The sequence below is a fragment of the Theropithecus gelada genome, chromosome 5, assembly GCF_003255815.1.
Source record: "Theropithecus gelada isolate Dixy chromosome 5, Tgel_1.0, whole genome shotgun sequence".
NCBI lineage: Eukaryota > Metazoa > Chordata > Mammalia > Primates > Cercopithecidae > Theropithecus > Theropithecus gelada.
Window position 1 is genome coordinate 161,856,761 of NC_037672.1, and position 103,776 is coordinate 161,960,536.

The 103,776-nt window shown below is 41.3% G+C and overlaps 1 protein-coding gene and 3 pseudogenes across 2 annotated transcripts; 2 read left to right on the top strand and 2 right to left on the bottom strand.

Moving 5' to 3' along the window:
- The first annotated feature begins 16,941 nt into the window (after positions 1-16,941).
- APELA (apelin receptor early endogenous ligand) lies at positions 16,942-36,619 on the top strand. The gene is made up of 3 exons (XM_025386587.1): positions 16,942-17,066; positions 18,560-18,649; positions 35,776-36,619. Exons 1-2 carry the CDS (start codon positions 16,991-16,993, stop codon positions 18,646-18,648), a joined length of 165 nt encoding a protein of 54 aa, XP_025242372.1. The 5' UTR covers positions 16,942-16,990; the 3' UTR covers position 18,649; positions 35,776-36,619.
- A 16,501-nt stretch (positions 36,620-53,120) lies between these two features.
- Positions 53,121-59,061, top strand: LOC112624393 (annotated as a pseudogene). Its single transcript, XR_003119394.1, has 2 exons — positions 53,121-53,157; positions 57,643-59,061. The product of XR_003119394.1 is annotated as a tripartite motif-containing protein 60-like (transcript).
- A 3,524-nt stretch (positions 59,062-62,585) lies between these two features.
- LOC112625071 lies at positions 62,586-63,020 on the bottom strand (annotated as a pseudogene).
- An 8,547-nt stretch (positions 63,021-71,567) lies between these two features.
- LOC112624394 lies at positions 71,568-73,049 on the bottom strand (annotated as a pseudogene).
- Between the last annotated feature and the right edge of the window lie 30,727 nt (positions 73,050-103,776).

Sequence of the window (103,776 nt, forward strand, 5' to 3'; positions counted from 1 at the left end):
GATCTCAGCTCACTGCAAGCTCCGCCTCCCAGGTTCACGCCATTCTCCTGCCTCAGCCTCCCGAGTAGCTGGGACTACAGGCGCCCGCCACCTCGCCCGGCTAGTTTTTTGTATTTTTAGTAGAGACGGGGTTTCACCGTGTTAGCCAGGATGGTCTCGATCTCCTGACGTCGTGATCCTCCCGTCTCGGCCTCCCAAAGTGCTGGGATTACAGGCTTGAGCCACCGCGCCCGGCCTTACGGAAATTTTAAAATCATCAGTATGAAAGTATTATCTCTGTTCATTGGCTAAATATTGACTAAATCTGAAACTGAAATTCTGATAGACTGACGGAAATTAAATTTGCTTTTAAATAATATATTAATTTAAATGTAATTAGAGTTATAATTGAAATAAAACATTTGAGTATTCATGATACAAATAAGACCAGGTTTTAGCTTTGTAAAAATCATAAATAAAAATATTTAATTTAGACTTTTATAATTTTGAGCGGTTAAAAGGTTTTACAACCAATCTCAATGTGAATAACATTCTATGTAGAATAGCAAGAGATCAGTTTTCTAAACTACTTAGTAATGAGATGCAAGTATCAGAAGAATGTTTATCTAGAAAACTGTCAGGTCCCTATCAATCTTTAGAGTTCGAAATTTTACAATTCTCTAACAGTATTAAGAGTTTTTCATGGCCTTCCTCTGAATGTCTTAATACGATTCCACTATCTGTAATATAAAAATACTGTTAGAATATGATCACTAATTAGAAAATTATTTTAGAAAGTAATATATTCAACTTTGAGTTAGTTTAGATAACCTTAGTGATGCAAAATATTTCATTAATATAAAGCAAGAGGCCGAGCGCAGTGGCTCATGCCTGTGATCCCAGCACTTTGGGAGGCTGAGGTGGGTGGATCACGAGGTCAGGAGTTCAAGACCAGCCTGGCCAACATAGTGAAACCCTGTCTCTCCTAAAAATACAAAAATTAGCCAGGCGTGGTGGCAGGCACCTGTATTCCCAGTTATTAGGGAGACTGAGGCAGGAGAATCGCTTGAACCTAGGAGGTGGAGGTTGCAGTGAGCCATAATCAGCGACAGGGCAAGACTCCATCTAAAAAAAAAGATATATACACACACACACACACACACACAAACACACACACGTATGTATATATACACATATATGTGTGTGTGTGTATGTGTGTGTGTGTGTGTGTGTATACAGCAAGTAAGTTATTTTTTGTCACTTATTTATTTGAAAGCTTAAAAAGAAATCCTGGAAAATGTAAATAATTGCTATCTTCCTTGAGAGCACTTCAGACTCCTCAGTAATTTTTCCTGTTGTCTCATAAGTTGAATTTTCTTTCTTTTTTTAATTTTATTTTTTTGAGACAGAGTCTTGCTCTGTCACCCAGGCTGGAGTGCAGTGGCACAATCTCAGCTCACTGCAATCTCTACCTCCTGGGTTCAAGCGATTTTCCTGCCTCAACCTCCTAAGTAGCTGTGATTACAGGCACACGCCACCACGCCCAGTTAATTTTTGTATTTTTAGTAGAGATAGGGCTTCATCATGTTGGTCAGGCTGGTCTCGAACTCCCGACCTCGTGATCCGCCCACCTTGGCCTCCCAAAGTGTTGGGATTACAGGCATGAGCCACCGTACCTGGCCATAAGTTTATTTTTCTAAATGTGGCCAGATGCGGTAGTTCACACCTGTAATTCCAGCCCTTTGGGAGGCAGAGGCAGGAGGATCACTTGAGCTCAGGAGTTCAAGACCAGCCTGGGCAGTGTAGTGAAACCTCATTTCTACAAAAAATTTAAAAATTAGCTAGGTGTGGTCAGGCACAGTGGCTCATGTCTGTAATCCCAGCACTTTGGGAGGCTGAAGCAGGCAGATCACAAGGTCAGGAGATCGAGACCATCCTGGCTAACACAGTGAAACCCCGTCTCTACTAAAAATACAAAAACTTAGCCGGGCATGGCGGCATGCGCCTATAGTCCCCGCTACTCGGGAGGCTGAGGCAGGAGAGTGGCATGAATCCGGGGAGCAGAGCTTGCAGTGAGCTGAGATCACGCCACTGCACTCCAGCCTGGGCAACAGAGCAAGACTCCGTCTCAAAAAAATAAAATAAAATAAAATAAAAATTAGCTAGGTGTGTGGTGGTGTGTACCTGTAGTCCTAGCTACTCTGTAGGCGGAGGCAGGAGGATTGCTTGAACCCAGGAGGTCTAGGCTGCAGTGAGCCGTGATCATGCCACTGCATTCCAGCCTGAGTGACAAGGAGATACCCTGTCTCAACAAAAAAAATTCTAAATGTCATCATATTAAATGATAAAGTGCCCACTTTTTCACTAGCAATTTTTCATGTCACTTTAAACATACAGTCTTCTGAAAGCAGAGACTAGAATTTCACATGATAGACCAAATTCAAACTTTTAAGATGTAAAACATTTTAATCTGTAAAAACAAAAGCAAAGATTGCAAATAGAATGTCTAAAATCTCCTTATTATAAGGAAGCATAAGGTATGTGTAACATTAACATCGTGAATATGAATATACTACCCTCCATCTTAATGCCCTCCCCAACTTGCCTCTTCCTTTTCTGAACTGTTCAGGAGGAAGAGGCTCTACAGGTGGCAGAATAGGCTGGGCACAGTGACTCAGGCCTGTAATCCCAGCATTTCAGGAGGCTGAGGCAGGCTGATCACCTGAGGTCAAGACTTCAAGGCTGGGCCGGGCACGGTGGCTCAAGCCTGTAATCCCAGCACTTTGGGAGGCCGAGGAGGGTGGATGACCTGAGGTCAGGAGTTCAAGATCAGCCTGGCCAACATGGTGAAACTCCATCACTATTAAAAATACAAAAAAAATTAGCTGGGCGTGGTGATGTGTTCCTGTAACCCCAGCTACATGGGAGGCTGAAGCAGGAGAATCACTTGCACCTGAGAGACAGAGGTTGCAGTGAGCTGAGATCTGCCACTGCACTCCAGCCTGGGTGACAGAGGGAGACTGTCTCAAAAAAAAAAAAAAAAAAAAAAAATAGTTAAAGACCTGCCTGACCAACTTGGTGAAACCCCATCTATACTGAAAATACAAAATTGTCGGGCATGGAGGCAGGCGCCTGTAATCCCAGCTACCCTGGAGACTGAGGCAGGAGAGTCGCTTCAACCAGGGAGGTAGAGGTTGCAGTGAGCTGAGATTGTGCCATTGCACTCCAGCCTGGGCAACAAGAGTGAAACTCCACCTCAAAAATAAATAAATAGGCCAGGAGCAATGGCTCACACCTGTAATCCCAGCACTTTGGGAGGCCGAAGGGGGGCGGATCATGAGGTCAGGGGATTGAGATAATCCTGGCCAACATGGTGAAGCCCTGTCTCTCCTAAAAATACAAAAATTAACTGGGCGTGGTAGTGTATGCCGGTAATCCCAGCTACTCAGGAGGCTGAGGCAGGAGAATCACTTGAACCAGGGAGTCGGAGGTTGCAATGAGCTGAGATCATGCCACTGCACTCCAGCCTGGGCGACAGACCAAGACTCAGTCTCAAAATAAATAAATAAATAAGAAAAAATAATAAATAAATATAAAGGTGGCAGAATATTCTGCAGTTGTATATAATTCTACGAAAAGAAACTAATGAGGCCAGTCATGGTCTGAAACAATGCGAAAGCCAGTATCTAGATTCACAGAGGAAGTAGGTTTGCTCTGTTCTTTTAAGAGCTATAAAATGACTGGTTGTTTTTAAATTAAAATTCCAGTGTTCATCCATATGTTTGGCATTAGGGAGACCTAATCTTTTTTTTCTTTTTTTTTTTTTTTTTTGAGACAGAGTTTTGCTCTTGTTGCCCAGGCTGGAGTGCAATGGCACAATCTCAGCTCACCGCAACCTCCACCTCCCGGGTTCAAGCGATTCTCCTGCCTCAGCCTCCAGAGTAGCTGGGATTAGAGGCACACGCCACGACACCCAGCTAACTTTGTATTTTTAGTAGAGACAGGGTTTCAGCATGTTGGTCAGAGTGGCCTTAAATTCCTGACCTCAGGTGATCTGCCCACCTCAGCCTCCCAAAGTGCTGGAATTATAGGCGTGGGCCACCGTGCCTGGCCAGGGAGACCTAATCTTAATCACCAGTTAGAAAAATGGAATGTATGGCCAGGTGTGGTGACTCGTATCTGTAATCCCAGCACTTTGGGAGGCCAAGGCCGGAGGATCACGAGGTCAGGAGTTCAAGACAAGCCTGGACAGTATGGTGAAACCCCGTCTCTACTAAAAATACCAAAATTAGCAGGGCGTGGTGGCGCACAGCTTTAGTCCCAGCTACTTGGGAGGCTAAGGCAGAAGAATCCCTTGAACCCGGGAGGTAGAGGTTGCAGTGAGCTGAGATGGCACCACTGCACGCCAGCCTGGGCGACAGAGCAAGATTCCATCTCAAAAAGAAGAAGAAGAAGAGGGAGGAGGAGGAGGAGGAGGAGGAGGAGGAGGAGAGGAGAGGAGAGGAAGAGGAAGAGGAAGAGGAAGAAGAAGAAGAAGAAGAAGAAGAAAAATGGAAAGTAGAATATTTACCATGCTACTTAGAGGGTAGTTCAAGTAACAGGGAAAAAAACAAATCCAGGTGGTAAAATGGCAGAAAAGTAAACGTTATGAGGGCTATGAAATATTTTAAGCAAACTGGCCTTGAAAAGATTACCTATTCTTTAAAATAAATCACTTGAATATGTATGAAAGAAAGTGTTTTATTTAAATAACATTCTTTTAGAGCAATCCAAATTTCAATCACTTTCTCTCCCTCATTAGTGACTTATACTTGACACTGAAATGAACAATTTAAACCTGAAATAGAGTTGTGAGAGAAAAAAAAGAGATCTATCTAAGAATCCTCATCCACTTTAGGCTACCAAAAATAACTTGGAGCACACCAAAAACAATAACCACAGTGACAAACAAAAAGTGCTCTTTAATGTTTGTGGTATTCATCACAATGCATACAGCAAGAATGAAAACTTTTTGTTTTTTTTTTTGGAGACAGGGTCTTGCTCTGTCACCCAGCTGTGGTACAGTGGTGTGTTCATGGCTCACCGCAACCCCTGCCTCCTGGGCTGAAGCCGTCCTCCTGCCTCAGCCTCCTCAGTAGCTGGGACTATAAGCACAAGGCACAACACCCGGCTATTTTTTATTTTTTTAATTTTTTTTGTAGAGATGAGGTCTTTCTCTTTCTCTCTCTGTCTCTCTCTCTTTTAATTTTATTTTAATCTAAATAGAGATGAGGTCTCAACATGTTGCCTAGGCTGGTTTCAACTTCTTGAATTCAAGTGATTCTCCCATCTCGGCCTCCCAAAGTGCTGAGATTACAGGCATGAGCCACTGCACCTGGCCAAAATTCTTTCCAGGTTAAAGAGGTGTTAAATGGAACATTAAGAACTATGTCTAGGTCCGATGCAGTGTCTCATCCCTGTAATCCTAGCACTTTGGGAGACCGAGAAGGGTGGATCACTAGGGGTCAGGAGTTCAAGACTAGTCTGGCCAACATGGTGAAACCTTGTCTTTACTAAAAATACAAAAATTGGTGAGGCGCTGTGGTGGGCCCCTGTAATCCCAGTTACTTGGGAGGCTGAGGCAGGAGAATTGCACCTTGGAGGTGGAAGTTGCAGTGAGCCACGTTCATACCACTGTGCCTCAGCCTGGGCAATAGGCTGACTCCATCTCAAAAACAAAAACAAACAAACAAAAAACTATGTCTGACCCATTCCAAAAAAGAGATCAAATTATAAACCCACTATGTGCACCATACATTCACATTTATTAAGGTAAAGAAAGGTGACTACCTAGAATAAAAATGGCACCTTAGTGAATAACTTGAAACCAAATCAGCTCTTTTACTCTCATCAGAAGTGTAAGTCATGGCAGGTCCTTAGCAAGCACTTTATTCTTCTAGGATCGCTTGCTTACAATTTAGGAAGAGATGTTCTTTCCATAACCGTGATAAATATAAAATCTTAGATTCAGGTAGACATGTAAATTTAGATACAGAAATAAAACATTCGCCAAATGATGATGTAATTAAAACAGATTTATAAATTTGTCATCTGGGTTCAAGAGCCAGTACGGGCTCAAGCCACCCAAATCACAGGGTCTGTTTACTAGAACTATTATGAGGGTAAATACATTTCACAGGAAACAGTCAAGTGCTGAAAAGATGCTTGTGACTGTGGAAAGGATTTTAAGCTTGAATTTTAAATATGTGTAATAAAACTACTTCTGTGAAATGCGGACTCTACTTACTAGACTTGCCTCTATAAAAATAGATTGTTTGTCCTATCCCTATAATCAAATGCACCCATTATGCCATATAACTTCCTGTAAGAATCTATACAAACTAAACACTTCGAGGTTATAGACAATCTGTTAGGATAATGTTACGATGTTGCAGGTTTCGACTATAAAATTCTAGTGCTTGCTTAACTCATAAAAATGCTCCTCAGAGAGTATAAGTATGTGGTTCCCTCTGATCTTATTCTTAAGGTAGAGTACACGTTCTTTTTCTCACTTTGGGCACCTCCTCTCTGATTACAATTATGTTGTTATAGAGCTTTGTTGCTAATTTAGGAAAAGTTTCTTGAACCTGTATGTAACATTGAAATATTATCAAAAATAAAAGAATATCATCTCCAAAGGGGTAGAGAATACAGCCATTTCCTTAGTAGCTTTGTGTTGAAGTTTTCCTTCCATTCTCTTTTCTAATATAAATTATGCTGCATCAGATGAAAAAAAAATAAATGAGACTAAAAAGGAATCAGAAGGAGAGCAGAGATCCAATAGAAAACGTCAAGGGAAGAGGTTGATCTCCTTTGTCAACTTTAAGGTGAGATTTAAAGAAAAATAACATTCCATTGTCCTTTGCTATAATCATGAAGAAAGATTGATGTGTTAACCACCTTCTTTGCCTCTCATGCTGAGGTGTGATGAAATGACTAGCAAAGTATTTTCAAAATTTCGATTATTCCCTTGAGATTGTCATTCTAGCATTACAACTTCCTTAAATGCATTTAAATTGGTATTACTTTAGTGTTACATTTTACCAGGAAAATTTTGTTGTGTGGGAATTAAATTTGCAAAACAGAACTTCCTAAAAGTAAACAAATAAAAGAAGTCATTGAAATTCCTTCTCACCCAAGCTCCCCCTTTATAGCTTTCCCTTTGTCTTGCTCCCTCCACTTCTCATTCTCTTTCTACATCTTCCCATTTTTCCTTTTTTTACTTCCCACTCTATTCTTTTTCTTTTCAAATGAGTTGATTACCATAGACATTTTTCTTCACAGGCACACACAAAACACACACACACACACACACACACACACACACACACACCCCATGCACCACTCACCCCACTGCATCTGCTACTGATTGGCTTCTTCTGAAAGGACAAAGGGTCAGTTAGAGGAGCCATCCTTCAGTTTGCATACAAAGTTCTGGCAGACTGGCTGAAATTGGTAGAAGTAACTGTCATTAGACTCCAGAAAATTAAGTAATTGGATCCATATGTGCTGGTTTACACACTTTTAAAAAGGAAGTAACTTTAATGTGTAGCTCTGATTTTAGTAAGAAAGGGTACAGAAGTAAAAGCACATACCTACAATTATTTATTTAATTTACTTCTTGGCAAGTTATTGTACCACTTTTTTTTTTTTTTTTTTTTTTTTTAGTTTTTTCCTAGTAACTCACAGAACAAGTACTCCAATCTTTAATGGAGATTTTGTATCCATACATGTTTGACCTTGTGTTATAGAGTAACTGCATGTTTTGAACCTATTTATAAGAAAATAATATTCTAACCTAGATAATTTTCATTTAGTGCATACATATTTTACAACTCTGTAACTACTATATTTCTGCAAAATAGGATTTGACTAGTTCAGCCGAGTCAGAAATCCAATGTGATATGTATATTTGAAGACAAAACTACCAACACAATTTAAAATTTAAATAAAGCTTCAATAAAAATATAAAATAATGTTCACTATAAATATTAAAGAAAACAACACAAGGCTTAAAATACAATAAGGATTGTTTTCTATCTGCAGCGGTGAAGAGGTAGCAACTAACAGCAAGAACTCTAGGATCTCACTGGTTTCAAATCCTAGCTCTGTTGTTTCCTAGATACGTAACCTTGGAAAAATCTCTCCTCTCTATACCCCAGTTTCCTAATTTGTAAAACAGGCACAAGAGGATGTTATGAGGATTAAATGAGACAATTCAAACAAAGTTCCTACAACAATTCTTGGTACAGAATAGGTGATATAGAGATGATCTTTCATATTAAGGTTGCTTTTAACAAAACCCATTACTGGAGCACATTTTGTTCTATCACTAACTTGCTTTGGACTTCAATCAGTCACTTAATGCCAGTTTTCTCATTTGTAAAACGGATGCAGATTGGACTTCATTTCTTTCTTTTTTTTCTTTTTTTTTTTTTTTGGAGATGAAGTCTCACTCCGTCACCCAGGCTGGAGTGCAGTGGCGTGATCTCTGCTCACTTGACCTCCACCTCCTGGGGTCAAGCTATTCTCCTGCCTCAGCCTCCCAAGTAGCTGGGATTACAGGTGTCCACCACCACACCCAGCTAACTTTTTTGTATTTTTAGTAGAGACAGGGTTTCACCATGTTGGCCAGGCTGGTTTCAAACTCCTGACCTCAAGTGATCCATCTGCCTCCACCTCCCAAAGTGCTAGGATTACAGGCTTGAGCCACCACGCCTTGCCTGGACTTCATTTTTAACATTCCTCTGAGAGAGAGAGAGACAGAGAGAGAGAGAATACATGTATAATATACACACATATATACATATATAATGTATACATGTATATAATATATATTTTCTATGACCTTACTGAACTTCAAAAGTACACAAAATAGTTTAAATATTGTTGTGTGTGATATGGGTTCAACAAATCTAAAATCCTCATAGTCATTGAGTAACTAATCACAAACATTTCTTGTTTAGGTACCAAGTTTGGGGAATGCAGAGGTAATAGGATAATGAATAATAATAAAATACACCTTCTAGCCAGGTCAGGAGGCACAACAGAGAACTGTATCCAATATTCTTATAAAGTAGCCTGTGTGGGTACTCACTGTAAAAAAGGAGAGTTGGCAATCGTTCTTGACTAGTTATCAGGATGAAAGTCAGGCAAAGCATGGCAGTGCTAGACAACCAGGCTGAGTATCCCAGGATAACATTAATTGGACTAGATTCTCTGGAAAAGAGAAATTATGTTTTTGCAGGATCTCACTAGAGAGTGAAATTAGGGTCCAAAAAGAAAGAATGAAAGTCTCGAATATTGCTCAATGAGGTTTTCTGTACTTTGTTAATCACACATTAATTGGCATGCTGTTACCCTCATGTGTTTGGGACATAATGTTTTGGTATTATATTTTTCTTTCTTGTAAAGTGCAACAAAATCCCTGCATACCCTAAGTATTCATTTCATTTTGATTAAATAAATTTATGAGCCCTCTTAAATAGTCAGCCAAGGCTGGGCGTGGTGGCTCATGCCTGTAATCCCAGCACTTTGGGAGGCCAAGGCAGGTGGATCACCTGAGGTCAGGAGTTCGAGACCAGCCCAGCCAAGATGGAGAAACCCCATCTCTACTAAAAACATACAAAAAATTACCCAGGTGTGGTGGTGGACACCTGTAATCCCAGCTACATAGGAGGCTGAGGCAAGAGAATCGCTTGAACCTGGTAGTCGGAGGTTGCAGTGAGCAGAGATCACGCCACTGCACTCTAGTCTGGACAACAGAGTGGCACTCTGTCTCATTAAAAAAAAAAAAAAAACACCTGGTGCAGCATGCCTGTAATTCCAACACTTTGGGAGGTTGAGGTGGGTGGATCACCTGAGGTCAGGAGTTTGAGACCAGCCTGGCCAATATGGAGAAATCGCATCTCAACAAAAAAATATACAAAAATCAGCCTGGTGTGGTGGCATGCACCTGTAATCCCAGCTACTTGGGAGGCTGAGGAAGGAGAATCGCTTGAATCCGGGAGGCAGAGGTTGCAGTGAGCCAAGACTGCACCACTGCACTCCAGCCTGGGCAACAGAGTAAGAGTTTGTCTCAAAAAAAAAAAAAAAAAAAAAAAAAGATCTGTAAAGTCTAAATGCCTCACTTTTTAAATAAAGAATCTGATAAAAATAATTTGACCAAAGCCAAATGATTTAGTGACAGAAGCCAGGACTAAACAGTCAAGTTGTGTGACCTCTAAAGTCATCCTATTTCCATTATACTAAACTACCTTCACTTTTGTTCACGAACCAAATCACCAAGCCTAATATTCAAATACAAAATTTCTGATTTATTTGTTTAATGCTAAACACTAGGCCATTCAAGCAGTGTAGTTCAAAAAAGACACAAAATTTCATGTATTTCAAAGTCTTAAATATGCACTTAAAGAATTCCAGCCCAGAGTTTACTCACAGTTTTATATTTTATATAATTTATCCAGTAAACAATAATTGCTGCTTAGGAGTCACTTGGGTTTATTATGAAAATTCCTGAGACTGTTTTTGATTAAATAAGCACATAAACAAGGTTAACAGTGGGGATGGAGAGGATAAACCCAAATGTGTCTCACATTTTTTATTTAAAGAGAAGTATTGCTAATTAGGATCTCTTTTATTCAATTGAATTATTTATATCTAAGTTGTTCTTCATTAGAAAACCATCTAAAGATCACCATTATCCCTTTTATTTTCTCACAATACCAGAAGGTCTTCTTCACGCCATTTGGTCAATCACTTTAGTCAAGTAGCCTGGGTAAGAATCACCACAATGTAGGGATGTCTGAAAGTCCACGTATGTTGCTACCTCTGTTATTTCTGTACACAATATAAAGAACCTATTACTAGTATTCCTATGTTACTTTTCTCAGGTTTGCCAGACATATGAGGGTTAGGAAGGTATTCAAACTCTCAAAAGTATATGCCTTTTTTGGACTTATGATTTCTTGCAAAAATGTATGTTTTGGCTCGGATATTAGGCTGTTGCAGCATTTATGATCAGTAATGTTTTTTCAACCAGCACATGTGCCCAAGGAGATCCTGGGAAAATTTTTGAATGATCATTGTACTGAATAAATGTTTTACCACACTCAGTATTTGAATTTTATATATTTGATATCTCCAACACATCTAATCCATCATTTCCTCTAAGCAAGGAGAATGCCAATTTAGTTCACACAAGTTTTCAAAACTAACGACTTTTTTTTATTTACTATGATTCTATTTTCTGTAACTTTGGCTGTTAACTTTCCACTTGGTGCTATTTGAGTTCCAAGAATGGCAGTAGATTAGGTAGGCCTAGGAGAACTAATTAAGAATTAATTAGATAATAAAATTAAGTAAAGGATTAGTTAATTAATTGGAGAATGAAGGAAGGCCTAAAAGAACTAATGTAGAGAATGAAAACTAAAAAGCATTATTTGGTCTATACCAAGAAGTGGTCAAAATGGAACAAAGGATCAAAAGAAAAATGCATACCAAAGCCAGGTCTGTCCAGCAAGAGTCAGAAAGCAGAAAAACGTAGTCATCTGAAATCCAGCAAGCGTCAGAAAGCAGATAAATGGAAGAAATAGGAAGCCAGAAACAAAGAAGGCCACAGGCAGATACCTGAAGTTAAAACAAAGCTTTGGGAAGGGGTAGTGAACACCATCCAAACAATCGGGAATCAAATAGGAAACACACTTGAGAAGATACACTCTAAATTGAGCCACATTCTATCTCCACGAGGATTAGCTTTCAATGCTTCCATCTGAGGGCAGAAGCTAATCCCACCACAAATAGAGACAGGTGTGCTAACCAGGAATCACGAGCGGATCCTGATAAGATTAAGATCTTCTTTACTACACTAGTGTGGTTAGCGTGAAATTTTACTGATTCATCAAGTAGGATATTGAAAATATCGCAGTGAAGAAAGCAGTTAAAACTTCCTACCCTCATGAAGTTTACATTCTGTAGAGTTAGACAAATCCCAGATTAGAGAGTGTAGTTATAGAACACAGCTTTTCAGACTTGAAAGGTAACCTAGTTTCTACCCTTAACTTAGGTCAAGTTCCATAAACTCTCATCTTAGTACTTGCTGTAATTAATTCCTGAAATCACCTCGTTTTTTATCTTTTTCACTTTTCCAGGTAAATATTTTTCACATATTCTTTTTCGTCATTACAGTTTTCGTTTCTGGAGCCATAGTGGTTTTAAGTTCTCACCCATGCATTCTGTTTAATATTATGATTTTCATACTTAATTGAATATGATTCAATATTTGTAGACTCTGGAGAAGACACTAAAATGGGAAAGAACAAGTTTCTTCATTCAAGGAGTTTTTATTTCTGCAGGATTCCATATGTGCTCAAGAAACTTTCAGACCAGGATGAATGTATTATGGCCCACAAGGGAGGCATTAAATGCTATGGTGATGAAAAGGCTATGATAACAGGAAAATTTCCAGATCCCTGAAACATGACTAAAATCACTTCAGTTGGTAGGAATCAGGAAATGCTTATAGAGAAAATTCAATTAATTTATAAGAAAATTTAGCTAATTAAATTTAATGCATAAGCATTATATTCAAGAGTAGTGACATGCATGTCTGATTCCTGATTTTATGCCCTAGTATGCACAACAAAGTCTGGGACACAAAAGTACTTTAAGTACCCAACAAATATTTGTTGAACTGATCTGGAATGATTGATTAAACCCTGTAGAACTAGTAGGACTTCAATTAAGGAAAATTAGAACAAACCCAGCAGATTTTTTTCTAAAGAAAAGAAACACAAGGCCGGGCACAGTGACTCATGTCTGTAATCTCAGCACTTTGGGAGGCTGAGACAGGCAGATCACCTGAGGTCAGGAGTTCGAGACCAGCCTGGCCAACATGATGAAACCCCATCTCTACTAAAATTAGAAAAATTAGCTGGGCGTGGTGGCACATGCCTGTAATCCCAGCTACTCAGGAGGCTGAGGCAGGAGAATGCTTTAACCAAGGAGGCGGAGGTTACAGTGAGCCAAGATTGTTCCCCTGCACTCCAGCCTGGGTGACAGAGCCAGACTCCATCTCAAAAAAATAAAAAGAAAAAAGAAAAGAAACACAAAGCATGACAAAACAAGAAAAGAGAAAAAGGTGAGCAGAGAGTAGTCTAATTTGGATGCAGTGAAGTGTCCACAGAAAATGTCATACTTGAAAGTTTAGGCCGGACATGATGGCTCACGCCTGTAATCCTAGCACTTTGGGAGGTCAAGGCAGGTGGATCACCTGAGGTCAGGAGTTCGAGACCAGCCTGGCCAGGAAGGAAAAAAGGAAGGAAGGGAGAAAGGAGGAAGGGAGGAAGGGGGGAAGGAAGGTTAGTTTAATGCTTGGACTCTATTTCAGACATCTAGCTGAATGAATGATAATGGGCAACGGGAGAGAAATTTTAGGTTGGAAAGAGTATTTTTACAGGGAGAGTGGGATGCAGTAAAGAAGGAAAGACTGAAGATGCAAGTGGCAAAGATGAGATCAATTGGGAAGGATCTCCTAGGAAAAGTTGGGGCACAAGATCCAAATCAAAGGGATAACAGGCCCAGGACTGAAAGACACGGGCCTCATATTGACTTTGCTATAAGCGATTTTATTTGGGTCAAATCACTTAATCCTCTGAGTTTGCTGCCTTTTCTGTAAAATGGAGACAGAGCTTACATCATAAAATTATGATGTGTAAACAAAATAGCATTTGTTAAATAGCTGGCATATATAGTATACTACTATAAAATAAATGTATTTTTATTGTATTATATAGAGAATATTTATATCCTTATAGAATATATGTAGATACAGAAATGTGTTGATTTTCTAGGGCTGTTAGAGAGCCACAAATTGAGTGGCTGAAAACAACATAAATTTGTTCTTTCAAATTCAGGAGGCTGGAAGTCCAAAATCAAAGTGTCAGTAGTGTTGATTTTTGGAAACTCAGAGGATGATTTCGTTCCATGCCTCTCCCGTAACTTCTAGTGGTTGCTGGCTATCCTTGGCATTGGTTCCTTGGCTCATGGCAGCATAACTCTCATCTTTGCCTCTATCATCACAGAGCTCCTCCCCACCATTCCCTCTGTGTCTCTGTCTCTTCCTTTTCCTATAAGGACAGCCGCCATATTGGATTTAGGACCCACCCTACTCCAGTATGACTTCAGTCTTAACTGATTACATTTGCAATGACCCTATTTCAAAATAAGGCCACATTTTGGGTTCCAGATGGACATAAATTTTACGGGGCACAATATTCAACCTTGTACAAGAAATATATTGTTAACTTATCTTTTGTTTTATAATAGCTTCAATAGCTTTTTTTTTTTTTTTTTTTTAAATAAGAACCAGGATTTGGGCCTTAAACGGGAGGATAGCAAAATGTTTGAGGGCTGAGATTATGGAATTTGGATCCCATCTATTCCTCTTCCAGTCATCTAGCCCTTTGAGGCTACACCTCTTCAGCTGTCAGTTTTCTCATCTAGTAAACAGGGAGGCATGATACTTCAGAGTGTTTTTTGGGAGGATTATGCGAAGTAACATATGCAACACACTTAACATAGGATTTGGCCCGGGGCACAGTGCTTGCCTCCCTCACAAAAGCTGTCTGTAGGGTGGAAGCCTAGGTTTGTGTTCATGTAAACAAAGAAGATTCCTTGTTCTCTTATACTTGCAGGCTAAAAGCGCTGTTTGCAGAGCCAGTTGCATTGTTCTGACACTTTCCTACCAATATTTCTCCACACCTAGTTATTCAGTACTAAGATGAATGATTTATTGCTATTGTTGACTCACATTCCACAGAAATGCTGGATCACTTTTCATTATACCTCCATGTCTAACATTTCAGTTTGCCCATTGACTGTATAATCATGTTATTACTATACTCCAAAAGTCAACTAGTTAAGCAACATCTTTTTCTTTGTTTTTTGGAAAGAATAATTTTAAAACATGTAAATAAATCATGTCTAAATTGTTATGAGTTTAATACATAATCACTCTTTCAGGTAGAAATCCAAGTATTTTATCATATCTATTTTTTTAGTGAGAAAAATGATGTTCTATGTGGTTACATGACTTAAGTATAACAGTGTGCTCTGTCCTGATCAGTGGAGATTTGCATCTTCCACAGACCCGGTGTATATTACTGACATTCTAGGAATTCATTGTTGATCACCTGGTAATGAAATATAAAAATGTTAGTCAATATTTGCTGTCTGTGGTCGGTCTCTATCTTATCTATAAAGAAGATTCACTACTACACCTTTGAATAGACTTGAAAGTTGGCCTGAAAATATAGTGCCAAAATCTATATTGATCTCTTATTGATTTAACATTCAACTTTGTTAGCATGCTGTTTTCCTGAGTGCTGTACTAAGAAGAGTGGGACGGGAAAGGGGGAGGGATTTAAAAATCTGAATAAACTCTTTGCCATTCATAAGTCAGTTTTATATCATGAGTTCAAACTCTATTATATTCCATTGATTTTATGAAACGATGTACAGCATGGTAAAGTAGGACACTTTAACACTATGCTTCTAGTTCCCAAACAGGTCAATATATTCTCAAGACTTCAATAAAGAGATTTTAAGAATTTTTGTATGCCATTACCTACTATAAGCTCCATGCCTAACTAGACAGGCAGGGAAATTTACAGATTGACTTATAAAATCAAGATAAATTGTGCATTAAATGCAAACCTCAGGAAGCCCAAGGTTATGTATCAACTACCCAAGTGGAAAGAAGCCAAATACAACAAAATTCCTAACAGTTCAAAACAAATTACACATGCTTTAGAGTTAGTACTTTGGCTGTCCTTGTGTTTCAGGGCATATCTACACTATTCTTTTGGCATTTTGCGTTTTACCTAAAATATGTTCGATATAACTGTTATAAATGGAATTTATTATACTTACATAATAAGTATAGTCATTTCCATTTATAACAGCTATATCTGACATATAAGGGAGCTCTTGAAACAAAAAGAGATCTGGGTGCATGTGTGCAAAAGACAAGGCTAGACTGTTTTTGTGTTTTCTGAATTAATTGGGAGATGAACTAAGGCTTTTTTTCTCCATCTCCAATTTCTGTGACTGTGGTATATTAGCCTGGTATTCAACCACATATAAATTTTTAACCGAACACAGATTTCATGAGTTTGTGGCTTGCCTTAACTTCCTTTTTTAAAATCCGGACATTTGCAGATGAAAATAATCTCTGTTACTTTTAAAATTGCACTTTACAAAATATTCATATAAATGTAAGTGTTTTGCAGATTTATTTCAAAACATTCTAAATTCCCAAAATCTTTACTGATACAAACCCACATGAATGAGGCAATTTGGAGAGTTAGTGTAAACAGGCACCACTTTGTAGTAAGTTTGGTAAAGATAAAGCATTTCAGCACATGTTCTGCCACAAAGCATTTGGGACTCTTATGTTAGAGCTTCAGAATTCCTTCTGAAGAAGACAAAAGAGAGACTTCCTGTCATTTCCACTGGTTTCTGCACGTGGGACCAATATGGGCAAAGTTTAAACAGATGCAAATGGTAAGGGGAGCAGACAGTGTCACGTCTTGTTTTACGTATTTCTTCATATCCAGATTGGATTTAAGTCATTCTCTTCTTGGAGCTTTCAGAGTACACTGCCACTAAAGTTAGAGCATGCTTGAATGGTTTATTTCACCGATATTTGCTTATGGAAATAAAGGGGAGTGGCCGAGGGGAAAGGAGAAGAGGAATGGAGGAGGGGTTTGAGGCTGAGGGAGGCTCTGACCACAGCACCGAGCACCGGCAACCTTGTCTGATGTGATCATTAACCTTCCTGCAAAACACAGCTGGCAGTTCTCTGAGGTTTGTCATTAGAATGTGAAGACAGCCACACGGATATTGCACAGACTATTTACAGATCGTTCGGTTTACATTGAGAGTCATTGCTCCACTTCTGTGCGGTAGGAAAATGAAATTTCAGCAATTCCTTTTTGCATTTTGTATTTGTATTATGAGTCTTCTCCTTATCAGCGGACACAGACCAGGTAGGCCTTTGATATATTTGTACAAGTAACTTGTTTTGCCTCTTTGCATCCCTGGGTCTCTGAGTGTGATCGTGTTTATCTGAAAACCACTTAGGTGTGCTTGCAGTTAGTAGTATTGGGGATAAATGTGTAGGATTTTGAAAGTATGCTGTCTATCCTGTTGGGTGTATTATTTCAATATTAACAGCCAGACTTCGAAATGATAAGTATTTTACCACTATTTTTTCTAAACGCAAAGAAAATAGATCTCTAAGCTATTGCAGATGATGTTGTCTTTACAAGTAAAATGAAACAGAAATGTTCGTCTATTCATTATAAAGGTAAATAAATCTATAGATTTTTAGGTAAAATGCAAACTCCAAAGCAGTTTATTTAAAAAGTATGTTGCTGCCCAGAGTAGGGACTGAATTAACATGCAAAAAGCATAATGCAACAAAATGCAGATGAAATTTTAAACTTTCAATAGCTGTTATTTCTAATTATGTAACTAGGAATGTCACTTAAAACAAGTGCAGTTTTTATTATTATTATGCTTATAGAGCTAAAAAGCATCAAAAATATGTATGGTAAAGATACATAATATTAATTTACTTGACACATTTTCAAAGATGATATCAACTGTATTGTACTTAACCAACAGAAATTTAGTACACAAAAGTATTCTAATGTACATTTACTTCAAAACCAAATAGCTAAGATTTCAAAGAACTGGTAAGTTAAAAAGAAAGAAAGAAAGAGAGAGAGAAAAGAGGGAAGGAAAAAAGGAAGAAAAGAACAGGAAAAAAAATTAGAAAGTTAAAGTTTTCTGACTCAGGAAAACCACAAACCCAACTTTAAATAAAAAGATGGTAATATTTACATCCAAATATGTTAGATTATTCACTTGATAATATACTTCTTCAGTTAGAAAAGAAAATGATGCATTACTTGTTAAAAATTCACACTTTGCTTTTTAGTGAATTAGAAGTTTGATCACTGTGAGTTTATTTCAAATGATGTCCCCGATCTGTTCTTTTACATAAATAAGAAAAAGTTCCAAGTCAGCAACTCTGAGAAAGCAGCTTGATCCCTTCTCATTGTTCACGGCAGTCAGTATTCAAACCATTTATACTTTTCGGAAATACAGAGTAGCTTGGACAATGTTCTTACAAAATATTTGTGATTAATTTACTACATAAAAAAAGATCTAGGAGGATTTAGGAAAAAAATCATGTAAAAGGAGGAGGATATTACTATTAAGATGTTGCTATATTGCTTAATGATGTTAATAGAAAAATAAATAAGAGTAAAAGAAGATCTTGCTATTAACATTAACTGTTAGGAACACCCCTTTTGTATATGCATCACATTGATTTTTAATTTTACAATCACATTTGAACAAATTGCAAATAACCACAGTCTAGTTCGGCTCCAAAATATGTTTGAATTGTCTAGATTAAACAACAATTAAGCCTCTGAAAAATGCTCTTAATATTTCTCTCTTTTTCCTTCAGTTAATTTGACCATGAGAAGAAAATTGCGCAAACACAATTGCCTTCAGAGGAGATGTATACCTCTCCATTCACGAGTACCCTTCCCCTGAGGTATTTCTGACCAAAAATAGTTTTGCTACACTTAGGCGATGTTCCAAATTAGATATACCAGAGAATGTTTCTTCACAGTTTGTAACATGTGATAATGGCTTATGGCAATGTCAAGACTTTAGAGATGCATACCAATAAATGAAAGAGTGAAATGAATGACATGACTTTTGAGAATTACTTTAATAGCTAAGGAAGAAAATTAGACAGACGAGGACAATGTAGGAAAATCTTGATAACTGTTGAATCTGAGTAACAGCTATATGGGGGCTAATATTATTGTGGATGTTATGCAGAATAAGCCGATTCCCCTATTAAGCCCAGTGTGTATGAAAGCATTTGGACGTATTCACCCAACATCATACCATCAATGAACTACCATCAATACTTCAGGGTTTTCTTTTCCTCTTCTCCTCTCCTCCTCTCCTCCTCTCCTCCCACTCCCTCAACTCCTGTCTCCTCTCCACTCTCCCCTCTCCCCCAGGGTCTTGCTCTGTCACCCAGGCTGGAGTGCAATGATGTGATCTCAGCTCGTTGCAGACCCAACCTCCCGGGCTCAAGTGATCCTCCCACCTCAGCCCCCCAAGTAGCTGGGACTACAGGCATGTGCCACCACTCTTGGGTAATTTTTGTATTTTTTGTAGAGATGAGGGTTCCCCATGTTGCGCAGGCTGGTCTCGAACTCCTAGCCTCAAGTGATCCACCTGCCTTGGCCTTCCAAAGTGCTGGGATTTCAGATGTGAGCCACCACACCCGGCCCTCAGGGTTTATTTTTTTCTGAAAATATTTCTTTTAATAGATAAAGTAAACTTAATACTAATGAAATGGCAGCTTTCCAGTCTCACCAATAGTAGTGACCTTGATAGTCACATCTTAAGGATAAATTCTGGTAGAGTTTTGCACCTCCCTTTTCTTGTTTTTACACTTGCTAAATACTTTTACACCACCACGATTACCGGTAATACTGCTTCAATCAGCTAACTTCAAACACTGTCCAAGTTTAAGTTACTTCATACTAAAAAATACACAGTTTGGCATTCCATTGTAAGTATTTCAAGCTCATTAATTCATTAAAGATATATCTTCCTTAAAAAATGTCACAGAAATATCCCTCATCTGGTTAACATACACAGGCAATGGCTAAATTAGCTTATTCAGTTGGCCTGTAGAGTAGCTTTTATGGTTCCCCTCATTCAGTGGAAAGAACAGTTGCTATGTCTATTGTTTAATGCATGCTTTTCAAAGCCAGGGAAAGCCCTGTAGTAGAAAATTAAATGAAGGAGGAGCAATTTAGTAAGAAACATTTATCAAAAGGACTGAGACAAAAAATGTCAAGTTCTCTATGCCTATATCTGTAACAAATTAATCTTTGTTATCAAAATACAAAAAATAGCTTTGGTGGAGGAATCCAGAAAGATACAGTAGGAGGTTTACTGAGAAGCCAATTAATGGTGATTGAAACATGCTTTAAAAAGATTTTCTGTGTTAAAATATCCTTTGGTGTGTGTTGATAATGCTTCCAGCAGGGCATTTCAGTGTCATGTATAAAACAATGGTAAAAATCTGTGCTTAAGAGGAATAGAGACACCCCAGATTTTTCCAGCACTCCTTCATAAATAACAAAGAGGAGAGGACACATTTCACAATAGCAAGAGAATTCCTGCATATACAAAGAAAGACACCTTTCAAAATATAAACACAAGTCTTTAGATAACCACAGATTATCCTCAAATCACATACCATAAAAAGCAGTGTTACAAGTAAGCATGAGTAGTGAAATTTGAATTTTTAAAGTTGAGGGAAATTTTGACTTATAAATCAAGTTTGTAAACCAAAAGGAAATGTAATTAAAGCTTTGCAAACTACTTAATAATAGCAACCCTTTACAAAAGTTGACTGATAGCTTATGAAACTGCTTGGGTTACAGCATCCATTTTCTCAGTTTTAGACTAGTTCTACATTCCAGCTACAGTTCTTTGAAGAATGCTTAAAAGTCACCTGTTGGAATCTACTGTAAGAGTTAATGTAAGATAAACATTAGATGATTTTTCAAGACCTTGCTCAACCAGCACTATAATAACAAGTGCTACCTTCAGATCTGATAACATAATTCTCACTGTCCTAAATACTTTCCCATTTTTTATATGTTTTGCAACAAAGGCACTTTGGTAACTGGGTCAATGTACTGTAAACCTAGGTAGTGGACTCTAAGGCAAAACACCCATTTCATTTCTCCCCCTCTAATTTTTTGGATGCTTTAGATAAAATCACATGTGGTTATTTGATCAGTTAGGATCAAGTAAGACTTCGTAAAAGGATAGGTAAGGTAAACAATTGACTTTGAAAGTTTTCCAGATGAACCCTTTATTAGAGTGTTCAGACCTTTAGCTCATTTAATAGGAATGTCATATTATCTTTACTCAGTCAATTTTTCCAGCTCCTAGGGTCATCCTCAATGATCCCAGCCTACGCAACTGAATTAATTACGCAGAAAAATCCATGCTGTATGCAGTTCATTTCCTTGATTTTTTTTCTTAAAAACATTTTGGCATCACCTTCAGTCCTAAGTGATTTAGAGTGAAGGAGAGCAAGAGAAGGGGTGTCAGGAAATGCAAGTCTACAGGTTAATGTGAGGGCCCTAGAGTGGAAAATGAGGTCGCAACTTAAGACTGGAATGACTTCTCCCTTCCAATAGTAAAATCTCACCACATCAATGCTTTTATCTATAAGTATGTACTCTAAGGCCAGGTCCAGTGGCTCATGCCTATAATCTTAGCACTTTGGGAGGCGGAGATAGGTGGATTGCTTGAGTGCAGAAGTTCAAGACCAGTCTGGACAACATGATTAAATCTTGTCTCTACCAAAAAAAAAAAAAAAATTAGCACGGCATGGTGGCGTGTCCCTCTAGTCCTAGCTGTTTGGGGAGCTGAGGCCTCCAGGGAGGATCATTTGAGCCCAAGAGTTTGAGGCTGCAGTGAGCTATGATTGTGCACTCCAGTCTAGACCCTATCTCTAAAAAATTACTTAATTAATATGTACTCTAGATAACTACATACCCCATCAATATATACTCTACTCACTTTTTTTTTTTTTTTAAATTTTTATTTTTTGAGACGGAGTTTTCATTCTTGTTGCCCAGGCTGGAGTGTGATAGTGCCATCTCAGCTCACCACAGCCTCCACCTTCCGGGTTCAAATGATTCTCCTGCCTCAGCCTCCCGAGTAGCTGGGATTACAGGCATGCACCACCATACCCGGCTAATTTTGTATTTTCAGTAGAGATAGAGTTTCTCCATGTTGGTCAGATTGGTCTCGAACTCCTGACCTCAGGTGATCTGCTCGTCTCGGTCTCCCAAAGTGCTGGGATTACAGGCGTGAGCCACCGCGCCCGGTCTAGCTAGCTTTTTAATAACAACTGTAACACATGTTCATGGTGTAGAATATATTTCTAACAGCATAGAATGTAAAGTCAAAAGTACAAGTTCCCCATCCTACCCTATTGCCCATTTTCATGTTCCAGAGGCAATGACTATGAAAAGATTTTTGGAAAAAGTATCTTTTTTTTTTTTTGAGACGGAGTCTCGCTCTGTCACCCAGGCTGGAGTGCAGTGGCCGGATCTCAGCTCACTGCAAGCTCCGCCTCCCGGGTTTACGCCATTCTCCGGCCTCAGCCTCCCGAGTAGCTGGGACTACAGGCGCCCGCCACCTCGCCCGGCTAGTTTTTTGTATTTCTTAATAGAGACGGGGTTTCACCGTGTTAGCCAGGATGGTCTCGATCTCCTGACCTCGTGATCCGCCCGTCTCGGCCTCCCAAAGTGCTGGGATTACAGGCTTGAGCCACCGCGCCCGGCCGGAAAAAGTATCTTTTAATACATCATTTTTAATTGAGTCCAGCTAACACTCTCTTGTCACCCTCACTTGCTATTCAAACTTTGCTTCTAGTTTCCTATTTTCTGCCTTATTCTTACCCCCTTTCAGTCATGAGCATCTGAACCCCTTAACCAAACCTGCCCTGCTTCCCAACTCTTCCTGCAATTATCCTAGCATCTTCATCCTTCTCACTCCATTCTCTCCACCTGTTGAGTTTAACTGAAACCCAACTCTGCTTTCAGCATAGAATCTCTACCTTCGTGGAGCACTTCATCTCCAACTTTAGCTGGGTTCTCTGGGAAGAACTCTTCCGCGCTTCATATTCCTATTCAACTATTATTTCAAACTAATAACCTCTAGTTTCTTTACACTTCTTAATCTCCTCTTTCAACTCACAGCAAAAGATAACTCCTCTTACTTCATGGTGAAATAGGAGGTCATTGAGCCTGGAAATCCAACCTTACCCTGAAGCTACAGACATCTACATCTACAATGCTTCTTTTGTGTTCCCTTCCTAGTCCTTTTTTTTTTTTTTTTTTTTTTTTTTTTTTTTTTTGAGACAGGATCTCATTCTGTCACCCAGGCTGGGTGCCGTGGTGTGATCATAGTTCATTGTAGCCTCAAAGTCTTGGGCTCAGTTTATCCTCCTGCCTCAGCCTTCCAAGTATGTGAAACTACAGGTGTATGACACCATGCTTGGCTAATTTTAAGATTTTTTGTAGAGACAGGGTCTAACTTTGTTGCCAGTCTGGTCTTGACCTTCTGGGCTCAAGCAATCCTCCAACCTTGGCCTCCCAAAGTGCTGGGATTATAGGCATGAGCCACTGTATGTGGACCCTAGTCTTTCAATAAAAGATACCTCTCTTGGATATGGGTAATCTCCCTAACCTCAAGTACCTTTATCTAGCAATTATACTCCCTTGCTCCCCCAGAATGTTCAATATGTCAGCACTGATCTATTTTATCTTTAAAAAAAAAAAGACAGATGAAAGAGACAAAGACAGAAAGGAAGAGAAAGAGAAGAAATGAAACAAAGAAAGAAAGAAGACAGAAAGAGAGGAAGAGAAGAGAGAGAAGGGAAGAAAAAAGGAAAGAAAGAGAGAAAGAAAGAAAGGAGAAAAGAAAGCAGAGAAGAAGAAACAGAGAGGGAGAGAAGAAAGAGAAGGGAAGAAAAAAGGAAAGAAAGAAGGAAGGAGAAACAGGGAAAGAAAGAGAGAGAAAGAAGAAAAGAAAGAGAAGGAGAGAGAGAAAGAGAGGGAGGGAGGAAGGAAGGGGAAGAGAAAGAAAGAAGGAGAGAAGAAAGAAACAGAGAGGGAGAGAAGAAAGAAAAAGAGGGAGGAAGAGAAGGAAAGAAAGAAAAGAGTTCCACCATTGACTCCATAGTGCTCTCAAGTGACCAACCCATGTTCTCTTCATCTCTTCAAAGCCACATTTTTGGAAAAGGCAGCTGTTTTCTTTCCTCCCAACTATTTTCAACACATTCTCCCCTTTTTCTTTCTGGGGAAGGTTCATTATGACTTCCTCCTTCTGAATCCAGTGAATGTGTTTCAGTCCTGATCTCAGTTATCCCGCTGTAGGTCAAATGGAACACAAAATAATAACAATAATTTGACAAACAACACCTTACAACATACGCCTTTCCAGTTTCATCTGTTACCTGATTCTTTCCCCTTTGCCTGCCCCAGAGGGCATAAGAGTTAAGACTGTGTTTGGACCAACTGGATTCAAGCTCTGGCCACATAGCTCACTCTCTGTGATCATTGTTGGTAAGTCATTTATTCTCTCTGAGCTTCCCTCCACTTCCAGATCTATAAGATGGAACGTGTTATGGCCCTTACCCTATGATAACAATACTTGGCGCATAGTAAGTGCTAAATAAATAGTAGTTAGACTTACTATTACTTTAAAATCAGTCCATTCTTCACCTCTTAGCTGTTCTTCAAGCTATGCTTTTACCTAAAAGGAAAATTTTTTCACTTTTGCTCTCAGTATCATTCATCCTTTAGGAAACCTCTGATTTTAATACCCCTACTAATTACAAGAGATATGCCCACTTTTGCTCTCAGAGCACTATTTACATACTTCTGTTAAAATCCTTAACGCCCGGCATTAGGAAGTGTTAACTGACTGCAGTCCTCCCCTCTTCCCTCTGCATGCTGTCAATTCCCCGAAGCCCGAGGGTAGGTTTTACTTATCTTTGTATCTTCCGCCAAAAAAAGTGCCTGCAATACAGCAGGCACTTCATAAGTGTTTTTGTTTGTTTGTTTGTTTGCTTTGTTTTGTTTTGTTTTTGAGATGGAGTCTTGCTCTGTCGCCCAGGCTAGAGGGCAGTGGTGCAATCTCAGCTCACTGCAGCCTCCGCCTTTTGGGCTCAAGCAATTCTCCTGCCTCAGCCTCCCAAGTAGTTGGCATTACAGGTTTGCGCCACCACACCCAACTAATTTGTGTAGTTTTAGTAGAGACAGGTTTTCACCATGTTGGCCAGACTGGTCTCGCACTCCTGACTTCAAGTGATATGCCTGCCTCGGCCTCCCAAAGTGCTAGGGTTACAGGCGTGATCCATCATGCCCAGCCTCATAATTTTGCTAAAAGAAGTAAAATAGGCTGGGAGTGGTGGCTCACGCCTATAATCCCAGCACTTTGGGAGGTCAAGGCGGGCAGATGGCTTGAGGTTGGGAGTTCGAGACCAGCCTGACCAACACGGTGAAATGCCATCTCTACTGAAAATACAAAAATTAGCCAGATGTTGTGGCAGGCACCTGTAATCCCAGCTGCTCAGGAAGCTGAGGCAGGAGAATCACTTGAACCTAGGAGGCGAAGGTTGCAGTGAGCCAAGATCACGCCATTGCACTCTAGCCTGGGTGACAGAGCGAGACCATGTCTCACAAAAAAAGAAAAACAAAAAAGAAAGATGAAATGAAATGAAGCTTTTACTTATTATCTTTTAATTTAATATAATAAATTTAATACTTGTTCTCACTAGACACATACACACATTTTCAGATTTATTTTCTAATATTTCTAGGATGGAACTATGATTTTCTATCTCTGTGGTGGAGATATTTCCTCTTCTAGGAATTCCTTCTCTCATCAAGTCCAAACTCTCTGCCTCCTTGAGAGTTCTCATAAATTCCATTTTCCTCATGAGGCCCACCTGAATTCAGTTAGTTTAAAATAATCTTCAATCCTCCTAACAGTCACAGCACTTTTAGCAGTAGGCTTTTAAAGCCATTTATCACATTCGACTTTGTTTCTTTAGATTTTTGTCAGTATTGAAATATGAGCTCCTTGAAGACAAGATGTAGCCCCTAAAGCTTAAGGTACAAACCTTTGCTTAATATGAATGGCCCAAGAACTGCCTTAAATATGGGACATTCCTGTGAGGGCTGAAATATCTGCAGGACGTATTGCATAAAGCTAAATGAAATACAGAAAATTACTCTTTTCTAAATTAATCACAGCCCAGTGTCCAAAGGTCATGCTTGGAGGAAATCCCTAATGTCCCTAATTTACTGATGAGATAAAACTTTTCTGTAAAGATTATGATGCTAGCCGGCCACAGTGGCTCACACTTGTAAACCCAGAACTTTGGGAGTCTGAGATGGGAGGATCTTTTAAGACCAGGAGTTTGAGAATAGCCTGAGCAACATTGCAAGACACTGTCTCTACAAAAAATACATTAGCTGGCATGGTGGTGCATACCTGTAGTTCCAGCTACTCAGGAGGCTGAGGTGGGAGGATTGCTTGAGCCGAGGGGTTGAGGCTGCAGTACGCTGTGATCACACCACTGCACTCCAGCCTGAGAGACAGAGTGAGACTCCGCCTTAAAAAAAAAAAAGATTATGGTGCCTTAATGATAAATATATTTACTTATACATTTATATATCAAAGACATAGTGATGTTTATATTATAAACATTTATTAAGATAATTGTATATTCGTCTGAACAAAGTATGTATACAATGTTCCAGAGTTTCAAAGTTTTCTTTTCTTTTCTTTTGAGACAGAGTTTCACTCTTGTTGCCTAGGCTGGAGTGTAGTACAGTGGCACGATCTCGGCTCACTGCGACCTCTGCCTCCCAGTTTCAAGCAATTCTGGCTCGGCCTCCCAAGTAGCTGGGATTACAGGTGCATACCACCACGCCTGTCTAATTTTTTTGTATTTTTAGTGGAGATGGGGTTTCACCATGTTGGCCAGGCGGGTCTTGAACTTTTGACCTCAGGTGATCTGCCCACCTCGGCCTCCTAAAATGCTGGGATTAAAGGCGTGAGCCACCACGCCCGGCCAGTTTTCGTCATTTCAAAAACTGATTTCTCCTTACAAAATGTGTAACAATTCTTTCCATAGTTAGCTAAACTAGCTGCTCTCTACCATGTTGTTCAGGAATCTAAAATTTCTTTTTAGCGTAAATCCCATCTAATGCATTCCCCCCCTTACCCACCCCCATCTTCCTCTTCCTTCTTGGTATCACGGAAGGCATGGCCAGTCCTTCATATGTGCTGTGGGTACCATTCTCTCCCTAAGATTTCTTAGGAATTTCAAGCTGCCACTTACACCTTTACCTCTCTGGATCATCATGTCAAATTGAAAGTTTAAATGGTGATAAGCCTATATATTAAAACAAACAAGACACACATATACACATCCACACACCCCTTTGTCAATACTCATGATTTTTCTGTACTCATTGTCCCCGATTCATTATTTTGCATTCACATCTAAATCCACTTTAATCTGTCTTACATCTCCTTTAGAATTATCCTTATCTTACTAATTTTTTTTTTTTTTGAGATGGAGTTTCGCTCTTGTCGCCCAGGCTGGATTGCAATGATTCTATCTCAGCTCACCACAACCTCTGCCTCCTGGGTTCAAGCGATTCTCCTGCCTCAGCCTCCTGAGTAGCTGGGATTATAGGCATGCGCCACCACACCCAGCTAGTTTTTGTATTTTTAGTAGAGACAGGGTTTCACCATGTTGGCCAGGCTGGTCTTGAACTCCTGACCTCAGGTGATCCATCTGCCTTGGCCTCCCAAAGTACTGGGATTACAGGTTTGAGCCACTGCGCCCAGTCTGATCTTTCTAAATTAATTGACAAATTTTAGTCTTCTTCCTGATTTCACAGCAGAATTTAGCAGCTGGCTACTTGGCCTGCAAAAGTCCCTTCCCTTCAATTCCAGGGCACCATACTTATTTCCACTAAATCCTCAGCTGACCCTCTGCCCCTAAGCAGGCTGTTGTACCCTTCAAGGTGTAATAAAATGTATCTCTTCTCTCTCCTGCTCTGTTTCATCCATTCCTTTAGCCCCAATTACTGCTTTACACTTAATTATCATACTCCTGAGGGAAAAAAGAAAAATAGAAGACAACCACTCAAATGAGATCAAGCCAGGGCTATTTATTCAGAGTTTACATAGCAAGGGAGTCAGCCAGCATCACTTGAGTTTGGCAGGGGACCAAGACAGGCAGAGAATCTGGAAAGCTTCATTGTGAGAAACAGGGAAGGCTTTAGGTGTGATGTGACTGGAGATGGTTGGCCTGGGAAAGCTGAAGGCAGGCTATCTAGAAGCAGGATATCCTATTTAATTTGGGGAGTATATGTGGTTTCTTCAGTTAGTCCTAAGTTAGAATCAGGGGAGGAGGGATAGAAAGGACACTAGTAGTTCTTGACTAAATCTTGACCATCTGGGATCAGCTGCTGCAGAGGTTGTGATTCGGCTTCCTGGGCTGATTGTTGCAGTCTGTGGGTCAAAGCATTAATATAGGATCTGGCCATTGTACACTTGTACATATTCAGTCTCCCAGTTCCCAATTTGTCACCAGTTCACGTCACACAAGCTCAACTACTGTTTACCTTGCAGCAACCTTCACACCTCCACTTTTGCTTCTCTTCTATCCATTCTTTGTATTATGGCTTCTATACTGCTTAAGGTCCTTTAGTGATTTCTCATTACTCTTACAATTGAAATAAAACTCTGAATGTCAACCACAAAGGCGCTTCTCTGTGAGTTTGTCAAATATGTCATGTTCCTTAGCACTTCAGGGCTTTTACACATTGTTTTCTTCTGCCTAGACATGCTTTTTTCCTACTCTTCACCTTTTTCCTACTCAGTGAAAATTTTGATTAAATGTCACTTCGCTTGAGTGTGTATGTATGTGTGGGTGTGTGTGTACCATATATAACTTTTTTTTTTCAAGACGGAGTTTCCCTCTTGTTGCCCAGGCTGGAGTGCAATGGCGTAATCTCGGCTCACTGCAACCTCTGCTTCCCAGGTTCAAGCGATTCTCCTGCCTCAGCCTCCCAATAACTTCTTTTATTACACTGGCCAAAGTAACCTTGGTGAGGGTGGGGAGGGAGTGGGGGTGAGGGTGGGGGGTATGCGGGGGCTTGGAGTTCTTTAGGTATCACATTTCATTTATGTCAAAATTGTGCTGGAGTTTAGTTCAATTTTATACTAGTTCTCTTCACATTTTTTTCTAATAGCAACATTTTTATATATACAAAAATTATGTGCATAAATATGACATATATACACATTATTTAAACACATTTGAAAACCATTTACAGCTTCATCTTTTACTTAGCATCTAAATGACATTAAATCTAATTTACTTTTATATGTGCATAAATATGACATATATACACATTATTTAAACATATGAAATCCATTTACGGATTTGTCTTTTACTTAGATGTATTTATTTGTACATATGAAAACAGTAAGTTATTTTTATTTTACTTTAAGTTTCAGAATACATGTGTAGAACGCACAGGTTTGTTACATAGATAAACGTGTGCCATGGTGGTTTGCTGCACCTATCAACCCGTCACTTAGGTATTAAGAATGTCATTTTGAATGACACTATAGTCCAGTCAGCCCTCCATATCCATGGGTTTTTCATTAAATCAGCCAATGGCAGATTGAAAATATTTGGGGAAAAAACCAGAATGGTAGTATCTGTACTGAACATGTTCAAACTTTTTTCCTTGTCATTATTCCCTAAACAATACAGTATAACAACTATTTCCATACCATTTATATTGTATTAGGTATTATAAGTAATCTGGAAACAATTTAAAGTATACGGAAGGCTGGGTGTAATTTATATGCAAATACTACACCATTTTATATAAGGGACTTCAGCATCCATGGATTTTGGTATCCAAGGGAAGTCCTAGAACCAGTTCCCAGGGACACTGAGGGATGATTGCATTTCACTGTATGGATAGCCTTAATTTATTTATCTTGACTTTATTGACCAATATTTACGTTTTGTAGTATTTATTTATGCTATTTTGAACAATGTTGCAGTGAACAGGCATGCATACATATTTGAACATATGTACACTTATTTTCTTACAAAATATTCCTAGAAGTGGAATTATGAGGATATGTATATTTAATTTTTTTTCAGATATCATTTATACACCAGACAATTCACCCATTTAAGGTGTACAATTTAATGGCTTTTACTATAAATTCCTAAGTTGTGCAACCATCACCATGATCAATTTTAGAACATTTTCATCATCCCAGAAAGAAACCCCATACCCATTAGCAGGCATTCCCCGTTTCTCCCCAGTTGTTCAGTCCTGAACAACCACTAATCTACTTTCTGTCTCTACAGATTTCCCTATTCTAGATATTCCATATAAATGAATTCCTGTGATACATGGTCTTTGTAATTAGCTTTTTTTACTTAATGTTTTCAGGGCCAATCCATGTAGTAGCATGTATCAGTACTCCGCTCCAATTTATGACTGAATACAATTCCATAATATGGAAAAATCACAGTTTGTTTGTCCTGTCAACTATTGATGAACATTTGGGTTATTCCCGCTATTTGGCTAATATGAATCATTCTGCTGTGAACATTAGTATATAAGTTTTTGTTGGAACATATGTTTTCAGTTCTCTGGGAATTAAAAGAGAGGAATTGTTGGGTCATATGGTTATTCCATGTGTAACTCATTGAGGAACTGCCAAGCTGTTTTTCATGGGAGTGGCATCATTTCACATTCCCACCAGCAGTATATGTGGGTTCTTATTTCTCCACATACTTGCAAACACTTGTTGTTATAGCTATCCTAGAGGGTGTGAAGTGACATCTTACTGTGGTTTTGATTTGCATTTCCATAATGACCGAAATGTTGAGTATCTTTTCACGTGCTTATTGGATATTTGTGTCTCTTTGGGGAAATGGCTATTCAAATCCTTTGCCCATTTTTCAGTTGGATTATTTGTCTTTATATTGTTGAGCTGTAAGATATACATATATGTATATATTCTGAATACAAAGCCCTTATCTGAAATATGATGGGCAAATATTTTTTTTTTTTTTTTTTTTTTTTTTGAGACAGAGTCTCGCTCTGTCGCCCAGGCTGGAGTGCAGTGGCGCGATCTCGGCTCACTGCAAGCTCCGCCTCCCGGGTTCACGCCATTCTCCTGCCTCAGCCTCCCGAGTAGCTGGGACTACAGGCGCCCACAACCGCGCCCGGCTAGTTTTTTGTATTTTTTTTTAGTAGAGACGGGGTTTCACTGTGTTAGCCAGGATGGTCTCGATCTCCTGACCTTGTGATCCGCCCGCCTCGGCCTCCCAAAGTGCTGGGATTACAGGCGTGAGCCACCGCGCCCGGCCGATGGGCAAATATTTTCTTCCATTCTGTGGATGTCTTTTTTTGGTGTCCTTGGAGCAAGAAAGTTTTTAATTTTATTGACGTCAAATTAGTCTATTCTTCGGTAGCTTGTTCTTTAGGTATTATGTATTTTTTTTTTTTTTTAATTAATCGAAGGTCACAAAGATTTACATCTACTTTGTCAATTTCTGCAAAGAGCCATCTGGCATTTGGATAGGGATAGTTTTAAATTTATAGATCAATGTAGCAAGTATTGCCATCTTGACAAAATTAAGTCTTCCGATCCATGAAATGGAATGTATTTCTCTTTGTTCAGGTCTATTTTAATTGCTTTTGTAGTATTCACAGTACAAGTTTCGTACTTCGTTTGTTAAATTTATTCCTAAGTATTTTATTCTTTTGATGCTATTGCAAATGGAATTTTCTTAATTTCATTTCTGAATTGTCCATTGCTAATGCATAGGAATACAATTGATTTTTTATTGATCTTACATTCTGAAATTTTAATAAAATTACTGATTCATTCTCATAGGTTTTTCAGTAGGTTCCTTAGGATTTGCTGTGTCCAAGCTCACGTACAAGATCACCTGCAAATTGAGGTAGTTTCTTCTTCCTTTCTAATTTGGGTGTCTTTTTTCTTTTCTTGCCTAAGTGCTGTGATGAGAACCTCCAAAGTAGTTCAAGCAAACATGTTTGTCTTATTCTTGGTCCCAGATTTAGTCTTTCATCCATTAAGTATTACGTTAGCTATGGGTCTTTGTAGATGACCTTTATCGGATTGAGAAATTTTTTTCTATTGCAAGATTGCTGAATGTTGTTATTATGAAGGGAGGATGTTTGTTTTGGTCAACTTCTTTTTCTGTATCTAAATTATCATGTGTGACCAGGTGTGGTGGTTCACGCCTGTAATCCCAACACTTTGGGAGGCTGAGGGGGGCAGATTGCTTGAGCCAGGGAGTTTGAGGCCAGCCTGGGCAACACAGCAAAACCCCATCTCTGCAAAAAATGCAAAGAATTAGCCAAGAAGGTGTAGTGGTATGCACCTACAGTCCCAACTACTCAGGAAGCTGAAGTGAAAGAATTGCCTGATCCCAGGTCCAGAAAGTTGAGACTGAGTGAGCTGTGATCAAACCACTGCATTCTAGCCTGAGCAATGGAGTGTGACCCTGTCTCAAAAGAAAAAAAAGAAAAAAAAATACAGAAAACCAAATATATATTCACACACACATATATATGTATATATATATCATGTGTTATATGTTTTATCTCTTATTCTATTAATATTATGCATCACATTAAATGATTTTTGGATGTTAAATTAACTTTGTACTTCTGAGGTAAATCCCACTAAATCACAACGTTCTTCATATGTTGCTGAATTTAGATTGTTAGTATTTTGTTGAGAATTTTTACAGCTACATTCATAAGAGATATTGTTCTGTACTTTTCTTATGATGTCTTTTTCCGATTTTGGTATCAGGGTAACCATAAAATGACTTGGGAAGTGTTTTCTCCTCTTCTGAATTTTGGAAGAGTTTGGGAAAAAATGATACTAATTATTCTTTAATAGATTTATAGGATTCACCAGTGAAGCCATGTGGTTCTTTTTGGAAAGTTTCCTAATTGCTAATTCGATCTTTTTTCTTGTTATAGATCTATTTCAGATTTTTATTTCTTTTTGAGTCAGTTTTGGTAATTTGTGTTTTTCTAGGAATTTGTCTCTTTCTAGGAATTTGTCTATCTTATCTAAGTTATCAAATTTGTTGTCACACAGTTGTTTATATTATTTTCTTATAGTTATTTTTTGTTCTTGTAAGGTTAGTAGTGATGTTCTCTCTTTCATTTCAGAGTAGTATTTTGAGTCTTTTCTCTTTTATTCTTGGTCAGCCTAAATAAGGTTCATCAATTTGGTTGCTATTTCCAAAGAAACAACTTTCATTTTGTTGATTTTTGCTATGGTTTTTCCATTCTCCAGTTCATTCGTTTCTGCCATAATCATCATTATTTCCTTGCTTCTGCCTGATTTAGGTTTTGTTTGCTCTTCCATTTTTAGAGTCTTAAGTGAAATGTTAGGTATTCAATTGGGATCTTTCTTCTCTTTTACTATAGATGTTTATAGGTATAAATTTCTCTCCAAGTGCTACTTTAGCTGTATTCCCTAAGTATTCATTGTCATTCATCTCAAAATAGTCTCTTATTTCCCTTGTGAGTCTTCTTTGAGTTACTGGCTGTTTAGGAGTCTGTTGTTAATTTCCATATATTTGAGAATTTCTCAAATTTCTTTTGTTATTGATTTCTAATTTGATTCCATTGTTGAATCATCTATTTCTCCTTTCAATTCTGCCAGATTTTGCTTCATGTATTTTAGGGCTCTGTTTTTAAGTATATTTATCTTCTTAACTGTTCTATCTTCCTCAATTGACCCTTTTAGCATTATAAATGTCCTTCTTTGTCTCTAGTAACAATTTTTGTCTTTTTTTTTTTTTTTTTTTTTGAGGCGGATTCTTGCTCTGTCGCCCAGGCTGGAGTGCAGTGGCACGATCTTGGCTCACTGCAACCTCCGCCTCCCAGGTTCAAGCGATTCTCCTGCCTCAGCCTCCTGAGTAGCTGGGATTACAGGAGCCTGCCACCACGCCCGGCTAATTTTTGTATTTTTAGTAGAGATGGGGTTTCACCGTGTTGGCCAGGTTGGTCTAGAACTCCTGACCTTACGATCCACCCACCTCGGCCTCCCAAAGTGCTGGGATTACAGGCATGAGCCACCGTGCCCGGCTTTGTCTTAATTTTTTAAAATATGACATTATTATTAGTATATTCACTTCAGCTCTCTCTTATACTTGCTGCTTGCATGATATCTCTTTTTCCATCCTTTGACTTTCAATCTATTTTTGGCTTTGAATCAGAAACATGCCTTTGCAAAGAGCATATGGTTAGATCATGTTTTTTGTTTGTTTGTTTGTTTTTACCCAGTCTGACACAATCTGCCTTTTGAATGGATTATTTAGTAAGTTCATGTTTAATTTTATTATGTATATGGTCGAACTTACTTATGCAATTTTACTTTTTCTTTTCTATACGTCTCATGTCTTTTTTTGTTACTCTCTTCCTCCTCTACTGCTTCCTGTGCATTAAATGAGTATTTTCTTGGGTTTGTTGTTTGGTCACAAAAAAAAAAAAAAAAAGGAAAGAAAAATTAAGAATATTGTGCAGTATAACATTTTAATTTATTTAACAATTTTTCAGCTGGGAGAGGTGGCTCACACCTATAATCTCAGGACTTTGGGAGGCCGAGGCAGACGGATCACTTGAGATCAGGAGTTCAAGACTAGCCTGGCCAACATGGTAGAGTATTTGTCTCTACTACAAATACAAAAAAATTAGCCAGGTGTCTTGGCGCACGCCTGTAATCCCAGCTACTCAAGAGGCTGAGGCAGGAGAATCACTTGAACCCAGAAAGTGAAGGTTGTGGAGAGCCAAGATCGTGCCACTGTGCTTCAACCTGGGTAACAAATATGTATATATTGTAAGTTTGATAAGCAAAAAAAATCCATCTCATTTTCATCTGTCTTTTACAAAACACACACACATATATATATTATTTTCTTTTTTCTTTTTTCTTTTTGAGACAGAGTCTTGCTCTCTTGCCCAGGCTGGAGTACAGTGGCATAATCTGGGGTCACTGCAACCTCTTTCTTCCAGCTTCAAGCAATTCTCTTGCCTCAGCCTCCTGAGTAGCTGGGAATATAAGTATGCACCACCATGCCCGGCTAAATTTTGTGTTTTTGGTAGAGACTGGGTTTCACCCTGTTGGCCAGGCTGGTCTCAGACTCCTGGGCTTAAGCAATCCACCTGCCTCGGCTTCCCAAAGTGCTAGGATTATAGGCATGAGCCACCATGCCCAGCCACACATACATATTTTTCCTAGATGAGCTCTTGCTATGTTTTCCAGGCTGGTTTTAAACTTCTGTGCTGAAGCCTTCCTCTCACCCCAGCCTCACCAGTAGGTATGAGCCATCATGCCTGGCGCCATTTCATTTTTATGTTCAAATTTAGGCAATCTGAGTTGAGAGAGATGATTCCAGAAGAGGCATCTGCATATTTGTATTGCTAAATTAGTCACAGTTAGCACCCCACTATGACTGTGAGATGTGAAGTGAAAGTGAAATATGAAGGAGGTGGAAACTTCCAGAAATGAAGCAAGAAGCAGCCTTCATGTCTTCGGGAGGGGGCCAAAAAGAACCTACCTAGGGAAACATTGACACCAGTGGTGCACACCTATAATCCCAGCTACTCAAGAGGCTGAGGCATGAGAATCACTTGAACTTGAGAGGCAGAGGTTGCAGTGAGCCGAGACTATACCACTGCACTCCAGCCTGGGCAACAGAGTGAGACTGTCTCAAAAAATTAATAAAATAAAATAAAAATTTAAATTCAACCTTTTAAAGACACACGGGTGCTGCATTTCTATTGAAAAGTAAGAATACATAAAGATGCTTTCAGCACTGAAAAACACTGGTAAACTTCCATAACTCATTATTTAAAAAAAAAATTAAGCATGTGTTTATTGGTGTGCTGGATAGTATTTCTTTGATGTATTTCTTTTTCCTTTGCCTCTCAGATATAGATCTCTCTAGCTAACTTTACTGGATCTATCAGAAGAAGAAGAGGAGTGAAGGAAAGAGACCCAGCCACCCAAAAGAACTTCATGATGCCAACAGTGTGATTGCTTAGAAGTTCCTACACACAAAAAAAGGATCATTTGAAAGCACCTGGGATGGTTTATTAGCTTCAGAGGATTTTATTCTTCTTGGCTTCTCTTTAGAGGGAAAGTAACATAAATTCAAAAGGATTCCAATCTGAAGCCCAAATTGTTTGCCTACATAACAAAAATATTTCATCTTTTCCTGCACATTATTATTCTCTTATGGGTTAAAAAGAAAAATAGCTTTTAGTGTCTTACAACTCTCTCATGGTAAAAGGTGCAATAATTTAAAATGTTGCTTTCATATTCCTATAATTCTCCAAAAGTATATGTTTGAGTGATTTTCTAAAAACTGCTCAACCTGAAATCAACTGCATTGACCATTTGGCTTCTCACAAAAGGGAGAAAATAATTGGTTCTTTGATTATAGATAAAGACTAAGAAAAGCTATTAATTGCTGCCAATTTTATGATAGGCTTTAAGGTTTATGAAAGTATGATTTTTTTATTTCATGAGTAATGTTGTCCATTTGAAGGTAAAACATAAAATCCTAATTGTAGTTCATTTTATGTTCAAATGAAACCATTGTTTTTGGTTTTGTTTTTGTTTTGAGACAGAGTCTTGCTCTGTTGCCCAGGCTGGAGTTAAATGGCATGCTTTTGACTCACTGCAACCTCCACCTACCAAGTTCAAGTGATTCTCGTCCCTTAACCTCCCAATTATAGGCTGGGATTATGTGTGTGCCACCACACCCAGCTAATTCTTGTATTTTTTGTAGAGATGAGGTTTCACCCTGTTGCCCAGGTTGGTCTTGAATTCAGGCTGGAACCATTCATTTTTTAACCTTTCTCATCATGTAATTATAAGAACCCCATGTTTGATTTCCTTTGAAATTTTGTTATGTCCTTTATTATTTTGTATAGATAATTTCTTAAAAAGTCTTACTTAAAGTTGACATCTAAAATACAGTTATGCCAATGAAGTCCTACTCAGGGTGATATCTGTATCTAAAAGATGAGTGCTCAACATCCTATTAGGCTTTGTCTTGGTGTTGTTCATCCCGAGATGCTGAGACATGGAAATAAAAAATCAGAAGGAATTTAGGGATATGATTACTCAAAAAAGAAACTATCCTGTCTAAATTTGAGTTGTGTTGATAACTAGGTGTTCCTCAGATGCTAAGATGTTCTTAATTTGTATTTATTGAAGGATTGTTAGCTTAGTGCCACAGAATTTTTCTTACTTTATGTTAATTCCAGGTAAGAAATTTACAAGTTTATATCTTTTTTTTTTTCTTTTTCTTTCTTTTTTTTTTTTTTTTTTTTTTTTTGAGATGAGATCTGGATCTATCACCCAGGCTAAAGTGCAGTGTCATGATCTAGGCTCAACCTCCACCTCCCTGGCTCAAGCGATCCTTCCACCTTAGCCTCCCGAGTACCTGGGACTACAGGCATTCACGGCCACACCTGGCTAATTTTTGTATTTTTTGTAGAGATGGGGTATCGCCATGTTGCCCAGGTTGGTCTCAAACTCAGGCTGGTGAGCTCAAGTGATCCGCCTCCTTGGCCTCCCAAAATGTTGGGATTACAAGCATGTGCCACCATGCTGGGCCAAAAGTTCATATCTGGAGTAGAAGTTTTACTTTGTAAACATTATAAAGTAGAAGAAACTATAAACCATTAACCCTTATTTTGCTAAAATGAAAGGTTGGGGTTAATATATATGTAATTTTAAATAGAAAATCTGACAATACTGTGGAATTTCAAAGCTTATTAAAAGTGTCTTTTCAGATGAATTGTACTTTCCACAAGTGCATTTGAGTAGAAACATAAGCTAGTCTCAGTTATGTTTATGTTTATATTTATGTTTAAAACACATACTTGTTTGTATATTTTGTACTGAAAAAAAAACCACTTGATTGTCAAGATACACCTCATTCAATACAAGTCTAAACTCTTTCAAGTACAAATTCGCATATTCACATAAAAAATTACAAATCGGTTTTACCATTGTAAAGTAATGAAATGGTTATACATTTCTTAATTGTTCAATAAAACACTCAATGATTTGAATGTCTGGCTGTCCTTACTTTGCATAAGAAGTGTTCAGTGTTGAGTATAGTATGGTAGAGATGTTCCTGATACCTGTCTGTGTTTCCAGTGTTTGTTCATATTAATTGAGGCATTTAAGACTGAACAGTCTCGATACATCCCTTACCACTGCAGATCTTTTACGTCATTCAAGATTATCAGAGCAAGGGCAAAGATTCTCTCAAAGTGTACCAAAACTCAATAACCAGTGGCACATATGCTTGTTGACATACCAGAACAGGTCCTTGACATACAACTATCTTTTATTCACTGGGAGGTGAATGAGACCAGATGGGTGCCAAATCTGTGTTCTTTAAACTTAACAATTTTTATGGGTTGGTATTCTTTTAAGTATTTTTCTTGGAGATAGAGTCTCACTCTGTTGCCCCGGCAAGAGTGCAGTGACATGCCTTCAGCTCACTGCAACCTCCACCTCCCAGGTTCACACGATTCTGGTGCCTCAGCCTCCCAAGTAGCTGGGATTATAGGCGCCCACTACCACTGCACCTGGCCTAATTATTTTTCTATTAAAAGTTTTTTTTGGCCAGGCACGATGGCTCACATCTGTAATCCCAGCACTTTGGGAGGCTGAGGCTGGTGGATCACCTCAGGTAAGGAGTTCAAGACTAGCCTAAGCAACATGGAGAAACCCATCTCTACTAAAAATACAAAAATTAGCTGGGCGTGGTGTCAGGCGCCTGTAATCCCAGGTACTCAGGAGACTGAGGCAGGAGAATTGCTTGAACTTGGGAGGAAGGGGTTGTGGTGAGTCGAGATCACGCCATTGCACTCCAGCCTGCACACCAAGAGCAAAACTCTGTCTCCAAAAAAAAAAAAAAAAAGTTGGCCGGGCGCGGTGGCTCAAGCCTGTAATCCCAGCACTTTGGGAGGCCGAGACGGGCGGATCACGAGGTCAGGAGATCGAGACCATCCTGGTGAACACGGTGAAACCCCGTCTCTACTAAAAAAAATACAAAAAAACTAGCCGGGCGAGGTGGCGGGCGCCTGTAGTCCCAGCTACTCCGGAGGCTGAGGCAGGAGAATGGCGGGAACCCGGGAGGCGGAGCTTGCAGTGAGCTGAGATCCGGCCACAGCACTCCAGCCTGGGTGACAGAGCAAGACTCCGTCTCAAAAAAAAAAAAAAAAAAAAAAGTTATTTGTAATTTCTAACATTTTCAGAACACAAAGGAAAAGACTTTTTACAGAGTTTGATCAAGGTGGTTAAGGGGATCAGTAGTAATGGTGTCACCCCAATTTGGATCCCAGGGGTGAGTCAGTGAGTAGACCAGATGGAGGGTAGTGGACCAAAGAAAATCGTAAAGCCTGATCCCTTCTTTCAGGTTTTGCCGTTCTTACAGCTTCCTTTGAGGAACAAAAATCATTGTTTGTTGTACATTTGATCAGAAGGAAAAAGAAAAACTGAAATTAGTGGTCAGTGAAGTCTTCGGTCCCATCCTGAATCATTTTACCCTCCGTTCAGGGACAGGTCTAGAATGAGTGAGCACAAAACTGAAGAGTGTGCTGAAAATCTCTGCAATCAAGTTAACATTTGAACTCCATTTTTGGAAAAAAAAAAAAAAATTAACACCCACGGAAAACACATGATGAATAAAACATCAAAGTTTTAGATAAACACAGGATATATTAGGAATGAGTGTGGCGGCTCACCCACCCAAAGTGTAATCCCAGCACTTTGGGAATCTAAGACAGAAAGATTGCTTGAAGCAAAGAGTTAGAGACCAGCCTGTGCAACATAGCAGGTCTTCACCTCTAAAACAAAATAATTAGCCAGGCATGGTGGTGCATGCCTGTAGTCTAAGCTACTGGGGAGGCTGAAGTGGGAGAATCACTTGAGCTTAGGAGTTGAAGGCTACAGTCAGTTATGATCACCACTGCATTCTAGCCTGGGCAACAAAAATACCCTGTTGAAAGGAAGAGAGAGGGCCGGGCGCGTTGGCTCACACCTGTAATCCCAGCACTTTGGGAGGCTGAGGGAGATAGATCACTTGAGATCAGGCTTTCGAGACCAGTCTGGCCAACATGGTGAAACCCCGTTTCTACTGAAAACACAAAAATTAGCCAAGTGTGGTAGTGCCTGCCTGAATCCCAGCTACTCAGGAGGCTGAGGCAGGAGAATCTCTTGAACCCAGGAGGATGAGGTTGCAGTGAGCCGAGATTGCATTACTGCACTCTGGCCTGGGCAACAGAGCAAGACCCTTGTCTCAAAAAAACACCACCACCACCACTACCACCACACCGGAAAGGAAAGAAAGAAGAAAGAGAGAGAGAAGGAAGGAAGGAAGGAAGGAAGGAGGAAGGAAGGAAGGAAGGAAGGAAGGAAGGAAGGAAGGAAGGAAGGAAGGAAGGAAGGAAGGAAGGAAGGAAGGAGAAAATTAGTTAAACCATGTTAAAGCCTTTGGCAAAATGAAAAATCACTCGTTTGAATCTCATCAATAACAAGAGGCTTCTCTAGGCATATTGGGGCCTGAGTTTCAGCCCTCTGCTTCCTCCCTTCACTCTCACTTCCCAAAATGACCTCACTCCCCAAACTCCATGTCTGTAGCCCATTTTCCATTCTTGGCTTCCACTTGCTAAAGTGTTCATGGAAAGAACACCAGATTCTAGCCCTGGCTTCTTTTGCATCTAAGCTTTCATTTCACTATAAATCGTATTATTGGATTCCAAGGAGTAAGACAGTTCAAGTGAGGTTGATGATTTGAGGCTCTGGCCCCTGTCAACTGCTCTGCAGAAAGTATTATTAACCCCATCTGGAAGTCGGCCATCTGATTGTGCACCAGGAATTCACAAGGACTATCCACACCATCTCCTGATTCTGAACACTTTTAGAATTACTACAACACTCCCTATTTTTTTAAGTGTCCCCTTAATACTTCATATCAGCTTGGTTTTGTGGCACTTGCCATGTAAGTGACTTTATACTAGTCTTCAAGCTGGGCACAGTGGCTCGTGCCTATAATCCAGCACTTTGGGAGGCTGAGGCAGGAGGATTGCTTGAGTCCAGGAGTTTGAGACCAGCTTGGGCAACACAGCAAAACCTTATCTCCATAGAAAAATAGAAAAAAATAGCCAGGTGTGGTGACATGCACCCATGGTCCCAAGCTACTGGGAGTTCGAGGCTTCAGTGAGCCATAATTGTGCCACTGCACTCCAGCCTGGGAGACAGAGCAACACCTTGTCTCAAAAAAAAAAAAAAAAAAAAAAAAAAAAAAAAAGTCTTCAATAGGTGAAAGTAAAAGAATATTATGGGACATGCTGATGTGGGAGTGACTAAGCTCATGGGGGGACGTGAGAAGCAGTGGTGCCATCTTGGGAGTGGCAAAGGCAAGGTCCCCATGTTGATGTAGTCCAGTGGGCCCTGGGCACAAGCACAGCTTTCTTTTGGGGATCTTGGGGCTCATAGCAGGTACAGAGGACTCCACATCCCAGGGTAGGTGAATGAATAATATGCATCTTGGCCACGGGGCACCTCAGAAAGCGTGGTCTGCATTGTGAAGGGGCTTGCGGGGCAGGGCTATATGGGTGGACATTTTGGGAAGATTGGAAATTTTGACCTCTGGGTACTCTATTGGAAAAATGTTCCTCTTTCCGCACACCAGGAGTGGGTATAAACCTTGTTGAATCCAGTTCCAAGAGGCTTTATGTCCAGTAAGGAGCCCTAGAAGCTGCTGTTGGGCTTAGGGAGTTGAACTTAGGGTGAGTGAACTTCCTGGGATAAAAGAGGAGGCCTGGTCGAGGCTGGGGATGGCACTCCCCAGGAAAAGAACAGGGGCAGTCCCTTTGCCCCAGGAGTCTTGGGTACCCATCTGCCTTCCTGACTAGCTGCATTCTTGCTCTGGAAGGACCTGTAGACTTGATTTCCTTGGTTGGCCTCTCCTTCCACCAAGATTGTCCTTCTTTGGTGTTAGATTGTCATTTTGGTGGCACCTCAAATTACAGTCACACCAAGTGGGGCCAGACAGCCTACACTTGGTTGTTGATGGGCATGTGTCTGAGGAGACACACTTAGAGACAAGCCAGCATGTTGCTCTGGTCACCTAAGAGCTCTGCAGTCCTGGGGCTGTGAGTTGAGGGTTGTTGAGAGTGTGCAGAATCTGACGCTGCTGCTGCTGCCTGCGTCCTACATGGCGCTGGTGGCCAACTGAGCAGTTCTAGGCTCTGCTGCTGACTCTGTGGCTTTGGGCTGTTAACCTCATCAAGGCCAAGTTTCCTCCTCTTTAAACTGTGATATGAACAGTTTGTAAACTGTGTAGAGGTCAGGTGTGGTGGCTCACTCCTATAATCCCAGCACCCTGGGAGGCCAAGGTGGGTGGATCACATGATGTCAGGAATTTGAGAACAGCCTGGCCAAAATATAGTGAAATCCCATCTCTACTAAAAATACAAAATTAGCCAGGCATGGTTGCACATGCCTGTAATCCCAGCTACTTGGGAGGCTGAGGCAGGAGAATCGCTTGAACCCGGAGGCAGAGGTTGCAGTGAGCCAAGATCACGCCATTGCACTCCAGCCTGGGCAACAAGAGTGAAACTCTGTCTCGAAAAAAAAAAAAAGTGTGTAGAGCCTCACCAAGTGTTAGTACCCAGCAGGTGTTTTCTAAGATATAACTATAGTTATTATTACTTCTGCCATGTAGCTTTGGCTCCTCAGGAGTCTTCTAAAGTCCCTGCCCCTCGTGTGACTTCTCTCACTGTACCTCAGTGCAGCCCCTACCCCTGACCCCAGGGCAGCCCTGGCTCCCTCCTGGCTCCCAGGGCCCAATCCCAGCCCCTGCTAAGCCTCTCTCTCTGCTCCACGCCTGGAGTCTTGAGGCAGTGGACAGGTAACTGGTGGAAAGACGTCTTGGCCAGGCTGAGTGTTTCCTTCTTAATCTCAGCGTCTTTAGGTACAGAGTTGGCAGCTTTAGATCCTGTGCTTCTAAGGAAGGAAAGCAAGGGGAGGGTGTGGATAGTGGGGACCAAGAAGTTCCTAGAGGCAGGCCAGCAGGTGCCCCTCATCCCCCAGATGAGGCAGGTGGAGATGGAGTGGAGAGATTTGGGAACAGGAGGGGCCCCGTTCAAATGGTGATGTCCTGTGTGCATCGTCCTGAATCCAGACTCTGTCCAGACTTCATCGGCAGAGACCAGCGAGTGGATGGCCTGGCTTGTTAGGGATGCCACAACTGATGCCCCAGCTGAGGATGTCCACCTGGGTTCAAATTTCAGCTCAAATCTTGGACAAGACACAGAGCCTCCATTTCAGTGTTCCCATCTATGAACAGGGTCACACAGCATGAAACCCATGGGGCATTAGGGAGCATTAATGAGCTGATGCATGAAGAGTGCTCACACATTGCCTTGGCTCAGCAATGGATGGTGTCTGTCTCTGCTGTCAGAGATCACATGGACCCAGTGTGAGTCCTTCCCCACAGAGAGGGTCTCTGTACACCCTGCAGTGCTGTCCACTTGATCACGTGGCCACAGGAGGTGACAGCAGGCCACGGTGTTATTTAGTGCAATGATACCTCCTGCAGTGGGAACAGGGTCAGGAGGGATTTTTGGGGAGCAGGGCCACTCACTGGCCTAGCCCGAGGTACCCACCTGCCCTGCAACTGTGGTCTCGTGGGATCCAGGTGTTCCCCTCTTAAGGGCCATGACAAGAAATGGGAGTGTCAAGTGGTGGGGGAGTGAATGGCTGACTGCCCCTGCTTCTCTTCCCCAGACAGACCTCTTCCTATATCCTTTCCCCCCGCTTGCATCTCTTCCCAACTTCACCACAGGGGCCCCTTCCCAGCCTCACAGAGTGGGGTTAGGGACTCTGCCTGCTACTTTTTTGTCTTACTATTGATTAATAAATAGTACTTACCAGTGACTGCTAATTGTTAATGTGTATCTATCCTTCCTTCCTTCCTCCCTTCCTCTCTCTCTCTCTCTCTCTTTCTTTCTTTCTTTCTTGAGTTTCGCTCTTCTTGCCCTAGCTGGAGTGCAATGATGCAATCTCAGCTCACTGCAATCTCCGCCTCCCGGGTTCAAGCGATTCTCCAGCCTCAGCCTCCCAAGTAGCTGGGATTACAGGCACGTGTCACCATGCCTGGCTAATTTTTTGTATTTTTTGTAGAAATGGGGTTTCACCATGTTAGCCAGGCTGGTTTCAAACTCCTGACCTCAGGTGATCTGCCCACCTCGGCCTCCCAAAGTACTGGGATTACAGGCATAAGCCACTGTGCCCGGCCAATATGTTTCTTATTTGTAGAGTGGTTCATGACTATTTTCATGTCCAGAAGGAAAGTGACATAACTTGGTGTTAGAAGTATGGGATTTGAGGCCGGGCGCGGTGGCTCAAGCCTGTAATCCCAGCACTTTGGGAGGCCGAGACGGGCGGATCACGAGGTCAGGAGATCGAGACCATCCTGGCTAACACGGTGAAACCCCGTCTCTACTAAAAAATAAAAAATAAAAATAAAAAAAAAAAGAAGTATGGGATTTGAGTCCATGGCCCAGGTTCAAATCCAGCTCCATTTCTCAGTTTTCCTATTTTTAATGTAACATTTCCTGGGAGGCTATGCTAGTATGTCTATTTCAGCACTATTTTCTCTCCCAATGTGATGTAAACAAAGATTTTGTATTGTTTGTTTTTTGTTTTTTTTTAATTTACTGACATACCACTTGGTGGCTAAAGCATTTGTGTTTCATAACTCAAACAGTTATGCATACCTAAATATGACTTGTATAAACTGAATAATAAATGTCATGAAGAGTTCAAATACTACAAGTAAATCAAAAGCAAAAATATTTCTAATTCTTTAGCATTTGGTAAAATCTTTTAACAATACTAGCTTTGAAAAAATGACTCCTGCCTCAGCATCCCGAGTAGCTGGGATTACAGGCACGCACCACCAGGCCAAGCTAAGTTTTGTATTTTCAGTATAGACAAGGTTTCACTGGCCAGGATCTCAAACTCCTGACCTCAGGTGATCCACCTGCCTCGGCCTCCCAAAGTGCTGAGATTACAGGCATGAGCCACCGTGCCCAGCCAAAAACTTTTTTCTTGTTTATTTTCCCTACTGTAGCTACCTCTGAAGATTAACTTGCAATTTCACAGAAAATCAGGATGTTTTGTGTTAAGGTTGGGCACTGTGGTGCATGCCTGTAATTCCAGCACTGTGAGAGGCCAAGGAAGGTGGATCACTTGAACACAGGAGTTCGAGACCAGCCTGGGCAACATGGCAAAAGCCTGTCTCTACAAAAAAAAAAAAAAGAAAAAAGAAAAAAAAAAAATTGCCAGGCATGGTGGCACATTCCTGTGGTCCCAGCTACTTGGGAGGCAGAGGTGGGAGAATCACTTGAGCCTGGGAGGTCAAAGCTATAGTGTGGTAAGATCACACCACTGGCCGGGCGCGGTGGCTCAAGCCTGTAATCCCAGCACTTTGGGAGGCCGAGACGGGCGGATCACAAGGTCAGGAGATCGAGACCATCCTGGCTAACACAGTGAAACCCCGTCTCTACTAAAAAATGCAAAAAAAACTAGCCGGGTGGGTTGGCGGGCACCTGTAGTCCCAGCTACTCGAGAGGCTGAGGTAGGAGAATGGCGTGAACCCAGGAGGCGGAGCTTGCAGTGAGCTGAGATCCGGCCACTGCACCCCAGCCTGGGCGACAGAGCGAGACTCCGTCTCAAAAAAAAAAAAAAAAGATCACACCACTATACTGCAGCCTTGGGCGACAGAGTGAGACTCCCTCTCTCCCCCAAAGAAAAAGGAAAAAGGAAAAATGACGCTTTCTGTTAAGAAGCTCTTCCAGATGATGGGGTTGTAGAAGATAGATTTTATTCTCCATATTAGAATTTTTGGAGTTAGGTTTTTATAGTGTCTAAGCCCTTTAGGAAAAATTTTAAGATATTTTGTTTAATTAAAAAAGTAATTGCACTTGTTAGAAAGGAAGGAAAAAAAAAAAAAAGAAGGAAGGAGGAGGGAAGGGCTTCAATCCCTGCAAAGCTGTTTCGCAATGACTGTGAGATTAAGAATTATTTTGCTTATTTTAAATGAGAAAATAGAAACTTAGAAAACAAAAGTGGTCAGGCACAGTGGCTTATGCTTATATTCCCAGAAATTTAGGAGGCCAAGGTGAGAAGACTGCTTGAGGCCATGAGTTCAAAACCAGGTTAGTCAACATAGCGAGATGCCCCCGATCTCTACCAAAAAAAAAAAAAATTAGCCAGGCATGGTGGCCCATGCCTATAGTCTTAGCTGTCTGGGAGGGTAAGGCAGGAGGATGGTCTGGGTGTAGTTATTCAGGCTGCAGTGAGCTATGATTGTGCAACTGCACTCCAGCCTGGGCAAGAGAATGAGACCCTGTCTCTTAAAAAAATAAAAAATAAAAAGTCACCTAAAATTACACATGTTAGTATAATGGTAGACTTGGAATACCAATCTAAGTGGCTGCCAAGTTGTGGGCTTAAGCTCTAAGATGTAAGAGGGAGCTTTAAATTATTTATTAAAGTCACACATTTTGTAATGGAACAAAATATAGTCTTGTGAACTGCAACTAAAAAATTGGAGGCTATTTTCTGGGACACAGACTTATAACTTCTCTACGAGGCACATCAGCATAGTGATCATTATAGTTTAGCCAGAGACCTGTGTACTTCTCTGTCTATGACTCACACTTAATTCAACAAAGTTTGGATTCGATCCCTTTCAACTTTCCTTCCCTCCCTTTTAAGGAAACGTAAACATTATTGTTTTAACACTTTTTTCTTTTTTAAAAACCTTCTGTGTGTGTGTGTGTGTGTATATATATATATATATATATATATATATTTATGAAATGAGGTTTCGAGATGTTCCCAGGCTGATCTCAAAACCCTCAGCTCAAGCGATCCTGCCACCTTGGCCTCCCAAAGTGCTGGGATTACAGGCATGAGCCATCTCACCTGGCAGCTTTAACCGCTTTTTAAAAAGAAAAAGTATCTACATAAAACAGCTCTTCTAGCCAGGCACGGTGTCTTACACTTGTAATCCCAGCACTTTGGGAGCCGAGGTGGGCAGATCACGAGGTCAGAAGTTTGAGACCAGCCTGGCCAACATGGTAAAACCTCATCTCTACTAAAGATACAAAAAATTAGCCAGGCGAGGTGGCACACACCTGTAATCCCAGCTACTCAGGAGGCTGAGGCAGGAGAATTGCCTGAACCCGGGAGGCAGAGGTTGCAGTGAGCCAAGATCACACCATTGCACTCCAGCCTGGGCGACAGGGTGAGACTCTGTCTCAATTAAACACACACACACACACACACACACACACACACACACACACAGCTCTTCCTTTTCCTTTTGTTTAGCACCATATTTAAGTAGAATATTTCAATCTATTCTAAAAATAATTGCATCAAAAAAGCTTGATTTTTTTTTCTTTCAAAAATTACTTTCAAATAGAAAATACATTTTGATACTTTAAAAAATGCTCAAAATGATACAGAGCAAAATGGTACACAAATATCCTCCCTCTGTAATCTTACTTCCGCCCTCAGAGAGAAACAGAAAAATTTTTTAGAATTTATAAACAATTGGTATGTATTTATGTTAACAAAATATGTTTTATGTGTATTTTACACTACGTTTACCACATCAGTCACTGTTCAATGTGCTTTCACTCATGAAAATTCATTTAGTACTCAACAAATCTAAGAAGTAAGTTGAACTATTTTTGCCCCATCCCTTCTTTTTTTTAACTAGATGAGAAAGGCAGAAAAAGATAACCTGCTAAGGTCACACAAGGTAGAAGATGACAGAGCATGGATTTGAACTCCTGGAAGCCTGGTTTAAAGTTAAGCCTTCACCACCACTCTTTATTTTCTTCCTCTAACCTGCACAAATACACAGACACACATATGTGTATGCACACATATATACACAAACGTACATATTTCAGACTACCTGTAAAAAGTCTGTCATATGTCCTTCCAGAACTTTACATATATATATGGACAGGAAGAGGAAGAGTAATCTGCTAAATCTAGATTGAACAGACACAGAGCAAGGCTACAAAGCATCTTAGAATGTAACAGGCATGAAAAATATTCCTTGGCTGAAAAACTAGATAATTGATAAATTTGGAACAGTCTCAGTGAAGGAGTATGGGTGAAAGCCAGATTGCTTCTGACCTCTTTTTGTAGGGAAGAACATAATTCTTAAGAGCAATTGGTCCAGAAGAATAATTAAATGAATCACATTGCTTCAGGTTAATTAGCATCTAGCAGGTGGGCCCCTCCTGTTAAATTACACTGTACCCTATGAGGTGTGGTCAGCCCTGCAGGAGGATTCAGTGCCATATTGATGGGGTTCTCATCTTTTTTTTTTTTTTTTTTTTTTGAGACAAAGTCTTGCTCTGTCACCCAGGCTGGAGTGCAGATGGTGCCATCTTGGCCGGGCGCAGTGGCTCACGCCTGTAATCCCAGCACTTTGGGAGGCCCAGGCGGGTGGATCACAAGGTCAGGAGTTCAAGACCAGCCTGGCCAACACGGTAAAACCTCCGTCTCTACTGAAAAAAAAAAAACAAAACAAACAAACAAAAACCTGGGCATGGTGGCATATGCCTGTAATCCCAGCTGCTCGGGAGGCTGTGAAGCAGGAGAACCATTTGAACCCGGGAGGCAGAGGTTGCAGTGAGCTGAGATCGCATCATTGCACTCCAACCTAGCAACAGGGCGAGACTCTGTCTCAAAAACAAAACAACCACAACAACAAAAACAAAAAACAAAAGCAGTGGCGCCATCTAGGTTCACTGCAACCTCTGCCTCCCGGATTCAAGTGATTCTCCTGCCTCAGGCTCCCCAGTAGCTGGGAGTACAGGCGCCCACCACCGCGCCCAGCCAATTTTTGTATTTTTAGTAGAAACGGGGTTTCATCATGTTGGCCACGCTGGTCTCGAACTCCTGATCTCAGGTGATCCGCCTGCCTTGGCCTCCCAAAGTGCTAGGGTTACAGGCATGAGCCACCACGCCCAGCTGATAGGGTTTCTTTCTATCTTAAGTAATTTTTTTTTTTTTTTTTGAGACAGAGTCTCTCTGTCACCCAGGCTAGAGTGCAGTGGCGCCATAGCAGCTCATTGTAAACTCTGCCTCCTGGGTTCAAGTGATTCTCCTGCTTCAGTCTCCTGAGTGAGTAGCTGGGATTACAGGCACCAACCACCAGGCCTGGCTAATTTTTGTATTTTTAGTAGAGATAGGATTTCACCATGTTGGTCAGGCTGGTCTGGAACTTCTGACCTCAAGTGATTTGGCCTCCCAAAGTGCTGGGATTATAGGCGGGAGCCACCATGCCTGGCCTCTTGAGTGATGTTTTTGTTTTTTGGTTTTTTTTTTAGTTTTACTTTATGTTCCAGGATACATAAGTAGAAGGTACAGGTTTGTTACATAGGTATACATGTGCCATGGTGGTTTGCTGCACCTATCAACCCATCATCTGGGTTTTAAGACCAGCATGCATTAGGTATTTGACCTAATGCTATTCCTCCCCACACCCCCTACCCCCCAACAGACCCTGATGTGTGTTGTTTCCCCCCCTTTGTCCATGTGTTCTCACTGTTCAACTCCCACTTATGAGTGAGAACACACACAGCGTTTGGTTTTCCATTCCTGTGTTAGTTTGCTGAGAATGATGGCTTCCAGCTTCATCCATGTCCCTGCAAAGGACATGATCTCATTCATTTTTATGGCTGCATAGTATTCCATGGTGTATATGTGCCACATTTTCTTTATCTAGTCTGTCATTGACTGGCATTTGGGTTGGTTCCAAGTCTTTGCTATTGTAAATACCAAGTCTTTGCTATTGTGAATAGTGCTGCAATAAACATACGTGTGCATGTGTCTTTATAGCAGCATAATTTATAATCCTTTGGGTATATACCCAGTAATGGGATGGCTGGGTCATATGGTACATCTAGTTCTAGATCCTTGAGGAATCGCCATACTGTTTTCCATAATGGTTGAACTAGTTTACAATCCCACCAACAGTGTAAAAGTGTTCCTATTTCTCCACATCCTCTCCAGCACCTGTTGTTTCCTGACTTTTCATGTTCTCACTCATAGGTGGGAACTGAACAATGAGAACACTTGGACTCAGGAAGGGGAACATCACACACCGGGGCCTATCATGGGGAGGGGGGAGGGGGGGAGGGATTGCATTGGGAGTTATACCTGATGTAAATGATGAGTTGATGGGTGCAGCACACCAACATGGCACAAGTATACATATGTAACAAACCTGCACGTTATGCACATGTACCCTACAACTTAAAGTATAATAATAATAAATAAATTTTAAAAAAAAGTAAATAGTGCTGCAATAAACATATGTATGTGTCTATAGTAGAATGATTTATAATCTTTTAAGTATCTTAATTTGTTTTTTGAGACGGGGTCTCACTCTGTCACCCAGGCTGGAGTGCAGTGGCGTGATCTCGGCTCACTGCAAGCTTCGCCTCCCGGTTTCACTCCATTCTTCTGACTCAGCCTCCCGAGTAGCTGGGACTACAGGTGCCCACCACCACACCTGGCTAATTTTTTGTATTTTTAGTACAGATGAGGTTTCACCGTGTTAGCCAGGATGGTCTTGATCTCCTAACCTCATGATCTGCCCACCTCGGCCTCTCAAAGTGCTGGGATTACACGCATGAGCACCGTGCTCAGCAATCTTAAGTAATTGGTAACGCCATGTACTGTGACGGGGAAAGAAATCACCATGCCCGGGTGCACAGTTTCGGTTTAAATACTATAATATACATGTTGGGCATGGTGGCTCACATCTGTAAGTAATCCCAGCACTTTGGGAACCTGAGGCGGGTGGATTGCTTGAGCCCAGGTGTTCGAGATCAGCCTGTCCAACACAGTGAAACACCCGTCTGTACTGAAAACACAAAAAATTAGCTGGGCATGATGGTGTGGGCCTGTAATCCCAGCTACTTGGGAAGCTGAGGTGGAAGAATCACTTGAACCCAGGAGGCTGAACCCAGGAGGCAGAGGTTGCAGTGAGCGAAGATGGCGCCACTGCACTCCAGCCTGGGCATAAATACATACATACATACATACATACATACATACCATGCACCCACCCCACCACAAAGTAATATGGGGGAAGCTGCTGCTACTGGTATTTCTTTTTCTTTCTTTTTCAGGAGCCACTGGAATTTCAAAAGTTTAGGAACCAGACTTCATCTGTTGATTGTCTAGGTCACACCTCTATTTAACTGCCCACCACACACCCTTTCTAGGATCTATTAAAGGCATCAACAGGTCTTTTTCCCGAATTGTAAAGTCATTATTTCGCAATTCAAATTATTATTACGTCATGTTTAAAATGCTTGACCGGCTTTCCTTTGCATTTGATAAAAGCAAAAATCCTCAACTTTGCCTAAAGGGCCTTGCAGCATTCATTCTCGCCCATCTCATCAGCCTCACAAAAGCTATTTTCCATCTTTTCTACTTCTTACACCTCCCTACGTTTTAGTGCCAGCCAAATGGCCTCTTTCAGTTCCTCTTGTACCAAGTTTTTAAAAATCATCATCTGTAGAGGCAAGGCCTGGCTATGTTACCCAGGATTGTCCTGAACTCCTGCCCTCAAGTGATCCTCCCACCTCTGCCTCAGAAGGTGCTTGGATTACAGGTGTGAGCCACCATGCTAAATTCTTTAAAGTTGAGAGGCTCCATATTAGCTCTTCCTTCAGCCTTGAACTCTAACGGTGGAACTGATCTAACAAATGCATCTTCATCCCTCAAATTCTGCCTGACGTCACTTCCTTAGGTGAACCTGAGTTCATAGGGTGGGGCACAATACCACAGGGCACGCTAGATGTACCCACTCATCCACTGAGATGCAAACTAATCCAAAGGGGAGTTTGTTCCTCTTTCAAGGGTAAAGGATGCTCAAGGACTCCACCCTGTGACCCCAGGCTATGGGAAGCAGTTGACCCTGCAAAGCTCTCCACTCTCTCACCATCTGGGAGGGGATGCTGTGCTGGTGAAGCTTTTAAAATCAACTTGCAGACTTACTTGGACCCTCAAGTTTGATCAAAAATGATACGACTTACTTGGACCCTCAAGTTTGATAAAAAATTATAAGAATCTGAAAAGATCTGCCGGGTGCAGTGGCTCATGCCTGTAATCCCAGCACTTTGGGAGGCCGAGGAGGGCAGATCACGAGGTCAGGAGATCGAGACCATCCTGGCTAACACAGTGAAACCCCTTCTCTACTAAAAATGCAAAAAAAATGGCCTGGTGTGGTGGCGGGCGCCTGTAGTCCCAGCTGCTTGGGAGGCTGAGGCAGGAGAATGGCGTGAACCCGGGAGGCGGAGCTTGCAGTGAGCCGAGATCGCGCCACTGCACTCCAGCCTGGGTGACAGAGCTACACTCGTCTCAAAAAAAAAAAAAAAATCTGAAAAGATAGCCAGGGGAATTAAATGTTAGTTGGGGTCAACTGGGCCCTCATCACAGAGGAGGGCGCCCCCAGCTCTCATAGTCTTCACACGGTCCCTGCACCCAGGGTCACAGAGCATGCGCAGAGCCTTCCCACCCACTTCCGGGGAAACCGCCAATCACCGCGCAGGCTAAGCCCCAGGCAGGAAGCCGCGAACTTGGTGGGATTGGGGTTTGAGTACTTCCTCGCCGGCTAGGTGGCTCCTGTCTATCCTGTGGCCAGGGTTACCGATCTGTGTGCTTCAGGTGAGCTGAGAAAGCCGGAGGAAAGGCCCAGAAGGGTCTCGACAGGAGGCTTAACTGGGCAGGGGCTTCCTGAACATTCTCTGTGCCCAGACCTCCGAGTCGCTGCCTGCCCACGACTGGATCTCCTTATTCTCTGGCGAGGCTTTTGTGAGAAATTCAAGATTGTAGCGTTAGAATGGGGGTGGTGGGCCTGCATCAATCAAGCTTTCAATGTTACGATCCAAGTTAGGGTTTATGAAGTGGCCATGTTTCTTCAAAGAGTTAATGTACGTGTTTGGGAGTGGGGTTTGGGGAGTTAAGGGAGTGAAGTGGTAGCTGCCAGTTGAGAACCCACCAGCCTACATCGCCTGCACCCTTGACCTATGTAAGCATCCGTTAATCCTCACAAGGGTCTTACAGGTACGAATTATTACTTCTACTTTGTAGATGAAGCGCATTAGGTGCAGGCATGTTAACAATCAGCCAGTATGATGACGGTTGAAACTGAGAGCTTGGAATCTACCACAGGTTTTATTTATTCCTTAAACAAGCTAGAGACATATTCCCACCAATAAGCTTGCTGCCTGATGAGGGATTTTTACACTTTAGGTAAAGAATTGCAGAGTAGCTGTAAAATCACATTATAACGGTGATATATGACATGATGGGGAGCTAGGCAAAAAACTCGAACTAGATCTTAATGGATCTTTTTGCTTTGTTTTCCTTAAAGCGTAGGTTCACAAAGTACAGTTCGCAGGCCAGCGTCATCATCTGGGAACTTAGGAAAAAAACAGCCCTACTGAATCAGAAGCTGGAGATGTGGCCCAAGCAATCTTATACCAAGACCTCCACGTTATTATAATGCAAGGTAAGATTTGAGAACTGCCTCCATAAAGTAATAAAAGACCAGTGGAATGTTTTCACTTGGAAGATGAAAGGATTCTATTTGTATTTGAGAAGATCAATTTAGCTACAGACTTAAGAAATTGGAGGCACCATTGTGTATCTAGGAGAGAGACATAAGTGGTTTAAACGAGCGTGGTGACCAAGCCTGCAGAGCTGTTGTGTTCACTTAATGTCCTGATTTTAAATAGTAGAGAAGACTGATTTGTGTGTATGCTTGGGGAAAGGAGGGCACAATGATACCTGGAGTGAATACCTGTCGTGTCCTTTGCCCCGTGCTAGAGTCCTTTTTTATACATGTTTTCTTAAAAATATATTTTTTCTTCTGATTTGACAATTTTTTGTAATGATGCTCTGCAGTTTACTAACTGTTGCCATTGGGCAAGATTCTTAAAATTTCTTCAGCCTCAGTTTTTTCCAGTCTCTGAGTGTTTCACACGTCCGTGTGAAGAGATCACCAAACAGGCTTTGTGTGAGCAACATGGCTGTTTATTTCACCTAGGTGCAGGTGGGCTGAGTCCGAAAAAGGAGTCAGCAAAGGTAATGGGATTATCATGAGTTCTTATAGGTTTTGGTATAGGCGGTGGAGTTAAGAGCAATGTTCTGGGGGAGGGGGTGGATCTCACAAAGTACATTCTCAAGGGTGGGGAGAATTACAAAGAAACTTCTCAAGGGTGGGGGAGATTATAAAGAACATTGATCAGTTAGGGTAGGGTAGAAACAAATCACAATGGTGGAATGTCATCAGTTAAGCACTATTTTCACTTCTGTGGCTCTTCAGTTGCTTCAGGCCATGTGGATGTATACGTGCAGGTTACTGGGGATATGATGGCTTAGGTTGGGCTCAGAGGCCTGACACTGAACACCCTATGCAACCTCACCCCTATTCCCATGCACTTTCTGTCTTTCTTGCTCTGCTCAAAAGTACCCATTTGAAAGTATTTAGCAGGCCAGGCGCGGTGGCTCAGACCTGTAATCCCAGCACTTTGGGAGGCCGAGGTGGGTAGATCACCTGAGGCCAGGAGTTCAAGACTAGCCTGGCCAACATGGCGAAACCTTTCCACCTCTACTAGAAATACAAAATTTAGCCAGGTGTAGTGGCACATGCCTGTAATCCCAGCTACTCGGGAGGCTGAGGCAGGAGAATCACTTGAATCCAGGAGGTGGAGGTTACAGTGAGGCAAGATCGTGCCACTACCCCTCAGCCTGGAAGACAGAGTGGGACTCCGTGTGGGGAAAAAAAAAAAGTGTTAAGAATTGGGAGGTACCATATCCTCGCTTAGTGTGGGATGGTGGGAAGAGCGGTTTATAAGAGACGGTATTCTTTATTTTCTTTCTTTCTCCTCTCTTTTATTCTTTTCCTTTCCTTTCCTTTTTCCTTTTTTTTTTTTTTCCTTTCCTTTCCCCTTTCTTTCCCCTTCCCCTTCCCCTTCGCTTTCGTTGAGATGAGATTTTGCCATTTTGCTCAGACTGGCCTCGAACTCCTGGGCTCAAGGGATCTGCCCACCTTGCCTCCCAAAGTTTTGGGATGACAATTGTGAGCCACCATGCCCGGTCATTGTCCTTATTTTCTGTAGTTCTGTGTTCAAATTTTTCACAAGTTAAATGTACTCTAATCCTTGGATATACACAGGGTATTGGTTCCAGGGCACCCTGAAGATACCAAAATCCATGAATGCTCAAGACCAATGGATGCAGATTCTGCATCCCAGGAATACTGTATTTTCAATTGTATTCACAGTCAATTGTGTTAGTGGATACTGAACTTGCTGATACAGAGGGCTGACTATTTAAAGTAAAGGATGTATTTTAAAATCCTGAAATTTCTGTCTTACTCCAGAATTAGTCTAGGAAAATTTTTGAAGCACACCACTACTACAGTGAACCTGTTGGAAGTTACTGCCTTTATCAATCATTTGAAGATTAGCAACCTTATAAGACATAACAACTTTTAGGTTAAATATTAATGTGCTTTGGGTTTTTTTTTTTAAACAGAATCTTGCTCTGTTGCCCAGGTTGGAGTGCAGTGACATGATCTCAGCTCACTGCAACCTCCACGTCCTGGGTTCAAGTGATTCTCCTGTCTCAGACTTCCAAGTACCTGGGATTACAGGTGTATGCCACCACACCCATACCCAGCTAATTTTTGTATTTTCAGTAGAAACAGGGTTTTACCATGAGGCCAGGCTGGTCTCGAACTCCTGACCTCAAGTGATCTGCTGCCTTGTCCTCCAAAAGTGCTGGGCTTACAGGTGTGAGCCAACGTGCCTGGCCAAATGTGCTTTATATGCAAGTAAATATACGTATCTCTCTATATATATGTATTTCATGTAATAAAATATAACATGGGATAATAGAATTATATGGATTCACCTAAATTTGTATGTGCTCTTGAGATTTTCTGAGATTGTCTTATAATACTTTTTATTTATTTTTATTTTTGAGACAGTTTTACTCTTGTCATCCAGGCTGGAGTGCAGTGGCATGATCTCAGCTCACTGCAACCTCCGCCTCCCAGGTTGAAGTGATTCTCCTGCCTCAGCCTCCTGAGTAGCTGGGATTACAGGCACCTGCCACCATGCCCAGCTGATTTTTGTATTTTTAGTAGAGACAGGGCTTCACCATGTTGGCCAGGCTAGTCTCGAACTCCTGACCTCAGGTGATCCACCTGCCTGGGCCTCCCAAAGTGCTGGGATTACCGGTGTGAGCCACCGTGCCCAGCCTATAATACTTTTTACTGTATATGTATTAAATGCCAAGTACTGTGGCAGGTGTCTTAATTTATTCATTTATGCTTAAAACATAATATAGTATTTTTTCCTACTTTCTGAGAAGTGAAACTCAGAGAAATTAACTTGACCAAGTACATGTAACTAGTTAAGTGTTACCATTGGATGAATACCCAATTCTGTTAGGTATTGCTATCTGTCAATTTGTATTTTTTCTTTTTTCACCGTTGTAGTGTTGGATCAATAAGCCCATTTTAACCCGTTAAAATATTTGGGATATGTTGGCCAGGCACGGTGGCTCACACCTGTGATCCCAGCACTTTGGGAGGCCAAGGTGGGTGGATCACCAGAGATCAGGAATTTGAGACCAGCCTGACCAACATGGTGAAACTCCATCTCTACTAAATAGAAAAATTAGCCAGGCACGGTGGTGCATGCCTGTAATCCCAGCTACTTGGGAGCCTGAGGCAGGAGAATCACTTGAACCTGGGAGGCAGAGGCTACACTGTGCCAAGATTGCGCCATTGTACTCCAGCCTGCGTGACAAGAGTGAAAAACTCCAGCTAAAAAAAAAAAAAAATTGGGGTAAGTTATTAAATATGAACAACTGAACATATCAAATATGAAAAATGTAAGGTGATTTGATATGTAGAGAGATGCATAGGATGATGTGGCAGTGTAAAGAAGGAGCACTACAACTTAGTAATTGAGTATCATGCCAGTGGTTATGCCAATTAGCATAATGTTGAATAAGCGTGTTCAAATTCTTGTAGACTCTGCTTTTACAGCTCTAATTGAGGATAATAGCTCCTAACTTATGGAGTTGTTCTGATGGTTTAGTTGTTGAACAACTTATGGAGTTGTTCTGATGGTTTAGTTGAACCTGTGACTATGTGGAAGATCCTAGATCCTTAGCATAGTGCCTGACATATAATAAATTATCTTAGAGAACATTTCTCTTGGGCTGAGTCTCTAGAAGGACCAAAACTTAGTCCTAGGAAAGAAGTGAGGGTGGGGTAATCTATGCAGCAAGTGGTTTGTGAAGAGGGAAAGCGTGGCACCTAGGTTGGTTGGTTGGATGATTTTGGCCCAGTACTTTAGGGGACTGTAGCCAGATGAAGATAATGAAATATGAAGGGCTCTGAATGGTGAGCTAAGGTGAAAAATGTCCTGACTTATGGGGAGTTATGAACAGATTGAGGGCTTAACAAGTTTCCAGAAGCTGCCATTAACATGCCAAGTCAGTAAAACTGAAAGCTGGCCAGATTTCAAGGTCTGGGGAAGATATCCACTTCTTCCCCAGACCTAGTGGGTCATGAGCTCTAGAGAGCTAGGCCTTGCTAAACTAAAATAATTATCTTACCTACCATCTTTGTTCAAGGCTCAGTGGAATTTGTGGTGGCCCTGGCTGACCTCTGAGCAGAGGCTAGCTGTCCCATCTGTCTGGACTACTTGAAAGACCCAGTGACCATCAGCTGCGGGCATAACTTCTGTCTCTCTCCTACATCATTATGTCCTGGAAGATCTAGGTGATAGTTTCCCCTGCCCCTTTTGCCACTTTTGCTGTCCAGAAAGGAAATTTGTAAGCAATCCCCAGCTGGGTAGTTTGACTGAACTTGCTAAGCAACTCCAGATAAGAAGCAAGAGGAAGAGGCAGGAAGAGAAGCATGTGTGTAAGAAGCATAATCAGCTTTTGACTTTCTTCTGTCAGAAAGACCTAGAGCTTTTATGTCCAAGGTGCAGTTTCTCCACTGATCACCAGCATCACTGTGTTTGGCCCATAAAGAAGGCTGCCTCGTATCATAGGAAGAAACTGGAGGAATATAATGCACCGTGGAAGGAGAGAGTGGAACTAATTGAAAAAGTCGTAACTATGCAAACCAGAAAATCACTGGAACTGAAGAAACAGGTAAAACATAGGGCAGAAGAAGTCAAGTCTGAATTTGAGCAACTTAGGTTATTTCTGCAAAATCAGCAAGAGACTGTTCTTAGGCAATTACAAGATGAAGAGATGGATATTTTAGCACAACTAAATGAAAGCCTAACAAAATTTTCAGATTATACCTCCTCATTAAAATATCTACTCAAGGAGATAGAGAGCATACATGTGAAGTCAGAACTGGAATTACTGGCTAATGTTAAGGATATCTATCACAGATATAAAAATTTAAAATTCCCTGAACCTTTTTCATTCAAATTAAAAGAATATGGTTACCATCTGCCTCCACAATATTCTGGCCTAAACAAAATCATCAAGCGATTTCAAGTAGATGTAATTCTAGATCCTGAAACAGCACATCGTAAACTTATAGTCTCAGAAGACAGAAAAACTGTGCGGTATGGAAATACAACACAAAACTTACCTCGTAACCCGAGAAGATTTTATCTCCTCCCAGCTGTTCTGGGCTCTAAGGGATATAGCTGTGGCAGGCAGTACTGGGAAGTAGAAGTGAAAGACAAGCCTGAATGGATTCTTGGTGTCTGTAATGACTCTCTTCCCAGAAGGAGGAAGAGTCAACCAATTTTAGTACAGGATGGACTATGGGGAATTTGGCGATCTAGTCAGAATAATTATATTGTATTGGGCCATAAGGAAATTATTCTGCTGCCCAAAGTAACACCTAGTAAGATTGGCATTTTTTTAGACTATGAAATGAATGAGGTTTCCTTTTATAATTTGAATGATAGATCTCTTCTCTATACTTTTAATGATGATTTTACAGGAATACTTTGGCCTTATTTTTATACTGGAACTGACTCAGGACCTCTTAAAATTTCTACAGTAACAGATTCTGAATGAAGAACTATTAAAAGACTGTCATTTTGTTTCAACTATTAGACATAACTGAGCCAGTGAATCTAGTTTTGGCCATTCTGTAATTTGTCCAGTTTTCCCCACAAAAAAACAGAATCGTTTATATCTCAGTTTCAGCAACTTCTAAAAATATGTGATTATAGGACCTACTTTATAATAAATTATGGAGTCGGCCGGGTGTGGTAGCTCAAGCCTGTAATCCCAGCACTTTGGAAGGCCGAGGCGGGTGGATCACCTGAGGTTGGGAGTTCAAGACCAGCCTGATCAATATGGAAAAATTCCATCTCTACTAAAAATACTACATTAGCTGGGCGTGGCGGCGCACGCCTGTAATGCCAGCTACTCAGGAGGCTGAGGCAGGAGAATCACTTGAACCCGGGAGGCGGAGGTTGCAGTGAGCCGAGATTGCACCATTGCACTCTAGCCTGTAGCCTGGGCAACAAGAGGGAAACTCCCTCTCAAGAAAAAAAAAAAAAAAATTACGGGGTCAATGACAAACTACCTTAAAAATTCTAAGACAAAATACTTGAAAAATGTATTGCTGAAGGAATGTGTTATATAAGAAAACTATTACTCCTATAATTGCCAGTAGAAGCCCAATAATGTTTTTTCTGTGTTGCCTATGTATTTTTCCTTTAAGTTTTTTTTTTTTTTTTTTGAGATGGAGTCTCGCTCTGTCACGTAGACTGGAGTGCAGTGGTACGATCTCGGCTCACTGCAACCTCTGCCTCCTGGCTTCAAGTGATTCTCCTGCCTCAGCCTCCTGAGTAGCTGGGATTACAGGCATGCACCACCATGCCTGGCTAATTTTGAATTTTTAGTAGAGACGTGGTTTCTCCATGTTGGTCAGGCTGGTCTCGAACTCCCGAGCTCAGGTGATCCACCTGCCTCGGCCTCTCAAAGTGCTGGGATTACAGGCATGAGCCACTGCGCCTGGCCAAGATTAAGTCTTTATTAAAGGCATTCATCATTACTCTTGGACTACCTGATATGTAAAGATAGCCACTGTCAACTTTTTTTTTTTTTTTTAATTAAAATTTTATTTTTCTTTTCTTCTATATTGCCCAGGCTGCTCTTGAACTTACGGCCTCACGCAGTAAATCCTGCTTCAGCCTCCCAAAGCACTGGGATTACAGGCATTAACCACCATGCCTAGTGCCACTTTTCCCTTTCATCTATTTACCTCAGTATTCCTAAGTAACTTTTTTATTCTGTGCGTCTTTGTCAGTACTGCCTTAGTCCTGTAGAAACTGAGATGTCGGTCGGGTGTGTTGGCTCACGCCTGTAATCCTAACACTTTGGGAGGCGAAGGTGGGCCGATCACCTGAGGTCAGGAGTTTGAGAGCATACTGGCCAAAATGGTGAAACCCTGTCTCTACTAAAAATACAAAAAAATTATTGAGAGGCCGAGGCGGGAGGATCACAAGGTCAGGAGATCAAGACCATCCTGGCTAACACAGTGAAACCCTGTCTCTACTAAAACTACAAAAAAAAAAATTAGCCAGGCATTGTGGCGGGCGCCTGTAGTCACACCTACTCGGGCGGCTGAGGCAGGAGAATGGTGTGAACCCCGGAGGCAGAGTTTGCAGTGAGCCGAGATTGCGCCATTGCACTCCAGCCTGGGTGACAGAGCAAGACTATCTCAAAAAAAAAAAAAAAAAAAAATTGTCGCATGTGGTGGCACATACCTGTAATCCCAGCTACTCAGGAGGCTGAGGCAGGAGAATCTCTTGAACCCGGGAGGCGGAGGTTGCAGTGAGCCGAGATTGGGCCATTGCACTCCAGCCTGGGTGACAAGAGCGAAACTCCATCTCAAAAACAAAGGAAAGAAAATGAGATGGCACTCTTAACATCCTCCTCTACCACACACATGTATACACACAACCAGTAGATAATCATCCGTTCCCTCCGGACAGAGTACCTTCTAGTGCTGTTCAGCTGTCCTTCACTTCACTTTGAGAACTGATCTCTAGGCTCAGAATCCATCTTAACTTAGTTCCATGTTTTCCTCCTTAGGTTTATTCTGTTAATTCAGAGATTAATATCGTTCAATAGATCACATATGTAACATGTGGAAAAACTTGTGTCAACAAAAAAGACTGGTGAGCTTTTGATGGGATTATGTTGTATCTTTTTAGATTAATGTGGAGAAAATTGACATCTTAACACGTCAGCTAGCAGATATAACTGAGACAATGAATCTAGTCTGTTCCATCAATTTTTATGTCATTAACTTGTCTGAAATGTGTAGTTTTCAATGTACATGTGTTTAGCATCCTTTGTCAGATTTGTCCTTAAGTATTTGATATTTTTATGTTGATTATTTCAATTCTAATTGTTCATTACTAGAATATAGAAATTGATTTTTGTGCATTAATCTTATTTCCCATTAGCTTGCTAAACTCACTTCTAGGAGCTCTTATGTAGATTCCATTGGATTTTCTGCAGAGGTAGTCATGTCATGGGCAAATAGAGACATCGATATTTCTTCCTGTGTAAGCTAGATCATTGATCATCCGTCTTTCTTTCTTTCTTTCTTTCTTTCTTTCTTTCTTTCTTTCTTTCTTTCTTTCTTTCTTTCTTTTCTTTCTTTTNTTTCTTTCTTTCTTTCTTTCTTTCTTTCTTTCTTTCTTTCTTTCTTTTCTTTCTTTTCTTTTCTTTCTTTTCTTTCTTTTCTTTCTTGAGATGGAGTCTCGCTCTGTTGCCTAGGCTTGAGTGCAATGGCCCTATCTTGGCTCACTGCAACCTCTGCCTCCCGGGTTCAAGCGATTCTCGTGCCTCAGCCTCCAGTGTAGCTGGGATTATAGGCTCCCACTACCACACCTGGCTAATTTTTGTGTTTTTAGTAGAGACGGAGTTTCACCATGTTGGCCAATCTGGTCTTGAACTCCTGACCTCAGGTGTTCTGCCCACCTCGGCCTCCCAAAGAGCTGGGATTACAGACGTGAGCCACTGCACCCAGCCCAAAAGCACAGTTTTTAAAAATCTAGGCTTATAGTTTCAATTATTGTTTACAAAATTTTTTTGATTTACAAATATTGCTTTATAACCATTCCTGCCAGCAAAAGTTCAGAAGCAGCCACTCTGAACTTTTCAGCTCCTTTATAGTCACCAAATCACATTCTAATAATACTTTTGGATTTTTTAGTTTGAAGCATTATGTCCCACTTTGGAAGATAAGAATTTGGAACAGCCTTCACCCAGTGGCCCTTCTAATAGAATTTATCATTTTTGTTTTAGAATATTTTCTCATATTTATTTTGATTATTTCAATACCATTGAAATAGAATTTATCATTTTTATTTTAAAATACGGTCTCACATTTATTTTGACTATTTGAATAACATTCATTTATCAGCCATGCATTGTGCAGTGATTGGCATTTTGTTTTTTCTATAACTGTTCCCTGTAGTAAATAATCTCATTGTCAGTATGCTTTGTTTTCCATGTTCTTAACCTTTTGTTTTTTCCATTTAAAGTCTTAACCAAAGCTTCTATATAAGATTACTTTATTTCTGCATCTTCTCAATTGTTTCTTTCTTGTTTTGCCCTTTTCTTTTCCTACTTGGCGAGATTTGACTTTCTTTTCAAGGATCTTTTTGCAGTCTTTGTCCAGATTTAGCCTAGTGATAACTACCTTACTGGCGTGAATGCCTACATGGACAGTTGTGCCATTAGCCTTTTCCCACTGCACCTGTTCAGTGTAGATGACGTATTTCTTCCTGTAAACCTGGACTGCTTTCCCAAGTTGCTGACCTTTATAGTGTCCTCGTACAACCTGAACTTCACCATCCTATTGGATGGGCATGGATCAAACGTCGTACTTCTGTCTCAGCAATTTGGAAAGAAAGGAAGACAAAGTCTTCCTGTGACTGGGAAGGTGCATTGAAATGCCTTTTGCGGTTCTTGCTTCTGTCAGAAGTCACAAAGGGACTGAACTTCATTTTGGCCGCTCCCACTTCAGTGATGGCGCAAAAGGAAAGAGCTCCATGTTCTTATTCTTAATTCATTCCCAAACTGTCCCCTGCACTTGTCTGATTTCCTGAATTCATTTAAAGGCTTCTGGCTTTACACCATTTTCATCTTGCAGAATACTCTCAAGGAGCCGTCTCATCTGCAACGCAGGCACATTGGTTCACTAAGCCAGCTGCTCAGGTATCTTGGAGATATTCTTGGCATCTCTTGAATTGTTTTACCTGTTTTTATGTTTTTCCATTTGGAAGTTGGTTTCTTGTTTAATTGGAGCACATCCTTCAGTAGCTTTCTAATAAGGCTCATGGGAAATAAAGTTTTTGAGACCTTTGTTTTTTGTTTTTTCTTTTTTTGAGACGGAGTCTCGATCTGTTGCCCAGGCTCCAGTGCAGTAGCGTGATCTTGGCTCACTGCAAGCTCCGCCTCCCGGGTTCATGCCATTCTCCTGCCTCATCCTCCCGAGTAGCTGGGACTACAGGCGCCTACCACCACGGCCCGCTAATTTTTTTGTATTTTTAGTACAGTCGGGGGTTCATCATGTTAGCCAGGATGGTCTCCATCTCCTGACCTTGTGATCCACCCACCTCGGCTTCCCAAAGTGCTGGGATTACAGGCGTGAGCCACCATGCCCGGCCTCTGAAAATGTCTTTAGTCTATCCTGATACTTAATCAGAAGTTTTGCTGGGTCTGGAATTATAGTTTTGAGACAATTTACTCTTACATATTTGTAACCTTTTAAATTGAGAAATATATAGTTATATCTGCAATGTATTATGAAATACATGAGCATAAACAAATGTTCTATAAGCATGACATTTAGTCAGTTACACAAATTTGGTCAGGAACTTGCACCCAAAGTCAGCTGGCATTATAATGGATAAATTTAAGCTCCAGGTACTATTGCAATGCTTCAATTATTTTTATTTTTTATTTTTTTGAGATGGAGTCTAGCTCTGTTGCCCAGGCTGGAGTGCAGTGGCGTGATCTCTGCTAACTGCGGCCTCTGCCTCCTGGGTTTAAGCAATTTCTTGCACCTCAGCCTCCCAAGTAGCTGGAATTACAGACACGTGCCACCACGCCTGGTCAATTTTTGTATTTTTTGGTAGAGTCAGGGTTTCACCATATTTCACCATATTGGTCTTGAACTCCTGACCTCAAGTGATCCACCTGCCTCAGCCTCCCAAAGTGCTGAGATTACAGGCATGAGCCCCCACGCCTGGCCAGTTATCTTAATCTTAACCCATCCAGAGAAAATTACATACCTCCTGGCTAAATTACAGTAATGAATTATAGTAGACATCAAAAATAGGATGACATTGGTGAAATGTGTTATTAGAGAAATATGGATTAACTTAAATATTTGAGGATCTGTGAACTGTGAACGCAGTGGCTTCCTTGGACAAGAAAACAATCATAGTTTAAAGACAATCATTTTTGTAGGTGATAGAGGGTTTCATAAATGAAAAATATAATTGTGTATTTCCAGCATCCCTACTCTGCACTCCTCTTGCCAGTTTCTGGCTACTTAATATTCCACCACCAACCTTATGTCCCAAGAAATCATTGCTATAATATTCTTTTCCCTATTTCCCCTACATAATCAGGCTTCTTCCTAATTGTTCTATCCCTCACTCATTGCCGAAACTAAGGCACTGAGGTAGTGGAAAGAGCATGCATTTGAAATCCCATACTAGGTTGGGCAGTTTGTGGCAGTTATCAATTTATTGCCTCTATTTTTATCTTTCAAAGAATCAGCTTTGGTTTTGTTGATTTTCTGTCTTGTTTCCAATTTCAATTTTATTGATTTCTGCTGTAATTTTTATTTTTGTCCTTCTGTATGCTTTACATTGAAAAGCGTTACATTTGCTTTTTTTCTTTCTAGTTTCTTAAGGTAAAGGGTTAAGTTACTGATTTTAGATCTTCTTTTCTAATATATGTTATAAATTTAATGCTATAAATTTCCCTGGAAATACTGTATTTGTATTTTGCTCAAAATATTTAATTTTCCTGAGACTTACTCTTTGACCCAAGGGGTATTTAGAAGTGTACTAATTTTCACATTTTTGCGGATTTCTCAGAGATTTTTCTATAATATCAACTTTAATTTTGTATGTTTCTATTCTTTAAATGTGTGAGGGTGTGTTTCATAGCCTATGATGTGGTTTATCTTGGTGAGTGTCTCATAGAAACTTGAAAAGAAGGCTGATTTTGAATTCTCTGTTTTTTGTTTTTATTAGAGACAAGATCTTAACTAATGTTGCCCAGGTTGGACTCAAACTCCTGGCTCCAAGTGATCCACCCACCTTGGACTTCAAAAGTGCTAGGATTAAGACAAGGTCTGGCTATATTGCCCAGGCTAGCATTCAATAGCTATTCACAGGCACAATCATAGCCCACTGCATCCCCAAACTCCTGGACTCAGCCTCCTGAATAGCTGGGACTATAGGTACACACCACCATGCCTTGCTTCTCTGGGTTTAATCAACCATGTTTTAATGATTAAATTTTAATCTCTTCTATTAACTTTTTATTTATTTATTTTTTGAGACAGAGTCTCGCTCTGTCACCAGGCTGGAGTGTAGTAGTGCAATCTCGGCTTACTGCAATTTCCGCCTCCCAGGTTCAAGTGATTCTCCTGCCTCAGCCTCCTGAGTAGCTGGGACTACAGGTATGTGCCACCACACCCAGCTAGGTTTTTTTTTGTTTTGTTTTTTTGTTTTTTTTGAGATGGAGTCTCGCTGTGTCACCAGGCTGGAGTGCAGTGGTGCAATCTTGGCTCACTGCAACCTCAGCCTCTCAAATAGCTGAGACTACAGGCGCACACCACCATGCCCAGCTAATTTTTGTATTTTTAGTAGAGACGGGGTTTCACTATCTTGGCCAGGATGGTCTTGATCTCTTGACCTCGTAATATGCCCGCCTCAGCTGCCCAAAGTGTTGGGATTATAGGCATGAGCCACCGCGTCCAGCCTAATTTTTGTACTTTTAATAGAAACTGGGTTTCACCATGTTGGCCAGGATGATACCGCTCTTGACCTCGGTCATCCACCTGCCTCGGCCTCCCAAAGTGCTGGGATTACAGGCATGAGCCATCGTGTCTGGCCTTATTGTATACATCTTTTAAAAACATTTTTTAGTGGTTCTTCCAGGGGTTTACAGTATACATTTGAAAATAATTTGAAGCCTCCTTTAAGTGAAATTATACTGTTTCCCTTTCAGTTTAAGAACCTTGTAATAATAGTATATTCCCAATTCTCACTGATTCTTTGTGGTCTTGTATTCATGCAATACTTTTACATATGCTGGAAAAATACTCTTTTTTTTTTTTGAGATGGAGTCTCGCTCTGTCGCCCAGGCTGGAGTGCAGTGGCCCGATCTCAGCTCACTGCCAGCTCCGCGTCCTGGGTTCACACCATTCTCCTGCCCCAGCCTGCGGATAGCTGGGACTACAGGTGCCTGCCACCATGCCTGGCTATTTTTTTTTTTTTTAGAAGAAATGGAGTTTCACCGTGTTAGCCAAGATGGTCTCAGTCTGGTGACTTCGTGATCCACCTGCCTCGGCCTCCCAAAGTGCAGGGATTACAGGCGTGAGCCACCGTGCCTGACCTTATTATTGTTTTAAACAGCTAGTTATCTGTTAGAGCAATTACCTTTATTTTATGCACTTTATTTCTTTGTGTAAACACAAGTTTCTGACATCTATAATATTCCTTTGGCCTGAAGTACTTTAACATTCCTTGCAGTGTCTGCTTGATGGCAACAAATTCCCTCCATTTTATTTTTCTAAGTATTTTTCAATTACTTTTGAGAAATGTGCTAATCGGTTATAGAATTGTGAGTTGGCAAGATTTTTTTTTATTTACAGAAGTAACTATTATCTCCTTGATTTCACATTTTCTGATGAGAGGTCTGTTGTAATTCTTATCCTCCTTTCTTTGTCAGTATTCATGCACTGCAAAACAGTGGTTCAGCCACTGACCACATACATGACGGTGGTCCTATAAGATTATAAAATTGCATTTTTACGGAAATTTTCTATGCTTACATATACTTAGATACACAAATACTTGCCATTGTGTTACAATTTCTATAGTATTCAGTACAGTAATGTGCTATACAGGTTTATAGCCTAGGAGCATTCACCTGTACCGTGTAGCTTACAGGCATAATAAGCTACACAACTGCAATCTAACATAACATACTCTGTGACGTTCACAGAATGATGAAATCATCCTATGACATACTTCTCAGAACATATTCCCGTAGTTAAGGCATGCATAGCAGTAATGTAGTTTTTTATTTGGACTGCCTTCAAGATTGTTTTTGATTTTAATTTTAAGCAGTTTGAATTTGATTGATATGTTCATATGTTTGGAGATATGTTGTCATTTTTTTCTTGTTTTGGGGGGTGTGTGTGTGTGTGTGTGTTTTGATACTCATCATGCTTGGTGTTCTCTGGACTTCTTGTTTCTGGAGTTTTAGTGTCTGTAACTAAATACTTGGCCATGATTTTTTATGAGTATTTCCTCTGTTTTTCTTTTTAAATTTTATTTATTTTTGCCTTCATTTCCTAGTGATGAGATTTCTTCTTTCTGAGATTCCAAGTGTCCATAAATGACACTGTTTGATACTGTCCCACAGTTCTTGGTTTTTGTTTTTTATTCTTTTCACTTTATATTTCAGTTTGGGTAGTTTGTTTATCTGTCTTGTTCAAGTTCACTGATTATTTCCCTCAGTGTATTGAGGGTACTAATGAGCCCACTGAAGGCATCTTCATCTCTTTTCTGTGGTTTTCACTGCTAGCATTTCTATCTGATTTTTTTTTTTTTTTTTTTTTTTTTTTTTTTTTTTTTTTTTTTTTTTTGGAGACGGAGTCTCACTTTGTCACCCAGGCTAGAGTGCAGTGGCACGATCTCGGCTCACTGCAGCCTACACCTCTTGGGTTCAAGTAATTCTCCCTCAGCCTCCCAAGTAGCTGGGATTACAGGTGCCTGCCACCACACCTGGCAATTTTTTTTATATTATTTTTAGTAGAGACAGGGATTCACCATGTTGGTCAGCCTGGTTTCGAACTCCTAACCTCAAGCGATGGTCCACCTCAGCCTCCCAAAGTGCTAGGATTATAGGTGTGAGCCACCGCGCCTAGCTCTTCCATTTGATTTTATAGTTTCCAACTCGCTGATGAAATTATCTATCTACTCCTGCATATTGTCTTTATTTTCCACTAAAGCCTTTAACATATCAATTACAATTATTTTTCATGAGATTTCCTACATTTGCGTCATAGCTTAGTATGGTTCTGATGTTCATTTTGTCTCTTCAGAGTGTGGTTTATTTTCCTTTTACTTTTTTTGTATGCCTTGTACTTTTTTGTTTTTGGTGAAAACCAGACATATATAGAAAAATACATACTGAGGTAAACATTTTTATACTTGTAGATTATATTAGTTTTGGAGGGAATACCCTAATAAGGTATCACAAACTGGATCGTTTACATAACAGGAAATTTATTGTCTCACAGTTCTGGAGGCCAAGTCCAAAATATGGGTGTTGGCAGAATTGGTTCTTTCTGAGGGCTGTGATACAGAATTGCTTCCATGCCTCCAGGCTCTGGTGGGTTGCTGCCAATCTGTCATTCCTTGGCTAGTAGATGCATCACTCCGATGGCATTCTCCCCATGTTTCCTCACGTAACCTTCCTCTGTGCATATATTTGTGTCAAAATTTTCTATTTTTGTAAGGACAGCACTCAGATTAAGGCCCACCCTAATGGCCTCATTTGAACTGATTACTTTTTTTTTTTTTTTTTGAGATGGAGTTTCACTGTTGTCGCCCAGGCTGGAGTGCAACGGACAATCTCGGCTCACTGCAACCTCCCCCTCCCAAGTTCAAGCGATGCTGCCTCAGCCTCCCGAGTAGCTGGGATTACAGGTGCCTGCCACCATGCCCAGCTAATTTTTGTATTTTTACTAGAGACAGGGTTTCACTGTGTTGGCCAGGTTGGTCTCGATTTCCTGACCTCAGGTGATCCACCCGCCTGGGCCTCCTAAAGTGCTGGCATTACAGGCGTGAGCCACCGCACCCGACCTTAACAGATTACCTTGGTAAAGACCTAATTTCCAAATGAGGTCACATCTGAAGCACTGGGGTAGGCACTTCAATAGATGTTTTTGGCAGAACACAATTCAACCAATAGAAGAAATGAACTTGTTTCCCTTCTGCTAGGCCTGTAGGGAGGGTGTGTTTGTATTAATCGAGCCAGAGGTTAGGCAGAGTTTGAAGTTTGTTATTTCTGTGGTTACCCTTAGTGCATTCAAGGCTTCAGATTCCCCTCGTGATATGTCTCTTTCATTTCTCAAACTGGATTCTACTGTTATTTTTACTCAACTCCTGTTCGTGTGGTTTTGGGAGTTGGGGAAGCTCGTGTTCTCTGATGTTCTGATTGAGTATGAGTCGTGGTCAGGCACTCTGAACTCTGGTCTCAGGCATGTGTGGCCTTCACAAATGTTCTTGACCCTCTTCCAGATGTGATGCTGAGCCTAGCACACATTCCCACATCTCACAGCACACAGGGAAATGACTGGCACATCTTCCAAGTCCCCTTTCTCAGGGAACTACCTGGTGATATGCTCACCAAAAGAAGGGAAAAACTAAGAAGGGAAACAAGGGACTCAGACAACAATAGACTTAAAACCTCTGGACATAAGACAAAAAATAACAGTTGATGCTTAGGGTAATGGAAACATGAAAGACCTCAGATGACAGCCGTGCATCATATCATCAAATTTCAGTTCATGCTAAGGTGATAGAGGGCTTCAGGAGATTGAGCGCTACAAAGAAAATGAATAAAATCAACAAATTCCATGTGGAGTTTAGAGAGGAACTTTAGAGATTAGCAGCTATGGGGCTGAAAGAGATAAACAGAAAATGCAGCAAGTAAAGTATCAGGCAATTTTAATCACAGTAAAACAAAATTTGTGTATCAAATTATAGTACCTAAGTGGCTCAGTTGTGAACAATTATATAGTCATATGAACATATTAATCCAGTTACATTACCATATTTGGATTTTGTGGGTAAAGATAGAGTATGTGTCTGCGTGGTGTGAGAGACCTAAATTCTCGGTTTACCTAATAGAATGTTAATTTGAAATGTCTAACATTAGACATATTACAATTATGGAGAAACAGCAAGGTCACTGGAATAAATCATCCCTCTGTTTAACAGGAATTTGGCATAGGATAGCATGACCCAGGAGATTTTCGTTTTTATATTAGACTTGTTGCTGGACTGAACTAATAATTTTCTATGTAATTTTGATAAAATTCATAATGTGGAATTTTAATTCATAATGTGGAATGCATTGATGACTGTGTAAGTAATAACATCTTTCATCTTAGACTATCAAAAATACTTTATAATTTACTCCCATTACATCTCTGAAGAGTATGCATTTCTAATACTATTTTATTGACAGCTGCTAAAATAATGGAAGAGGAAAACCTTTTCTCTGCTTATAAGTGGTAAACACAGAATTCAGAATTGTAGATCTCCTCACCTAAATAAAAATACAAAATAGTTTTCAAATAATTCATCCTTCATAGTCTATTGCCGTATAGGTTACAAGAGGTTGCAAATCATACCCGGTGTGAAACACAGCCTAAGTAGTTTCATAAAAATATCACTTGAAGAAAAGATATGAGACCTGGCATTCAAGTTATAAGATTAAATGTCACCCACTTCATTGTCCAGAAAAATCCTAATATTACCGGGTTTTACTTTTGATAGAAGAACGTTTGCCGCTCTACCTACTGTAATGACTTCAGCAAAGTTATTACATTTCGATAGCTGAATAGTAAAGCATAAATCCTATTGTGATGGTGTCTTTTTCCATCTCCTGGGAAGACAATTCTAACAAACAACTCTATTATATCTGTCCCGTTTGATTTTTGTCTCTCTCTTCTTGCTAGTAATACCAGCCTTAATCTTTTTTGGATCATGAGTTTTTGTGGTGTCTTTCCAAATCTCACTGTATTCTATCTTCAGAGATACAAGATTATGACGTGCTGTTTCAGGACCTAGAGTGAAATCTATGTAAAATGAAGAATCTTTTGTGGACCATAATGTTGTGGCAGAAGTCTAGAACCATCATTCCTTAGTTAAAATGGAAAAGCTCATGAAGTTTTTTATCTTAAAACATGTTATTGATACATACCCTTATATCAATTACTGGTTGTCTATTTCAGTGAATAGTTTGCTATCTCACTTATTAGAGCTTTAAGATAATATGGTCTGAAAGTTTCTTTTTCATCTAGTGTGTGTATCATATCCTATTCTTTGTATTTTCGGGTTTTCAGAACTGCATCTTACTCATTTTCTAAATAGAGTATAAAGTGCTCAAAATCAGAGTTTAATCTCTTCCTCTAATATTCGACTATCTTCGGTAGCATCCATGTATTTTTAGTTAACATAACTCTTAGTTTAGTTTTGGCTTATTTAAAGCATTTTATACTTGCTGTTTCAGAGGTCAGATTTCCCCTGTGAGCTTCTTCCTTGAGGCAGCCTGCTCAATAGGGCAGGTGAGCCCAGCGGGAGACAGCCCATGCAGACCCAAACCCTCTAGTACTTGTCACAAAAAGGGACTGGGACCTGATGGTGATTCTCTTCTTGCCTTTTCCTGGTGGTCCTTCTGAGTTGGAGTTGCCTGGTAATTTCAGTGGTATGAATCCGGAGTGTTGCTACTAAAATTCCTCCCTGGGCTGCATGAACGACTGACAGGGCATGAGGAGAAAACGATTCCCAGGACTGGTGAAGCGACCGCTGTTGGACCAGTATGCTCCTCGTTGGATCTCTATGCAAAGAGACTGCAGTTTAGCGTAAGGTCTGTCAGGGAGACCTGAAGCCCTGCGCCAGGAACGCAGTGCTCGCTCAGCCCACCCTGCAGGGATGGCTCTCCAGGTGCTGGGTCTGGGGAAAAAGCGTGTCCGGAATTGGTTCCTCCCAGTGGGTTCTTGGTCTCGCTGACTTCAAGAATGAAGTCACGGACCTTATTCATGGTGAGTGTGACAGCTCTTAAAGATGGTGTGTCCGGAGTTTGTTCCTTGCAATGTTCAGATGTGTCCGGAGTTTCTTCCTTCTGGTGGGTTCGTGGTCTGGCTGACTTCAGGAGTGAAGCCGCAGACCTTCCTAGTGAGTGTTACAGCTCGTAAAGGTGGCACGTCCGGAGTTGTTTGTTCCTCCTGGTGGGTTCGTGGTCTTGCTGACTTTAGGAATGAAGCTGCAGACGCTTGTGGTGAGTGTTACAGCTCCTAAAGGTAGTGCAGACCCAAAGAGTGAGCAGCAGCAAGATTTATTGTGACGAGCAAAAGAACAAAGCTTCCACAGTGTGGAAGGTAATGCAAGTGGTTGCCTCTGCTGGCTTGAGTGGCCAGCTTTTATTCTCTTATTTTGGCCCCGCCCACATCCTGCTGATTGGTCCATTTTACAGAGGGCTGATTGGTGTGTTTACAAACCTTTAGCTGGGCCGGGCGCGGTGGCTCAAGCCTGTAATCCCAGCACTTTGGGAGGCCGAGATGGGCGGATCACGAGGTCAGGAGATCGAGACCATGCTGGCTAATACGGTGAAACCCCGTCTCTACTAAAAAATACAAAAAATTAGCCGGGCGAGGTGGCGGGCGCCTGTGGTCCCAGCTACTCAGGAGGCTGAGGCGGGAGAATGGCGTGAACCCAGGAGGCGGAGCTTGCAGTGAGCTGAGATCCGGCCACTGCACTCCAGCCTGGGCAACAGAGCGAGACTCCGTCTCAAAAAAAAAAAAAAAAAAAAACAAACCTTTAGCTAGACACAGAGCACTTATTGGTGTGTTTTTACAGAGTGCTGATTGGTGTGTTCACAATCCTTTAGCTAGACAGAAAAGTTCTCCAAGTCCGGACTGGACCCAGGAAGTCCAGCTGGCTTCACCTCTCAAGAGGATAGCTACCCAACCCCAGGGCACATCCTTCCATCCACTGTGGTACCTGGCGCTGCACCTGGTCTCCAACGTCATGTTCGACCTCCACGATCTCACCCGGAAGTTGAAGCCCAGAGGTGGTGCTGCGCGCACAATCACTGCTCTGCTGCCCTGACTTCAGTACAGACTTACTGGAGGTGTCGCCTAGCCCGCTGCGGGAAGCACCGCAGGGCTCTTGGGACGCCTAGGCCTCGGGAGCACTTTGTATTCTGTGAGAAGTTTTCATTCTCAAGGAACCTCAGCTGTTTGGTTTGCTCTTCTGCCACCCACCCCTACCTGTGCCGGGCTGAGGGCACTCCCTGCTCCACCCTAAGAGAATAGGATTCCAGTTTCCGTTTTAATTTACTGAATGTTATTTGTAACTGGTGGGAGAAAAATGTGGTTATAATTCACACTGAAGGCCGGGCGCGGTGGCTCAAGCCTGTAATTCCAGCACTTTGGGAGGCCGAGACGGGCGGATCATGAGGTCAGGAGATCGAGACCATCCTGGCTAACACGGTGAAACCCCGTCTCTACTAAAAAAATACAAAAGACTAGCCGGGCGAAGTGGCGGGTGCCTGTAGTCCCAGCTACTCGGGAGGCTGAGGCAGGAGAAAGGCGTGAACCCGAGAGGAGGAGCTTGCAGTGAGCTGAGATCCGGCCACTGCACTCCAGCCTGGGTGACAGAGCAAGTCTCCGTCTCAAAAAAATAATAATAATAATAATTCACACTGAACAGCTTATTAAAACTTATAGTAACACTATAATTGAAATAATGTATTTTAGGAAATAATGAATTATAAGGTGAAATATAAAGTACAGATAAAATTATACGATGTCTGGGAATTTGCTCCATTGGCAGGAGAAGCTGGTGGGGTTATAAAGATTGTTAATTCAAATGATAGAAATTGGTTTCTTTTTATTCGTAGGTTCTTCATACTGTTCTCTCTACTATTACGGATGTATGAAATACTCTACAATTTAAAAGCTTCCTTTCGTAGCCAGGCTGAAGCTCATGCCTGTAATCCCACCACTTTGGTAAGCTGACGCGGGCCAATCACTTGAGCTCTGGAGTTTGAGATCAGCCAGGCCAACATGGTGAAACCCCATCTCTACAAAAAATACAAAAATTAGCCAGGTGTGGTGGCCTGTCCCTGTGGTCTCAGCTACTCCGGAGGCTGAGGTGGGAAAATCGCTTGGAACCAGAGAACAGAGGTTGCAGTGAGCCAGGATGGCGCCACTGCCCCGCGTTCTGGACAACAGAATGAGATCCTGTCTCAAAAAAATAAACAAAATGTTTCCTTCAAAAAGCTAATCACTTTTCAGCGTATCAATACCTCAATGCAGAAAGCTAATTTCTCTTACTGTTTTCTTTGAGCCACCTGCCCCCTTTCAATCTGTCTCACAGCTCTCAGATTCTGTCTCCTTTTCTCTTCTCCCTCACAATTGTCCCTAATCTTAATCAATTTTCCTTCCTCTGCCAATCCCATCTCCTTTCCTGTCTGCACTCTTTTTAATCTCATGAAACTGCCAAATTAGTTTAAATTGGGATTGAGGAAGGAATGAGACCAGGCATTGTGCTTGTGTGTCCGGTGTGTGTCCGGTGTGTGGATCCCAGGCCTGGTCTCAGATTACCTGAGTCATCTGGGGCTGGTTCCGTGATCCCCCTCTTCACCCTGTAGTGGTCACATGAAAACAAGGACAATCAACCTCAATTTCCCTTTGTTTTGTGTAAACACCAATAAAGACATATCTTCTGGAAAATTTGTTTTGTTTTCCTTTCCTTTTCTTTTTTTTTTTTGAGATTGAAGTACAGAAGTGCAGTGGCAAGATCGTAGCTCACTGTAGCCTCAAACTCCTGACCTCAAGCAATCTTCCTGCCTAGGTCTCCCACAGTACTAGGATTACAATCCTGAGCCATTGAGTTCAGCCTGGAAAACATTTTTTTTAAAAAATAGGATTTGGTTTGGCACGGGATTCAAGATATTTCAAGAATGGTTTGTGTTTCTCATACTTCTGTTGACTGTTTAATGGTAGACAGCTGATTATGCAGAACATCTCAGACATTGTTAGATGTTATTAGGGCAAAAGAGCATTAGGCCCCTTTTGAGAAATCAAAATCTGTGATTTTCATACAACATACAAAAGAACTTCCTCATATAACATATCAGAGTAAAGAGTGAAATATATAGGTATATGTATAGGGTATGTATATGCTACTATAATAAAATTTTAAGTAAATATAAAATATATAAAAATATAAAAATATAAGTAAATATAAAAAACTGTATTTTATTTTTTGTAAAGATGGGGGTCTCACTATGTTGGCCAAGCTGGTCTGGAACTCCTGGCCTCAAGCGATCCTCCTGCTTTGACCTCCCAAAATGCTGGGATTTTAGCCATGGTGCCAGCCATGTGTCAGGTATGTATATGTTCATGTGATAACATAATAAAATTGTAATTACATATGTAAGCTATGTAATTATATATATTTCTGTATGTGTACATATAAATATGCAAATTAATATGAGAAAATATTGAATCATAAATATGTATAATTTTAGATGTATATTAAAATATCTAAAAAACAAAACTGATGCTTAAAAAGTAAAATACATGAGCTTCCCAAGGTTCTTTCCAATGTGGTTATTTTCCCCAGATTAGGTCCAGCCAAAGGCTGCAGGACCTTTACTGAGTGTAGCTCACCTGAGCCTCCTGGTGCAATCCTCACTCAGATATTCTGCTCCCAGTAGAGACTTGGTATGGGGCAAGGAGCTGCCCTGTATTCACCTGTCAGATGTTCACTGGGGATTGTCAGCTTTTTCTGTCCTTGTAGAGCTGATGTGTCTTCCTCGATCCAGGTCAAAAGACACAACATAGTCCCCACTTCTTGTTCACCAGTATGGTGACCTCAGGACCAATTTAGTCTTATAACCCTGCAGGGAGTTTTCTTTCCTTTATGCAGTCAGCATAGGGAAAGTGAAAGGTAATTCTATCTTGTTCTCTGATTGCATCTTCTGAACTGGGGTCTGAAAGATTTGACTCATTTTCCTTCATTTCCACCTCCTATCACTGCACTGAAAAGATCTCTCAAATTTAATCAAGGATCTGCTTTCTGGTTTGATTGAATATTTTGAAAAGCCTTCATTTTTTCAACTGCAGCTTTGCTAAAGCAATGGTCCCCCCAGCCTTTTTGGCATCAGGAACTGGTTTCATGGAAGATAATTTTTCCACAGACATGCAGTGGGTGGAATGGTTTTGAGATGAAACTCTTCCAGCTCATATCAGGCATTAGATTCTCACAAAAAGCACACAACCTAGATCCTTCATATGTGCAGTTCAAAATAGGGTTGGGGAGGCCGGGTGTGGTGGCTCATGCCTGTAATCCCAGCACTTTGGGAGGCCGAGGTGGGCAGATCACTTGAGGTCAGGAGTTCAAGACCAGCCTGGACAACATGGTGAAACCCCGCCTCTACTAAAAAAGTAAGCTGGACATGGAAGTGCATTCCTGTACTTCCAGCTATTCAGGAGTCCGAAGCAGGAGAATTGCTTGAACCCGGGAGGCAGAGGTTGCAGTGAGCTAAGATTGTGCCACTGCACTCCAGTCTGGGCAAAACAACAACAACAAAAATAAAATAAAATAAACAGAAAAAAAAAACAAAAAGAAGCAAAGAAGAGATCAATCAAGTGAAGATAAAGAACAAAATAAACAACTAAAAGAAAACCAAAAAAACAAAATAGGGTTGGAGCTCCTATGAGAATCTAATACCATTGCTGATCTTCCAGGAGGTGGAGCTCAGGTAATAAAGCTCACTCTCCAGGCTCACCTCCTGCTGGGTAGCCCAGTTCTTAACAGGCCACCATCAGGTCCCAGTCTGCGGCCAGGGATTGGGGCCCCTGTACTAAGAAATCTTGTCAGGCTCTTTCTGCAATTGTTGTAATACCGTTTGCCCCCCTAAGAGGCTTATTTCCAGAGTTGTCCTCGACTGTGTTTTCTGGATTGTCACACTCTCAGGCAGCTCTCCTACTGGGCAGTCTCATGCAGCAGCCAGCCTCCCAGGAGAAAACCCACTGGCTCCTCCCTGCTCTTCTGGAGGTGGTAGCTCTGTAGTTGTGGTAGAGGGAATGGGGCTATGAGCAGCGTCAAAGCTCCTATTGTAGCCAGTTCACCCGGGAGCATGTAGTTTAAATTAAAGTCCGTGTGGTGAATCTGGTATGTTGTCAGTCTCTGTGTGGGATATAAGAAACACATTTGGTCTTTGTTCCTTTTCCTTTTGTGGAGTCCCTGAAGTCCCTTGAAATGTCCCCAGTTGTATGTTTTGGTTTATTTTAGTTTACTTTTTAATTTTTGGACAGTATTTCAAGTTTCTCTGTATTCACAAAACATACCAGGTGATCTTGACAGCCGCCAGGTGACAGCCCTCCAACCCCTAACCCTGCAGCTGCCCACTAAGGGCAAATTCCAGAAGACCCAGAAGATCTTTCCTGAGGTCCGCAGATGCCTCCCACAGTGGACGGAGTGGAGATCCTGGAGGACGGAGTGTCATTCCTAAACCTTCAACCCACTGTTAACGGTGGAGAGTGTTCAGGTTCTTGGCGTGTTGAACGAAGAATTGGACAAAACGCACAAAGCAAGGAAAGAATGAAGGGTTTTCTTGAAAATGAAAGCACCCTTTGCAGTGTGGGAGCAGGTCTGAACATAGGGGCTCAAAGGCCCTGTTAACAGAATTTTCGGGAGTTTAAATAGCCCCTAGAGGATTCCATTGGTTACTTGGGGTACATCCTATGTAAATGGAGGGAATGAAGTAAAATTACAAAGTCATTTACAGTCTACGCCTTATGGAGAGTATATTTCCTGTTATAGCTGAAGTGTGAATTGGCCTTATGTTCCCTGCCTCCAGACTCTATTTTCCTGCCTCACCACCACTAGACTTGATTCCAGCCAGGAAGGCCTCCTTAACTGGAGTCCTCCCCTTTTCTTCTCCTACTCTGCTGTAGTTCCAAGTGTCCCCCTTCCACCAGTCCCACAAAGCTCAAATACTGAGAGGTCTCCATTTACAGCAGGGGCGACATCTCACACCCTTGCATAAGTTAAAACAAATATTACACACACTCCTCCATCACCTAGGCAGACATATGGGAATACAAGTAAATATTAACTAGGAGCAATGAGAAATAAATTAACGACGTTCTCTGGGTTTTTCCCACCCAGCGTAGCCCTGTAGCGTCTGTGCCTCAGTCTTCTGTTACTTGATCTCCCCACAAGCAGCAGCTGGCCTCTCTGCTCTAATGTTGAGTCTGAGTTCCCTGGGCAGTCCCAGATTGAAATACGCTCTCCAGCACCAGATACGCCTGGTGTTTTCTTTGGTTTTTCTGATTCTTTTGGGGGATTGCGGGGAGTCAGGGTTAGAAGTCGGCCCGGTGGTGCTGGAGAAAAGTGCTGAGGTCCAGCGCGGAGTCCCAGGGCTCCCAAGTCAGATTAAAGACTTGAGGATGGGCGCGAAGGGGTGGGGGCGTCCTCCAGAACTAGGGGCGCCGGCACACTCCAGCTATGGGATCGGGCAGAAGATGAAGTGAGCAGGAGAAAGAGAAGCCTCTTTAGCGGGGTTCAGTTCCTTTACTGGCAGCTGGCACCCGACCCCTGGAGGGTAGAGGACTCTGCAGCTCCCCATTCGGTGCCCTTGAGAGGCGCTGGGGTGAGGCTGGGGCCTCTGCGGGCTCCGGGAGTGGTCGAAAGTGAAGATCTTAGAACCTGAGCTCTGCCAGGTCACCGGGTTCATGCATGATGGTCATGATGGGGTGGGAACTGCGGGAGCGACACATGATGCGCTGGGTGGAACACAAGGGCAAGGGCTGGGTTGTGTTTGTTTGTTTGTTTGAGATGGAGTTTCGCTCTTGTCCCCCAGGCTGGAGTGCAATGGCAGGATCTTCGCTCGCTGTCACCTCCGCCTCCCGGGTTCAAGCGATTCTCCTGCCTCGGCCTCCCGAGTAGCTGGGATTACAGGAGCCCGCCACCACACCCAGCTAATTTTTGTATTTTTAGTAGAGACGCAGTTTCACCATGTTGGCCAGGCAGATCTCGAACTCCTGACCTCAGGTGATCTGCCCACCTCGACCTCCCAAAGTGCTGGGATTACAGGCATGAGCTACTGAGCCCAGTGGGCTGGATTTTAAAATTTCATATTTTTTTTGGACTCAGGATGTTGCTCTGTCACCTTGTAGTGCAGTGGGCAGTCATGGTTCACTGTAACCTGGAACTCCTGAGCTCAAGGGATCCTCCAGCCTCAACCTTCCAAATAGCCAGGACTACAGGCACACGTCACCATACCCAGCTAGTTTTTTCAAATTACCATGATTGGTGGGTAGAGATGCATAATATTCCTTTGAGGCAAAGGGAAAGCATGGCCAGGAAGTTGTCGAAATAAGCCTTAATAAACCTGGCCAAATCTGTAGTAGCCAGATATTTACCATTTGCTGATTGGATAGAGTAAGTCATGTCAATAACATTGGGAGAGATCACCCCATTAAAGCTGTCATCAATTCACTCTGAGATGTCATATTTCTTTCAAAGCATAAGAACACACAAAATTGGGGTTGAACCCAGAAATAGTGAGATAATCACTCCTAGGTCTTGCATCATGGGTTTCAAATCTTGAGTATCTATTTTAACTAATATTTAATCATATCATTTTTCACTGGGGTCAGGAACATCCATGGATCCCATTTTGTAAAGCTAATTTGAAAATGCAGATGATGTAATTTAATTTGCATTTATTACTTATTGTATTTCTCTTTTCTCTTTACTATTTCATCCCAGTGTGTGTTCTCACCATGGAAAATTTAGGGAAACCAGTGATTTTCATAGTTAAGATAAAGGATACCTCTTTTACCTCCATTTTATATTCAGTAACATCACTAAGGTAATAGAGGATTCTTCATTTAAAATCAGAGGGACTCCTGGTAAACTAATTAGAGGGAAATAATAAAGTCTATAAAGATTTTCCAATGATGCATATCAACAGATGCTTAGGTTCAATCATCATCCAGGTTACAGAGACAGAAAAGTCAACCAGCACCTTTTAATCTTTGTGTTCTTTAGATTGTTTTTGGTAAATTTTGCATTTTCTTTTTTTTTTTTTTTTTTTTGAGACGGAGTCTCCCTCTGTCGCCCAGGCTGGAGTGCAGTGGCTGGATCTCAGCTCACTGCAAGCTCCGCCTCCCGGGTTTACGCCATTCTCCTGCCTCAGCCTCCCGAGTAGCTGGGACTACAGGCGCCCGCCACTTCGCCTGGCCAGTTTTTTGTGTTTTTTAGTAGAGACGGGGTTTCACCGTGTTAGCCAGGATGGTCTTGATCTCCTGACCTCGTGATCCGCCCGTCTCGGCCTCCCAAAGTGCTGGGATTACAAGTGTGAGCCACCGAGCCCAGCAATTTTGCATTTTCAACTTGAAGTTGCAAATTAGGAATTTTCCTCCAGTTTTTTTGTTTTGTTTTTGTTTGGTGGTTTTGTTGTTGTTGTTGTTGTTTGGTCCTCTCCTTGAATCTATAATTTGGTGTTATTTTTCTTCCTCTTTCTTCCCTATATCCCTGACTTTTCATGTCCATTGTTTTTCATTTTTTTTTTTTTTTTTTTGGTTGACAAGCAATACACTTTAGGGGCTGTTCCTTTTCATGTTATTATGTTTTGAAGTTTCTGACTGCAGAAAACCTTCTATTAGTACCATCACAGTTCTATGGGCACTGGAGGGTTACAGAGTTTAGGAACCCTGGTTTTAAGTTTGGTTGAAATTGACCACTTCAGTGAGCCACAGGGGTCACTGGTTTCTCCCCATAATTCTTTTTCTTCTTTCTTTTTCTTTTCTTTCTTTTCTTGTCTTTTCTTTTGTTTGAAACAAGGTCACATTATGTTGCCCAGGCTGGTGTCAAGCTCCGGAGCTCAAGCGATCATTACAGGTGTGAGATACTGTTCCCAGCTATCTCCCTATAATTCTGAGGATTAGAATCTTTGTTGTAACAAAGACCTAGACAGCAGCAGAAAGCAAAGATATTTCTAGGGTCCTAATTAGCCATCTGCTCTTATGAGTGTGAGCCTCAATAGCTATCGTTTAAATGTTTGTCTCCACAAACCTCATGTGTTATAAACAATCACTCATGTGATTCCACTGAGAGGTGGAACCTAATGACAGGTGTTTAGGTCTCAAGAGCTCCCCCTCATGGATTCATGCTAGGCTAAAAAAGAGCTTTTGAGGGTATATGCCTTCACTCTGCTCTCTCTTTCTTTTCTTTGAGACGGAGTCTTTCTCAGTCACCCAGGCTGGAGTGCAATGACACAATCTCAGCTCTGCCATCTCTGCTTCTGGGGTTCAAATGATCCTCCCACTTCAGCCTCCTGAGTAGGTAAGACTACAGCTGCATGCCATCATGCCCAGCTAAGTTTTGTACTTTTAGTAGAGATAGGGTTTTGCCATGTTGGCTAAGCTGGTCTTCAACTCCTGGCCTCAAGTGATCTGCCTACCTAGGCCTCCCAAAGTGCTGGGATTACAGGTATGAGCCACTGCACTCAGCAACTCAGTGTCTGCTCTTTAGCCATATGATGAACAGTGTTTCTCCCTCCAGAGGCTGCAGCATTGAAGGCACCATCTTGGAAGCAGAGACCAGGCACTCGCCAGACACCAAACCTGTCACTGCCTTGATCTTGAGCCTCCCAATTTCCAGAACTGTGAGAAATTAATTTCTCTTCTTTATAAATTACCAAATCTCAGGTATTCTCTCAAATCAGAACAAAATGGATTAACATAAGTAATTGTAATTTTCAAATAATGCTAAATCTCCAAATAGTGACTCCTTGCTTCACACGAGTGACCACCAAATGAGCTCGTATATGGCACAGGATACAATTTTTCCACTATGTGCTCTATAGAACAGGCACCAGTTTGGAGGTGAGACACACTAACAATTGGTCACAAATTAGAGTTCCCCCTGAACTTACATCAGTCAGTCACAGCTTATGTTAGAATCTAGAAACACACCATGGAAAATTTAGGAAAGGCAGTGATTCTTTTTTTTTTTTTTTTTTTTTTTTTTTTTTTTTTTTGAGAAGGAGTCTGGCTCTGTGGCCCAGACTGGAGTACAGTGGCCGGATCTCAGCTCACTGCAAGCTCCGCCTTCCGGGTTTACGCCATTCTCCTGCCTCAGGCTCCCAAGTAGCTGGAACACAGACGCCCGCCACCTCGCCCGGCTAGTTTTTTGGATTTTTTAGTAGAGACGGGGTTTCACCGTGTTAGCCAGGATGGTCTCGATCTCCTGACCTCGTGATCCGCCCGTCTCGGCCTCCCAAAGTGCTGGGATTACAGGCTTGAGCCACCGCGCCCGGCGGCAGTGATTCTTATAGTTAAGACATGGGATACCTTTTTTGCCTTCATTTTATGATTAGTAATGTCACTGAGGTAATAGAGGACTCTTCATTTAAAAGCAGAGCAATACCTGGTTACCTAATTGGAGGCAAAGGATTAAGTCCGTGAAGGTTTTCCAATTGATGCATTTCAGCAGATGTTGAAGTTCAATCACCATCCAGGTTACAGAAACAGAAAAGTCAACTGGCACCTTTTCATCTTTTGTGTCATACAGATTGTGGGGAAAAGAAAGATCAGACTGTTACTGTGTCTATGTAGAAAGAAGTAGATATAAGAGACTCCATTTTGTTCTGTATTTGAGATGCTATTAATCTGTGACCCTACCCCCAACCTTGTCCTTGAAAGAGACATGTGCTGTGGTGACTCAAGGTTTAATGGATTTTGGGCTGTGCAGGGTGTGCTTTGTTAAACAATTGCCTGAAGGCAGTATGCTGGTTAAAAGTCATCACCATTCTCTTAAGTACCCAGGGACACATGCACTGCCAAAGGTCACAGGGACCTCTGCCTAGGAAAGCTAGGTGTTGTCCAAGGTTTCTCCCCATGTGAAAGTCTGAAATATGGCCTCGTGGGAAGGGAAAGACCTGATCGTCCCCCAGCCTGACACCCGTGAAGGGTCTGTGCTGAGGAGGACTAGTATAAGAGGAAAGAAGGCCTGTTGGCAGTTGAGAGAGAAAAGCCTCTGTCTCCTGCCCGTCCCTGGGCAATGGAACATCTCGGTGTAAAACCCAGTTGTATGTTCTGTTTACTGAGAAAGGAGAAAACCACCTTAGGGCAAAAGGTGGGACTTGCTAGCACAGTGCTGCTCTTTATACACTAAAAAGGTTTATAGAGATGTTTACATGTGCATATCAAGGGACAGCACTTTTCCTTAAACTTATGTCGCAGAGATCTTTATTCATATGTCTTATGCTGACCTTCTCCCTACTATGATCCTATTATCCTGTCACTTCCCTTTTTCTAAGATGGTAAAGATAATGATCAATAAATACTGAGGGAACTCAGAGACCGGTGCCAGCGTGGGTCCTCTGTATGCTGAGCGCCGGTCCCCTGGGCCCACTTTTTCTTTCTCTATACTTTGTCTCTGTGTCTCATTTCTTTTCTCAAGTCTCTCGTTCCACCTAACGAGAAACACCCACAGGTGTGGAGGGGCAGGCCACCCCTTCACAGATTCTTTTGGTAAATTTTGCATATTCAACAGGAAATTGCAAATTAGGAACTTCTCTTCCAGTTTTTGTTGTTGTTGTTGTTCCTCTCCTTGAATCTGTAATTCAGTTTTATTTTTCTTTTTATTCCCTGTCTCCCTGATGTTCATGTCCATTGTTTTGTTTGTTTGTTTGTTTGTTTTGTAGACATTCAATACACTTTATGGGCTGTTCCTTTTCATGTGATTATGCTTTGACAATACATAATAATTTAACGTGATTATTGTCTATGACAATACTGATCGTAACAGCTTGTGAAGAAGGTTCAATAGAGAAATAAGGCATAAACTTTTCTGTAAACTTATCAGTGGAAGTGTACACGAGGATCTGTTTTTTAAATTATAAAAGATATAGCAGTATGTCTGGACTGAGATGCATGACTCAGGGAGACATTAAAAGGGACCTGAGTCCATGTTCCTATACTTAAATAGCAAAATATTATCTAAATTACTGATCTAGGTCAGAGAATTCTTTCAAAGAGTCTCAGCCAAACTCAGTAAAAGCAGCACAAAGCAGCTGAGCTGAAAGTTCAGGCTTGTCATGGGGCACAGAGCCAGTGACAAAGCAAAGCTAAAACAGCAATTCCCTGAAGGTGGCAGCCAACATCTGGATAATCCTGCTCACAATGGCCATTGAAAGAGTCCGTTTGCATAGATAGGGTGGACCCTGCCTGACAACTGGTTCAGTGTTGAGACTGCTGATGCCACACACTCCAAGACTGTGTGAAATGGCCTCTTACTCTTGTAATGAGGTTTATGAGGAAAGAAGGGTGTCTACAGAGTTGATGCAGAAGTGACTTGAGAGAGCAGGGAAGGGAGACTGGTTTGGGGCTGTGATGGTGGTCATGGGTGGGGCTGCTGAAAGGGTCCTGCACTACCAGGGACTTGCTAGGTCTGAACCTCCCACCTGCACCAACAGAGGGAGCACCCAGGCTTTCTCATCAGCTTGTCCAGGGAGGGCAGAAGGGAAGAGAGAAGAGTGAGTCCTCCAAAAATATCAGCAGTCAAACATAAACATGGACTCAGAAGCTTTATTACAAATGCCCTCCAAAAACAGAGGAAGAAAAGATAGCTACATACAAAGGGTGCTCTAAGTAGTTCCTCACTGGCCTATGACAATATGATTGTAACAGCTTGTGAAGAAGGTGCAATAGAGAAATAAGGCATAAGCTTTTCTGTAAACTTATCAGTGAAAATGTACACATAGGATCTGGTTTCTGTCTTAATTTAATTTAATAATTGCCTTAATTTAATACTTAATTTAGGAGAGCTAAATAATTAAACATGAGGCCAAAGTACACAAGAAAGCGGCAGCCCTTTATTGCAAATATGCACACACTCTCAGGCGAGGTTCTCCGGTCCTCAGGTATAGGGCCAGGGAAGTCGTGCTCTCCGTGAGGTTCCCCGCTCCACAAACGCGGGGGCCCAAGAAGTCACGCTGGCGCTTACCGGCCCCGGACTTTTATGCCTGGGAGCTGGAAGGGGAGGAGTTTGGGGCCTGTGTGTAGGAGTGGCTTCTTGAATTTCGGTGTCCCCCCCCCCCCGGCTTGACGTCACTCTGCGCATGCTCAGTTGATTTGGTTCTTCCCCCGGGTACGGGAATTTTTCCCGGGTGCGGGAAAATCTGTGATGAAGAACCCGGAAACAACAGGGACTGCTCCATCTTGTTCACCTTCCTCCATCTTGTCCCTTCTCCCTCACCCAAACAGTTTCTAAATTATAAGATGAACCCTCTCCCAACTCATAGTCCAGAAAAACACCAATTTGCAGGACTTCTGTATTCCTTGTACTGCATGGACTACAGAATGGCTGAATTTGCCAGCACCCCATCTGTGGAGTTGGTGATGTAAGACCATCTCTGGGAAATGTTTCTTTACGCCCACCAACGAAGCATGTACTTTGCCTCTCAACTTCTACTTGCCAAAAGTGTCTCCCAGCATCAAATCCCTCACAGCTTCGGACAGCTGGATAAAAACTAAATGACTGGAGATTATCAATGAAGTGTGGGTTCATCATTCTAAATATCACACTTTTTCTATCTCTTGAGATAATAAGACTAGGGTGGGCTGTTTCTGGATCTAGTGTCAAATCCTGAAAAGTACTTATCATTTTTTGCAGGCCAAAATAATGTGGAGGGAGACTCAAACTCTCCTTCTTTGAGTCGTATAAGAAGACTGCAGGGGTTTTCAAGTTGTCATGTGTTGTAGATGTTCTCAACACCTATCAACACATCCAGGTCTGCCTGAAAACACTTCTCTGTTACTTCATTTAAGAGATTCTGTAGTGTGGATGAGTGGTCTGAAATTTGTCTTTGGTTTTCAGTGAGTTTTTCTTTAGCATCCTTCTCTTCAGTAAGTAGCCTGGCATTAATTACAGCTCGTTCCTTTACCAAGAAAGACTTAATTTCTTTAAATTCAGATTGTAATTCCTTCCTCCATGTTGCTATCTTCCTTTTCCTTAGAATCCAATAGTATGATTTATAGTGAAATGAGAACTTAGACGTAAAAGAAGCCAGGGCTAGAATCTGGTGTTCTTTCCAAGAACACGTTGGCAAGTGGAAGCCAAGAATGGAAAATGGGCTACAGACATGGAGTTTAGGGAATGAGGTCATTTTGGGAGGTGAGAATGAAGGGAGGAAATAGAGGGCTGAAACTTAGGCGCCAATATGCCTAGACAAGGCTCTTGTTACCGATGGGTTTCAAATGAGTGATTTTTCCTTTCGCCAAAGGCTCTAACATGGTTTAACTAATTTTCTTTCCTTCCTTCCTTCCTTCCTTCCTTCCTTCCCTCCCTCCTCCCTCCCTCCTTCCTTCCTTCCTCTTCCATTTATTTATTTATTTATTTATTTATTTATTTATTTATTTATGAGACAGAGTCTTGCTCTGTTGCCCAGGCCAGTGTGCAGTGGTGCAATCTCGGCTCACTGCAACCTCGGCTCACTGCAACCTCATTTGCCTGAGTTCGAGAGATTCTCCTGCCTCAGTCTCCTGAGTAGCTGGGACTGCAGGCACGCACATCACGCCTGGCTAACTTTTGTATTTTTAGTAGAGACAGGGTTTCACCATGTTGGCCAGGCTTGTTTTCAAAGCCTGACCTCAAGTGATCTATCCGCCTCGGTGCTGGGATTACAGGTATGAGTCTCCGTGCCCGGCCCTCTCTCTTCCTTTCAACAGGGTCTTCCTGTTGCCCAGGCTAGAATGCAGTGGTGATCATAACTGACTGTAGCCTTCAACTCCTAAGCTCAAGTGATTCTCCCACTTCAGCCTCCCCGGTAGCTTAGACGACAGGCATTCATCACCATGCCTGGCTAATTATTTTGTTTTAGAGATGAAGACCTGCTATGTTGCACAGGCTGGTCTCTAACTCTTTGCTTCAAGCAATTCTCCTGTCTTAGTTTCCCAAAGTGCTGGGATTACACTTTGGGTGGGTGAGCCGCCACACTCATTCCTGATATCCTGTGTTTATCTAAAATTTCGATGTTTTATTCATCATGTATGTTTCGTGGGTGTTTTTATTTTTTTCAAAAATGGAGTTCAAATGTTATCTTGATTGCTGAGATTTTTGGCACACTCTTCAGTTTTGTGCTCACTCGTTCTAGACCTGTCCCTGAACAGAGGGTAAAAATGATTCAGGATGGGACTGAAGACTTCACTGACTTCACTAATTTCAGTTTTTCTTTTTCCTTCTGATCAAATGTTCAGGAAACAATGATTTTTGTTCCTCAAAGGAAGCTGTAAGAAGGGCAAAACATGAAAGAAGGGATCAGCCTTTACATTTTCTTTGGTCCACTACCCTCCATCTGGTCTACTGACTGATTTCACCCCTGGGATCCAAATTGGGGTGATGCCATTACTACTGATCCCCTTAACCATCTTGATCAAGGTCTTTAAAAAAGTATTTTCCTTTGTGTTCTGAAAATGTTAGAAATTACAAATAACTTTTGATAGACAAATAATTAAGCCAGGTGTAGTGTTCGTGCCTGTAATCCCAGCATTTTGAAGGCCAAGGCGGGCGGATCACTCGAGGTCAGGAGTTTGAGACCAGCCTGGCCAAAGTGGTGAAACCCCATATATACTAAACTTCATTTTGGTCACTCCCACTTCAGTGATGGCTGCAAAAGGAAAGAGCTCCATGTTCTTATTTTTAATTCATTCCCAAACTGTCCCCTGCACTTGTCTAATTTCCTGAATTTTTTTAAAGGCATCTGGCTTTATGCCATTTTCATCTTGCAGAATACTCTCAAGGAGCCCTCTCATCTGCAACGCAGGCACATTGGTTCACTAAGCCAGCTGCTCAGGTATCTCGGAGATATTCTTGGCATCTCTTGAATTGTTTTACCTGTTTTTATGTTTTTCCATTTGGAAGTTGGTTTCTTGTTTAATTGGAGCACATTCTTCAGTAGCTTTCTAACAAGGTTCATGGGAAATAAAGTTTTTGAGACCTTTGTATTTGAAAATATCTTTAGTCTATCCTGATATTTAATCAGAAGTTTTTCAGAGTCTGGAATTATGGTTTTGAAACAATTTACTCTTACATATTTTAAACCTTTTAAACTGGGAAATATATTGCTATGCTATCTACAATGTATTATGAAATACATTAGCATAAACAAATGTCCTATAAACATGAGATTTAGTCAATATATTACACAAATTTGGTAATGAGCTCTCACCCAAGGTCAGCTGGCATTATAATGGATAAATTTAAGCTCCAGGTACCATTGTAATGTTTCAGTTATTTTTATTTATTTATTTATTTTTCTTTTTTTGAGATGGAGTCTCTGTCACCCAGGCTGGAGTGCAGTGGCACCATCTCTGCTAATTGCAGCCTCTACCTCCCAGGTTCAAGCAGTTCTCCCACCTCAGCCTCCTGAGTAGCTGGAATTACAGACACATGCCACCACGCCTGGTCAATTTTTGTATTTTTAGTAGAGATGGGGTTTCACCATATTGGTCAGGCTGGTGTTGAACTCCCGACCTCAAGTGACCCACCTGCCTCAGCCTCCCAAAGTGCTGGGATTACAGGCATGAACTACTATACCTGGCCAGTTATCTTAATCTTACACCAATCCAGAGAAAATTACACATCTCCTGACTAAATTACAATAATGAATTATAGTAGACATCAAAAATTGGATGACATTGGTGAGGTAAGTGTTATTAGAGATATATGGATTGACTGAAATATTTGAGGATCTGTAAATGCAGTGGCTTCCTTGGATAAGAAAACAATCATAGTTTAAAGACAGAATCATTTTTGTAAGTGATAAGAGTTTCATAAATGAAAAATATAATTGTGTATTTCCGGCATCCCTACTCTGCACTCCCCTTGCCAGTTTCTGGCTACTTAATATTCCACCACCAACCTTATGTCCCAAGAAATCATCACTGGAATATTCTTTTCCCCATTTTCCCTACATAATCAGGCTTCTTCCTAATTGTTCTATCCCTCACTCATTGCCGAAACTAAGGCACTGAGATAGTGGGAAGAGCATGCATTTGAAATCCCATACTATGTTGGGCAGTTTGTGGCAGTTATCAATTTATTGCCTCTATTTTTATCTTTCAAAGAATCAGCTTTGGTTTTGTTGATTTTCTGTCTTGTTTCCAATTTCAATTTTATTGATTTCTGCTGTAATTTTTATTTTTGTCCTTCTGTATGCTTTACATTGAAAAGCGTTACATTTGCTTTTTTTCTATCTATTTTCTCAAGGTACAGGGTTAAGTTACTGATTTTACTTTTCTAATATATGTTATAAATTTAATGCTATAAGTTTCCCTGTAAATACTGCTTTAGTATTTACAATACTAATACAATACTGAATATTGTATTTGTATTTTGCTCAAAATATTTAATTTTCCTGAGACTACTCTTTGACCCAAGGGGTATTTAGAAGAGTACTAATTTTCACATTTTTGTGGATTTCTTAGAGACTTTTCTATAACATCAACTTTAATTTTGTATGGTCTGATAATGTAGTTTGTATGATTTCTAGTCTTTAAATGTGTGAAAGCATGTTTCATAGCCCCATGATGTGGTTTATCTTGGTGAGTTTCCCATAGGAACTTGAAAAGAAGGCTGATTTTGACTTCTCTGTTTTTTGTTTTTATTGGAGATAAGATCTCACTAATGTTGCCCAAATTGGTCTCAAACTTCTGGCCCCAAGTGATCCGCCCACTTTGGACTTCAAAAGTGCTAGGATTAAGACAGGGTCTGGCTATATTGCCCAGACTGGCATTCAATAGCTATTCACAGGCATAATCATAGCCCACTGCATCCCCAGACTCCTGGGCTCAAGAGATACTCCTGCTTCAGCCTCCCAAATAGCTGGGACTACAGGAGCACACCACCATGCCTTGCTTTTCTGGGTTTAATCAACCATGTTTTATGATTACATTTTAATCTGTTCTATTAACTTCTTTTTTTTTTTTTTTTTTTTTGAGACAGAGTCTCGCTCTGTTGCCAGGCTGGAGTGCAGTGGCATGATCTCCACTCATCGCAATCTCTGCCCCCCAGTTTCAAGAGATTCTCCTGCCTCAGCCTCCCAAGCATCTGGGACTACAGGTGCACACCACCACGCCCAGCTAATTTTTGTATTTTTAATAGAGATGGGGTTTCACCACGTTGACCAGGATGATCTTGATCTCGTGGCCTCGTGATCTGTCCGCCTCGGCCTCCCAAAGTTCTGGGATTACAGGCATGAGCCACTGCGCCTGGCCTTCTTATTTTATACATCTTTTAAAACATTTTTTTCGTGGTTCTCCCATGGGCTTACAGTATATATTTTAAAATAATTTGAGACCTCCTTTAAATGAAATGTACTGTTTCCCTTTAAGTATAAGAACCTTGTAATAGTATATTCCCAATTCTCACTGATCCTTTGTGGTCTTGTAGTTATACTCTACTTTTACATATGCTGGAAGAACACTATACATTATTATTGTTGTTGTTTCAAAAAGCTAGTTATCTTTTAGAGCAATTACCTTTATTTTATTTTATGCACTTTATTTCTTTGTGTAAACACAAGTTTCTTACATATATAATATTCCTTCGGCCTGAAGTACTTTAACATTCCTTGTAGTGTCTGCTTGTGGCAACAAATTTCATATTATTTTTCTAAGTATTTCTCCATTGCTTTTGAGAAATATGCTAATTGGTTATAGAATTGTGAGTTGGCAGGGTTTTTTTAATTTATGGAAGGAACTACTGTCTCTTTGATTTCACATTTTCCGATGAGAGGTCTGTTGTAATTCTTATCCTTCTTCCTTCGTCAGTAGTCATGCACTGCAAAACAGCGTTTCAGCCACTGATCGCATACATGACAGTGGTCCTATAAGATTATAAAACTGCATTTTTATGGAATTTTTCTGTGTTTACATATACTTAGATGCACAAATAGTTGCCATTGTGTTAACAATTTCTATAGTATTCAGTGCAGTAACGTGCTGTACAGGTTTATAGCCTAGGAGCATTCACCTGTACTGTGTAACTTACAGGCATCATAAGCTACACAACTGCAATCTAGGTTTGTGTGACATACTCTATGATGTTCACAGAATGATGAAATCATCCTATGACGTACTTTTCAGAACATATTCCCATAGTTAATGTATGCATGGCAGTAAGGTACGTTTTTACTTGGGCTGCCTTCAAAATTGTTTTTGATTTTAATTTTCAGCAGTTTGAATTTGATTGATATACCTATGTTTGGAGATATGCTTCTTGGTTTTGGAGTGTTGGTGTCTGTAACTAAATTCTTAGCCATGATGTTTTTCAAATATTTCTTGTTTTTATGTGTAAATTTTGGTTTGTTTTTGCCTTCATTTATAGTGATGAGATTTATTCTTTCTGAGATTCCAAGTATCCATAAATGACATTGTTTGATACTGTCCAACAGTTCTTAGATTCTCTGTTTTTTATTCTTTTCACTTTATAATCCAGTTTGGGTAGTTCGTTTATCTATCTTCAAGTTCACTGATTATTTCCCTCAGTGTGTTGAGGGTACTAATTAGCCCATTGAGGGCATCTTCATCTCTTTTCTGTCATTTTCATTGCTAGCATTTCCATTTGTTTTGTTTGTTTGTTTGTTTTGTTTTGTTTTGTTTTTTGAGACGGAGTCTCACTTTGTCGCCCAGGCTGGAGTATGGTAGCACTATCTTGGCTCACTGCAACCTCCGCCTCCTGAGTTCAAGCAATTCTCCTGCCTCAGCCTCCCAAGTAGCTGGGATTACAGGCGCCTGCAACCATACCTGGCAATTTTTTTTTTTTTTTTTTTTTTTGTATTTTTAGTAGAGAAGGGGTTTCACCATGTTGGCCAGCCTGGTTTCGAACACCTGACCTTAAGTGATCTGCCCACCTCAGCCTCCCAAAGTGCTAGGGTTACAGGTGTGAGCCACCGTGCCCAGCTTTTCCATTTGATTTTATAGTTTCCAACTCGCTGATAAAGTTATGTATCTGATCCTGCATCCTGCATATTGTCTTTATTTTCCACTAAAGCCTTTAACATATCAATTGCAATTATTTTTCATTGTTTTGCATGAGATTTCCTACATTTGTGTCATAGTATGGTTCTGATGTTCATTTCGTCTCTTCAGAGTGTGGTTTATTTTCCTTTTACTTTTTTTTTTGTATGCCTTGTACTTTTTTGTTTTTGGTGAAAACCAGACATATATAGAAAAATACATACTGAGGTAAACATTTTTATACTTGTAGATTATATTAGTTTTGGAGGGAATACCCTAATAAGGTATCACAAACTGGATCGTTTACATAACAGGAAATTTATTGTCTCACAGTTCTGGAGGCCAAGTCCAAAATATGGGTGTTGGCAGAATTGATTCTTTCTGAGGGCTGTGATACAGAATTGCTTCCATGCCTCCAGGCTCTGGTGGGTTGCTGCCAATCTTTGGCATTCCTTGGCTAGTAGATGCATCACTGCAATGGCATTCCCCCATGTTTCCTCATATAACCTTCCTCTGTGCATATCTTCGTGTCAAAATTTCATCTTTTTATAAGGGCAGCAGTCATATTGGATTAAGGACCACCCTAATGACCTCATTTGAACGATTACCTTTATTTCATTTTATTTTTTTGAGATGGGGTTTTGCTATTGTCACCCAGGCTGGAGTGCAACGGCACGATCTTGGCTCACTGCCACCTCCACCTCCCGGGTTCAGGAGATTCTCCTGACTCAGCCTCCCGAGTAGCTGGGATTACAGGTGCCCGCCACCACGCCCAGCTAATTTTTGTATTTTTACTAGAGACGGGGTTTCACCATGTTGGCCAGGTTGGTCTCGATTTCCTGACCTCAGGTGATCCACCCGCCTGGGCCTCCTAAAGTGCTGGCATTACAGGCGTGAGCCACCGCACCCGACCTTAACAGATTACCTTGGTAAAGACCTAATTTCCAAATGAGGTCACATCTGAAGCACTGGGGTTAGCACTTCAATAGATGTTTTTGGCAGAACACAATTCAATCAATAGAAGAAATGAACTTGTTTCCCTTCTGCTAGGCCTGTAGGGAGGGTGTGTTTGTATTAATCGAGCCAGGAGTTAGGCAGAGTTTGAAGTTTGTTATTTCTATGGTTAACCTTAGTGCATTCAAGGCTTCAGACTCCCCTCGTGATATGTCTCTTTCATTTCTCAAACTGGATTCTACTGTTATTTTTACTCAACTCCTGTTCGTGTGGTTTTGGGAGTTGGGGAAGCTCGTGTTCTCTGATGTTCTGATTGAGTATGAGTCGTGGTCAGTCACTCTGAACTCTGGTCTCAGGCATGTGTGGCCTTCACAGATGTTCTTGACTCTCCTCCAGATGTGATGCTGCGCCTAGCACACATTCCCACATCTCACAGCACACAGGGAAATGACTGGCACATCTTCCAAGTCCCCTTTCTCAGGGAACTACCTGGTGATACGCTCACCAAAAGAAGAGAAGAAAACTAAGAAGGAAAACAAGGGATCAGACAACAATAGACTTAAAACCTCTGGACTTAAGGTAGAAGATAAAACGTAATTCTTAGGGTAATGGAAACATGAAAGGCCTCAGATGACAGCCGTGCATCATATCACCAAATTTCAGTTCTAAGATGATAGAGGGCTTCAGGAGATTGAACGCTACAAAGAAAATGAATATAATCAACAAATTACATGGGAGTTTAGAGAGGAACTTTAGAGATTAGCAGCTATGGGGCTGAAAGAGATAAACAGAAAATGCAGCAAGTAAAGTATCAGGCAATTTTAATCACAGTAAAACAAAATTTGTATATCAAAGATATTATGATTATAGTACCTAAGTGGCTCAGCTATGAACAATTAGATAGTCATATGAAAATATTAATCCAATTAATAGTTGTGGAGAAATAGCAAAGTCACTAGAATAAGTCATGCCTCTGTTTAACAGGAATTTGGCGTAGGATAGCATGACCCAGGACATTTTTTGTTTTTTATATAAGCCTGTTGCTGTACTGGATAACTCTCCATATAATTTTGATAAAATTCATAATGTGGAACATATTGAATTATCGACTGTGTAAGTAATACCATTTTTCATCTTAGAATATCAAAAGTACTTTACAATGTATTCCCATTACATCTCTGAAGAGTAGGCATTTCTAATAATATTTTATCGATAGCTGCTAAAATAATGGGGAAAAGAGCCTTTCTTCTGCTTATAAGTGGTAAACACAGAATTCAGAATTGTAGATCTCCTCACCTAAATAAAAATACAAAATAGTTTTCAAATAATTCATCCTTCATAATCTATTACCGTACAGGTTACAAGAGGTTACAAATCATACCCGGTGTGAAACACAGCCTAAGTAGTTTCATAAAAATATCACTTGAAGAAAAGATATGAGACCTGGCATTCAAGTTATAAGATTAAATGTCACCCACTTCATTGTCCAGAAAAATCCTAATATTACCGGGTTTTACTTTTAATAGAAGAACGTTTGCCGCTCTACCTACTGTAATGACTTCAGCAAAGTTATTACATTTCTGTAGCTGAATACTAAAGCATGAATCCTATTGTGATGGTGTCTTTTTCCATCTCCTGGGAAGACAATTCTAACAAACAACTCTATTATATCTATGCAGTTTGATTTTTACCTCTCTCTTCTTGCTAGTAATACCAGCCTTAATCTTTTTTGGATCATGAGTTTTTGTAGTGTCTTTCCAAATCTCACTGTATTCTATCTTCAGAGATACAATATTGTGACGTGCTGTTTCAGGACCTAGAGTGAAATCTATGTAAAATGAAGAATCTTTTGTCGACCATAATGTTGTGGCAGAAGTCTAGAATCATCATTCCTTAGTTAAAATGGAAAAGCTCATGAAAGTTTTATCTTAAAACTTGTTATTGATACATACCTTTATACTAGTTACTGGTTGTCTATTTGAGTGAATAGTTTGCTATCTCATTTATTAGAGCTTTAAATTAGAAAATATGCTCTGAAAGTTTTGTTTTCATCTAGTGTGTGTATCATATCCTATTCTTTGTATTTCCGGGTTTTCAGAACTGCATTTATTCATTTTCCAAATAGAGCATAAAGTGCTCAAAATCAGAGTTTAATCTGATTAAACTGGCACATGTATACCTATGTAACAAACTTGCATGTTTTGCACTTGTAACCCAGAACTTAAAGTAAAAAAAAAGAAAGAAAGAATGATGTCAGACATGTTTTGATGGTGATACGAAAGGGTATAGAGGGTGCTATGGGAGGATGGAGAAGTGATAGAAGAATCAACAACTTCTGATGAATTACCCATTCTAGGCTCACTTTCTTGTGCTTTGTATAGGAGGCAATTATCACTACCTCTCAGTTCTAATGCATAGGTTCCATTGAATGTTTAGGTGAAGTAGTGCATGTATCAAGGCTCATAATGAAGTAACACTAGCTGTTCTCTAGGAACAAACCAGAGGGCCAAGTATATTGTGGGAAACAACCTAGAAGACTGGATGCCCTACAGGTGGTTCAGAACACATCTGTTTCATTTATAGTACTTCCTGTAGAAGATTTTCTTTAAATTTGGTAATCCATTTTAAAATAGCCTGAAGTATATATAGTGATATAGGACGAAAACGAATGACGGGCAGCTGTGGAATATGCAAGTAGCTCCTATTTGTAGGTAACAAGGCGGAGTGTTCTATACATAACCCCTACTCATATAAATGTGGGAGCGGGGGGTAGGGGTTGTATATGCCTAGACCATTTGGGAACATTTACAAGAAGCCATTAAGAGCAATTATCATTTGGAAGGCAAATAGATGACAGCAAGTCACTGTGTAACTATTTTGCCAAGTAGGGTGCTCTCTCCTATACAGCACACACATTTACTCTTTAAAATATTTCCATCAAATCCTTCTGCAGTATATGTGTTTGTGCTCCTGACAAAAGAATATTCGTATTCTCTCCTTTTAGTAAACTGAGTCCTCATGAAGAGGAGGCCATGCCATCATTGCATTGCTTTTCTCTCTTCCGCACTGCAGCTTCCTGCCGCTGAGGAGGGTACCATTACCCCTGTGTGCCACACTTCCTGTCAGAGTCCATAGACAGCTAGCACTCGAAGAATATGTGAGCAAATATCTGTCAGTGAATGGGATGACAGGCAGACACTGCGTATATTAATATAAAGATCTTGAGATGGGATCTGACTTGGATATTGTCCCCACGCGGGTAGTAGCTGAAACCATGTGCTATGCATGACACTGCCAAGGATCTCACAAACTGCCAGAGTCACCAGGGAGATTTCTTTTAACTATAGCCCAGGTACCGCACAGGAAACGTCTGAATCATCCACCTAGGAAAGCCTACTCTACAGCTCCCCGGCACTGCCCAGACATAGCCCCTCCACTCTCCACACCCCTACATAGCCCCTCCACTCTCCACACCCCTACATAGCCCCTCCACTCTCCACACCCCTACGAAACCCCCACCTACAGAATGAGCAGATAGCATATAAATGTCTCAACCAGCAGTTTGTCTGCTATGTCTGAGCCTGTGGAGGCTGAAAACGCTAGAATGAGTTTGGGAATCCAGAAAACAGAGGCAAGGACTGACTCTGGAAGCATTTCCTTCAAGGGATAAAAAGAATTAAAACTGCCTAAGAAGGAAAAGGCCGACGTTAGCCAACAAATCCTACATCTACCTGCCTGAGAAAAACAAGACTAAAATATTTCCAATATTCAATTAACCCAGGACCAAATCACTGATTAAGTTAGAGGAGGTTCAATGGACTACTGAGAGACAAGGAAATCCAATCTTCCACTTTTAGTCTCCTCACGTTCTCCTCACTCACCCCACCTCCCAGGCTGAAAATGCAATCAGAGAAGGTGGGAAATGTTCATCAGAGCCTGTCATTGGCCAGACAATAATTGCATCTAGAGTCTGTCCAATAAGGAAACAGAAAGGAAACTTTCCACGGGCTTATAAGCTCTGAAGGCGCCAGATTCAGAACTCTCAGGTGAACAGAGAGGCTGTGCTGTGTACCTGTTCTGACCTGGACCAAGAAGGACACGACTGACCTGCAAAGACAGGAGCAGGCATTCTTTGTCGGCAGTGGTGCTGAGGGAACCACCCCCACATCTGGAAATTTAAGGGCAGCTCCCGAATACTCACAGAGCCTGGACCCAAGTGGAGATTTGACATCAGGAAGCGCCCCTCAGACCACAAGTACAGGTGAGCGGGGATTCAGGGAAGGGGCAGGCGCCTTGGGCCAGGTTATGCGTTGGGGGAGACCTCTGAGGCTCAGGCTGTGCATGGAGCGATCCTGTGAGGACTTCTCCTCACAGTCCATGAGGACGAAAATGGGTGGAATAGGAGGCTACATTGGACACCCTGGACAAAATGGCGACACTCCCAACACACCAGGGTGGAATAGGAGGCTATACTGAGGAAGTGCTTGGGAAATTCACTTTGCAGAGACCTAGCCAGTGGAGTGGATAATGTAGGTGAGGTCAGAGGATGATGCAGTAGTTGAGAGCGAGGAGGAAGGGCCCGTTGTGCTTGTGGTCAGCGACCCCAAAATATTAGAACACGAAGCCATAATGCCTGACCTTGCTCTTGCCACTACTTTAGTTCATCTGAACTTGGGAGATTTGTGTGGCCATAGAGGAGTCAGTGCTGGAAGCCAGATGGAGTTGGAGTAAAAAAAGAATGTGGGAGAGATTTGTGTGAAGTGTGAAGAAGAAAGAGGAAGACACAAGGGATTTTATGTATTTATTTATTTGTTTGTATGTATGTATGTATGTATGTATGTATGTATGTATCGAGATGCAGTTTCGCTCTTGTTGCCCAGGCTGTAGCACAATGGCAGCCTTTCAGCTCACTGCAACTTCTGCTTCCAGGTTCAAGTGATCCTCCTGCCTCAGCCTCCCAAGTAGCTGGGATTACAGGTGCCCACCACCACACCTAGCTAATTTTTGTATTTTTAGTAAAGACGGGGTTTCACCATGTTGGCCAGGCTGGTCTCAAACTTCTGACCTCAGGTGATCTGCCCACCTCGGCCTGCCAAAAAGTTCTGGGATTATAGGTGTGAGCCACCCACAAGGGATTTTAGAGTTTCTAGATGTAGCAGAAGTGAAAGATAAGGTTCAGAAATGAGAGTAAGAGAGAAGCTGGTCTGGCATGGAGACAATGACACAGAGACAGTAAGACTTCACTTTTTATTTTATTTTATTTTATTTTATTTTATTTTATTTTATTTTATTTGAGACAGGATCATGCTCTGTTGCCAAGGCTAGAGTCCAGTGGCACACTAACCGCTCACTGCAGCCTCAACCTCACAGGCTCAATTGATCCTCCTACCAGAGCTTACCTAGTAGCTTGGACTACAGGTGTGTGCCACTATGCCTGGCTAATTGTTGTATTTTTTTCATAGACACGGAGTGTCGCCATTTTGTCCAGGCTATCAGTCTTTTCAATAATATTTTCTACTGGAGAGCATCTAAAGTATATAAAATAGTAGCAAAATTGTGCAACAAACACTGTGTATCCACTTATAAATTTATATCCCCAATCCCTATACTTTGCAATAGTTTGAAGCAAACCCAGGATCACATATAATCTTATGGGTAAATACTGCACTATGAATGTCTGAAATATAGAGCCTCCTTCAAATATTAAGCTCGTAATATCATTATCAGAAATCATAACTAGTGAATACTTCTGAAATTTCCTCTATCCCAATGGACTTTATCTTTAGAAGTGTTTATGTAGAAATAAGGAAAATTATTAGGTAGTTATTTTCATTGATATACATGCTCTTCAGTGCTTTAATATATCTATTCTTTTTTCTCCTTTTGAAGTTGAAAAAAACAGTTCTATTGTTCTGTTGAGAGTCTGTCTGGAGTATTTTACGTGGTCATTAGTTTTCATCGCCTCTTATAATTGTGGCCCTTGCTGAGAAAGACAACGAAAGAGCCCAGCTTGAATTTTACTAAAGGAAAATCTGGTACCAAGGGATCAGCCAGTGCCCTGTGACCTCCCTCCCCTTGGAGCTGCTTCTAGAGCCAAAGGGAAAGAAGCAGACACAGGCTTGTGAAGTGCTTGCAGGAGACAGAACGCTGAGGAGGCACAAGCTTCTCACTTTCCCTCCTTCCTGGAGGATCACACCTTCTGAAGGGAGTCTCCCCACATAGATCCCTCCCTACACCATGGCCTTTGCAGCCTCTCTGGCTGAGCTCCAAGCAGAGGCCAGCTGCCCCATCTGCCTGGATTACATGAAGGACCCAGTCACCACTCACTGTGGGCACAACTTCTGTCATTCCTGCATCCACCAGTGCTGGGAAGACCTGCAGGATGTCCTCCCCTGTCCTGACTGCCTCTACCACTGCCCTGAGAACCTCAGGAGCAACACCCAGTTAGAGCCACATGACTGATGTGGTTCAGCAGCTTCTCACCAGGAGAAGCAAGAGGAAATGGCAGGAAGAGGAGCGCCTGTGTGGGAAGCACGGTCAGCGTCTGGCCCTGTTCTGTGAAAAGGACCGGGACCCAGCGCAGGGTCTCCTCTGACCACCAGTATCACTGCCTGATGCCCATTGAGCAAGCTGCAGCAAGAAACGGGAGAAAGCTCAAAAGCTACATTAAGGCACTAAAGAAAGAAATTGAACATGCCAAGATGTGGTGTGAAGTCCTAATTCTGAGATCTCTTAATGTGAAAAGGAAGACGGTAACATGGAAGGAATTACAATCTGAATTTAAAGAAATTAAGTCTTTCTTGGTAAAGGAACAAGCTGCAATTCATGCAAGATTACTTACTGAAGAGAAGGATGCTAAAGAAAAACTCACTGAAAATCAAAGACAAATTTCAGACCACTTATCCACACTACAGAATCTCTTAAATGAAGTAACGGAGAAGTGTTTTCAAGCAGACCTAGATGTGCTGACAGATATTGAGAACATCTACAACGCATATGAAAACCTGAAAACCCCTGCAGTCTTCTCATACGAATCAAAGAAGGAGAGTTTGAGTCTCTCTCCACATTATTTTGGCCTGCAAAGAATTATGAGCACATTTCAAGAAGATTTGATGCTAGATCCAGAAACAGCCCACCGTAGTCTTACTATCTCAAGAGATAGAAAAAGTGTGATATTTAGGATGAGGAAGCCACACTTTACTGATAATCCTCAATCATTTACTTTTTACCCAGCTGTCTGGAGCTGTGACGGCTTTGATGCTGGGAGACACTTTTGGCAAGTAGAAGTGAGAGGCACAGGTGCATGCTCCCTTGGTGGGTGTAAAGAAACATTTTCCAGAGATAGTCTTACATCACCAACTCCACAGATGGGGTGCTGGCAAATTCAGCCATTCTGTAGTCCATGCAGTACAAGGAATATAGAAGTCCTGCAAATTGGTGTTTTTCTGGACTATGAGTTGGGAGAGGTTTCATTTTATAATTTAGAAACCAGATCATATAGGCCGGGTGCGGTGGCTCACACCTGTAATCCCAGCACTTTGGGAGGCCGAGGCTGGCAGATCATGAGGTCAGGAGATCAAGACCATCCTGGCGAACACGGTGAAACCCCATCTCTACAAAAAATACAAAAAAAATTAGCCAGGTGTGGTGTCAGGCGCCTGTAGTCCCAGCTTCTCAGGAGGCTGAGGCAGGAGAATGGTGTGAACCCGGGAGGCGGCGGAGCTTGCAGTGAGCAGAGATCGTGCCACTGCACTCCAGCCTGGGCGACAGAGCGAGACTCCGTCTCAAAAAAAAACAAAAACAAAAAAAACCAGATCATATGTGTACACTTTCACTGATACGTTTACAGAAAAGCTTATGCCTTATTTCTCTATTGCACCTTCTTCACAAGCTGTTACAATCATATTGTCATAGGCCAGTGAGGAACTACTTAGAGCACCCTTTGCATGTGGCTATCTTTTCTTCCTGTGTTCTTGGAGGGCATTTGTAATAAAGCTTCTGATTCCATGTTTATGTTTGACTGCTGGTATTTTTGGGGGGACTCACTCTTCTCTCTTCCCGTCTGCCCACCCTGGACAAGCTGATGACAAAGTCCTGGGTGCTCCCTCTGTTGGTGCAGGTGGAAGGTTCAGACCTAGCAAGTCCCTGGTAGTGCAGGACCGTTTCAGCAGCCCCACCCATGACCACCATCGCAGCCCTAAACCAGTCTCCTTTCCCTGCTCTCTCAAGTCACTTTTGGACCAACTGCGTAGACACCCTGCTCTCCCCATAAACCTCATTACAGGAGTAAGAATCCATTTCACACGGGCTTGGAGCGTGTGGCATTGGCATTAGCAGTCTCAATACTGAACCAAATTGTATGCAGACTGACCCCTACAATGGGCATTGTGAGCAGGATTGTCCACATGTTGGCTGCCGCCATCAGGGAATTGCTGTTTTAGCTTTGCTTTGTCACTGGCTCTGTGCCCCATGACAAGCCTGAACTTTCAGCTCAGCTGTTTTGTGCTGCTTTTACTGAGTTCGGTTGAGGCTCTTTGAGAGATTTCTCTGACCTAGGTCAGTAATTTAGATAATATTTTGGTATTTAAGAACAGGAATATGGACTCAGGTCCCTTTTAATGTCTCCCTAAGTCATGCATCTCAGTCCAGACATATTGCTGTGTCTTTTATAATTTAAAAAACAAATCCTGTGTGTATACTTTCACTGATAACGTTTACAGAAAAGTTTATGTCTTATTTCTCTATTGAACCTTCTTCACAAGGTGTTACAATCAGTATTGTCCTAGACAATAATCATGTTAAATGGTTATTATGTATTGTCAAAGCATAATCACATTAAAAGGAAAAACCCATAACGTGTATTGCATGTCTACAAAAAAAGAATGAAAAAAAAATGGACATGGAAGTCAGAGAAATGGGGAATAAAGAGAAAGATAAAACCAAAGATTCAAGGAGAGGACCAAAAAAAAAAAAAAAACTGGAACAGAAGTTCCTAATTTGCAATTTCCAGTTGAATATGCAAAATTTACCAAAAGAATCTGCACAACACAGAAGATTTAATGGTGCTGGTTGACTTTTCTTTCTCTGTAACTTGGATGATGATTGAACCTCAGCATCTGTTGCAATGCATCAGTTGGAAAACTTTCATAGATGTAATCCTTTGTCTCTAATTAGTTAACCAGGGATCCCTCTGATTTTAAATGATGAACCCTCTATTACCTTAGTGATGTTACTGCATATAAAATGGAGGTAGAAGAGATATCCTTTAACTATGAGAATCACTAGTTTCCCTAAATTTTCCATGGTCAGAGCACACACTGGGATGATATATCGAAGAGAAAAAAAGAGAGAGGATAAGTCATAAATGCAATTAAATTAAGTCTTTTGAATTTTCAAACTAACTTTACAAAATGGTATCCAAAGGATATTCCTGACCCCAATGAAAAAGAGATAATATGGCTAAATATTAGTTAAAATAGGATATTCAAGAATTGAAACCCCTGATACAAGACCTAGGAGTGATTATCTCACTGTTTCTGCATTCAACCCCAATTTTGTGTGTTCCTATACTTTGAAAGAAGTATGACATCTCAGAGTGAAATTGATGACGGATGTAATGGGATGATCTCTCCCAATGTTATTGATATGACTTACTCCGTCCAATCAGCAAGTGGTAAATATCTGGCTACTAAAGATTTGCCTAGTTTTTTTTTTTTTTCAGGCCTATTTCGACAGCTTCCTGGCCATGCTTTCCCTTTACCTCAAAGGAATTTTATGCATCTCTACCCACCAGTCGTGGGTACCTCAGCAGTCTTGCCTTTGCACACAAAGCTTGTAGGGAAGATATCAACTTCATTCAACTTCTTCCAGAACAGCAGGTATGATTTAAATGGATGACATTCTCCTCCATGGTGATCCATTTGAAACACTCATTCAAGCCATGAAAATACTCACAAAGGAGTTTACACAAAGGGAATGGGTCATTACCCCCACACAGTGCAAGCCCCTTATTTGATTAATTGCCTGAAAATTATTAGGTAAACTGAAAGCAACTCCATCTCTGATACTGTGGAGAAACAGCTATTAAACTTCTCAATGCCCACAATGTGAAAACAAGCCCAGTATCTTTAACCCTTTTGGGATTCTGGAGGCAACATATTCATAATTTATAAATTTTGCTTAAGGTCACTTATGCTGTTACTTCCAAATCTACCCATCTTTAATGGGGCCCCCTCCAAGAAAGGCCTACAGACTCTAAATTGCAGTACATTAAGCTCTCACAGGCACTGAGCCTCTTTCTACTTTCCCCAAATCATTTTAATGCGGTATTCATACATCATATCATTTTATCTATATCTTAAAATAAATCACTAAAAGAACGATTTTAAAAGTGTAAGTGCAGGCCGGGCGCGGTGGCTCAAGCCTGTAATCCCAGCACTTTGGGAGGCCGAGACGGGCGGATCACGAGGTCAGGAGATCGAGACCATCCTGGCTAACACGGTGAAACCCCGTCTCTACTAAAATATACAAAAAAAAACTAGCCGGGCGAGGTGGCGGGCGCCTGTAGTCCCAGCTACTCCGGAGGCTGAGGCAGGAGAATGGCGTGAACCCAGGAGGCGGAGCTTGCAGTGAGCTGAGATCCGGCCACTGCACTCCAGCCTGGGTGACAGAGCCAGACTCCGTCTCAAAAAAAAAAAAAAAAAAAAAAAAAAAAA

Bases quoted from the DNA above. Each gene is read 5' to 3' on its own strand.
- APELA (XM_025386587.1), top strand. From the start codon at position 16,991: ATGAAATTTCAGCAATTCCTTTTTGCATTTTGTATTTGTATTATGAGT. The intron at 17,067-18,559 runs GTAGGCCTTTGA...TTTTTCCTTCAG, and splicing joins TATCAGCGGACACAGACCAG to TTAATTTGACCATGAGAAGA.